General features: G+C 34.3%; 3 protein-coding genes and 1 pseudogene across 9 annotated transcripts; 2 read left to right on the forward strand and 2 right to left on the reverse strand.

Annotated features, from left to right (window-relative positions):
* Positions 1-44,225: 44,225 nt before the first annotated feature.
* Smg6 (Smg6 nonsense mediated mRNA decay factor) lies at positions 44,226-70,848 on the reverse strand. 4 transcript variants are annotated; one of them, XM_090105700.1, is made up of 25 exons: positions 70,659-70,848; positions 69,504-70,561; positions 69,296-69,417; positions 68,857-69,005; positions 68,442-68,711; positions 68,041-68,167; positions 67,661-67,950; positions 67,295-67,432; positions 66,810-66,919; positions 66,177-66,360; positions 65,150-65,639; positions 64,944-65,054; positions 64,400-64,582; positions 63,935-63,996; positions 63,081-63,232; positions 58,475-58,632; positions 57,865-57,938; positions 57,685-57,782; positions 53,917-54,079; positions 53,194-53,311; positions 52,777-52,950; positions 50,680-50,830; positions 48,435-48,689; positions 47,013-47,176; positions 44,226-45,360 (listed from the first exon to the last, which is right to left on the reverse strand). In XM_090105700.1, the coding sequence occupies exons 1-25, from the start codon at positions 70,661-70,663 to the stop codon at positions 45,313-45,315; spliced, it is 4,854 nt and encodes a 1,617-aa protein (XP_089961826.1). In that variant the 5' UTR covers positions 70,664-70,848; the 3' UTR covers positions 44,226-45,312. The 4 variants fall into 4 exon arrangements, with proteins under 4 accessions (XP_089961826.1, XP_089961824.1, XP_089961828.1 ...); XM_090105698.1 differs by having other exon boundaries at positions 47,013-47,179; XM_090105702.1 differs by having other exon boundaries at positions 47,013-47,179; positions 69,504-70,472; positions 70,652-70,848.
* Positions 70,849-71,273: 425 nt separating this feature from the next.
* Positions 71,274-73,161, forward strand: LOC149905903 (TAR DNA-binding protein 43 pseudogene; annotated as a pseudogene).
* A 6,237-nt stretch (positions 73,162-79,398) lies between these two features.
* LOC149905904 (periodic tryptophan protein 2 homolog) lies at positions 79,399-86,865 on the forward strand. 3 transcript variants are annotated; one of them, XM_090105810.1, is made up of 7 exons: positions 79,399-79,479; positions 80,259-80,491; positions 81,634-81,857; positions 81,943-82,132; positions 83,827-84,028; positions 85,390-85,587; positions 86,675-86,865. In XM_090105810.1, exons 2-7 carry the CDS (start codon positions 80,274-80,276, stop codon positions 86,846-86,848), a joined length of 1,206 nt encoding a protein of 401 aa, XP_089961936.1. In that variant the 5' UTR covers positions 79,399-79,479; positions 80,259-80,273; the 3' UTR covers positions 86,849-86,865. The 3 variants fall into 3 exon arrangements, with proteins under 3 accessions (XP_089961936.1, XP_089961935.1, XP_089961937.1); XM_090105809.1 differs by lacking the exon at positions 79,399-79,479 and adding an exon at positions 80,155-80,171; XM_090105811.1 differs by lacking the exons at positions 79,399-79,479; positions 85,390-85,587 and adding an exon at positions 80,155-80,171.
* A 45-nt stretch (positions 86,866-86,910) lies between these two features.
* ssh (Protein phosphatase Slingshot) lies at positions 86,911-105,047 on the reverse strand. 2 transcript variants are annotated; one of them, XM_090105801.1, is made up of 9 exons: positions 104,656-105,047; positions 102,018-102,253; positions 101,809-101,870; positions 98,591-98,762; positions 98,208-98,371; positions 97,372-97,437; positions 94,529-94,723; positions 89,274-89,543; positions 86,911-89,174 (listed from the first exon to the last, which is right to left on the reverse strand). In XM_090105801.1, the coding sequence occupies exons 2-9, from the start codon at positions 102,090-102,092 to the stop codon at positions 87,107-87,109; spliced, it is 3,072 nt and encodes a 1,023-aa protein (XP_089961927.1). In that variant the 5' UTR covers positions 102,093-102,253; positions 104,656-105,047; the 3' UTR covers positions 86,911-87,106. The 2 variants fall into 2 exon arrangements, with proteins under 2 accessions (XP_089961927.1, XP_089961928.1); XM_090105802.1 differs by lacking the exon at positions 102,018-102,253.
* Between the last annotated feature and the right edge of the window lie 416 nt (positions 105,048-105,463).

The following is a 105,463-nucleotide window of genomic DNA, read 5'->3' on the forward strand; positions in this document are numbered from 1 at the left end:
CAGAGAGGGAGTATGTTATTCCTACGATCGTTATTTTTTATTTAAAGAAAGATGCATGTTGCTAATGCGTTATGAATGAAGGTCAACAACATTCGTTATTTGGTGGCTTTACGTGACATTTAATTATTTTTAGGCACATGCCAAAAGTGAATACTCTTATGCAATACTTAAAATTTTGTATTTAATGTGTGGCTTTATTTTATTGGTGAGCGAATCTTTGATTAATCTGTTTAGAACTTTACAAATCAATGTCATTATTAAAAGACTGTTCTGTGATTAAAAGTCTACTGCTTTGGATCATAATTTAAAAGTAAGTAACCATCCAATTGCCAAGTGCAAAGCATTATTGTTATACAAAATTTGAAGGGATATTTGAAAATTCAAAAGTTTTTAATATGTATTTATAATTGATCATATTTCCACATTACATATTAGTTTCAAAATTCATACATATAGTATAGACGTTTCGCTGCATTTATAGCGAACTTTATGAACTTTACTCAAACAGCTTTAATACATGATCTAAATACTAGCGAGTAGCGACCCATATAAGATATGGAAAATATTTCATTGCAGTTTATAATATTCATACTGTCCGTGCATTCAGAACGGGTGACTCGGACGAATCCTTTCGAACCTTCCGCGAATTTCGAGATTATACATATACCGACTAACCGAAGAAATTCTTGATATCGCGCACGAAACGTGATATGGATTAAAATTTTGTCCTACAAAGTACATCCTTTGACCTTGAACTATCCTTCGTTACGCGAAATAATAGCAGGGCGGAACGAACCTTTGTTAAAATTTAAATCCTTAAATCTTTAATCCAAAAATAAATAATCCAATTACAAATCATTTTTTGTCTTCTTTATACATATTTAATAATCTTAATATATATAAATCTCGTGTCACAATGTTTGTCCTCAATGGACTCCTAAACCACTTAACCGATTATAATAAAATTCGCACACCATGTGCACAGTGCAGTTCGATCCAACTTGAGAGATAGGATAGTTTAAACATGTAGGTACCACGGGTGAAGCCGGGGCGGACCGCTAGTTATTATGTAAAAAAGAAATATTATCTAAATGATAGATTCATTCGTAAGAATGATAATCTTTTTATCATTTTTGACGGTTAAATTCTGAAATTATTTTAATCTTTATTCATTTCATTTTATATCATTTTAATAGACAATTCCTTTTTATACGAAACACGAAGAAAAAGGCCTCTTGCTTTAATTACGTGCTCATAACGGGTTCTTATATTTCCGGGCATAAGTTGCTTAATTTATTCGCAAAATTTGAAACTTCACATAGTTAATGTAGTGGTGTCGAAGAGATAGAACGCGATTAACTGTTATTTTGGATTCTCTTTATTTTTCCCCTCGCCTCGCCATGAATAACTTTAATTCAACCAATTTTAATTAAATGATATACATAGTTAGATCTATTATTTCTTTGCGCGAATACCTGCCCCGATTTTTTAATATTGAAAATAAAACTAGCTACTTACCAGTTATTATAGAAAAATATTTTTTCTACAAACTAGAATGTGATCGCATTTCCACACAAAGTCATTCACATGTAAAGCTTTTTAAATCAAGACTATAACTGATAATATAAAACAAGTACAAAAATATATCTTCAACATTTACAACGTCGTATAAAGTACATATTCAAAACTGTTTGGGTAAACAATACGTATTGTTTATTGATACAGGTACATATATAAGTGATAAATTGTCTTTATCGCGACTAATAATACACATAATATAAAACACCTGATACAATTTTTGGTACTTATTACTCGATACTTAGTAGGACAGGACATTTCAGATTTCTTTCATTGTTTGTTGAGCCTCCTTAATAAAAATATAGTACATACAATTTATAACGGCCTTTACTCTATTTATGTATTACTGATTTATATTACTACGACCGGTTAGTTGAATAGAAGTATTAGCACGTAATAAGTTAAGTACAAACCCATAAAAAAACAATTTATTTAAAAAAGCAATTTCATACCTAACCAAATGACAGTTTCAAAGATTTATACGCGCCGGTCGCGGTGCCACAAGAAATGCAAGTGCATTGCCATGACGTTATATGTGACACGTTACAAGTTTACTAAAGTGTTTTCAAATATAAGTATTAAATATAGTTGATTTTTAGATGGCTTTGAAATATTTTTATTTTATTTGCTATAGAATGTAAAATGAGAAAAGATTGTAAAGATTTTCTTAATGCAGGGTTAATCGAAACGTGACTAAAATCATGACCTGAATCATTTTGTATATTTGCTTGCTCCGAGTTCACTCGGGTTGACCCGGGATAAAAAATAGCCTATATAACTGCTGAAGTATTCTTGTAGTGAAATAATTTTCACGAATGGATTCGTCCTTCCGAAGATTCTTTCGATATTTTCTTCAAATATATATAAAGTTTGAAACGTTACTTATTTCCATTAAAGTATACATCATGTAATGAATAAAATTAATATTTATTGATAAGATTTTTATTTAGTAGCCATACCTTTAATATAATCGTAAATTAAGCTTTCTATTGAGTGTTTTTGATAGTGAAAGATTTTTTCAAATCGGTTGAGTATTGAGTTAAATTGTAAAAAAATATAAAAAAACTAGCTTTCCGCCCGCGGCTTCGCCCGCGTTCTCAACGAAAATCCCGCATAGTTCCCGTTCCCGTGGGATTTCCGGGATAAAACCTATGCTATGTGTTTATCCAAGTTACCCTCTATATGTGTGCTAAATTTCATGCAAATACATCCAAGGAATAAAAAGTTTCATACAAACTTCTATCCCCTATTTTACCCCTTTAGGGGATGAATTTTCTAAAATCCTTTCTTAGGGGACGCCTACGTTATGACATCTACCTGCATGCTATAGATATCTCGTCTATAAACTAATAGTTTAGACAAACTCCAGTAACTTTTTCTTCCAATTTATTTCACGGTGTAATGTTGAAATTTTGCAGCACCTACCTAAAAACATTGCGGGCCGTGGGGTGATGCGGGAAATTTCATTTTGATAGGCCAGGCACGAGAGTACAAAAAGTAGGTATGTGAAATGCGGGGAAGTCAATTTTTTGGCTATAATTTAGATATAATATGGTGCGTGACTATCACTACAAAAAAATATTAAGACCAGTAAACTGTTTTTGTTGTTAGAACCGTGTAAGGATAGCGGTCGAGCGGGGGGAGGCACGGCGCCAGCGACCATTCTCGTTTGCACGATGGCTATCAGAAACGCAATCCTCTATTCCTCGCAGTGCTAATCAATGAATAATTACTCTGTTTAAGGGGCACCTCTATAAATAGCCGGGCTGGAGCGCTGACCTGAAGCGACGAGTTAGTCCGGCCGACAGCGCCGGACAGCCAGAGCTGCCAGATCAAAAAACCTATTCAGCGCTAACGGCAGCGATAACTACGCTAGATTCGATTCCATAATAATTTATGGCACAATATGCAATGTAATGTTACAATTCAAAACACTTGAAACCGATGTAGCGAGAAAATCTAAAGGGTCGAAGGGATCTGAAAGTAAGATTGAAAACGTATCATAATCCGTATGAAAATCCAAATACCGAAGATGATAATCGAGCACGAATCATGGGTAAAATAAATGGACTCTAGTGCTAAAAGCGCTGAAATGGCGGCACTAGTTATCCAGCTGCCTCACCCCGAAGCTCCCCCGCTCCGCTCCGAACTCCCACAGCCGCCCGATACACGACACGCCTCCATCCATGTATCCTGTCCTTTTTAATATTACGTAAATGAATTTCACAAAAATATCATGCATAATCTAATAATTCATTCATCAATGACTATATAATAATTCAATCATAGAAAAACTGAAAACATACGCAGCATACTTCAGTAGTAATGCTCTGTTCTCATCGCATTTACGTTTATTAGAATTATTTTTCGAAGATGAATTTATTAAATTGGTAGTGGTGTTCAATTAAATATATAAGTTCAGGAAAAGGGCATTGTAGAAATGCGCGAAGATATTTTGTGCAGAATTTTGCAAATAACGGTAATTCTAAACGAAGCTATCGAACCAAGTGCATATGGTCACGTTGAGGTTATCAGTTATCGAGCCGACATTAGCCACTTACTATGCGACATACATGTACCTACTATTTTTTTTCATTTGACAAAATCGTGATCCTGATCTTGATCGTGCGCTAAGTAAATGAAACTCTTAGGTGAATGCAAATTCAAACTAGGCAATCTCTGACTCACTTGTCAGTATAAACATGTAGATAACGTTGACTCTAACTGTACCTTTATTGTGACGCTTTATAATTATAGTCTACTTTTAAAACAGTGGCGAGATCGTTTTATTTCTCAAAGTTTTAAGACTGCTGGTAGTAGAACATAACTCGAGTCAATTAAGATCAGTTTGCTTTTCCCATCGAATTACGACGAACGGCATTGACATAGACACTAGTTAGTAAGTAAGCTGCCACAAGGTCCATTGTGGCGCGACCAGCGACCGGTGACCGATCGGCGGCGTGGAACAAATGCGGAGACGACGCCAATTTGCCACTCAACATGACAGACGTTCGCCACTTATTTGTATAACGTTAACGTGCTCCACTAAACAAGATATTTTTTCGCCGCATTCAATTTTAGACATTACGTGGAATACATATTTACAGGTCCTCAATCTACCCAATAGCATCGGAATAATTCTATCTAGACAAAACGTAATTAAGGGCGCCACAACGGCCTTGAGTTCGAGCAATATAAAAAGAACCTGTAGACTGTAGTAGAAAAAAGATGAAGACGATAGTGCGGCGATTAAACTTGTTGTAACGAATTACGGCATTGCAAGGACGAGGTAAAGTTGAATATTGCATCAGAGCGGTTGCGAATATAGCCAGGCAACGCTCGCGAGGAATGTTAGTGCGCAGTTGTAAGCTGCGCAGGCACAGACTGGCGCTCACCCCGCACCCGTGACTCACCAATCGGACATCTCACCTCATGCGATTGGGAAAATACGTGTCTAATAATCATTTTCATCGGGCCTCAAAAAACCACTGGTCATTCATTAATGACGTTATTGAATTATTGAAAGTACAGCTACCTTACTACTTTTGCGTTTGAGTCGCAAAAGCTTTTCCACTTGCTTTCCTTATTATTGGATATTTAATTAAGTGGAAAAGGACATTTTTAACAAATAAATCTATCCCAAGCAATCTATGCAAATCTATCCATCTATGTAATCTTGTGTCATCGGTAGGTATGATTATTAAGGATAATGGAGATATTACGATGATTAAAAGGAATTTACCAACGCATTAGGGAAATAATTTATTTTTTTTTACTAGGAAATAAACGCCACCGCGTGCGTAACATCATAAGAATAACATAAATTATATCAGTGTTATGTGTTGATTAAGTTAAGACTCCTTGAATTCTAAGCTTAAAAGTTATCGAAGTCGATATAATTAATTATAACTAAATATCCTTAAAGATGTTTATACACATACTTTACAAGATTTTATATCTATAAATTATATCTTACAAAATCTCTTTGTTTACCATACCATGACCATGTTATAAGTTCGCAAATATTTCAGACACGGTCGCATTAATCTTGGGATTTTACGAGGCTCAGGCCTCAGGTAAGCCACGCTAAATTGATTGCTATTGATTAGATTAGGTAGGAGGGTAAATAGATAGAATACAAAGGAAAATAACTGGAACTAAAGTTGCATGTTTGTTGAATTTCTCTGTCGACCTTTTGCTTAGCTGCGCGTCTGCTATCGTTTTCTGCATACTTTTTCTGATCATGACTGTTCCCGCATCAAATAAGTATATCGTTCCAAAACAAATATGTATCTAAATAGTTCTAAATAGTTCAGAGAATGATTTACAGCGCAAATATTTACCAATATATTAACAAGTTCTTACCCACTAACAACAATTTTTCTAAACAAATGTGGCAATGTAATTTTTTGTACAGTTTACTTTTTCCTGTCGTTGAAATCTGAAATTTTTTATTGTACATATATGATTTTTTAAATTCATAAGTTACCTTACCAATAAAGATCCCAGTGGATGTAACTATGTACATTAACTATGGTAACATTCAATGAGAATGTTTTTTTTTGTTGTTACTTTTTTATGTATCTTATAAAATTAAACAAACTGGTTATAAATTACAGCAAGTGATACTGGTTCTACTTTGGCACTTTGGTATCTTCTGTGAAAGACGCTCTCCCGTTCAACGTATCATCCCTGATGCAGTGACTCTATTTGTTTCGATGCATTGCCGATTGATTGATCAATCCACCCTAATTTTAGGGTACACAGAAACGTTGACATAAAGTTTGTTCTGTATTCTGAGAACTGAGACTTAACATTGACTTTCTTATGACTATTGTATATTGCTATTATTATTTTTATATTTGATGATATTATTTCCATAGCTTCCTAATCTATATAGATGTTTCTGAGTTTGATTGAAGCAAGATTATTAGAAAATTAGGTAATTTTAGAAGCATCCCAAATATTATTGATTGCCCGGCGCAGCAGATGGCCGGCTTGGACCCCAGACCGCCGTCTGCGACCCTCCCGCGCTGCACCGCCTCACTTCACCCCCGATTGAGATTTATCCTCCCAAAACGTCCCCTGTACTGAACTGGATTATGCGATTTATATTAAGTTTCCGCAATTTCCATTTAGAGGGAATAAACAGTGGTAGGCCGGTGAACATTTGCGCGACAGATTAAGCAGTTCCTTTGTAAATATTTTCGAAGGGCACGTCAGCGAATCACAAGTCATTAATAATGACAAAGACTGATATTAACGACTAATACGAAGCGACAAATCGCCATCTGTTGCTACACTTTTAATGTTTAATATATAATCAACATTATTACCTACTTATTGTTCGATTACTTTAATTATTAATAAGCTTTTCAGTCATCTTTTACATGATCCAAATATGATTTGACTTCCGTAGATACTCGCAAAAACAAAGCGTTGAAAAATGTAATATGTATGTATGAATTATATGTATTTATATATTACATAATTATATCGTATGTAATATGTAGGTATGTTTAATGCCAAAATGTCGCTAATTCTGGGATGAGCGTAATTACTTATTTATGTAGGTAAACACTTATTCCATTGACTGATATTTACTAAATAAGCTTATACAATAAGTAAATAAGTATTACAAGCCCAGTTCCTTGCGACTGAGCAAAAACCGTATAAATATATTTCTTCGAGACTATAAAAAGATCCACTGTATAATAACTCGCTTACATTATTATGCTATTTTTGTCGTAAGATCAGGTTAGTAGATACATTTATAGATTACAAATTAAAAACAATAATTAATAACTCTCTTTGAATAATTCAGGCGAAACACTAATAAATAAAAAAGAGAAGAGGATAACGAGCATAACAGTTCGAAAATCACGTAAGTAAAAAAAAACGAGACACCTCATATCAAAGCGTGCAGCGTAGACTTACTTCTTTCAAATAAAACCTATGGAAATACCTTATATTGAGAATTTTCAAAGGCTCGAAAAAAGGAACAATCTGTTATTTTACGTAATCTGTGTCTAGACAGAAGCTGCCAATCGCTGAAATTTTTCTTATTGAACATTTTATCTGCTTCGAAAAGCAGTGTGGAAATTATCAATAGATAAATATTTTTAACATAAAAAATGAAAAAAAGGTTAAGGCTAGAATTTATTTGTTGTATCATTATATCGTATCTTTAGGCAAAATATTATGTTACCTTATTTTTGTAGATTAGGCAAAATATGTAATCCCTTTCAACGCGAATTTAACGCATGCAACACGGAAACAACAGACAAAACTCTGAATAGGTCATTATGGCTGTGTAAAAAAACATTCATAAAACAAAAAATATACATAAACTAAGTATATAATATTATGCACCAGTAGCGAACAGTAGGTAGGTCATATTATCGCAAATATTACTATTACTATCCAGCCCTAATAATGTTATTAAACGAGAAAGTTTGAATGAATATATGGATCAATAAGTGCATGAATCTATGTTTTTTTACCATTTAAAAAGAGCAGAATGGATCTGAATAAAATTTGGTAGGAACAGAGATAAATATTAGGTATAGGAGTTTTCTGCACTTTAGTACTTACTTTTTTTTTTTCAAATCTTTATTTAATGAGCTTAATCACAAAATGAATATGTCGCTCAGGTACACACATACACATACGCAGGTACACAGGTATATAAATTCAGTAATTTAATAATTATATATCTAGCTACAAATAATTTAATGAGACTGATCCGAGGCGAAACCTATATTATATAGTCTGATAATACGTTTTATTTCTTCCGAATGGGGGTTAGACAAAATAATGTTGATGTCAGCAAACGTTTTCAATATGTCGCTAGTCGCTACGCTACTTCATACCTGGATACGTACGTACACGTATGTGACGCGCCGCGAGATCAAGCCAGTAGTTATGCTACGAGTATATTATAGCGTAGTAAAACTTCAACGTCAAATGGATTTGGAGAGGTTTGGTCAAAAATAATTTAAGTCATAATTTGGCATTTATTATAGTAAAGTTTAAAGTTAAGAATAATTCAATACAATATTATTCACATGAATTTTTCATAAATTATTATAAACACGTTTAGTATTACACCGTTATTCGCAATATGTCTAGATCATTGATGTGTATATATATGTATTTGTATGTGTAATAGATAGGCAAGATAATTTATGTTTTTGACATTGTTTAGATTTTAGGCGATAAAGTTCAAAAACTTAAAGGATGTTATACAAATGTTTTTCTGCCAAATTCGTTGATGAAGGACATTATTTTACGGCGAAACATTTCTTAGAATCAACAAGCATATTATTATATAGCTTAGCTGACAGCGCGGGCGGTAGCGGTTTCAAGTTTCATCTCGTCAAAGGGTTCTTTCAGTTTGTTTCTCATTAATCCTAATTACCGCTAAATATTTTCGTTTCACTAACAGGCGGCTGTCCTTTGATCAAACGTATATTCATTCTAACCTCTAACTTCCGTATTAACTTTTAATTAAACACTTGACCGTAATTTGAAGCTTACTTCATTGAGAAGGTACCTAGCTTTTTCCGCCTATTTTGCCCTCTCTTTCCGTTGTATATATGCTATCTCTCTCGCACACCTCTCCACCAGGTGGCGGGGCGCACGATAATGTGCGGGCGCTGGATGTTTTTTCATTGGCGTCTAGCTTCCGCCGCGAGAAGGTTGTCTACAAGACTACAACCTTGGTGCTATTAAGTATTGCTTAAAGCAAGTGCTAAAAGTGTTAAAAAGTGTATCCCGTCGGATCGGTACAGTGAGTTATTTTTACATCTATTCAAATAATATTTTACTTAAAAATGAGTAAAAATCTTTAAAGTCAACGGTATAATCGTTGGACTTTATTTAAAATGCTGAGGTTTTTAATGAATCCTTCAGCAATAGTTTATTTTTCAATATGCTTAAATACTTAATAGCATGAATAAAGATATTTAAAATTAACGATACAACCGTTACATTTTACTTGAAATAGTAACTTTTCTTTTGAAATATTTCATTATGCAATATGTACTAATTAATATTTGAATTTTTAATACTGTGAGTAAAGCTATTTTAACGGTGTTACCGTTCGGCTTTACTCGAATCGTTAATATTACTTTTGTGATTATTTGATATTACTAGATATATCAAATACCCTCTCTTGTATATAGATATTTTTAATTATTTATGTCATTTTTAATAATGTGTTTTTATTACAAGGTTACAAGTGAATTTTTCTTGGAAAAATTACAATTAATACCTACTTAGTATGGATATGAGCCAACTCAAAGCTTTACAGGCATACAATCCATTGCTACGACTTTATTACATTGTCGTTATCGCTAGGAACGGTTCGGAATTCCTATAATAGTTTATTACTAAAAATTATCGAACGAGATGAGTCAGCTCCAAGAAGTCACGAGTCACGACATGTCAGAACATGTTGTGATATTATTTTATAAATCGTACGGGAGTTACCGCTCAACTGAATAATGATGGATTCGCTCATGTATAGTAGATACGTACCATGAATGTACCACACATTCAAAACTATCCGTAGTCTATACGTGTCCTTTTATGAGTATTATTCTGATCCGTTTTTATGTGAAAATAGACATATTACACACGGCTAATTTGATTGAAAATTACGTTTCCTATGTTTCAAATGATGCAACTTTTTTGTTTAAACGAGTAAGTACCAAAATTTTACAATTAAATTCTTTGGTTTACTGAACTTGTGCTGAAAGGGTTATCGTATAATAATTATCGAGATACCTTAATATAAATTAGATTTAGATACATTTATTTCAAAGGATTTACAATTCACTTCTAACGTTTTAGAATAATATTATAAACTTGTACACCTTGACAAAAAGTAAAAAATTGCGGGTGAGTGGAGAATATTTTGTTCAATTAAATATAACGTCCTACGACGGTATGGTTGCGTTCGTAAGGAATGTTAACGGATATAAAGCAACTAAATGTTACATCGATTGCATGAACAAAAATAAATATGAATCGAAGTTCATTTTAAAATTTAGTGAATTGATTTGAATTATGAATTTATTAAATAGTTAGTTCTTTTTTATATAAACATAATAATTAATTACCATTGTCAAATCAATTCTTATTAATTCATCCTGGACAGTTGTCGCTAACATTGGAAAATAAGTTAAAGGACCTTGTTAATTGCTATATTATTTAAATGATTATTTACTGCTAATTTTATATTAGCACTAAGGTGTATTCTTGCTCGAAGCAGAATACATAAATGTGGCCACTACTCCTCGCAGGGGTTAGCCAGGTCAAATCCACCCTCGCAGGGTGTCTCTTAAGCATTTTTTGGCAGGCCGTACTTATTTCTAGTTACAAACATCCCTCGCGCAGCTGTCGCTCGCAGGGAAATGGTGCAAATATATATCGGCCCTCGCGGGGCTTTTGATTACAACCGTCCTTCACGGAAAAGATGGTGCATTTGCACCATCTTTTATATATATCAGCCCTCGCGGGGCTTTGATTACAACCGTCCCTCACGGAGAAATGGTGCAAATATATATCAGCCCTCGCGGGGCTTTGACTACAACAGTACCTCACGGAGACATGGTGCAAATATATATCAGCCCTCGCGGGGCTTTGATGGCGATTGGTGCAAATATACAAAGGATTGATCATTAAAATGATCATAGATATTTGCTTTCGTCAACGAGGACCCACGAAAGAAGTTTTGGATATGACCGTATCGGATCTTCACTCTTCTAAGGTAGGTAGAAAAAGGTTTTGAAATCTTCTTCACAGTGGGCAGTATAGTAATATGACCTAATAAATACAATAAAGGTTAGAGACGTCAAATAATGGGCGCATGAAATTGATACTTCGTATCCTAAAAGTTTACGCTTCAGGAATCAGGAAACCACCATTGGTTTACCAATTATGGAAATTGGAATTGAACAAATCGTATTTACCAATGTAAAGCCTATTCACAACAAAGGAAGGCGAGTCGGATCAAATATCATCTCGCAGATGATTTGTGGCGGTGGTTTCGAGGATTGTCACCAAGCCTTGTGTCAACGGTATGTTTGGTATCGTCATTCAATGGCACTAGCCGACCAATTTTCATATAAAAACATCGGAAGAGATTTTTTAATCGCAAAGCGATTGAATGTAACAAATGACGATTGATTCAAAATCAAATTTCAAATTTCAAACGATTGATTACGTATATTTGACCTCTCATAGGCCTATTTTAGTTGCCCGGTCTTGTAGGCAATTTATTTGACTCGTTTTTCAACCCATTTGACCTCATTATTGCACCCATGAGATTTTTCTTCAGGGCTCAAACAATAAATCGCTGAGGGATTAGGATAATCGTTTGTTAGACAAGTTTCTTGTCATCCCACCAGGATTATTTTATTGTATAATAAAGTTATATACAACTATTTACGTAAAACGTTTAAGTACTCAACGAATACTGAGAATACTGACTGTTGAGTTACATAGGATAGAGGATAAATAACGGAAAGTCAATCTATCTAAACAAAAGCCTCTTATTATTAGATATTACTTGGAACCCCTACCCTAACGAGAAAGCTCTGCCAAATGACTGTTCATTTCTTTGCTTTGAGGGGGGGGGGGGCAATAAATGAAATGCAGTAGGTACAGACTATACGGCTTTTAAAATATAAGTCTGGTAAGCGAACTAAACTTTGCTAGTTTAGTTCTTGCTATATCGCTGTCCGTGGCTGCCTCGCGTGTTTACGGATGAATAAAGTAATGTCCTGTCTTCGCATCCACAGCTAACTGTCCTATACTGTCATAATCTTAACACAGATTCATTGGACATAGCTCCCCACGAGCTCTGTTCTTCATTTTTGCACTCGCACAACTGTGGACAACACGAGAGCAATGCCTGCATTGGTAGCAGTTACAATCAAGGGCTAGCAAGGTAGGCTAGCCATATTACGGATGTTGGAACAACCGACTATATTTAGGGCAATTTTCTTTGTCCAGTGTAACGTTTAGACTGTCGTAGCATTCCTACGGAACAAAGATGGGATCAGATCTGCATCCTTAATGAAGTTAATCGAAAGGAGATACTTTCAGACGACGATAGTATTCAAAATCCACCATATTCCCGAGCATAATAATGCATAGTTAAGCTTATAATCTCTCTTGCCATTATCCTGCAGCAGAATTCCTTGGCGATAATTTGTTCTCGTAATGCTGGGGCCACACTAACGTCTAACGTCTAATGCCCTTTATCGCGATAATTATTCCGATAATTTTTAAGGCGTTAAGTGAGTGGCTACACTTGAACGGTCAACGTGAATGCCGATTGTTGGCGATAAAAACAGCGTTAATTTTACTAAAATTCTAGCAAGATGGACGTAGTGTGACCGCTTCATTGCGTTAATTCTCGCGATAAAGCTATCGCCTCGCCAAACGGCAATGTTAATGCCGTTGTTAAATAATACTGGCTACACCTAAAGTTAACGTCCATTATCGCGTTAATTAATGGCATTTCCCGTTAGTGTGGCCCCAGCATTAGAACGAGCGAGGTTGTTACGATAATATGAGAAATCCTGTCAGTTAGAGACCTGAACGACGCGATAGAGTACCGCTATTTCAGTAGTAGTAGCACCTAGAAGGGTGAAGGTATTCTGGAAAGCGGAACTGAAGGCCCGGTCAGCAGCACCAGTCACCTAATAGACAGTGTTCAGTGCTGCACCACTATAATCTGCAAAATGACTCTGACGGTATGAAAATGTGGAGTACATTTTCAAAATATCAAATGATATAGTTGGAATAAAAATCCTATTTGCCTCCGTCTACCCAAAAGACGTACGGAGTAGCTAGTAGTAGTTGGTTGAATTATAATAAGTATAGTTAAAATCCTTTATTACTGACTGGATAAATTTGGCTCTTTTCCTATCTGACGTTCGTATAGCTGTTGACTGCCTAGTGTTATGCACAAACACTATTATAAATAAGTCACGTTATGTAGTCCCGAGACTTTCGGTATATAAGTTCTGATGTAAATCATAATTATATCTTAAAACTGAATTGATTAAAAGTAACGTACTTAGCTGTAGTAATTGCAGTTTTGGGACACAGATAAGCTCTTTATCATTTTAGTCTCTTGAGTTCAGTATATTTGTTTCCAGTACAGAGTTTATGACCTATCAGTTTTAAATAAATAATTCATGCATTGTACTGAAAGTACCAGCCATGTTTAGATTATGATTGCGACGTTGGCTCTAAACATTAAAAGATACCGCACGGTTTAGTTGGATGTTAAAAATCTGTATTATAATTTAAACCATTTACCTGTTTTGTTATTTTATTGCCTTATTCAAGGGGTGACCTTTTAAATTTACTTCTGACCCCAAAAGTAAGGACCAAGGTCTCTTCTTGTCCGCTTGTAGCAGGTTGGGTTAAAACTGTGTGAGTTGAGACATTTGGTAATTCTATGTTAAGATGATTCAATGATGCTTCTGCAGAGTTCTAATTGAATAAATAAAGGTTTGAGTTTGAGGTATTTTTGCCTCGTCGGGATCAGCTGTTGCTTCATTTTGTAAGTAAAATCTAAATGCGTAATTGAAAGTCGTTAGGTACTGGCGCTTTCGCAGATTTACGCTAAAGATAGTGAAAATTGTAGTAACTTTAACTTTTCAAGCCCAAAAGGTTAACTAAGGTACGCTTGAACCAATCTCATAAGTTCTAATACTTTTAATCATTATGATTAACTTTTTGGTTCTTATTTGATTAACTTTTCATCTGGGATTGTTAATATATTATATAATATAAAAATTTGTGTGATTTATTAGCTGGTATACTATCTGCACACCTTACTCTTTCAAATAAAGAAATAAGTAATTACTTATGTATTCAAATTCACATTGGCGTCACATTGTACACCAGGTGGGTAACAAACAGGTCTCAATGAAGTAAGCTTCAAATTACGGTCAAGTGTTTAATAGCTGTGTTTTACCTGAAAATAAAACACATATTAAATACTTACCTATATTTGAAGCTTACACTTAACGTCCACCTGTTGTGGATTTCGACTCAATGAAAAAACATCCAGCGCCCGCACATTATCGTGCGCCCCGCCACCTGGTGGAGAGGTGTGCGAGAGAGATAGCATATATACAACGGAAAGAGAGGGCAAAATAGGCGGAAAAAGCTAGGTACCTTCTCAATGAAGTAAGCTTCAAATATAGGTAAGTATTTAATATGTGTTTTATTTTCAGGTAAAACACAGCTATTAAATACACTAAAGCGTATCAACATCGACATTCTGTTTCTTAATTGGCTATTAATATAATTTATTTTACCTTTTGAACCTCATGAAGTAGTCTCGTGAAGTTCCTGATAACCTATTTCGATGTAAATTATTCTAGTGTAAAACGCACTATATGAATTCATATCTATGTATATTGTATAATTTTAAAAGAATTGTTTTTTTTGTATAAGTGAGTTAGATAAGAGAGCACATTATCCAGTTCGAAGTCAACTTAATAATGGGTCGGTAGTAAAATTAAAACTACATAGTGAATAAGTATAACAACGTTTTTTGAACTCCACATACGTTAACATCACATGGCAAGGATTTAAACAGAAACTTCCGCTTTAATGTGCTTTAGTTAATAAGATCTTTCATTTCGGCAAACGTACATTTCATGGAATTAATTTATGACTTACAGAAGAAAGTTCTGCAAACTTAATTAAGCTCATGAACGATGTTGTACCAACTTTGTATTTATATATAGAGGTTAACCTAAAAATTATGCCACGCTCAATATCGGTTTATGTTCGTCCATGTTTAAAAGTTACAGTTAATATTTTATACAACCATTAACAGTTACATGTCAAAGATGAATACAAATTGAAAATGTTAAATTTTGATTGAAATTAAAATATGAATTGCTTATTGTAATAAAGTAACATTTATCAAATCTATGATATCGATTTTGAATATAATTATGTACTTTATGTAATAAAGTTAGGACTAGTAATGATGGGGTAAAAAGTGTCTAGAAAGAAAAAGAAAGAAAAGTAAAAATAGTTTATTCCACCATACAGTAAAAACATTTAAAACTACAAGAAAAATAGACACAATTGCAAGCTTAAAAATAATTAATTCAACGAGAAAAACTAAAAAGAAAAAAGTATAAAAAACGCGTAAATACGCATGCACTGATCTTTACATGAATAATTGTTTTGGCGCCCTCCTAGTGAGAGTGTATAGTAACTAGCCGGTTACTTATCCATTATGAACTCACTTCTTGACCACTCAGACGTAGATAATAATTAAAATAAGGAAATTATCATCTGCTCTTCAATATTTTCATCGTGTTTTTATCTATAACGTCGTCAATTGTTCTTAGACGAGGAAGGAATTGAAAAAATATATTTATAATATCCACGATAAAACTAGAGAAAGAAACAATGTAAAATGTATTTATTTATCAAGGGTGAAAGGTCGTCCATTCAATTTTAATGTAGCAAGAAAATTAGATAGAAAATGAAAAGCAAAGGCCAAATAACGCAACGGCGAAACAGCCGAGATGCAGGTCGTCCGTAATCCGTTCATCATTCAATACACGGAGCAAGTGATTTATCGCTACGAATAGGTCTGCCCATTACCGTGTCACAATCAATAACAGCCGCACCGTTCCTACACTGATGAATTTTACCTATTTCTTCCTTAAAGCCATTAGTGAACACCACGAGTTAGAACACCATTAAAGGATTAGACATGAAAATATTATTCCTCTCAGGTTTAATGCGTTTTCTTGAAATGCAACAAAAGAAAACTATTTAACTTACGTCACATGAATATGAAAATTTATTAGGCTTTAAAAACGTAACATGTTGTCGGAGCAGCGCCTTTCGCTTCGATTATGTCGTGGGAGAGCCATTGCCATTCCAGACTGTCAAACATTTTAACCCGAGTAAGTTGTAGAACATTCAACGTATTTATTAAGAATTAAAATAGATTATATACTTATCGCCTGTCGGGGCAACAGGATTTAAAATAGATTCTTATTCTATTACACTTACTTTGCAAACTTAATTTATAAAAAGACTGGGTTTTCGGATTAAACAATGGTATGGGTAGGTACTTCCCATAAATGTTTATGGCAAAAAATGTAAACAAAATTTCGTTTATTATCGTTAATACTAAAATCAAAATATGTATATAGAAAAATTGTCGTAAACACTTACCATACACATTAAGGAATTAATTATCTCATATTTAATAAATTTTATTCTATTGTGCACAGAATTAAGCGCCAATGGCCAACATATCTATTAACTGTATTTAATTTTGCAGCACTAATATAATAAAGTTTTATACTACCTGTTTTCTTCTTAATGAGAATTCTAAATGGAATACAGATATGCTTTTTATAAAGCTCTCGAGAACACTTTCAAAAACATTAGTCACTAACAAATATTTTTTTATAGTATATATCTGTTTACATAGAATAAATTAACATGATGAGTAGCACTTCAATACCAACGGTATTTGGCAATTATGTTTTTGTATATATTTGTCTAAGATCTCTTATAAAAATAAAAAAATGTATAACTTAAGATTTTTGGTAGATTGAAAAAAATTCTTCAAAATCAAAGTAATGAATGCAAATTATCTACTATTAGTGCCGTTGATGTTGAATCTGTAAAAGCACTTAAATAAATAATTTGTAATAGTAGTTCAAAGTAGCTCCCGTTACTCACTAATGATTAAAAAAAAACTACATTATAAGTACATATGTATTTTGAGTAATATTTGTTAGTATGTTTTTCATTCTATTTTTCTCTAAGGTATTCATGTTGTTCTATTCACAAAAAGTTGGCTGTAGGTACTAGGTACATATGTACCTAGTATGGCTTATAGAAAATGCATTCAACTTTAAAATGTTGACGCACTTAATAAGTAAGAGATCAATAAACGGAGATACAACTCCGTAATATTTTCTTTTATTACGAAAATTTCTAAAAAAATTAATAGCATATCATATCTTACAAATTACAATACATCCCCTGGTGTTCATAAGCAAAACTGAACATTAACCCACAGGCGATCGTAAAGAAAACTTCTACGATATATCCGGATTGAACATCAGTGAAGTTGAGGATTATACTTACGAGAATTCTTTTATTTACCCTTAGCGGCTATTTACTTAGAAGTTCTCAGGAGGCTTGTGGTCGTACGAAATACCAACACATGTACGTGGTAGGCAGGTCAAGTGAACGGACGTCTGTCTCAGCCGCCGGAACGTCTATTTGTCTTAACGCAATACCTGTCAATAGCCGTCTTAAGTTCATTGGCATGCCCACTTTGGCGCATTCATTGCGTACAATTTATGCACTGTGCTTGCACACCACCATTTTGTTCAATACTCACCAAACTGGTATCGAGCTCCGTAACATGATCTTTAGCTTGCCATTAGCTTGTTGACACATTAAATACTCAATCATTGCACCTCATAAGTAAGGTCTCAGCTAAAGTTAAAATTGAACTTGAAATAATTGACCGAAGGAATAGAGACGTTTGTAGAGTCTACTGGTGCTGGTAAAGTATTTACTATGTACTTACTCGAAACCTAAAATTACTATTTTTATTGGCTACCACCCAACAAATAGAAAGTGCTACCAAAGAAAGAATATGTAACATCGAAATAAGTTCAAAGATAATTCAAGCATTGTGAGGGATTGGGGATGTTTCGACTCTTATATTGACAAGCTCGCTCCGGCGAAAATTGAGGCAGCCCTTCACAGGGAAGGTATCACATACTCACAGAAGATCGGCTTGATATAACTTAGCATGCACGACGACGACGCTACGACAGTTACGACAATCCTTTCTTGTGCCTTACCCCTTACCTTACCCCTTAAAAGCGAGCAACGCATTTGCATGCGCTCTCTAACCATCTTATGCGACGGTGATCGGTTACCATCCGGCGAACCATCGTCTGTGATATAGGTACAATAAATATTTTATTCAGTTACTTTTGTGCAATTTAAATGGAAATTGAAGCTCTTTCACTGTTTTATACGGTTTTTAGGTGAAAGATAGATATAATTTCATAAAACACGATGTTTGAAATTAATCAAACTAATTAACCAAGTGAACTGGTTTGCAAGTGTACTCGTACTTGTTACTAATAATACTCCAGTCAGTCAAGACAATCAATTCACAATAATTCCAAAAGTTTTCAACTTCGGTCAAGTGAATGGTACATTGGGACGACAATAAATCTCATTTTGCAACCTTGTCCGCAGTCCGGAACATTGTTAAAATTGCAATTAAATTATTTTTTGCTGTATGGTCGTGAAAAAATTTCCAAAAGTTCTGCAAACTTGGGGAAGTTTTCGATATAATATTTGATATCACGTATTAAATTTGCAACCAATCTCAGTGTACGGAACATCTTTTAATATTTGTTATTAAACTGAATGAGGTTGCAAATTTGTATATGCATCAGAATAGATGTTTTCGAAGTTTGCAACCAAGTTCCAAAACTTTTGTAATTATTCCGAGACCACCTTATTCGAAAAAATGACCACGAATTAAAAATAATTATAAATAAACATGTTCCGGTCAACGAAAAAGGTTGCAAATTTATACAACCGTTCGGTATATATTTCCGATATCTGTGTCAAGTTTGCAGAACTTTTGGAATTTTTTTCACGACAGCAAAAAATAATTTAATTGCAATTTTAACAATGTTCCGTACACTTAGATTGGTTGCAAATTTAATACGTGATATGAAATATTATGTATATCGAAAACTTTCCCAAGTTTGCAGAACTTTTGGAATTTTTTTTCACGACCATACAGCAAAAAAATAATTTAATTGCAATTTTAACAATGTTCCGGATTGCGGACAAGGTTGCAAAATGAGATTTATTGTCGTCCCAATGAACCATTCACTTGACCGAAGTTTGAAAACTTTTGGAATTATGTCGATTCTGACTGATGAATAAGGAGAATTGGAAAACAATTACTTTCGACATTGACCTATAAACAAATGAGTTATATTTTATTTGTTGTACCTTAAGGCTGCAGTCTAGCAAAATTGCGTTTTCAACAAGTTATTTGACAATTTTTTCCCGGCTAATGACATGATAAACTGAATTTTTTTTTCTTGTTTATCAATTAGTGTTATATACGCAATGCGCGTGAATTTTTTCACATTTATAAAATTACTTTACCTTAATCAGGCCTTCAAGATAAGTCTCTTTCCCCCAAAGACATTTCGAGCTAAGTTTGTGCACTCACTACGTTGCAACCGATTACAATTTACACAATCTGATCAGCGCATTATTATCCTTATATAGTCGTTATTAAAAACTGCTGAATACAATTGCCGAAAAACTTATGATTTTCTTAATTAGAACGTTATAAATTCATTAAATTTCCCATTTTTTGCCTTACAAAATCTATTGATAAATACTGCTAAAAGTTATTTTTTCCATTAATTTATTCGAGTTGGTTGCAGACCAATGAGTATTAATCCTTTAAAAAAAATTTTTTTTGAATTTTGATAATTCTTTAAATATTAAAAAAATATTTAAAATAATTAGGAAAAATCCTAGCGAATTTCTTTAGTCGCGCTCCTTGGGCCGGAGCGTTCTGACGTGTGCTCTACGCTCGATTTTCCTTCATACCGAAGTGAAAGTTGCTCTACTCATTAAATTTAATATTTTTGTTAATTGATTATTTTTATCTTAGTTTTGTGCAAATATTCGTATTTTTCAACATTTGATTTCGATATGGAAAATAAACGAAAAAAATACGCGTGTAACTACTAGAAAAAAAATTATCTTCGAACATAAAGTTAATGAAACCAAATAGATTGCAAAGGTGATTGGCAACAATTTCTTTATTTTACGGGGTGTCAGTAAAGGGATGTATATTTCTTTAAAACTAAAGTAAGCTCATAAATTTGCTTATAATATAATTTTTTTGAAGTTCATAAAATGTTTATTTTTCGTTTGAGAAATACGAAATATAATATAAACTTGTATTGAGAACTTGAACTTCCCAAGTTCATCCGGGGAAAATGATTTGTTTACTCCAAAATTGATCCGAGGTGTTTTAATTTTTTCTTCTAGTCATTTTCAACGTAGCGGCATGTTGTTTGATTATTAATTTTGTAACAGGATGTTGGTTTTATATTCTGATCTTACAGACGCGCTGACAAATTTAGTCCGCCATTTCTAGTTTAGTCTACCAACTCTAAGTACCAATATTAAAACGAATGGATTATCATCACATCATCAAAACTCAGATGTAATGGAAGATCACAATAACATAGAAAATTCAGTGGGTGTTGAGAACTAAACAAACAGAAGTAACAGAGACGCGAAGAATAAAAAAAGAGGACGAAAACGATAATTCGTTGATGCTTTCCCTTTTCGACGTATTGTTAGGGTACATCACCAATCTGCAAAAAACAAAACTGATGATTCCCAATTGCTGATTAAAAATAAAAAACAAATAATCGACAACAGTGGTGAAAATTTGCTGATCACAATGAAACATCCTTCAGTGGTAGCAGATTTACTCATTTCAAATGTATCAGTGAACAGCGTAAAGGAGAGGAGGACAGGAAAACATTATGAATGTGGATGGTGGATTGTATTCAGGGTGTAATCGATAAGTATGTGCAGGCGATTATGACGTTATTATTGCCGGTATCAAAAAACTTAAAACTGATATCGAAATTACTTTACCTAATGAGCAAAATGACAATAATAACTTTTTAAAAGTATAACGAGAAATATCTAAAAAATTTACTTTATACACTCCCATATCAAAAAGGGAAAATGGGACTAGTAGAAGTTAAATGTCTAATTCCGGCAAAAGACATGAATGCGGAAGATGCGGTTAAAAAAAATTTAATATTTGAAATACAATGCAAAAAATAACACTTTTGTCATAGTTAAGAATCATGACTATTTTTTCTAAATTCAGGGACAACTAAACGTTGCAGAAGCAGAAGTCTGCTTATTTGCTGTTTGGACTGGAGTGAATAATTCGTTAAAAATAGAATATATAAAAAATTATGTAACGTTTAGGCAAAATAAAATGATGGACCATTATCAAGATTTTACATAAATTGCCTACTGTCAGAATTGATTGATTCGAGACTTCAGCATTCGATGCCCATCAAGGACCCATCCTATATCATTCAAGCGATTAAAAAAAAAGAGATAAATCCAGTGCAACCGATAAAGCATCAGAATGCTAGCAAAAGATTTATTAGGTTTATCAATATAAATCTATACATTACACATAATATAATAAATCTGTAGAAGACGCGAAGACTGACATCCGCGCGGACGGAGTCGCGGGCGGAAGCTAGTCAGAAATAAATATCTTTTGTTTTCATTTAACACAAACATTAAAATTTTTTATTATATACAAAATTTGTTTATCCGTTTTATTAGTTAAGGGGGCGCATAAAGCAAAATAACCAATCTTCTATTAGATGATACGTGTAATATGCAAGACCAAATCTAAAAAATAAAATATATATCAAACTAGATGATATGTTCAACGATTCTGTTTAATCAAAAACATAAAATATTAAAATTTACTCGATAAAAAAAAATCACCAAGTTAGCTCTAATTTTCACACTTTTACGTTTTCTACTTGACATGGTAATACTTATTATGATTTTTTTTTCATAAACAATTATATTAAAACATTTGCAAGATATTTGTCAGAGCATTTTGTGTAATTACTTTTAGTTATGGTTTTATCTGCGATAAACCACTTTTGGCGCTCTTTTTTTCTCGAGATAAACGTTTGATTTTGTCAAGATAAAAGTGGTTTATCGCAGATAAAACCAAAACTAAAAGTAATTACAGAAAATGCTCTGACAAATATCTTGCAAATGTTTTAATATAATTGTTTATGAAAAAAAAATCATAATAAGTATTACCATGTCAAGTAGAAAACGTAAAAGTGTGAAAATTAGAGCTAACTTGGTGATTTTTTTTTATCGAGTAAATTTTAATATTTTATGTTTTTGATTAAACAGAATCGTTGAACATATCATCTAGTTTGATATATATTTTATTTTTTAGATTTGGTCTTGCATATTACACGTATCATCTAATAGAAGATTGGTTATTTTGCTTTATGCGCCCCCTTAAACTGAACAACTTTCACTAAGAAACTTAGGTCGAAAAAAATGGATAGAGTTCTGCATTTTGTATGGAAAGCTTATTTTTTTTTTATATTTCGTCCAAATTTCTTTGTAAAAGTTGATCAGTTATATAAACATGAAGTTGAAGATATCAATAGAAAGTATTCGCAAATTTTGTGTACTAATAAAAAAAAATCACCCGGTGTAATTTTCACGAAAATTGTTTCAAATTGTCATTTTTGGTACTTATTACGAATATTAAATTATGCATACGAATGATTTAATTTTTAAAAATTAAGTGGAGCAACTTTCCCTTAGTACATTTGTATTATTTACATATAGGATGACAGGATGCATTTGTTTGCACTACTAGACCAAGCCCTTAATGCCAGTTCTGATCGCCGTGATGACATCAATACGCAAGTGATATTTTACGAACATGCGGTATAAAAATAAACCTCAACTTAATTGCCAAATGTACAAACGTAAAAGTACTTTTTTAGGTTTATTGATTACAGGATTATTAATGTAGACAACTTGCTGTTATCAAGTTAAAAAAAAAGTCCAAATTAGATTATAGTTAGGTTAAGTATTCTGCTCTACATTTTTCTATACATATTTATACACTTATATTTCATGGATATATTTTGTACTATGAGACATTTCAATTGTAATATTATGATTTATGGTCATAATATGGCGTAAGTATGTTTTTCTCATTTCTTCAATAATTTATTACTAATATTTACGGTATTTCTCATTTTTTTCTTATGCTCAACTACCTGTGCCTGTTACTTAACTTTCACATCTCCTCAATAATATTCAGACACACAGTAAACAGTTTTTCTTTGGAATAAGTTTTATCCCCAAATAAACCACCAAATTATGTTTACAACTCGATGGTTATAAAAAAGTTTAAATAAAATGTTATTTAACGCGCTTAATTGCTTCACTTGGCATTTCTTCCTACTTAAAAGATCCAGTTCGTTCGATATGACGTCAATAGTAAAGGGCATCAGATTATTGCAAGCTAAAGATATTTTAGTACTACAGTAAAAACGATTAAATTTCGGCGTTAAATAGGAATAATAAGCTAACTTGTTGTCGAATTCGAGTAAACAAGTAAAGGTTAAACACAAATTAAAACATGATGAAAATCAAAGTTTACTCTAAAAATAACGAGTAGGCAGTTAACGTTTTGTTGAAAAATAAATTAATATCGCTCTATCATATTATTTTACACAGGTACTCTTACCTTCCTCTATAGTCTATAATGTAATAGCTTCTAAATAAGATTTTCTTTGAGAAGTTGAAAATTTGAATAAGTGTATATTTAAATTTTAATTATAAAATTAGGTATAAGTATTAAATAATGTTAAATAAATATCAATTATCATTGCAATACTAATAATAGATTACTCATTATCAATGTTTTAAATATACTTGACTATGACCTATTCAAAATTGTGTGAAAATTTTTAACGCGTCCTGACTATAAAACCTTGTATAGAAAATACTCTTATTGGGTCTTTCATTTCATACTATTATAAATAATCTCCGTTCAGTACTATGTAGAGCTTTATGATAATTAACATTAGCAGTCTATAGAGCGCAATGAAGGTGTTCCATTTGTGACGTGGTAGCTTTGTCAGATGAAAATTATTATAAGATGACTTCATTCCAAAAGAGTACTACAGCGGGCATTTCATACCGCACGTGATGAGCTATAATGTATTCCTCGGTAGCTAGCTCAATGAATCTCAAGAGTTTTTTTTTCAATTGGAAGATTTTGGTTGTGATTTTTACCTTTTTCATCATATGTTTAGAAAAATTATGAGCTGAAAAGGCCAATACTAGTGTCCATTTGAAATCTCTATAAAATCACACACGGCAAAAAATTTAAGAGTAAATTATATTCTGACCATAATTGTACTTTTTATTGCTTGTATAATTGGTTGTTTACCAGTGCAATAAATCTAGATATTATGATCACATTTAATAATTTTTTTTTTAATACAACGTATTTACACGGATTGTGTAGAGTATAATACAATACGATACTGTTTATCGCTATGATAAAGTATTATATTTGACATTGTTCCCTGCTCATGACATGAAAATTGAAAACCAATTGATTTTTTTAAACGAATTTAAAGAAAAATAGATTTAGGTAATATGTGGGTAATATCTTGAAAAAGAAAATTTTAATTTGACATAACTTACAACAACAAAATTTTTATATTTAATAACATTTATAGGTTTAATGCAATTAAAAAAAATCGAAAACTGTGAAATAATAAAGTATAATATGGAATTTATAGCATATTCCTATTTGTTGGAACACGTTAAACAATTCATGAAATGTCCCAGACATTACATTATTTACTTACAGTAAAATTAACTCATGAGAAAACTATCAGACTTAAAATACACATATCGATATATAATAACTGCATTGATCGAAATCAACACCGTGTAGATAAAGATCGATGTAATAGCATCTACAGACGCTCCGATTTGGTTGGTTCCAACCATATTGGAACCGACATGGCAACCATTCCAACATTGCTACAGATTGTCCGACGGTTGGCCTTCCAACTGTCAGTTGACCATAGAGTAATATATCAGTTGACCATAGTACGAAGAGAATGGGCTAAATTCTACTATAGAAATAGATAAAATTACAGTCATATGCGGCTCTTATAACTTATTTTTTAAGGTTTTTAATGTAGCCGCACTGTCAATTTTTTTAATACTTCTAACATAATAAAATACGCTTGATTTCTGGCATCTCTATTTGCGTAATCTTTGTTACTTAAGTCCCACAAACAGGGAAAGTCTTTATATAGTTCCAGTAATTTTATTAATATGTCACGTTCGGTGACCGTAACTCCCTCGGCGTTCATGTTGACGTCCTACACCGGCGGCGTTGCAAATGTGAATGAGCCAATTACCTATATTACTCTATGGAATGAGCCGATTTGGTCGGAACAAAGCTTCCACACGTTCCAATTTGGTTGGATCGGATAGGAAGTTGGTTTGGTCGGTATTGCTGGCGCATCCGACCACGTCAAACCAATATTAATAATAATTATGTCGGACCGACCGCTCTCTACACTTTCCGATTTGGTCGTGGTCGGATGGTTGGCACCAACCAAATCGGAGCGTCTGTAGATGCATTAATAACTATAAAAAATAGTAATATTTTTATGAGTGAAAAAAGTTACTACTACGTCTACTGTCACATCACCAAAAATATATTTACTAGGTTTCAATTGTATATACATATTACGTAAATTAAATGAGTATAACATGTATAACATAAATTCATATTTTTTGAGTAAAAATAAACACTTACTACAAAAAATTACCATCAAATATCCATTTAGCATAAGCATCATAAACGTATCGGTAACGGAGTGCATCTCATTTGCATCGATTTTTTCGTAATACGACACAATTATAACTATCTGCAAGAACTCTCGTTGTCATAACAAGTCAATACACAGGTAATTTGAATGCTAGTGTTAAATGAAACTGTGTTCAATATTTTGTAACAAAACAAGGAATACAAAGGGCATTACACTCTATGTACAAACACAGACTCCAATATACGTCGCCTTGACGACACGTGTCCTCTCGAGATGCCGATCATCAAATTATCACATAAGGCCACACATACGCTCACCTTACTCTCTAAATAGATCTAAACAGGTGAACAAAACTTCTATATTGATGAAAATTCGAACACAATACCGGTTGAAGACGTAAACGAATGTGATGAATCATACGAATATTTAACAATTTGATTCGCTAATTCTTTCACGTAAATTTGATTGCAAAAAGAGTGATTAATGGATGAAGTATAAAAGAAAATGATAATTACGTCAAAACTGGAATCATTATTTATGTACGATTTAACTTTGAAAAACTATATCATTTTTTAACAAATTCCCAATGTCATAAATGGATAATAAAGTATGTTGAACTATTTCATAATTGATTAAATTACGAAAAACTATTGTATTTGTAAGATTTACGGGATAATAAATCAAATTAGTAGAAGTACATATTTTAATTTTAAAAAATCTCATGATTTTTATTTTATCATAATAAGTATTTTAAAATTTAATACTTTTTAATAATGATTTTTTTAATAATAAACTAGTGGTCCGCCCCGGCTTCGTCCGTGGTACATGTTTACGTTTTCTCTACATAAGAACCATCCTCGTACTTCAAGGAATATAATAAAAAAGAATTATCGAAATCGGTTCAGCCGTTCTCGAGTTATGCGCTTACCAACACATTTTGCGATTCATTTTTATATATAAGAAGAAGATGTACCAACTTACTTTTTGCGATTTCATAACATGATCAGGTACCTAAATCAGGTATGATTTCATATTATATTCTGTAAAACTTATATACAAGGTGTCACTATCGGTACACTAAGCGCGAAGGGACTTGTAGTTTTGTACGTAACTCTGAAACGTGAAAAATACTTAAACAACAAAATTACGCCAAAATTTTTTTGTTAAATTATTCCTTAAAATTCATGTTTTCTTCTCTAGCTTCGCCAGCTCTACTGGTATAACGCTTCGCTAATGTGAGCATTTTGTCTATGAAAACGATAGCTCACGTGCGGGTGGCAAAGTTGGGCGGGTTGCTTGATAAGGGTGTACACAAAGAGTTTTAAGAATTCATCTATTTGAAAAAAAAATGCATCTGGAATGTTATAAGTATTTTTTACGTACTCAGCGTATGCAAAACTATAATCTCCATTGAGCTTAGAATACCGACGGTGGGAGACCATGTATATATGTATAAAAATTCAATTATATCATATGTCTGAAAAGACGAATGAAGGTTTTTAAGAAATTATGAAAGATATACGTCAAGAACCTTAAAACCCAAAATAAACATTAACATGCAAATCTCCAAACAATCGAATCTTAATTGATATTTGATGCACGATCTCGTCGTAAGAAAGAATCGGTTACATGGAAAGTAAATCTAAATGTTCAGAAAAGAAATAAGATTACTCAGATAATATCAAAGTTCAAACACCTCGTGAGACAGGAAACGTAATATCCTTCAATAATTTAGGTTTAATGAACAAGTGCGATTAGTGTTTTTGCGTTTTTACTAATAAAACAAACCCGTCCAAATACATATTACTAGTATAGTCACCTCGAAAATATGTCATTTTAATATGTAATAATGATTGCCACCAGTAAATTGGTTTCCGTTGGGGTATGCCTGCTTCATATTCAATATCATCATTAGTCAGAGAGAAGGGAGTCTGGGACACGGGGCTACACAGCTACAGTACTAGTATTTATTGTTTTTATCGATGATATCATTTATAGTTATTTACTTCCAAGAATTTGATTGAAAAATTTCCGACAAAAAGTATACATATGTATATTTTTTAAATTGTTCACTGTGTGATGTAGAGGCTTTTTATTACATTAGGTAATAAAAAGTCTAATATAATGTAACAAATTAACATTACCAATGAGTCATTTCAGGTATAATTATTGCGACGCAATTATCAAATGTATTTATAAAAATAGAAGTTATACAAATAAGTACAAAAAATAATTTAAACCAATTATTTTGAGGAAGGGAAACGCGATAATATGTACCTGTAACCCAATAAAAAAATAATAAATGTCCAAAAGGGATTGCAAGTGCGTGGCAAAACGAGGCGACGCTTCATCAGCGGTCAATGTTCGCCATCAACAATTTGGAAGGTCGTCGCGCGGCCTTCTTTCGCCGGACGGAGAATCAAAATATAATGATTTTGTACCGGACACCCTGCGTTTAGTTGAATACGCCAACAGTTATGCGGGCATTCGTGTTTAGATGTAGGTTATGTTTCTGTGTCGACGTCCATTTTAGTTAAAGCTTAAATTGAACGGATAATTGAATACACTATATTTATCGAGAACGCTTCCAGTTGCATGAATAATTATAGAACGCGAGCTTGACGTAATTACGTCTAATTCATTCTCCCTCCAGTTGAATGATTTAATGTATACTTTTATTGCTTTCTGATCTCACAGAGACATTATCACAATGGTTTAATAAGTCTTTCCTGCGAATACCTTTGTGGGAACGTCAGGGAATGAGTCATGTTGCAAACAAAATACGCGATCCCTTTGTGTTGAATAAATTTAAAAGGACACAGACACCAGCGTTATATTATGTATGTAAAATGACAAAAAAATATCACTCGATTAACTCAATTGATTTTTGGATTCGAATTTGATTATATTCGATATTGGTGAGGTGGATTAAATGTGATAAATTCAGTGATGATAATAATTTTTATTGTTATGTAATTTTTATCAATTATATAAATTAAAATAAAAACCAATGGTTGCTGCACGCTTTCTATGTTCTTAATCAACTTTTTAAAAAATCCGGCAAAAAATTAACGCGTAATTCTTGCTGAACTGGTACTGCTTTAGCAATGTAACATGTTTCAAAGAGATACATGATGACCTCGAAAAGAAAATCATGCAGTACTCCCGACCGTTATAATAACGAGGTCATTTATCAACTTTGTATTTGTTTCTGTTTATGTATGCACATTTAGATAGCGATTAGATTATAGGTACATTCATAAGTCAATACAACGTTAGGGTTCAAAGAACATTCATCAAATCAACACGCATATTTATTTTTAATTACACTTTTGAAAGATCACACAGACCACAGTCCTATAGAGTATAGAGCATAAAGAAAATCTTTTCAAGAACCATATACATAAATATATTATGTAGATACCGTTAGCAAATTTACCGCAAATAAACCGCATAGATATATCAAAATAAAATGTACGTTACAACATAAAACATAAAATATCATATATATTCAAAACATAATCTCGTATGCGCTCAATATTCCAAATATTTTATTAATACAAACCTCTACCTTGACCTGGTCTTTTTTGTGATGTCTACCACCTAATTAAGATGATGATAATGATAAGGTCTATTTTAAATATAATATTTGAGTACGTATTCTAGTTCAGGTCGGAAAATCATCTTAAATAACAAAATATGTTTATGGAAATTTTAAATAGTAAAATATTATATACCTATTATATTATTATTTTAAAGGACCACTTCTTTCCTGATCACAATTGATGAATTTTATATTATTCATTCCCTTTTCCTTTAAAGCTCTGTTATTTTACTATGTCTAACTAGATGATTTGAATAAAAAAGCAATGTTGCAAAAACCCTTTAAAAGAAATGTTGCAAAACGTACCTAGTGTGACATTAAATCGTGACTGGGTCTTTAAACGACCCCATAATCCCTAATGAGGAATCCAGACGCTTTTAAAGTTGTCTTACTGATCTTTTTAGATTGAATAAGCCTACCTAGTACTCACACTACATGATCCCATGAATTTTAAACGCTTTTATAAATAACACGAGCTATTTTAAAAGTTTTATGTTTTAAATGAATATTTATGAAACAAAATTATTATACCACTTATAGATATTATAACGGGTCACGCTTTCAAGTTTTATTTACTCGAAAATTGCTAACGACCTTTTATAGCGGTGTCCTTGTAAAGGCCGATCTATTAGCTATTATTTATAGTAGATATGTGTGATGATCACCGTATAAATTGTAAAGCAGAAAGACGTGACGAGACGAGTTATTACGCAAACTTCTTGCACGATGTATAAGGAAGTAACCTTTAGCTTCTGCCACAGTATGTACAAATATTAGTATAAGATTATTACTTATGCACGATTTATTAAATTAAAGAACTAATTAATTAATAGCATATACATCTAGTCAATCAAATTAATTTATCTCCATTGCGCTACTGCCTATTTTCTTTACTGCTAGGTACCTACGTACTTCAATTTACTGGGGATCAAACAATTCTTTGTTATATAATTCAATTAATTAGCAATCTACTAAAATATATCTACTCTGAAACTTAAAGAAGACTACGAATATAAATAATGTTAACTGTAGATAGTTATATGCTATCACTATATGTAATAAAAAAATCAATAAAGTGCACAATGCTTCGACTTCGAAAAAGCTTTATCAATTACACTATAAATCAATAAGCCATAGATAGTAGACGAGATAGATTTTAATAAAAGGTTATTTAAGTTGAGCTTTAGATAAATGTGAAAGGCTGAACCAAACTGTCGGAGAAACGGAGAGCCCACGAGATGATTGATGTTGGGCAGAGGTGCAGTGAAAGCATTTAACATAAGTACACGCATTATGAAATATAGCGGTATTAAGCTTTGCCACAGAAAACTCATACCGAAAACATGCGTTACAATTTTTCTTCTACATTGCACAATACGAATTTGTTAACGGGAATCTCTCAAATCATCTACATTCGACTTTTTGTTTATACATGGGCGTAAATAAATTGATAATGTTGGTAATTTGGCGCCCAGCGAGTTCCGTTATTTGCTTCGCTAATGAGTTTATAATGGTCTTTATAATTGAGAATGATGATATATTTTCGAAATCAATGTCTATGTCAAATTAGTGCAAAGCAATCCAGTAAGTAGACCACGCGCTTAAATGCGTGTGATATTCTCATCGCCTGCCTGTACAATAATTATAAAAGTTCACTACCATAAGAATTTGGAACATGTTATTTTTTGGGTTACTTCGAGCTTCGGTTTCAACATAAAAAAATATAACTAACTGTAATTACCAAAAATATTTTCATATTTCCAATAACTGAATTCAACAAATTATTCAGTATTTAGTAATTTATTTTAATAATCACAAAGCTTTCACCTATAAACATATATCTTTACTATCTGAAATCATGTTATACAATTAAAATGATCCTAGAGGAAACAAAGCATTTTAAAGTTGAATGACTCTATAATGTTCGTAAATAATTTCAAAATAATTTTTTTGACGCTGTTTACATTAAAATCCGAGCACGAGTGCGCACCGCGAACAAGTGTAAATTATTGAAACCGCAGTAAAGTAGAGTTCATAACGGAAAGGATTGTTGAAACAACGAGCTTACACATCCAACTCATTCTAACAACCGGTCTATCTGTTGCTTGGATTATCACTCGAAAATTCTTTGTGAAGTTGTTAGTGTTTTTTTTTTTTTTGTGTGGTGTCTCTCAATGTTAGCCAGAAGGGCTTCTACATTTTAACGCGGACGCGGGGGTGAACTGAAGGTTCACCCTGGTAGCGACATGCACAAGGGCGTCCCCCCTTGACGGGGACCACGAACCTCGGCTTGAGCTGTCGCTTGAGTGGAGGAGGCCAGAAGGGCCCTAATCGGACGGGAGTTGTTAGTGTGAAATCTACGCTATAATAACAAAATAAAAGAAATGACTAATGCGGTTTCTCGGCCACAAAAATAACCCTGTACAGTGTACATTCTCATAATCATCATCCATAGGTCTACGAATAATGACGTATGCAACAAAAATATTATAATTGTAACTGCTATACTTCCGAGAATTTTCATGGGTTGTTACACCGTTTACAAAATGGTTATAATTAGAGAATTATTGGAATAGTTTGATCTAGTTATCCTTAAAACGTCATGTACCTTTTATAATATGCTTAATTCGTTTGAATAACAATTGGTATAAGTATTTTTATTACATGTTAATCTTATTTTTTTTTCTTTTGAGAATAAAGATAGTCCTTATTCCTTATCCCCATTGTTTATAAAATACTTACTGAACTATGTTTATGTTTCTGTTTGCACAATGATTAGGTAAATTTCGGGAAACTTCATTGTTTATTGCAGGATTCTAACGATTCCGCATCTAATGATTCGTCAAAATTTTTGATGATTCTTTCACAATTGAAAAGTAAAAGTGAAAATACAACTCAATAAGTGAAAGATGTTAAATTGAAAGTGAAAAAGTGGGCAAACAAGCCAAGGTCGTAGAGTTCCTAATTCATTGATAATGAAGTTAATTACCTAATGTTATCTCTTGTACACGAGGCGTATCTTCGTGCGGCCGTCGCTGGTGACGCCATGCTCCTAGATCTTCCTTGTACAGTGACTCATGTTCATCGAGGTCGTGACCTGAAGTGCGGATTTAAACTTCTGGCTGCTGTCCTCGTCTAACCTCTGGGATGACTAACGAATGGGCTTCCTACCTACCAGGTAATGTTTTTAGTTCTTGCTTAAATGGCAGTGAACCCCAATATAGCATGATTTTAAGGTAAGGTAAGGCAAAAACATCATGCATTTAAAGAAAACAGTTAAAACGATTTTAATGAGGCGAGTACAGCCAACTATAAAAACCATTTTTCTTCATATATTTGAGAAACTAAAGATAAACTATCAATACCTTTTATTTTTAAAATTTATCTATCTATATATCGAAACATATACACTATACCTATGTGTCTTAGTTAAATACCACGAGCTAAAAACAGTTAAAGTATTTTAACCGTTTCTAGCTAGTTGGATTTGACTCCGATTCGATAGGGATACCGGATAGGATCCAAATGCAGTAAAATAACAACTTATCATAAGTGAGTTAAAGGGTACTATAGATAAGTCCCTATACCCTTAACTCTATATTTACTTATTATAACGATAATGTTAAACTTAAATAGTAAAGTTACTTCAGCAATAGTCAACAGTGACCTACAGTGACTACTGAGTAATACTCAAATAATGTAACGCAAAATGAACATCCGGCTGAGAACGTCCTGAGATAACATCGACGTTTATAAACACCACATTGCAATTACGAATACGTGGGTCATTAATTCGACTTACCATATCCTAATACCTACATTCATGTAAATACATTTGCGTGTGTAGGTACCCTTCTACCAGAAAACATATTTTTTCAGAATAATAATATTATTAATACCAATTCATATAACGTAGCTTCTCAATAACTAAATAAACTGCAAATGCTAACATATTTTATACAAACAAGAATAGCTTAAGTAATATATTTAAATACGACGCGATCCTCGGTGAAAATTGTCAGTTGTGAATGAAGTTACATGCCGTTTAATAAGTAATGAGGTGGTCACTCGACTCACATACCAATACATAGACGCAATAACCTAATCGTGTGAACGAGGCCTTCGAAGTACGCAGAAATTTAACAACACTGCGATGGAAATTATTTTTCTAGGCAAATATTTATTCATACAGGATCACTGAATTTACATAATCGGTATTTAAAATTTAAAATATACACTCCATTAGTTGAAGTTGTTAGTATTGGGACGATTTAGATTCATATTCAGAAAATCACTTTAGAGGGCCACTATTTCACTTTTCAGACACCTATATATTTTAAATTAATATGTAGATCTAATTCAATTTCCATCTCTAGAACTAAGCGATTTTTGTCTATATTACATGTAAGTTATTTAACGTCGACTATAGCAAAACATATAAAATATTTATTGACATGGTTAGAGAGTTTTCAATAAATATCAAGTAAAACCGTATCTACTTGATTTGACCCATTTGTATAATGTAAATTCAAGTGTATGTGTTGTATTTATGTTCTCCCATGGTAGAGTGCAAGTTCGTGTAAAGAGCAATCTGTGGATGTGGGCCATCAATGGCGATCGATCTTCGATCGCCGGATAAATAACGGCATCTTACTAATTATCTATTAGTGGCAACAATGGTCTCACGTCTTCGCGCCGATGAAACTGGCGATGCGGTCACGTCTTACCAATTCACTCTCCACACTTTATTATTGTCTGATTTTATACATCACTGCAGAACACCTGCAATGTATATTAACAGTGACTATCCGAAAACCACGAGATCCCCGTCGAACCGTTCTAAATTACACATGTCTCGTTTATTTCGCAGACCACGTACCGAGAACGTCATTCGTATTGATCCAGTTACTAGGTATACCCGGCACCAAAAAGAAATATTTCTAGAGTAATTTTATTCGTATCTATGTAAATTTCGGTTCATGCTTAAAATTCAGGGGTTTATTTGTATTTGCAAAGCGTTCGTTAAAACGCTGAGGTTTTACCTAGTTATACTAGAGGTCTATCCGAACAAAGTATTCCCAGGCAACATAAACAAATTCTGATCACAAGCTCCAAGGCGTCGGCGAGAACTGCCTTTCTCACTATCAAGTCCGTAAGACAGAAAAATATCATGCAATGTAGTACCTAATCGCGATACATGATGTTAATAATTTAAAAACGATTAAGTTATAAAAAATGGTCACAATAAGACAAAGTGCTTTTATACTTTATTATAGCACATCTTATAATTTCATAAAAATAAGTCTCAATAGTTTTTACCTTACTTTATTTTACGACACTACAATTCACACAATCATGTTATGTTTATAAACGATAAACGCATTGTAATGAATATGAAAATGTTTAATATCAAAGTTAGATCCATCTCAAAATACTAATATAGCGTCTTAACCGTTATGTCATAAAAATAGTTATTGAACTTCTCTATAAAAGCAATAACTTATAAAGTCGAGTTTAGCTCATTAAACATAATATGACCATGTATTTCTGGAGTAGAAGAGACTGGTACCTAGTAGAGCCTACATGTTTCAACAAATTCACATCCATACTATAATATTATAAATGCGAAAGTAACTGACACACTAAAAAGTGTATACAGACAGACTAAAAAGTCTGTCTGTTACTATCACGCCTAAACTACTGAACCAATTTTCATGAAATTTGGTAAGGAGATATTTTGATACCCGAGAAAGGACATAGGCTACTTTTTATCCCGGGAAAATGATGTAATCCCGGAAATCCCACGGGAACGAGAACTATGCGGGTTTTCCTTTGACTGCGCGGGCGAAGCTGCGGGCGGAAACCTAGTAATACATATATTTCTATTAATTCCATTACGCTCATACTTGTCTATCTATGGTAATTGTCCGTATCAACATATTTAAGCAGCTTAATGATGAAATCACATAGAATGGCTTCTGAGGGACTCGTCAAATGGGCACGAATCACAACATCCCGGCGCTCTCTATAACGGGATCGCGCTGCTCGACTCTGCACACAAATTAATGGTTACCGCTCAAGGCCGCCTACAAGTAATCGATATAGATTCATCAGTTTGTCGACTGTGAGAATATGGCGCCTTCCAAGTTCCAACTCATAACCAAAATTGAGGGCAAGAAAGCGGTCTTCACATAGCACTCAACGTCAAAGCTCTCATCGAAGCTTATCTGTCAAAGCTGCCAAGGAAATTACAAGCAATTATTTGAGTAATTGAATTCGAAATTCAAGTACATATCTACAATAAAACGTATACAAGGTGGAGAAAGGACTTTTTGCGTTTTCGATTTTAACATCTACAACTCTCACCTCCATTGTAACGTAGAGAAATTAAGATACGTTCATATGTTAATGTAATAGAGTGAATGGGTCAATTGATACTCGGTTAATGTAAAGCAAAACATATTTAATTAAGAACCCCGCCAAACTGAAGGAACTGAGATGGTCCAATCTCATATCAGTTGCAATTAATTCGAATTGGTAGAGCACAAAAGTATTGGCGGTTTTGGTGTCGAGCGGTTGCTAGGTTTTTGCTTTGTGGGTGAATTGTTACTGTTAGCCGAGTTTCGTTTGTTCGCCAATGGCTAACCTTGATATATACTTTCAGTTACGGCGTCCATTTCGCACTTCTCTCGTTATTGCCGTCGTCTTATTGTAATCGAGTTACCTAGTCACAAAAAATATCAATCAAAATTCTAGCACAAACGCCCGAAGCGTTCTTACTTAGAATGTACATAGTTTCAAGCGTATTCTATTTTTTAAACAAATTTGTTATGGTATTAGTATTTATTAGTATCACTTCCAAACACATTTCAGAATTTAATACAATGCTAGGATGCAGACGAATTCTTATAGAAGCAGACAAAGATGAGATACGTTACTGCCATATTAGGAAGTATAACAAACAGTAATATATTTTCTTTCAAATTATTTTTATAAGTTTTATCATAAAACATCATTATTTTCAACATGGCTGTGTTCTTTCTTACATTTTCTCATACTGATTAGAGCTTGATGCTTCATGCGTGGTAAAAATATTAAGTCATATAATGTTGTAAGTTTCAGGATCGATGTATAACATATGAATACAATAAAAAAATATAGCCTGACATTTTTTGTTTAAGATGACATTTAATAAAATTGCCTTTCCTTTTGCTAAAGACTAGTTAGAAAAAGCCTTATACAAATTATGAGCCGTGCTTTAAACCATTTTATAAACTTTTTAATATTTACTTAATATATAATAACAGGTACAATAGGTTATAATATAGTGTATGGTATTAATACAAGAACGCAATTGAAGTGACATAATGAAATGCCAATAGTAATTCTACAAACTTCGTGTAGAATACGTTTTATAGGTACATAAAGACATATTGTTTTACAATCATAAGACTACGAAGAACCTCCCGACGTGCAAGTTCAGTGACTCTGCCTTCCTCCCTGACTCGGCAGGAAGCTGTATTCGCGTTTACAGAACCTGTTTGCGTTACCTAACATTATCTGTATTTTGTTAAATTTTGGTCACAACAACCACTGATATACCGTACTCTACTTATACTGTTATCCCGAGAGTTTAATGACATCAGGAAACCATTTACCAGCTTTAATTATTTTCTTAAAAGCCTTTTCTTGTGAAGTTACAATGTAAACAATAGAAAATTGTTAATTATGCATTTAAATGAATCAAATAAGAAAACTTTTGCAAGAGTAACATGTCCTGAGTTTAGAGGATAGTTGTAATTTATCAGACTATTATTGTCGCAATTTTATAGTAAAATAGGAAAATGTAGATGTTGCAGATTTGATCTCAGTTACATAACAATTAGCGAAGGGGCTAGCCGACGGCGCGGCGGGCGCCGCACGCGGGGTCAATGGCAAGCCGAGCGCAAGCTGCCACTTAGGTTCAAGGGTATCTTGGCCAGGCCTACATGCTATCGACATACCGTCAGAATACTCATAGTTGCTAAACTCTTTTTTAAAGCAGGTGGGTTTACCAAATACACAAATCGCAATAAAGTCCATCGTAAATTAAGCTTACGTGTAATAAATAGCTCCAAATATTACGAGCAACCTATATCAAATTTATTTATAACTTCGGTCATAAATAAATCCAAGTTAGCAAATAACCAATTATAATAAATATTGTCAAACTAAAAGTATAAGTATAACTAAGAGGCTAAAGGCACCCCCTCGTGAATTAAATAATAATAAATGGCTTTTTACAAAAATATACGCCCGGGTATATCACAAAGTACCAAATTCTACGTACCAACGGCAACGTTTATACGTAGTTTGCTGTTATTATAATAATTAATATGTATTATGATCACGAAATTGGGAAAAAAATAACATTAGACAAGACTATTCAAGACATCTCAAGGGTACGGCTCGAATAGGTATACCTAATAGTAATTTATCCATTGTGTCAACATATAGCAGTTATTTAACTACTGAAAAATATAAAGTCATTTAATTTTTATCATGGTCAGCATTTTAGTCAAAAAGGTAAGGTCTGTAATCGTGTAATAACTAATAGTAATTGTTGTTTTTGAGCAAAAATAAGATAGTGTAATAAATATCTACGATATTCTTTTTTTGTTGTTGTGATGTTTTTAGATATACTGATTTATTATAAAATGATTTCTTATATTTTATATGTTTTTTAAATTCTTAATATACCACTAAGACTGTAATCCTATGATTATATCATTCCACGTTCCACAATTTAAAAATTGGCTCCAAAATTAAAATAAAGGAAGTAAGTAAGCCCGCTGTTAAGAAAGAATTGTTGGTTTTAAAAGTTTTACCTATAAATAAATATTAATAGACACCGACCACGAAAACCAATCTCGGAGGGTGGCAGTTAAGTGCCCTCAGCTTATTTTATAACGAAGTTCATTAATGAGTTGCAACGAGGAACTCGCAAGAATGTATCCAGCCCCTTCGCCCTAGAGTCACTAATCTGTTAGCCACGCCTTAAATGTGCCACAACATTGTAGACGTATTACTTAATTGTATACAAAACATGTAAAAATATACGAGCCTCGATTGTCTTTCATTTGTCTTCTTTGTAATTCTTTTAAATATTAAAGGAAACATAATTACTGGAGTGATATGGTAATAGTATGGAAAGTAATTCGTTGTAAGTAGTTAATGAAAATTCGCGACGCGATGTCTGCTCTTCCTGCTAATTATTAATTAGCAAACGTGCAGAAGCGTTGATGTCTAATATAAAGCATGTAATGCGCATGCGCGTGACCGTCGTTCACTCTTATGAATGAATAGTGTGACGAAAACATTGTGAATGGAGGTCGTACGGCTGACATTTGAGTACTAGCATAAAGGTTCGATGGCCATTTTACTATCAATCGTTAATTAATCGTATTTACGTGAAATTGTACAGCTATATTTTATATTATTCAACGTTTTCATAAATTTCACAAGAGATATTTAAATGTCAATTCTTTAAATGGCTTTATATCCAAGAACCTTGGTGCTAATCAACATAATCCTATCGAGCCGTATTGTCCACTCCTTTATAATACTTCTGTAAAGAGCTCAATGCTCATCATTGGGGATTATCTCATCGTTCGTTAAAAATCGTGTTCACGAAGGCCTTCTTGACGCAGCATCTATCACAAAAACCACCAAAATGCCTGCCGGATGAGCTAAGCCGCCCCGATCTGGCGCACGATTCATTGATTATACGTGTAAAAAATTTAATCATCGACTAAAATTAATAATTCTATCGAAATCATAAAATTTTTAACGAAATAAGATACACGGTAGGTATACCGAAAAATGACTGGTCGAATAATAATGGAGTACTTTGTGGTTGTACAATGGTTATAAGTTATGACCAAGTAAAAAAATATATATTTACCAACGTCATAAAACTTGCGAATTAATATATTTGATAATAATATATCACTCATTAAAATAGATTCTGAGAGCAAGAAAAAATGTTTATGGATCTGACAAAACTACACAAGTACACAACTCTATAAAAGACTCCATATTTAAAAGAATTTACAACCCTTTTTTGGATACTGTACCTATTTAGAAACGTAAGAAGGTATAGAACCATTGTTAATTGTTTAATATTGTTTATAACAAATAAGAACAAAATATTATTGCGTTTAATGATGTGCATACATTGTACCTACATATCGTAAAAATTTTTGCAATTCTTATAATTACTTAAGAATTCCCAAGGGTGAATAAGTAATTTACATTACTCATATTGTTATTCAAATATTTGATTTTTGTAAGTTGTAGCCGGATATCAAGTAAATAAATAGTTGATGATGACTTCAACACCATGACGTCGACGGACGTCTTAAATCTTGATACAATAAGTAGGTACATTGCGCGAATGCTATTAGTTATTACTCATTTACAATCTAATCTAATCCATAATAAAGGGAAACAAAGATGGAAATAATTTAATTATATGGCTATTTCGTCAGCAATAAATGCAGTGAAATAAATGATGTAGCTAGTTTTTAACTTCCCTACTTCATTTAAATTTAATTAGAACGACGCATAAAACCACTTAGATTAATTAATTATAAAGGATACCTAGCGAATCATAGCAAACTCTATATGAAAATAAAATATGTTAGAAACATTTAAAAACGTGAACAAAGAATAACATTCGTTTTAATAATAAAACAGCTACAATTATAATTAGAAAAACAAACCTCACGATTTTAATTTACCTCCTAGTAATTTTTGTATAAAATTTGTAATGATATATGTATATTGAAGTACCTACATCTTTGTAAAAACATTTAACCTTTTGATTAAAACATGAACTTATTTTATAAGTAACATCGCAGAAGTGTATAAAGTAATACGGATAGATTCATCTCACTAATTTTACATAAAAGCATTTATAAAATTCGCACCATATGCTGTACGCATCATGTTTAAGCAATTAACACCTACCTATATCACAACAACGCCTTTAAAAAGTAATTACGAAAAACGACGGTTTAAATACTTAAAATTGGTTTTGGCCGGCTGCCACGCGTCATGCAAATTTGTTTTTATTGTACACATATTATTTAAGCTTAAAATTATCGTAACCCTTTGGAAGAGGTTAATTATTTTAATGGGAACACCAATTTTACCACTAGTTTTTCCACAAACTCGAATGAATCATTTAGGAGCAATTAGCTCGTCATCGAGAACTATAAGCCTCGAACCGGAACTTTGAATTTAAAATAGGTATATAAAGCGATCGTTGGCATAATATCTTAAATTTGCTTCGCATTGCTATAAAATTGTAACATTAATTATTGTAATATTATTTTAAGCATGTTATACGGTACATATTTTAATCATAATTGAGTTAAGGATCTATTTTTATAATTAAGTCTCAAATGCAGGAGGCATTTTGAACTTAATTCTGACCGCGTTAAATCGGGTAAAGAATGTGTAATGCAGAAGTGTAAATTTCGAACATTTTTCAAAACCAGTAGCTCCTATTTATAAAGGATTGAAATAATTAAACATCGATTACCTACTAAGAATACTGTGAATGTAGAGATCTTCAAATAATCCCAAATTTGTTTGTCATCATTTCAAATTCGTATTATTAGTTTGTATTTCGTATTTTTGAAATCCTACAACTTACAAGTAGCAACATTTTGAGATGTTGATCTCAAATATAGTTCTTATAGTTTTCACACGAATCAATGCAGTCAGATTAACATTTCAAAGTTTCCGTTAAGCTATTAAGACAAATATGTTAATAGACAACACTTAAAGTCTTACTATGCACATTTAATCAACAGTTACAAGAACTATAATAGCTATGTTTATACATTGAATTGTTGATACTTTCCCTGTAAGTTCATCACATACATATTACAGAGAAAGTATGCTACATTAAGCTACAAATTAAATGCTCTATAAGTATTCAAAATTTGCATATTTAATCTCACCGATTTTTTTAAACACTAGCTGACACGGTGACCTTCGTATCATCCGGTGTTTTTATATGAATAATTTCATGAATTTTGCCGATGTTTCAATAGTAATTTGTACTTACTATGCTGGAGATCATCGAATCGACGGTTTACCTACACAGTAACATATAGTCACTAGTGACTATAAAAATAATCGTTATTCTAGCTCCTGTCCCATTAGCGTTAAAGATATCACTATGATTTAAAAAATACCTATAAACATACATTTTTCGCTTTCCACACAGATCAATAAGAGATGAAGAACTAACTTGTTATCAACCGACTTCAAATAAGGGTGTAAGAGGTTAGAGAATTATTTAAGAACTGATCCTAAGTTAATATAGCTTTTATAATTAGATATATTTATGGCGATGATACAGCTATCAGCCAGAGTCACGAATGCAAAAAATTTCGCCATGTTTTATTTTTATACTAATACAGCATCTTAATAAACATGCCACATTCCTTTTTTAACACGCTTTTATTTCAAGCAACTTAATGTAATTTTATGCAAACTGAAACATAAATGATTTGATACGAGGAGCCAAAGTCAGTAATGTATTCTAACGTGATAATTACTTAGAAATACTTGGTTCGTGCTTAGGTTGAGTAGCCTGTGTTTATGTGGCGTTTTGCGATGCCCAAGCGCATGTAAGTGGCTATAGCCAGCACGATTCATCAGAAACTTCATTATTTAACTTGTTAGTTTGCGGAAATGTGAATAGTATTTAATAACTTAGGCATGAATATTGAATTTATATTTTATTAATTACTATCTATATTTCCTGCAACATGAAGAATGTTCTAAGGTAGCTATCGAATTATTTTTCTTCTTAAATTTGAAATTTAAACAATAATACTAAAAAACATAATGAATTATATATTTTTCATTCTGGTTTCGAATCTTAACTTCAGGAAGGTATGGGTACTTATTGTTTACCTATTTCATGTGCTGACACTGTTCATAAGTTCTCTTAAACAATGACAGGACTAGATTGGTTACCTATCACATAAATCATTTATTATAGCTTGAACAAAATACCCTAACCAGTATATTAGATACTAAATTTCATTATTCAGTAACATTATATTCACATAGCGAATCCCGTTAGCATTGTAATAGGTAACGCGTTTATTATCTAATATCTGCGTAATTAGTAATTTGTCTCAGTGATTTACGTCGTCTAGTTACTAAAATTAAGTGATAGCAACCCTTAACACGGAAATAGAACGCTCACTATAAGCGCCAAATGCCTCGTCAAGGCTGAAGCCGTTATTTTGTCATTATTCCTGATGCATCACCTCAAGCTATCGGATCTGAATTTTCAATAAGTGAAGTATTCTGTGAGAAACGGATTTTTTTTTGTATTTCTTGAAAAATAGTAATATTATGTTATTTAAATTTCTTACTTTTACAAATGCTTACTGATGAAATTTCAGAAAATTAAAGCGATGATCTTGATATGGTTGATATGATAATTATATAATATGTAATAATGATATAGACAAAGTCCTGTCACACAATAAAGACCACACTATTTTTTTCAAAAGCTCGTTTTATTGAGGCCGTTAACTCGGGCTTTTATATAAACAACTATAGGTAGGTAAACATAAATCATAGTATGGAAAAATTAATATCAATTAAAATAAATTCAATAAGGTTCTTACCAAATCATAAAATATTTTATGTCAAGTAAATCGAAAGTAACTGTATAATAAATAAAATCAATAAATAACAATATAAGCATTGTGTCGTCTCTTTCGTGCATCCATCCTGTGTATATTGTAAATAATCTAACGCAGCGCCCAAAGCGAGATGCGCACGGTAAATAAGAATAACGGGGCTTTTACAACCTCGGCACCGGTGCGCGATGCGCGCTTGTCTCGCCTCGCCTTGGAACATTGCCAATTCTCAATACTCGATCTTAAACATTGGAATTTTACACGTCTATGATCGTAAATACGGACCTCCATTCCTTGACATGAACAAATAAATCGTCCTAACAGTGATATAATTGTGGATCAAGTAGGCCATATATTACTGATAATTTATATGGAACGCATACGCAATAAATTTATTCTGAATCGATGTCGAACTTTATCAAGCGAGCAACATTTACGAAAATTAAAGCTAAAAATTGACGGTATAATATTGTCTGTTATCTATGGTCTCTATGGAGTACGAGTTGTGGGTAGAAATGGGCATCACCGCGAATGCGAGACAACGTGCCTGCATTACCTTAGATAGATCGTGAATTCCACCCAATCGAAGGCAAAAAAACCTTATTTGTCCTGTTCGATCCTATTATGGTACGGCTGGGTGATTATTCGCATGCAGAAAGACCTTTAAACGGAAGAATGACCCCTCATTTTGCCACGAATTCAGAAACCATTGGAAAGGAAAAGAGAACAAAAATAAATTGGGTCACTTTAAATAAAATACCTTTCTGATGTGATCATTGTTTATTAAAACATGATTAAGACAAAGAAAATAGCTTCAAAGTTTTCTAAAAGAAAAAGAATGTGTATATTAAACTCTATAGTTACAAATCATCATTTTTATTATAATCTTTTTTTATTACAATATAATACTTTTTTCTAACTATAAAGTAAAAATATATGAATAACTTGTTTAAGTGTACAATTAAAATTACTTCAATGTCTAGCAAAAATAATAGAAGAATATAGACTTTTATGGAATAAAAATGGAAAATAATGAACGTTTCCTTAGAATCATTGACAGTGAGATTTTAAACACTTAACAAAAGTATATAAAGATTATAGAATTCATCATATAGCTCATGATTTAATATATATTTACTTATACAACTCTTCTACTTTGCAGTCAGTTTGAACATTTATAGATTAAAAAACTCATTGTACCTACTCCAATTAGTTATCGGTAGTTTTATAAAACGTTTAAAGCCACAATAAAAATGAGACAAATCACGCCCTAAATTATTGTTAAAATTAGAAGCAACAATAAAATTCATAGGTACCTATCGTTACTATTACTTACTACGAAACAAGGCAATTATCCTTTTTGTCAAAAATACACTACGAATTATGTACTTCACGGTAATAATAAAACTATCTAATCAATAATCACTGTAACACGTCTACTTTATAACAAGACGCAAAAACGCCAAAATATTTATTGAAAATGATAACGTGGAAACACTCAATTTCATTTCATCATAATAAAAAAATAAAAATTATATCTAACAATGAAAACTCAAGCCTAGGAATACCAAAGTGAAGTCCTAAAGCGGTTAACAAAATTTCATTATTATTAATTAATAAGTATGTATATAATATGTATCTATTAGTGTATTTATTTTGCTTATACTATTCAATTCCTATAAAACTAAAGTGAAACACATTCAGGGCGTCGCATAAGCTCTGGCGACTAAAATTTATCATTATAATATTTCATTTATGTTCTAAAAACTACAATGTCATACAACATTCGTGTCGCATTACGATTTCATATCAACAATTTTTTAACTAGAACTAAAAAGAACGTTTTACGCGCACATTACTTCGCGTCGCCGGCAGTGTTCGCAACGGACGAAGATTCCGCTTTCTGAAACAAATAAATACTATGAATAACCTATGCTATAATGGACAAAGGTAATTTTTCTATAAACGTGTATTTTTTTATAGTAGATTATACTATTTCTATATTCAATAAATATGCTAAAACGGCAAATTACACGCTTTATTAATTACATACAAGAATGATACATGGCATAATCATTCAAAATCAATGTTCTTGGTGGTATTATAGCAGACATTTTTTAACTAAGACTCGACTGTATCTTTCCCGGTTAATGATATGCACAAATGATCTTAACAGTAAAAACTAAAAATATAACACTGAATGGATGTTAAAATATATCTTCCCGCATTCATACTTTTTGGTAAGAAAATATACAAAACTGAAGGTTGGAAAATATGTATATGAATACAGTGTAAAGAAAACGGAATTATCTGATTAGGATGGAAGGATAATTATTAGATAGATAGTGGTCAAGCGCCTGCCTATCTATAATAATATTATAAAGCTGAAAAGTTTCTTTGTTTGTTTGAATACGCTAATCTCGGGAACTACTGGTTCGATTTTTTTGGTGTTAGATAGCCCAATTATCGAGGCCATATATCATCACACTAAGACCAACAGGATCGGAGCACTGCGGATAAAACCGTGGAGCACAGCTAGTTAGGTATAAAAAAAACGGGTTGCACTCCGGGAGTGCCGGCAGAAGTGAAAACTTGATTATTAACGTTCAGCATGTTTGATATTTTGGAATGGTATCCGTCTTACGCATGGAATATAAGGGCTAAAAAAAATCCGTCTTACGCTGTTTCGATCAGGCCACGTGTCCTGACGCGAGTTTAAGATTTTATACCCAACGCCGCTAAAGAAGCTTTCACTTCAAAAAAAAATTAGTTGTTTGTAAATTAGGTTTACGATCGAGATGTTTACGTGATAACGTCTTATTGGTGGCAGCGCTCGAGATGAGACGGGAGATCGGTCCGTCTCTCTCTCGTTATACCTGCGATCGCGCTCGTGAGGTTTTGGTGTGACACAAGTTTCTGAACATGTCACCCGACTAAAACGATTTTAAAAACGTTATCACGTTAAAAAATTGTTTTGTGTAGAAGATTTTTAATGTGATAGTTTATTTTCTTAGCATAAGGAATATATTGTACTACTGGAAGATACTTGTTCCCACGACACAGGGAATCCTAGTGTGGGAGCAAGGGTTTTCAATTTCTATGCATCTTATATTTTGGAAATAAAGTTTATTGTTTATTGTATTATTGTTTATTGTTTTTCTCATTTCCATAATACTCGGGTACCACCAGAAGGACAGTACCCGGATCTTTGGAAGGCTTACGTGGGGACACGGATCCAACACGCAGAGGCCCTTTCGAGAATTTTAATGTGTTGTGGGACACCAGCCGCAGCCTGCCCATGATTGCACTATAGAGATACAGCCCTAGGCAGTCCGCGGCCGATGTAGGACTATTGCAGGGTATGGAAATTTAATAATTGGGCTATGGATTGGGATGCTAAATGGACTGGTATTGGGGACTATGGGAAACTATGGCACCTGCCTTTCTACTAAAATAAAGTAAAAATATGTTGGCAGGTGGTGACTCGCGGGTTGACTGATTGCACGGGTGAAATATCTATTGTCACGTAAACTTATTGTTTATTGTTATTATTACCGTGTGGTTTTCAGTTGTGAGGCCGGCCCACAGCGCGAAGGAGGGCAGGTCGCGCGCGGGCAGGTCGGCGGCGAGCGCCTTCACGCGCAGGTTGCGGTCGTCCGTCAGCAGCACCACCGAGCACACGCGCCGCGCACCCGCCGTGTCCTTCTCTTCTTTTGTATCTGCTGGATTACACAATTCATTTGAAATCATTGAGGTATTATTACTAGAGAGGGCACCACGAACAAAATCTGTGCGACAAGCGCGGCGGCGCGGGGCGGCTAGTGAGTCATACACTTTATAGATATTCTGCCTCTTATTACTTATAAATTAAAACCAATCAATGTAACAAATAAATATTGTTTATCTTATTAAAAAAATATGAATAAACTTATCGATTAAAACCAATCAATGTAACAAATAAAAATTGAGTTTGAGACGATTGACTCTAACTCGTGTTAAAAAAAAGTGTAGTAGCGATGTCCTCTCTAGTACGTAGTACATGTAACTCAATGTTTGAAATGCTTGCTGCTTGCTTCCTAAATCCCCGACGAGTACAATATAGGGGTCTTCAAGCGTAGAGTGCACAGGCACCTTCTAGGGAAGCGCGTACCATCTTAGACTATATCTCAACTTAACATCAGCCGAGATTGTGGTCAAGCGCTTCCCTATTCGCAATTAAAAAAAAATTGATGAAGTTATTAGGATAATATGTAATATGCATATCGTTCTAAATGCGAAAGTGTATTTATTTTTCTTACACATCGCAATGGAGCAATTTTAGGGATATGATTTGTGTCTGGAGATAGTTGCAGTAGCAGCTAGAGTGATATAGTACTATAAATGGGAAAATGCTTTGATCACGCGGGTGAAGTGAATAACAGGTAGTTATTTTTTAAAATAAAAAATAATAAATATGTTTCTGATTGAAATATAAGACACAAATATGTCGTATAGTATACACCAGAGCTTAAGCGATGCCATAAATGACACTTTAATTTTATACACGATTGATATGTAATAAAATAGTCGCTAATTCAATTAGCAACTATTTTACAAGCAAAAAACACACTCGGTGAGATTTAACACCTGATAAAAAATCGATTCACTTCATCTAGTTTTACTTATTACTAATACTGGTTAGATTTACATATATTAAGATGCATTAAATGTAATGGAAATTTATCTATCCCCGCCTTAACAACAGAACACTCACAATTACGTACAGACTTTTACACACATACAATTCACGTTAAATACCTCATAACAGAATTAATTTAATGTACTTAATAAAAAGTTTTCGCAATTATCAATGCTTGGCCAAAATTTAACACTTACCAAGATAAAACTAGACGGTTGATAAATATTTTCTATAAAGAGCAACAAATCACTAAGTACGCTTTATCTTTCAAATTTCATAAAATAGGTATAATCACAAACCTTGTTCGCTCGAAACATTGGCCTGTAGATTGATAGCGGTATCGAGCACGCGGTCGTCGTTCGAGTGTCCGGGGCGGTGGTCCTCCGCGGTGAAGGTGCGCGAGGGCAGCACGGAGCCGCGCGCGGTCACGAGCCGCACGGGGCGGGCCCGCTCCGTGCTCGCCCCGCTAGCAGTGCCGCTCACCCACGCGAGCGCGGCGCGCGCCGCCGAGCCCAGCCGCGCACACTTGCAGAGACCCTCCAGTTCCGTCATCACTACACAAACATATCCCTTTTATTAAGCTACTAGCTTCCGCCCACGACTTTGTACATGCATCCCATGTTTTTCCCCGTTCCCGCAAGAATTTCGGGAAATCCTTTCTTAGCGGATGCCTACGTCCTAACATCTACCTGCATGCCAAATTTCAACCCGATACGTCCAGTGGTTTGGGCTGTGCGTTGATAAATCACTATATCAGTCACCTTTGAGTTTTATAATATAGATTGCATAGTTTCTATCGCTGGCCTTGAGCGCGGGGACCAAATCCAGAAATTTAGTAACGAAAAACGATAACATAAACATTACATAAACGATAGCATGCAATAGCTTTACCGCGGCAGTCCCCGAGTGCCACACGTCTTTTTTACACGCTTTATATTAGCTTCACCTGTATGTTTGTAACCGACTACTTTGGGCGCGATTTTGACCCACTTTAAACGGCCAGATTTCGTTCAAACTTTGTAGATTTATTGAGGACCGATGACAATACACTAATTTGATAAAAATTTTCTATTTTTTAGTTCGGTTTTCTATAAAAAGCATGTTTTTTAGTTTTTTTAAACTATTATTTATATAGGTACTCTCGCTTACACAATCCAATACTTTCTCAGTTCAAGAAAATTGCCTATCGTCGAATCGAATTTGAATAGGACCACATGTGAGGACCCATTTAAATTAGTTTTTCAAATTAAAATACAACTATCAAAATCTATTCAGCCAGTTGGGACGAAAAGTTCAGAAGTAGTAAACCCAAAAATAAAAATACAGTCCAATTTTCCTTCTTACTTCTCTTTTCTCAAGCCGGTTGAAAACGGATGCTGCGATTTAAAAATTATAAAAGTCTAGCTTTTCTGAAAATTATAAAGTCTTATGTAATGAAAAAAAGATCACCTTAATGATATTATTATGGTTACTTACTCACCAGGAAGTTCGAGCTACGTGGTTTGAGGTAATAAAGATTTATCGTGTTGTGAACAGTTTTTTTACTTAATGCAATTTGATTAATTGCTCACGCGTGTAAACATAATTATATATGTGCAATATTGTAGGAGTTGTAAATAAACTTAAGCGTAAATAATAGCTGATGTTCACTGGCTTCTTCAACATTCTAGAAGGAATTGTTTTGATAGAGCTTGTCGAGTATCATTCAAAATAGATTCGCTCACTGGTTAGGATTTATAGTATTTATAAGTTGAAATAATATTGTTTTAAACTTAAAATTCGTGGCTTGTGGTATAAATTATTCCATTCGTTACTTCTTATTTATCAAGCACGCACTGAGAGGACTAATGGCGGAAACGAGACATTTCGATAGCAAAATACAAAGTATTTCACTGCGTTGGAGATGAAAAAGCGATATGACATGACTTTCACATCAGGCTACGTTTAGAAAACACGTATGACTTAATCTTATCATCCTTGTTTTAACTTGTTGGGCCTTCTTATATGACCGAGGGCTAAATATTATTTTTGTCACAGTTTGAGTTCAGTAAGCAGTTATCAACTTTTTATGTTGTACGAGTGTTTCTATCAATTAAACACGCTTATTTGTAACTGCCTGGCATTATTCCAATATTATTGTAACTTTCAAACCAAACGGAATAATTTTTTAACATTCATGAATTGCATTAAACAACAAGCCGCAATTATTATGCATAATTTATAATTTTGAAATAAAGTGACTTTATTAATTTCATAGTAATTCATTCAATACTACAAGAATTACAGCGACAAAAGTAGTGATAAGAGCAAAAAAAAATTGGTTGTCTGTATAGTCGGTTTACTGACGATAGTTGAACGTGACAACGTCCGATTGTGCTTCTTTGTCGCTCGTTCCGCGCTCTCGCTTGCACTTCAAGCCTTACATGGAACGCCTCAGAGCGAGGTAACGCCGCATGAGTCATGTTTTTCGTGCGTGCAGCCGGCTCTATCGAATTATAAGACGTTGTCACGTCAAAAGAAACAATAAAGTTATAAGCCACGTACCGACTAACGGCACGGCAATCTGGTACGTCTGTGCGGGGGCCACCAGCGCGCGCAGCAGCGGCAGGTGGTCGATGAAGCAGTTGGTGTCGGGCACCAGCCAGCGGGGCCGCACCTCCAGCTCCACGCACACCGACCCGCTGCCCAGCATCTCCTGGGTGGGGGAAACAGAGTATGACAAAATGTTGACGTTTTATTAATCACTAGATCTCCGCCCGCGGCTTCGCCCGCGTTTTCAGAGAAAAACCCGTTCCCGTAGGATTTCCGGGATAAAACCTATCCTATGTCCTTTCTCGGGTATCAAAATATATCTATACCAAATTTCATGCAAATTGGTTCAGTTGTTCAGGCGTGATTGAGTAACAGACAGACAGACAGAGTTACTTTCGCATTTATAATATTACTAGCTTTCCGCCTGCGGCTTCGCCCGCGTTTTAAAAAAAAAACCCGCATAGTTCCCGTTCCCGTGGGATTTCCGGGATAAAACCTAGCCTATGTCACTCAGAAATGATGTAGCTTTCCAACAGTGAAAGAATTTTTCAAATCTGCCAAGTAGTTTCGGAGCCTATTCAATTCATACAAACAAACAAACAAACAAAAAATCAAACCTTTCCTCTTTATAATATTTGTATAGACTAGCTTTCCACCCGCAGCTTCGCCCGCGCAGTCAAAAAAACCCGCATAGTTCCCGTTCCCGTGGGATTTCCGGGATAAAACCTATCCTATTTCCCAGGGTAAAAAGTAGCCTATGTCCTTTCTCGGGTATCAAAATATCTCTATACCAAATTTCATGCAAATTGGTTCAGTAGTTAAGGCGTGATTGAGTAATAGACAGACAGACAGAGTTACTTTCGCATTTATAATATTAGTATGGATGGCTAAGACGTAAGTTTTATGAGCTTCGATGAGGATAAAGGGGCCTTAGACAAAGTAACAATTACAAAACGATAACGAAGTTAGAAATCGCAAAAATGTATGGGATTGACATTAGATAGACCACGTGATCTAACGCGGCTTATGTCAATCCCATACATTTTTGCGATTTCTAACTTCGTTATCGTTTTGTAATTGTTACTTTGTCTACTGGGCAATGCCTGGTTAAGTTAAGCTTAATAGCCATCAACTCGCGTAGTTGCCCCTCCATCTCCACACTCACGGAACCGCTGCCCATCTCCTGGGTATTTGTATCAGAGTCAAATACGAAAAAATAGAATGGTTGAATAGCTTTATGGAATTAAATGAGGATAAAATGCCTGTGCTTTATGGATATTCAAGCGAAATGCTAGCGTAGCTGCATCTCCAGGTACACACATCTAGCTAGAAGCATTAGGAAATAGGCAAAAATGGAATATATTAAACAGCTTCATTTTCTTATTACTGATTCCTCGCAGATATTTTAATGAACTTTATAAAAAACAAACACGACAAACTATAGAAATACCGATAACAAAATTTTAATAATTGTGACAAAAAGCTTCACATAATATGTCTTTTTACAATTATTATTTTATATGGAAATTGGTGCTAACAGAAAAAATATGTTATTAAACAGAATTGTATCGAAGTTCAAGAGAATAAACGCAGAATGACCTTTGTCACAATTAAGCCCAAATTTTCCTGTAAGAATTGATTTCTAAGTATTGTTGCCGATCCCTTTAAGTGCTGAGTAATAAAAGCTATTTTTTAACCAGAGCAATTTTATACTTCAATGAATCAGAAAAAACGTTATCACGAGCGAAGCACAGACACATTTTATGACACATCATTATTATATCCAGAAATATATTTTTCGTGATCAGTTAAAAAAAGTGGAAAAAAAACCTCCGTTGGGGAAAACCAAGAAGGTGAGAGTGACGCACCCAATTACCTATAACTGTGCCTATATGCATAATTTAATAAAAATTCTAATTCAGCTTTTACCACTATTATAACTACGATACATTTCATAAGAATGCAGAAAAGATACTGATCATATTAGACAGATACTGTACTTTACTGTAAATCTGAGACCTGAATCGTGTGTAAAAGGATATACTCCTTTTTCCTTATCCTTTTAAACTATAGTTTATTACCATACATTATACAGGTCAAACAATTTACCTGCATCCTCTGTCGTCGTTTCTCCAGAGTCGCCTTCCGAGATTCCAACTGTTCTTTCCTTCGCAACAATCGCCTTGTAACTTCGTCCGTTCCCTCAACGTCGACGCCTTCGCTATGGCTGGTGGGGCCGCTTGTTGCACCGCTTGTGCTGTCTTCGTCTTCTGAGTCTTCCGTCTAAATTTTATCAAAAAGCAATTTAAGGAAAGTCTGGTGAATGTTATTTTGTGAGTGTAATGTTAAATTGTGTCTGAGTGAGTGATATGCAAGTTGGATTTCATTTCAGTTAATTTATCTGTAATATGAGTCTAACTGACTAAGAAAGCTTATGCTTTTTACTCTTCAATATTATTAGAATTTAGAAAGTAGAAATTAAGAAAATGTCGTTTTCATTGAAAGTTTCAAAATTTATTATCTTACCAAATGTTGTAGTTGTGTATAGTTGGGCTGTATTTGTTGAACCGCGCTAACATAGCGGGGCTGTGCGTCTGTTGGGTATTCTAACTTCAAGACCGGCGGCTCTACACCTACTAGATATCTGTAAACAATTAAATTATGAAAGAATGTCATTACTATTCATTAATAATTGTTTGTGTTTGTTTAAATGCATAAAATCTATTTATTTTTCTACGTTATCTATTTTTCCTTTTATAAGTAATACATATTCTATCTGTATAGATCATATATTTATGTAAAGACTACTTTCTTTAGTACAAATTTTTAACTATATTTCGTTATAGTCCTCAGAATGTATGCAGAGGTTTAATACCTCTCCAACCTTTTATAGGGAGCCGGAACAGGGAGCAGTAATTATTATTTTTTTTTTTTATAAAATGGGTAACATTTTAAGGTACAAAGAACAGCAGCTTTCTCGTCCTTGACTCTCGCCTTGAATACTTTTTGCCTGCCTTTTACCTACATTCCTCTCAAAAATTGGTTGTCTGTAAAGTCGGTTTACTGACGATATTTGAACGTGACAACGTCCGATTGTGCTTCTTTGTCGCTCGTTCCGCGCTCTCGCTTGCACTTCAAGCCACACATGGAACGCCTCAGAGCGAGGTAACGCCGCATGAGTCATGTTCTTTCGTGCATGCAGCCGGCTCTATCGAATTATAAGACGTTGTCACGTCAATAAGCACTTACTCGGTGCCAAAGAACAGCAGTTTCCTGGTCCTTAGCGCGTGCTCAGCGGCGTGGTGCGGCAGCGGCGGCTGGGCGCGAACCCACGCGACCCCCGGCTCCATGTACATGAGCGGCGTGAACCCGGCCAGCGACGCGTCCTCCGCGAGACGCACGCATATGTAACCTAGTAGACGAGTTATGGTTTTAATATCTTAAAGGATTTCAATTTCTTTAACGAGTATGTTGAAATGCTAAAAAAATGTTGTGTGGTTTTATGAAACCACGGTAAAAGTGAAACTGTTCGAACGGTTCCGAACACTGCTTTGTGTAGCGCATGTCGCGTGACGCGATACACGCGACATGCGCTACACAGACCAAAAAGCTTGAGACGATGTAATAAAAGTTTCACTTTAAAAGGGGAAGAGACGTAAACATGAGTGGGGTAAAGCCCGCCAGCGACGCGTCCTCCGCGAGACGCATGCATATGTAACCTAGTAGACGAGTTATGGTTTATTTTAAAAGATTGCAATTTCTTTAACGAGTATGTTGAAATGCTAAAAAAGGGGAAAAGACATAAACATGAGTGGGATAAAGCCCACCAGCGACGCGTCCTCCGCGAGACGCACGCATATGTAACCTAGTAGAGGGGTTATGGTTTTAATATCGATAATAGGATTTTAATTCTTTTACTATAATGTTGTATAAGGCATAGTTTTCTTGTGTGTACTGTTTTAAGCTATCGGTTTAACGACAGTGGTTTTCATAGTGTTTTGTTATTTAGATTTCTATGGTTGTTATAATCTCCGATGCTTCATATGACATGACGACGCGAGGGTATCAATAAATAAATTGCAAAGCTTGGGTGTTTTCCTTTTTTTCCTCTACGACGTTAATCTCATGGTTAAGACAAATACAAAGTCACCTGTCATGCTAAAATTAATCTCAAGTCATTTTCGCTAGTGCACCAAAAAAATTACATATATGCACACGTACACTCGAAAAACATTACTTAAACAAACACTACATTTATTATTGTCATATGCAGCATCATAATTTATCAGAATGAACATTAAAACTTATAATTACAAACTTAAACATTCCCACAAAATGCAATCGCACAAACACGATCAATGCGAGCACTTTAGGCTACGCGCAGACATACAGCGTTCTGCGTTCCGCGTTCTGCGTTCTGCGTTCGTCAGTTCTGCGTTCTGCGTTCTAGCGCACACAGGAGCCGTTCAAGACATTTGCGTTCTATTTCGTGACTCTCCGCACGAGAAACATGTCTCTCGAAAGTTCATCTTCCGAAGATGAAGCCTTGCTTTTGTGGAGTCTAGAGGAGTCAAAAAAAAGTAGAAAATGTTGGGTACACCCTATCAACACGAAACGAGATGATATGGGAGGATTTAGTATTCTTATCCCTGAGCTGCTTCAAGATGAAGAGAGATTTTATATTTATTTTCGAATGTCAATAAATAGCTTCAATGAGTTACATGACTATGTAAAATCTGAAATAGAAAAACAAGATACCAATTGGAGAAGACGGACCAGCCATAGCGAGAACGCGAGTTCTTTGTAATTCTGTACAGAGAACGCGAGAACGCAAGCGTTCCGAATGACCGCCGCGGTCTAATTGCGTTCTGTGTGCGCGCTATAGATCCTTCACATTACAAAGAACGCGGAACGCAGAACGCAGAACGCGGAACGCAGAACGCTCTCTGTCTGCGCGTACCCTTATATGCCGTCGCTCGTCACGGAAAGGACGGACGCAATTACATAACAACATTATAAAATGATAAATATTTTTTTATTGTATGGAAAAATAATATTCCTTTAAAACGCTTGTTATTCGGCGTGACTCATAAATTTATCATATAACACACGATTTCCATTAAAAATGTGATTGTATGATTAACCCAGATAAGCCTACTGTCCTATATTTAGGACAGTTGAAATAAAAAAAAATATCAGAATACCCTCTTTATCTAAGATTATTTAGTCTTATGATTTGCACTAAGAAACGTGTCAGCTTTATTAGAAAAAATAAAAAGACAGTTATTTTAACAGTTTTTACCTTATATTTTACCGTATAAGTGTGTAATAAAAGTGCGTTGCAGACATGGCAAATGACAGGTATGTATAAAAAGTTATATTTTACTCGTGAGTTGTTTTTTTCTGTGTTAATATCTAGTTGATAACCTTAACTTTTGTACTAAATAAGTATTCTAGCAAAATAATATAAATAAATTACGTATAACTTGTTACAAATACTAGCGTACTATATATAGGACAGTAGGATAATATACATGATTTTAGTACAATAATACAACTTTTTCTTTACAGACCGTTAGCTGCGCATGATATTTTAGATGCTTTAGAAAATGTTTCTGATAATGAAGAAGATTATAGAGAACGACTGATATGCATTCTACCTCCTCCTGTTGATCCTGACTGTCTCACTGACGAAGATTCGGGTGAAGAAGATAATGTAACTTTGAATAATTTGCCACGAAACATTCTGCTTCAACCGGCTGAAGTAATGATATGGTGAGTGATACAGAAGAAGAACCTTCTGATTCTACAGGTCGAACTAAACGTAGGCGTACCTACGCATGGAGAAAACGGGACTTGGCAAAAAATCCCGTGAATTGGCCAGATGTTCAAGGCGCTTGCCAAGATAAGCGCCCAATTGAGTGGTTTGAAAACTTCTTAGATGAAGATGTTATTTCGTTGTTGGTGTCAGAGAGCAATAAATATGCTGTCAAAAAGAATTTGCCTGGAGACATAACCACTGAAGATATGAAATGTTTCATCGGCATATTGTTGGTTAGTGGTTATTCATGGCTCCCCCGTAGAAGAATGTATTGGGAAAACTCCCCTGATACAAAGAATGAATTGATCAGCTCGGCTATGACTAGGGATAGATTTGACTTTATTTTTCGCCACCTTCATGTCAATGATAATCTGGATTTGCAAGACAAATACACAAAAGTACGCCCCCTAGTTAAACTTCTAAATAAAAAGTTCTTAGAGTTTTCTCCTCTTGAAGAGCAGACCAGTAACAGTACCAGTAACAGTACCAGTGTAGATGAGGCCATGATCCCCTACTATGGTAGACATGGCTGCAAACAGCACATAAAAGGTAAACCTATTAGGTACGGGTTCAAAGCTTGGGTTGGTGCTACACGGTTAGGGTATGTTTTATGGATGTTGGAGTGTGTGTCAAGTGTTTTGAAACATATCATTCATAAATAGTGTTAATCTAGTAAATTACATATAACAATGGGTAATATAATCAATAGTTATCTAATAAACTACACTTTTTGATTACATTCTGTTTTGTCATAAATGGTCTTTTATTTCCTCTTATTATCCTACTGTCCTACATATAGGACGGCTGTTTCCCTGAAAGCCTTACACTTAATTTTTTTTCATAATTTTTTTTATGTTGCATAAGATCTAATAAACTAAATAATGTAACTTTTTTCAAAATTTTCAGAAAATTTTAGTTTCAGGCTTATCTGGGTTAAGACAAACAACAAGTTTTTTCCGTGTCATATTATGTCCTTCCCGGGAGTGACATTTTCCCCGACGAAATGTATTGCGTATAGTTACGACAGTCGACAGTAAGATAATATGTTTACGTTGAATTAATGTATCATGGTCAATGATTTTCTAGTTGCACTGCGTATTTTAATAATTCCAAGTTAAAACATTTCTTTCACTCATAATTCAAAACAGTGTTGAATAAATTCATGTACTTAAACATTGAAAAAAATACACGCTCACCATCTTTAGCTTCACTTTCCAGTTCTATAGATTTGTCGTCCATCGATTCGAGTATATTCATTAACTTCGCTAGCCATGACCATGGATCGTTCTCGTTTCTGTATGAAAATATAAAATTATTAAGTATAAAGCTTATTTAAAGTATTTTAATTATATAGGAAACCTTTATAACATACTCACTCTGTTCCAAAATTGTCTAAGGACGGTGGTGGATTCCATACGCTACTATGACATAACATCCAGTCGGACCACACCTGGAATACAAACAATTTAAGATTCTCAGAGGGCTTATGGTCGAATAAATTGCATCTCGAATGCAAAGCCGAACCGAATTTAAAACACCAATGTTGACCTTGTCGAAGTAATCACGACCTGACTTGATAAGTAACATAATGGTCGGGAAGCTTGCAATTTAATACATTTAAATCACACATTTTAAAGGTTCTTTGACCTTGCATACAATTATCTAATAAAATTATATGAACAATAAAGCAACACCACTTTACGAATAAATTCCTTGTAAATGATTTGAGTGTTATGTAAAAAAATTCCCATCGTTTCCTTATTCAAAATTTAGATGAGAGCTAAACAAATGATAATGTAAATAGCAGTTCGTAATATCTCTAATTTAAAAGTAAATGCACCATTTACACTATGTAATGTGCATTATATACAATTACATAATTTATTGAATTTTCTAGTATCCTATTCTGTAAAACCTTGTTATCTTCCTGCCCCATACATTTTTCCGTCGACAACGAACCAATATATTATTACTATAACAAGTGACCTTAATAGCGGGCAGCAGGGACAGCGCGTCGGTGTGGTGTTGCGAGTGCGGCGGCTCGGGCAGCAGCGCGCAGCACCGCTCGAGCAGCGCGCCGAACATCAGCAGCGACACGGCCAGCGCGCACTCCAGCCACGCTGTGCGCTCGCCGGTCTCACTACCTGATAGCATTATTTATTATACATATATACATACATACTATATATAGCCTTAAATTGGATATTGATAAAACCAATTATTCGGAAGGATCATAATCTTGATCGATTTATTAAAAATTACGCTTCAAAATAAGTTATATCTCTTTGGATGTGTGTATTTTTCAAAGCTCATATTTCATTAAGGAGTGCAGTGCATTTAATAGATCGATTTTCTAAACAAATAGATGAACTCCTCGTTTTATATTCAATCGAACCCAGAAATATTCGTATAAGCGCTTTATGTTTAAAGATACTGCATTATAAAGTTGATTGTAATATTTTAAGAGACTAATGTAATGTAATACTTTAAAAGACTAATGTATTACTAGCTTTATAATACAGTGAGGTAAAAACATTTTATTTTATAAAATATTGTATTTTTTAATACCAAGTGCATTACAATCCCAATATTCCCATACGTAATCACTTAGTAACAATGTTCTCATAATATGTAACAGGGCAACCGTAACGATCTAAAAATAACTACGACGAAGAAAGAAAGATTCGAAGACGCCGTTTGTTGATCTTTCGAATCCAGAACACGTTCTGCATAGAAATGTATTACCCTTATTAAATCTCCGTGGCATTTTGAATTGGTCTGAATGATAATGGATGTCCGCTTACGAAGTATTATGGTAATACCTATAAAGTACATAATAAGTCAATAATATAAAGAGCCGAAGGGTTATAACCCTTCGGCTCTTTATGCATTCATAGACTAAGATTTATTACAGCTTACGAAGTATTAAAAAATGATAACTCTATCTTAATTTATATTCGTTCCTGCATAAATATTCGCTATAAACACCTGCATTAAGTTATGAAAAGTGTAATATCTGAAATAGATACAGTAGATTATAGTTTACATACACAACCAATAATTTTCTTAAGAAAACGTGTTCACTTCATGAGATAAGAATAGATATATGATAGACGATGACCGACTATTAGTCGAAGGTTTCTCAGGACCGGTAAGTTAAAAATAGATAACTAAAAATACACTGCACGGATTGCACCTGCGAACGGAACGTTACCTATATAATAAAGTTAATGTTATCGTAAATAAACTATATGTGCTGTTTTTAAACCTACACTAAAGATTTGTTTTCCATATAAATTTTCAATAAGAGCGACAGAGTTGCAAGTCATCTACAATAAAGTTATCGTATAGCCAATGTATATTTAAATTTTCAATTATAAAATAGGAGATATTACGTCATTTTAAACTTGATGCGAAATAATAAAAAACGGTTAATTAGTTGAAGAATGTTAATTCCGATAGTCAAACAATCTAAGACAAATTGTGAAACATATAAAAATGTTAAAATGTGATTCCACATAATAGAGTTAGCGTCATGGCGGGTTTCTCAGTTAGTTTGTTGAACCTGAACCATCAAAAGCATGCATAACGCAGCTTGCGAACACTCGGGGCGCCATTCGTACAGTGCATCAACCTTCAATAACATATAATTAGAAAACGTTATAACCATCGAACAGCCACGGGAACGCCGCTTATAATAATTATTATTTTAAAGCCTTTTTACAGTAGTCTCCTACATAGTGCTAATTACTTGCATCAAAGTTTTAATGCACAGCAACTTATTTTTAAACTTATTACCATCTGTATTATGACCTACATATTACATTTATGGTTTTTAATGTAAATAAAATTGAATCGTATCAAGAAGGTAATTGCAAGTATTTGCACAGTAATCTCACCTTTTAAGAGGCTTGAATTAGATAATATTGAACACGATATTATTAGTCTGGTATCATCAAATTAGCATGCAACACGCAACATGATAAAGTAGAGAGCAATTTAGCTGGGATAAAAAACATTTAATTTTATCGTATTTTATCATCCAAATAACTTGATATTAAAACAACTTAATCGCGTCAATTTTGCCAACCTGTGCCGTTTTGAATTTTTTGTGTATTTTTAAATTTGAAATGTTTTGAATTATAAAAATCCTAGTGATTTTTTAATTCTCCGTTTATACTACATATTACAATCCATGGTGCAATCAAAGAATATAATTATAATGTGCGCGCTTCCGTGACCTTTTCTTTACGAGTTTTATAAGAATGTTCTAAGAAATTTCTTGCTAGGATTGTTTTGTTGCGGTTCGCTTGGTAGGAAAGTGGAAAAAAGCGTTTTACCACGCACCGTACAAAAATGATAGGACCATTGTTTACTCGTATATGATACACATTGTAAATAAAAATGTACATACATTGTTAAATGCCATATTCCTTGAATAAATTGGCTAATGACTTTTAAGAAGTAACGTAATACACTTGGGTTGCTATTGTAAGTTAAAAGTTAAGAGCTACATACAACTCGATTCAGAGTCTGAATATTCAAAGGGATCCAAAAAATATACCGATAATATACGAAGTCAGATGTATTAAAACAAATTTACCAGCATAACTAGCTGAGAATTGAGATGGCATAACTTGATAGTAGAAAAAAAGGATATAGTTATATGCATAGTTGCAATTACTTGTTTGACTAGTGATTTCGTTGGATTATTGCATATTTATCTAAGGACAATAAAAATTATCGTTATTCAAATGATAATCTATATGAATAATGAAACAGATGTTTTTGATTGCCGCAGGGTAGAAGCCAAAAGTCTTCTGAGCGGCGCGGGCGTATCGTGATCAATTACGACAATTGGTCGTCTATTAAAATGATCATAATTGTATAATCATATTTCAATAAGTGTAAAGTTTACCTACAGTAATACAACAATTATAATTCCTTTCATATCACTCACAACTCGCAATGATAAAATATATTATTTCATATTATGTACATATCTGAGTATTAAAGAGCGGTTCCAGAAAAAACAAAAACAAAGTACCTATACTATGAATTCATCCATGGATTCCACTATACAATTTCTTCATTTAAAAATCCAAGGTTTTATTTTATTTTTTTTTATTTAAGTTAATAATTAACTTGTATTACAAAAGTGGTGTAATTATTACACCACTTTTGTATCGCAAATGATAGGACTATTAAATTATCATTCTTTGAATTCTATCAACAATTAATATCGAAGTCTTATAAAGCGTCAGGATTTTAGTAATAAGGCAATAGGTAACTTTCCATAGGCTCTAATAACCCTCAAGAATTTTTAGCCCGCATTTTAATGATTCATCCATAATGTAGACGGCCGGCCGGCGTGATGCTCCACGGGTATTTCCAAAACACAAATTATAAGGATATCAGCGACGTACGGTCAAAATATTTATATCTAAATTATTTTATTGTTTTTTAGGGAATTCGATTTTTAGTGGAAGATTTCGATGACAGTAGCTTTGAATTAATTAAAAGCTACGATTGTATTATGCGTAACTCGGCTAAAAATTAAAGGACAGGTATAACCTACGAACATTTTTTTTTATAAAATTTTAATTAATTAATTTTGAATTTAAAAGTTAGTATATAATAGACAGTGAAAGGTTTTAAGTAAATATACATTAATACACAATAACATTGTGGATAAACTTCCATTAAATTTGAAAACGATTTCAGGCAGTGTCTTTATTACAGCGCTTATGACGCTGGAATTGTAACAAGTTATTATGAAAACAATTTTTTATGTATAATAGAGGTCCCGGGTTCAAATCATTGCAGATTGAAACTGTTTGATCCAATATCTTTATATATTTTGCTGTAAGTTAGTAAATCTGTTAGACTGCAAACTTTCGAAAACTTTTGATTCGTAATTGTTGCATGCAATTTAGCGCATTATATTTCGGTAGACCTATTAAGGTGTTAACAATTTTTATAATAAATGTTTTTTTTTTTGTTTAATAAAACAATAAGGTAATTTTCAAACAAAAGCTCAGCTGTGTTTAGTTTTATTTTTTAAAAATTTTAGTTTCAGCATTAAAGCTAGACAGATACAAAATGCTTTAGTTGGGTGCTGTGGTTGATCTGCTTTATGTCGTACATTGTTAAAGGAACTATACATAAATCGGATAAATCAATGCGTTGCCACACTCCTCGTGAGATTTACCTATAATCCATACTAGCTTACCACCCGCGGCTTCGCCCGCTTTGTAAACCTTCCTCTTGAATCACTTTATCTATTAAAAAAAGACGGGTTGCACTCCGGGAGTGCCGGCAGAAGTGAAAACTTGATTATTAACGTTGAGCATGTTTGATATCCATCCGTCTTACGCTTTTTCGATCAGGTCACGTGTCCTGACGCGAGTTTAAGATTTTATACCCATTACAGAAAAAGTGCTCAACGCCGCTAAAGAAGTTTTCACTCCAAAAATACCGCATCAAAATCCGTAGCGTAGTTTTAAAGATTTAAGCATACAAAGGGACATAGGGACAGAGAAAGCGACTTTGTTTTATACTATGTAGTGGTAGTAATAGTGAATTAAGGTACCTTTAAGATAGGCGGCGTTAGTCTCCACAGCGAACATGTTGAGCGCCGTGAGCTGCAGCAGGCGCGCGGCCGGCGTGGGCAGCGGCTGGCGGTGCAGCAGCGCGCGGAACTGGCCCAGCATCTGCGTCGCGCTTTCTTCGAACGTCTCCATGCTGTATGTACCCACACACGTACGATGGGATCAGTACAAGTATACAGGGTGTCCCACTATAATTGGTATACTAAGCGCGAAGGAACTTGTAGTTTTGCATACACTGATCACGTAAAAAATACTTAAAACAACAAAATTACGTCAAAAATTTTTTGCTAAATTTTTCCTGAAAATCCATGTTTTCTTTTCTAGCTTCGCGCAGCCGGCATATACCGCTTCTCTAATGTGAGTAGTTTGTCTATGAAAATAGATAGCTCACGTGCTGGTGGCAAAGTTGGGCGGCTCGCTTGTTATGGGTGTTCATATAGAGTTTTAAGCATTCATCTATTTCAAAAAAAATGCGTCTGGAATTTTATAAGTATTTTTTACGTACTCAGCGTATGCAAAACTATTATAGCCTCCTTTGAGCTTAGTATACCAACAGTGGGACACCCTGTATAGGCAGACACTAGATAAGTGCCCGTACACGCACGCAATGGGATTCGTGTACGTTCACACGCACGCAATTTAATATTAGTAGATTATATCAATGTATTAAGATAAAAATTAATCAAATGGCGAAAGAATCTTACCAATTTAGCAATAAAAATGTAATTAAAATTATAGTTTTACATCATTGGAACTAACAGACCCATTGGAAACCAAAACACTTATAATAAAGGTATCATATTATATGAAAATCAGTAAAAAACGAAATACTTACCCAATTTTTGTTATTAACTTTCCGTGAACATGCAAATACGCAGTTATAAAGGTTTTATTCAACTGAAACAAACAATATTTTTAAACAATGTGTTAACTGTTAATAATATCCCCCTCATAATATACCCCAAATATATGCCTGCTGCTATATATTTATTTTAAAATGAATTTAAAATCTTTGATAAATATATTCAATTTTCTATAACGATAACAATAATCGTCAAAGCATTTCTTGTGTATTTCTTTGTGTAAGTAACCGAATTTCAACCAGTAGTAATTTACTTTCATAATCATCTTCCACTTTTTTTTTATTGAGAATAGGTTAAAAATAAAACATTTTTAATAGTATATAGTTTTTTTTATTTTATTGTGTGATAGGAAAGCGCTTGACCACTATCTCGCCTGATGGAAAGCTGAGATGTGGCCTAAGATGGAGCGTGCTCGAAGTTAAGTTAAGCTATGTTACCTCGACGGGCGTCATAGCATCGAAGTCGTGCTGGTCCATGCGGTGCGTGTGCGGTCGCACGGCGCCGGGCCGCACCCACAGCTCGCGCCGCGCCGCGCCGCCCTCCCCCGCGCACTCCGCCCCCGCGCTCTCCGCCCCCTTGCTCTCGGCCACCGCGCGCCGCTTGCGCTCCGCCGCCTCGTACTGCGTGACCATTTTAGTCATTTATTCTCTAGCTTTCGTCCGCGACTCCGTCCGCGCGGAAAAATTAAGATTTATTTTTTTCTAGGTATTTTTCCGAGATAAAAAGTATCCTATTTTATGCCCAGGATAAATCTTATATATAAAAATGAATCGCAAAATGTGTTGGTAAGCGCATAACTCGAGAACGGCTGAACCGATTTCGATAATTCTTTTTTTATTATATCCCTTGAAGTACGAGGATGGTTTTTATGTAGAGAAAACGTAAATATGTACCACGGGCGAAGCCGGGGCGGACCGCTAGTAAGGTATAATTATACAAAGTTTAAAAATAACTGTAAAATGAATTCCACAAAACACATACCTTTTTCCTATTTTCTTCAAAAAGTGATAGTAAACTTTCTCTTGCAGATTGAAATGGATTCGATGACATTAAACTTCTCATATAATAATAAACTGCATCCAGTTTTCGCCTCTGGAAATATAAAAGTTAAGATTTAAAACTTGTGTGTAAATACTATAATAATTTTCGTAACATGAATATTATACTTTATGGTAAAATGTACTTACAGCATAAATAGCTAAAATGGCCAGCTGATTATATGGTCGACCATTTTTAGGATTAACTTGCTGCGCCTTTGTGTACCAGAATTTACTTTTAGCATAATTATTTGTTTCATTCACTTGTTCCTTATATCTAGCTAAGTCCCCGAGGAATACATACAGTTTTTGTACTGAAACCATAGCTAGGCCAACATAGCCCAGCCCTTTCGGTGGTAATGCGTGATTTTCATTTAAATAATCTTCAGTGTTGAATTTATATGTTTTCTCTAACATTTGTATGAGATTCTCGAAAAAGATAACACCCTCATCTATAATTGTGTTTATTAACTTCACTATTTCCACTTTTTGTTCTGGTGTCACTTGTGTTATGCTTTTCCTTAGCGTTTCAATGAAATGGTAATAAAGAATTTTCCAAAATTGTTGTTCTATGTTATCAGCTTGGCAAAATTTGAGATCAGACATGAGCAGTCTTTGTAGAGCACTTTGTAAAAACTTCCTGCAAAAATAAATACACACAAATGAAAAATAATGCTAAAATATAATTATTTTATATCGTAACATGGCAAAGCTAATAAAACCTAAACCATATTTAGGGCCGATTTTTCAATGCTTGGATAAAACTTATCCGTCCAATAAAGTATTACACGATAATATTAAAATGTCACGTAAACTGTCAAATACGGGCAATTAGAATACGTTTTTAAAATGGTAGTTTTATGCATTATTCGACGAATAAGTTTTATCCTAGCATTGAAAAATCGGCCCTAAAAGCTATACTGGCAATGCATTATTAAAAACAAGAGAGATCGAAATAAAAAAAAAAAATTGGTTGTCTGTAAAGTCGGTTTACTGACGATAGTTGAACGTGACAACGTCCGATTGTGCTCCTTTGTCGCTTGCACTTCAAACCTTACACGCCTCAGAGCGAGGTAACGCCGCATGAGTCATGTTTTTTCGTGCGTGCAGCTGGCTCTATCGAATAAGACGTTGTCACGTCAAAAGCAATCATTACATCGCTGGCCGGCTACACTACCTAGTCTCCGCCACGTCCTGCCAGTTGGCCGCGAGCGCGAGCGGGCCGCGCACGGTGTGCGTCTTCAGTATCGCGTCGGCGCGCTCCACCTGCTGCAGCAGCGCCACGTGCCGCGCCGCGCGCGCCGCCTCGCCCGCCGAGCACACCTCGTACCCGAGCCCGTTGCGGGACGTCTCTTTCACACCTGCATCGTTCCCATACAATAAAGTTATCACGAGTCACCATTTTATTATCTATCCAACTTCTTACTCAATATATTGCAAGAATTTAATTTATTTCATTGAATGTGTGTGTGTAAAAACTAATGAATTGTTATTGATGTAACTTTTTCACGCGAAAATTACGGAGTGCATGCCGTGATGTTGTTTATGTTTAATAAAACACATAAGCTTTAGAAATACATGATTTTGTCCTCAAGTTCGCCCCAGTCACTGTACACCAGTTAGTGTACGTTACGTACGTTAATAAGTAGCCTAGGCCCTTAAAAAAACGAGGCCATTTTATTAAATTAACTTATACAAAATATGTATGTTATTAAATTAATAACTTGTACAATATGCTGTTCCATCAAGAGCTTAGGCTATTAATGAAACATTACAGATATTTACAATAAATTTAAATAATTAAGATTACCTCTATCCATCCTCATGTCTGGTTTTGTGGAATTAGTTTGCACAATGATAGGTTTAGATGGGTTGTGATGGTCATATAGTGTTTTTTGATGTCCATTAATACCACCACGCCTGGAAAAATTAGTTGTCTTTATACAAACAGATCATTTTTAATGACACAATAATAATATTAGCAAATAAAAAATTATAGCAACACAAGTCAATAACTGCGTTAAAAACAACCGACTTGAAACTTGCACTTGCAACATTTACAAATACAGACAAAAATGCTCATAAAATAAAAACTACTGGGCCTATCCGAATAAAATTTTTATGGGACCAATTCGACACCATCCCGCATCGAACAAAAAAAGAATCACGTAAATCGGTTCAGAAACCACGGAGTAATCGGTGTACATACATAAAAAAAAATAAAAAAAAAAACATACCGGCCGAATTGATAACCTCCTCCTTTTTTTTGAAGTCGGTTAAAAAATAAGAACTTACACTTGATCTTTATGAGAGCTTGTGGAAGAGCCATGCGGCAACACCAATAGTCCTGGTTGTGATGAGGAAACATCACTGACTGATTTGTCTGATAGAACACTATTTAGTCTATTACGTTGATGAGAATTCTCTTGTGCCCTACAAAGAAATAATTTAAAAAAAATATAATATACAAGTAAGAAATACAAAATACAAATGTAACTTGAAACAAAAACAAATCCTTTATATTCCACTACATATATTTTTGTAATTAAACATTGAAAGAGCAACCACTTTTAGAGCAACAACATTAATTACTCATAGTGCAACATAAACTACATTTTCGTAAGTTAAATAACACACAAGCCAAAAAAGGAAATAACTAACCTATCGTGAGGTTGGTGTTTTTTCGCTTCAAGTATTTCTTCGCGCCAGTTGATATTGGTCGGAGCGGGTGTAGAGCCTGGTGGATGCGGTGACGGCTGTACGTTCTCGGCGTTCCTCCCGCGCCTGCGGCCGGCGCGCTTGCGAGACCTGCGCCCGCTGCCCGTGGCTGTTGAGCCCGCGTCTACACTCTCGCTGGCCGGGTCTATACTTGCTACGCTCGGGGCGGGCGAGTGACGCCTCCTCTCCGCACTCGATTGACGACCGCTCGCCCAAGAACTCTCGTTCCTCTTCTGGAGCACAAAAATTGCATTATTGTGGTAAATTATACAGTACTTTTTATATTATAGGAAAAAAGAAATGTGAAGAAAAATAGGTCATACCTGATTTGTTGCAGACCAATTCCCACTCTTAGGTGCCATTGATGGAACTCTAAATCCTTCGCTGTCCCGAGGACTTAAAGCTCTGTTAACTGATGTATCTCTGCTGTTACATTGTGAGACTATTCTCCTAAAATATGTAATAAGATTATTTGATACCTATTGATGCTCACACTAGTTAATTTTAGGTACTTAATAAGAAGTAGAGAACACATAAAACATATACAACAAATCTAATATAATATCTCATAAAATTCCATTTCAATAATTAAATAATGTACTCATATCCAATCTGATAAAAACTATTTGCTAACACTTATGTATGAATAAATATGTTGTGTGTTAATAATATCTTTGGGAGTTTATCCTTTGAATAAATTTTTTTCGTAAATTGTAATATATACCGTTCAGTGCTTTGTTCTCGACTGTATGAACGTAAAGACCTCCATCTGTCTAAGTCATCCCTGCTATTCCCAATTGTTGATGAGCGATTACTCCGATGGCTGTCTCTTCTCTCTCTTTCCCGCTGTTTTAGTCCAGAAAGATTCATATCATACTGAATACTAGCATTACTGTCTTTGCGGTTTCGTTCTGGTTCATTTTGGATGCTTACATTACTGTCCTTTCTATTAAGATCCTTCTTTTCTGAATTCTTTTGTCCCCGACTGCTGCTTCTAAACATACAAATAAAAAAACACTTTAATGTCATTGACATAATAACGCAAATAGTAATGTTATAATTTAATTCTTGTTTTGTAAATAAAAAAACATTTAAATCAAAATAAAATTTATAAATTGAAAATATTAAAAAAATTACACCTTCTATCTCGTCTGCGAGATCGCCTTTTAGGGTCTTTAGATTCCGTTTTTTTAACTTCCTGTAAAGGCTTCACACTTTGAGAAAAACTTGTTGATGTTTCTGAGATTTCATCTAATTTAATATTCTTTTCAACTTCTTCAGTCCAATCCTATAAATATAATCAATGTGTATTACAAAACATAAATAATTGCCTTCAAAACAGTTTTTTCTCATTTAATAAATTGTACTAAGCACAAAGACAATGCAAAGTTCTCACACTTTTTTAACCTTCATTACATTTCTATCATTTGCCACACCTAGATGGTAAAATAGTAAAGGTATTTATATTATACATTAATTAAATTAATAAATGATGACTTCCGAAAAGGAGTTATTAAAATAAAAATTGTTCAAAATCAAGAAAAAATGATATTTTGATAGCAAACAACCAACTCCTACCAAGTTTGTCATATCAGAAAGACTGGTCGGAAATGTTTCAGTGTCCTTTGAATTTTCACTTTCATTTATGCTCACATCTTTGTCCGTATCATTCACATAGTTATTCATCCCATTTTTGGACACTGAAAGATAAATATTTCCATTAAATTACTATTTCATAAGAAGTGGGCAAATCATAGGAGTCACCTATAAATATTATAAAACATACCATTTTCATAAACCTCATTATTTGATTGGTGATTTTCATTTTGCTTGTGTATATTTCTATTTTCCATTTCATGTGGTTCATACAAGTTTGTATAAGAACTGCTTGGTGTTGATCGATGTGAATTATGAACATCATAGTTCTTTAAATAAGAGTTGATAAACTTCTCTCTGTCAAAGTGCTCATGCTCCCTTAACCGACCCCTGCCTCGAGATGGTAAAGTTTGAGACCAACAAGAACTTTGTGTCTGACCAGAACCATATGAAGATTGAGATAGATCATTATGCGGACCTCTATTGAATTGATCTATGCTTTCAATGCTGTGATGACCAGATTGTTCTAAATATTTTTTCCTAAATCTTGGAGGTATATTATCCAAGTTTACTACATGTTTATGACGTGGCTCACCAGAAAACCCTGCAGAATTTCTCCGACCCGAAGGAGGTTTTCCACCAGAATTAGATTTATATCTCCCTGCCCATGTTTCCATACTTCTACTATCTCTGTTGCGTTCCAGAGAATTCATACCATGGACACTCTTCGCAGGCGATGATGATCTTGATATTGATTCCTGGTTAAATTGTCTATTAAAGTTTATATCATTTGACATGCCACCTTTAATTTGTGGGTCCTTTCTGGAATTTGTATGATATGACCCTGCATTACCACCGTGATTATCCTGCTTACCCGACATTGGTCTTTTGTAATGACTAGAATGATCACTGCGTGTTTGTGTCTTAGGTGGTCTATCGTTTTCATAATATGAATCTCCTGACCTGGCTTGGTAGAGTTGTTGTTCTGGTTTACGATATCGATTGCTAACCATTTGCTCTTTATATACTTCAGTATCACCATTCACTGAATTCACAGAGCCATAATGACTCCTATTTCTGCCCTTGAGGCCTTCATCTATATCATAAGACTCCATCCTAGCATCCGAACCATATTTCGATCTTCTTAAAGGTCCACTACCTGGTTTATAAAGTTTTTGTTGTGGTTTATTCTTTTTATAATCTTTATAGTCATCGTCCATAGCAATGTCACATATGAAAATAGTAACTCTAAAATTATAATGTTATGAAAATTTTTAATAACGAAAACTTAAAATATAACGATGTAAAATTGTAAGTGCGCTACAAATTTTAACTTACTACTGACATCATAAAGGTTATGTTGTAATGATTTTATTAACATAAACAGTTATTACTTTTATTTTTAACAATTTCTCTAACATATAGAAAAAAATATTTTTGATTAAACGTGTATGCTTTATTCAAAAATTAATTAAATTGAAAACAATGTATCAAATAATAAACGTTTGTTTTGTGTTCACAGATTATTACAACAAAAAAAGATCAATTTTTTTACTAAATATAGATTTTATAGAATTGTTACCTGAGATTGTTACTATGTCAGTCACAGATTATGCAGCGAATAAAAAATGAAATAAATTATAACCATATTATTAAATAAAATTATAAAATTTTTGTGTACATACTGTTTTTCATAATAAAATTTTAAATTATTAAAATTATAAAATTTATTATTTCTAATTAAAATTATCATCATGTCACCATCGATTCAGTTTATTTTGGTTATGTAATTCCTACCATTGTAAGGGCAACTTTATTTGTCGACGTCAAATTTAGAAAGTTGTCTATTAACGTACTGCAACTAACATGATTTAGTACTTTAAAACAATAGGGATTTAAAATTCAACCTATAAAATTTGATCAAGACGGGTTCGTCTTGCTATGTTTTCAACTAGCAAATTGCAATGGGTTTCTAACCCGTAGCTGACGTATTTTATATTTGTATGGATTAGAAATTGTACAGATTTTTTAGTGATAAGTGTACCATCCGTGTTTATTTTTATCTTATATTATTTATTTCTGTTCATGATTAAGAAATAATGTCCTTCGAGTACTTGCCTGTAGCTGAAGACGAAAATGAAGAACCCATAGAACTTCCAGTTGAAGAAGATGGGACTTTGATGTTAACAACTGTGTCTGCGCAATTTCCCGGTTGCTGTGGTTTGAAATATCGACATCCTGATACGAAAACATTCAGGGGTATTAGATTAAGAGACGGAAGGCTTTATCCACCTCCGGAAGGATGGGGTAACCACTTATACATCTGCAGTTTTCCTAAGGAGAATAAGAGAAAATCAGGGGAAACCTCTGAGAATTCTTTAATAAAAAATAAGCGAAATGACAATTTATGCTCCGACTTAATTGTCTTAGGATTACCATGGAAGGCCACGGAGCAAACTGTGCGAGAGTATTTTGAGAAATTCGGAGAAGTGTTAATGGCACAATTAAAGCGAGATCCAAAAACTGGCATGTCGAAGGGATTCGCGTTTATTCGGTTTTCCTCATATACATCACAAATGAGAGTGTTGGCACAGAGACACATGATTGATGGTCGTTGGTGTGATGTGCGGATACCTAACTCTAAAGAAGGTTCAGTGACATCAATGCCTTGTAAGGTATTTGTAGGCAGGTGCACAGAAGATTTATCAGCAAATGACCTAAGAGATTACTTTACACAATTTGGGGAAGTAACAGATGTTTTTATCCCAAAACCGTTTAGAGCATTCAGTTTTATAACATTTTTGGATCCGGAAGTTGCACAAAGTTTATGTGGTCAAGATCATATTATAAAAGGTGTGTCTGTGAATGTTTCTAATGCGTCACCTAAACAAAATAAGAGTAGTTCAAATCAACGAAACTTACCAAGTAGAAACTATGAAGAAACCCATCCACACAATGCTTCAAACAATAATTCTTGGAGTAGTCGTAACATGGATATGGTGAATATGCAGGCATTAGGTATATCAGGTCAGCATGGACAAACTGCAGTGGCTGGAGGCGGAGGACAAGGACAAGGTGGAAGCATGCCTCTGGGTATGGGGGGATTGCCAGTTAATCAGGCATTGGTGGCAGCAGCATTGAATCAAGCAGCAGGTTGGGGTCTCATTAATAATATCCCCTCAGGGGGTTCTGACCAAGGTGCCTTTGCAGGACCAGCATCGTCTGCCCCTCCAGCTCCGCCCAACTTTCTGTCGTGGATGCAGCAAGGTAATTCTGCACAGGGACCTTCTAGTCAGTGGGGACAAAGGCACCAATCCCAAGGCCACTCTGTTTGATCCAGTGATTTAATAAGCTCACAATAATCTCTGTGATTGTAGCAAAAATTTAGATAATATAATTTGAAATTATCTATGACACATATGGGTTGTTTTTGGTGTAGAGTGGTTTGCTACTGGTGTTATATATTTTAATTTATTATGAATTGCTTGTTTTGTTGTTTTTCTTGAATCATTTTTAGAATAATAGTTTTTGATCACATTTAAATAGTAATTTATATATAACACATCCTTCAAATATTATTGGTGTGCTAACTTATAGCAACATTACACTTTTTATGTCACTATCTTATGCAATTTCAGATTCAATATTAAAAATGATTCAATGTGTCTTTACCATATTAAACAAAAATGCACAAGCTTGTAAAGTTTATCAACTAGATAAATTTAATGGAAACAGTATGTGCTGAAAGAATTTCTTCAAAATATATCTTCAAGAAAGGTATTATATCAAGAGACATTATTTGATTGTTGCTGTTATCAATTTTTATCAATTATTATTAATTTATTACTCTTATAATGCTCTTATACTCAATTTATCAAGAAACTAAATACATTTTAATTTCTCTAACATTGTACTACTATAATTTTAAGACAAGTCCTTCAATGTTTGCTTCATCTTTTTGTTTAAGAATATAATATATTTTAATGTTTTGATTTATTTACAAGATGTGTATGAGGATTGAAGCTTGTTTTGTTTTGTGTTGTCATATTTATTAACGATGAGATAAATGAACATCATAGAAAAATGTAACTGTACCTATGATAGATTAAGAGTACTATGCTTTTGTACATTACTAGGTATATGTTTTCCAACAGAATGTTGAACGTTCATACTTGTGTATAGTAAAAGATAGAGAATCTATTGATTGTTATCATTGTTTAACAAAATAAATAATGTTGATTATTATATATTTATTCTATGTTTCCTCAGGACATGTGGCTTAAATTTGAGGATAAGTATATATTTTTTGGACGAAATAAATGGCTAGAATATTTTTGTGACTATGCTATATTATGGAATTGTTTATTGAATGGGTACCTAGCTGTAGTTGTAAGAAATCTGGCATAAGTGAGACAGTGAATTCTAGTGTGTCTAAGAGACGAAAGCTGTTTGTACAAAATTCAAGACTGTAAATAAAATAAAGGTCAGATACAATGTATAGATATGATTAAAATAAATAATTATAATAGAACATTTATAATGGCAATAGATATTTAGTGGCATAGGAGGTTTAGCAGAAAGAGATACAAATGTCTTGGAAATATGTTTGAAATATTTTATATAAATAAGCAGTATGGATGACATTTACAAGTTATGAACACCATGAGTGGAAAAAGTTTGTTTACAACAAAAATTAGTCTAGAATTTTCCATCTATGGAAATTAATTCTTAAAAAGTTATAATAGTTCTTGTATTACCCTGATAAAAATGCTAGATTTTATTTGAGCAATTTTATAATTTACTTTTAATGTATAATGGATATACATGGCTAGTGCAGGAATTATAAATCTTTAAAAAAAATTAAAATATAAATAAGAATTGCTGAGACTATAATAGTACAGTTTTAGAACAATAACTTGTATTTTGTGCATTGTAGTTTAAATAAATCTGATGAACTTGATACAACTAATGTACAACTACCTACATATTAAAATTTAGCAGCTCAATAGCGTAATATTACCTACTTGCAAGACAATCAATAACTGCTTTTATGTCTCATATATAAAGAAATGATGAACATGATAAACATATTCATCAATAATTATGTACAATAAGAAGATAATTAGTGTCATCAGTACCGTTCATTTATACCTAAACAATAAACATATTATTGTCGTTTTAAGCTTATGAATGCAGTGTTTTCGTCATGGGGTTAATTATTGTTAATTATTATTACCACTTCCAATAATGTAAAGGTATAGGGGTACCTGTTCATTACATAAAAAAAGAATTATGTGCTATATAATATTATATTTTGTTACTATAATAATTAATAAAGAATGATTTGAATAATTGTTTTCATTGTATAGTTTTCGCTTGGTTTTGTTTGTTTTATTAACTTATATAATAAGATGGGCCATCATTTGGTAAATGTTAAATATTATGCATGTCAATAAAATTGTTATTTTGTGCGTGTCTGTTAAATATTACACACCATTGTATACTTTTAATTTTGTAATATTCACTGAGTCAATTCACTTGAAAGTAGAATAATTGTTGGTACAAGAAGTGGTAAAGTGGAATAATGTACAAAATTGCAATATTTTCAGTATGTAATTTTGGATCCTCATGTGCAATATGCAAATAATTTCTTCAAAGGTTTAGGTTAAGGTTATACCTTATTACCATGCAATGGATGAAAGATTTTGCAAATTTTAAAACAATAATACATTAGTATGTAAAAATACCCATGTTCATGTGTGCGCTTAGTCATTACATATTTACTTGTATAACTATTTCTCACATACTCTTCAATAGGATCAAAGAAACAAGGTGCTAATTCAGATGATTAAGTAGCTGATCGTGATTGTTTAAATGTTTCTACATAATGGATCATATATATGAATGAAAACATTTGTGTAATAGAGTTTGTTCAGGGTTGATCCACATTTGAAGGTACATATATATTATGACAAATACTGCGTGATAGAAAAAAAGTAAAAGTGATGGTATTAAACTATTAACCATCTAGAATAGAAGGTGTTTTATGAGATATGAGCACGCGATTTGTAAGATTCCACAATGTGAACCACTACCAACTGAGTATCAACCCTAAAAGATCAGTTGACAGTTTGATATTTATCCGAAATATTACATAATCTAACGTAACTATATTTAAAAGAAATGTTATTTTTATTAGGTGAAATGTGAATTGTAAATCTATTTATATCCTATATATTTATATTTGGTCCATGATTTAAGAATGACTATTTTCGCCTCCTAGGGGAATTCTACTATTATAGAAATACAAAATTTATTAAATAGCGGGTATTTACGCCCGACGCGACGGTCGTAGTAGGTCTTGGTTCAAGTTTTTCATAGAAAAATAGTTAAAAACTATACACAATGACTATTGTAAGATCTCTACAGAAGATCATTATCCTCGGTGAGGTATTATCAAAAACTTTAATAATTGTGGTACATAATATAAGTAAATCAGAGCAAGACAATTACCACGGAAAACTGTACAAGTAATTAAAGAACATTAAAATTCAACCAACTATAGTAGATACATTCGGATTCATCCCAGGTATAGGTCAATTATTTCAAACGTTATCCAACTAACTTGGTTACAAAGTTTGGGAATCCCCATGATAGGTAGTCGAAATGTAATAGAGTTTCAATACATTGTACATTATTTTAGTACCTAGGTAATCTATTATTTTATTTGTCAATGTTCTGTGTAACGTTCGCCATTTCCACGGGATTCCCACCAAACCCAATCACCGTAATGCACTTTTCTAATTCATTATCCGCTTGTGACAAATAAACCTACAATTTGGTTTATACATATATATAAAACTAGCTGCTCCGCGCGGTTTCACCCCCGTAGCTCCACTCCTGTTGGCCGTAGCGTGATGTTATATAGCCTATAACCTTCCTCGATAAATGGGCTATCTAACACCGAAAGAATTTTTCAAATCGGACCAGTAGTTGCCGAGATTAGCGCGTTCAAACAATCAAACTCTTCAGCTTTATAATATTAGTATAGATAAACATACCCATGGGATCCCGATATTTACTTTTTTTTTTTCATTTTTTCCATTCTTTTGTTTTTTGACGACTAGTTAATACTGTTTATAAGCCTGTTTTATTGATTCTATTGAATTTTATTTTTGTGTCTGCATTGATTGAATAAAGTACTTAAAAATAATAAATTGCCATGCCTTTAATTTTCCTAAATTCAAAAGCCCACAAGGCTTTTGAATGTACCAATGTTCCTTTTTTATATGAAGGGAAATTTTATATCTAAGTATACCTAAGTACCATTTGTTCAGTACGAGGTAATTTTTGGAAAGGCTGAACAGATCTAAAGACTAATTAATGGAAAATGAAGAGTTTAAGAAACATAGGTACCGATACAATATAATATTTGATAAGCAGCTATGCTGTGAAACGATGTGACCGTTTCTAATGATTCTAAGCTATGTACATAGAGGATTATTGTATAGCTGAGAGCTATGTAGCGGTAGAAAATGTGCTATGAAGATGCGCCGCTGCAAAGTAGCTGTCCAAAGATAAGCAGCTCGAATTAGATATTCGCTGCACTGCACATAGCTATGTGCAGCTTCTCCACTCGTGGTAGCATGCATCAAGAGCACACATCATTCCATGTAAAAAACTGTAATATGTATCTTAGTTGAATGCATCAATATGATTGCTTGATAAAGCATCCACCGCAACTAAGCATACTGCATAGCATATCTCTGGTGGATAAACACCCTAAGATCCATTGACCATAACGTGAATGAAGTTGTGTTATTACATTATTGATTATATTATTATTATAAGTTCCATATAAGTTCATTTTAAATTAAAAAAAAATGTATGCGCGTACTAGAGTAACGTAACGGCACCAGTCTTGTACAGATTAAGGAAAAAATTGAAGTTTTTTGCAAATTTCTCGTAGGTTTTTTAACTTTATTGGATATTGTTTAGTTATACCTTTAGTTCAATGTTAGTTTAACGTAACCAATGTTAGAAAAAAGATTACAATGCATAAATAATGAAGTTATTTATAAATTAAAAAACCACTTTTTTGCACCAGTGTTGGACAGTGAAAAATCTAATGATGGACACCCAGTTTTGGACAACATCCAGTTATGAACACCCATTTATGGACTGTACCTAATGTTGTTTCTCCAGTTATTTACACTTGGAGAAGACTTATAGTTAGCAATAGAATCTTGAAAATGATGATTGGAATACAATAAATCGGGGATGCATTTATGAAAAATAGTACTTAATAATTATTTTGCATACTTATAATATTTAAAACAGTCTTCATTTCCATTTTCTAGGCAAAAATTGGACAAATGCATCGTTAAATACGAGTTATGTCCGTTAAGAAACACCAATATTGTTTTTTTTTTTCTCATTATGTCAGGGATGAAAAATATAACTAAAAAAGTACTGCCATTCCATCCATTTTGGGACTTCTTTTTCTTCGTTATATCACTCTAGTCAGAGCAAACGTGGTCGACATGAGGTTTGGGGGGGTAGATGTTACCCGCTTCACGATGTTCCACCATATCTCTCTGTTTCCTGGCATTCCGCTACACTCGTGAAGTGAATCGCCAATCTGAATCCGCCAGCAGCCTTAATCTGATCGGTCCATCGATATGGATTCCAAATTGTAGCACCCTCGTGCTAGGTACAATGGATTCCAAATTGTAGCACGAAGCAAAATGCTTTTTTTAAACTGTTGTCAAGATGGTGTGGATGAAATTTAAGCGTGTATGCTATATGGTGGTGGAATTTAGCAGCAGACAGCGATCCAAACAGTTCATCAGAGAACTCTCTATGATAGATGCGTTACAATACGCATAAGTATGCGACTTCTCTACGCAATGATAGAGAATGAAGCCGAGAACGAGTCGCACAGCACATAATGACCCACTGTTCTAAAATATATTCTTCATGTTTAGATAGATATTATGTTGTTGGACCCATTAGTGTAATTTTAACAAAAAATATCAGTGTCCATTATAGGAACCAAAGCAAATCCAGTCATGGACAATTGTTGTACAATATTGGAACCCTTTGTTTGAAATGGTCGTGATAGGTATATTATTAATCAGAGAGAAAAGACAATACAGAGAAGCGCATGTAAATAATAACTTTAAAAAAAGTTTATTTTCGACATATGTCCATAAATGGATATATCCATAGAATTAAATCCAGTTATGGACACTGAAGAATTTTATTTAAACAACATAACCTATCATGATACTAAATCGTGTAATATTTCGTACACTTAACTACTATAAATAAAAGTAATATCAAATTTTGCTGACATTTATACAAAAATTCTTATAACCAAAATTGTGTCCTCACTTCCTTAAGGATTTCCTTAGTAAAAACGGATTTCTTCGAAACGAGTCGCAGCAACTAAACATAACATTCTGCCATCTTCAAACATTTTGGCCGAATAAGATGAAGTGTCGTATTCTGATAGCTTATGAACCAAACTTTTATTTTAAGTATTGCCAAATTATATAACGTTAATTTTGGTCTTAATATTTAAATTTAATATTTATTTTGTCCATTACTGGATGCTTGTCCACGACTGGTGCCGTTACCTTACACACGTAAGAAGTGAAACTTCTTTATGACCTTAAAAATGTCACGAGTATGGCGTTACGCAAAAATGTCACGCGTACGGCGTAACTCAAAAATGTCACGCGTACGGCGTAACGCAAAAATGTCACGCGTACGGCGTAACGCAAAAATGTCACGCGTACGGCGTAACGCAAAAATGTTACACTCAATTTTTGTCCAACCCCGATAAAGAAGTTTCACTTCAATAACTTTCTTCGGAAATAAATATTTTCAAAATAAATTAGCCACATTTACTTTAACATATTAACTGACTCTGAAGTCTGAAGCTCCCCCATTTTGTCAGGATTAAAATCATTGAGATAAACATATGGAGACGACACCGCCTACATCACTTATGTTCCCAGTTCCGCTCAACATACGCCATATGGCGTAACTGCACGCTCATTTTTTATTTGTTTTAAAGTGAAACGCATCAAATATGCCTTCGTGTGTGTTACGATATTGCACAAATAATACGGAAAAGTGCAAAGGAATAACTTTCATCGGTAAGTACCTAACTAGATAATATTTTTTAAAACTTAGTTAGAGCAAAAAAATGGCGCACAGATTTTGTTCGTGGTGTTTCCTCCATACCTAGTAATATTATCTCAATGATTAAAATAAATCATTTGACTTTTAATAAATTTTATTCATTTAACATAGGTAACTGTTCTGTGGTAGGTTGGTGGTAGGTAAGTATTTTGACCTTATTTCTATAACAACAATATTATGATTAATTAAAATTAGTGAATATCAATACTGTGGCAATAGTTACTTACATAAATATAATTCGCAATTAGTATCGAATTACGAAATGAATGTAATACCTACTATGGGCAATGCATACTAACATAACTCCCTAAAAACAAATTTTAAAATACTACATAATAATTATTAGAATCCATTACTTATCTTTTTTAATAAAAATTTTCTATATGATGCAAATATAGAAAATAAATAGTTAGTTACGATGTTATTAATTTAATAATTAACAGTGGAATTACCTAGATCTTCCTAGATAGATACTACTTACGTGGAATCATTTCTTTCATATACTATGATATACCTACCACCAGCCTACCTCATATACCTACCTACCACCTACCACAGAGCAAATATCTACGTGACGTGGAAGAACAATTATTATGAACGCAGTGTGAACGCAGATAGCCGATTATGATATTAAGAAAACGACAGTGTCAGATAAATTTTCTAGCATTTTGGTATTTTATTTTAATCCTGAATAACATGAGAATAAATCGTTTTCATTGAAATTTTCTTATAGAATGGAATTGAAAATATGGACCCTCAGCGCAAACAGGAAGCAGGACCAATAGCACCCAGTAGTGTTAAGGCAGCGAGAAAAAGTTTTGCTGTTACTAATACTTACGTGAAAAATGTTAGTCCCCAAAAGGAAATCGTTACTGTGCATACTAGCTCGCCCAATATTGAACATCGTTCATTCCACACTGAACAAAATCAAATATATCAAGGAGAAGTGAACGTGCTTTCTATCATGTAAGTAGTTACTAAGTGTAAGTACCTACTTAAAGGTTTTTTTTTAGTTAAAATTCTATAAACTGTTAGACAAGTGTTTATTGTGGTAGGTACTTGCTTTCGTTACTTCCTGACTACTCCGGGCATGATGAGGCCGTGAAGCGTTCAAAGGGGGAGGGGGTCGAGTGGCAAGAAGTATGTGATGTATCTTATTTTTTTAAGAATTTTTTAATTTTTAATACTTTTTCAAATTTATTTTCGATTGTGAGGAGCGAGGCCTGCGAGGCTGCGGCCGTCACGTCGGTGGTGGTGGCTTATCACACCACCTAATCTTTTCACCGCCTCTGCTCGTGAATTAGTCTTATCTTAGCTTGTCGTTAATAAAATTAATAAGTACGTTATTTCTTTTTAAAATAATTCTAATACATACACTTAACAACTATACTGTATACCTAAACTAACATTAAAAAAATTCGATTGTAAGTTAAGAGGCCCAATATCAATTCTCACCAAGGGGGTCGATAAATTTCAAAAAAACTCCTCACGTGATCACGTAATGAATGGGGTGTCCATTCCTAAAGGGAATCGATGACATTGTGAGTAAATATCTAGGCACCTATATTCTGCAGAGTACTATATTATACTTATAACTAGCTAACCTGGTAAATGTTCTGCCACTCTATCATATATTTGACCGATTCGCAGGATAACCAAATTTCATAATATCAAATTTCATATAGTACATACTATGTTTTATAGGCCCCAACACAATGGTTAGTAATTTTTATCTGTTTGTAGGTATGTGCGTATCCCAATTATAATCTCGAAATTTAAACTACTGAGCATAATTATTAAACAAGCAAGTACAAAGTTCTGTATCTAGTCTACGCGAGTATAGCCACAGGGTGAAAGCTAGTAAATTATAAAAATTTAAAAGTACAATACCAGAAATGCTTCCTTTTTTGATTCGTTTTGATAAAATTTGTAACAGTTGCAGTGAACGATTTATTCATAAAAAAAGGGCTACCATTTATTATTGTTTGCCGATTGTTTACATATTTTTTAAATATTTATTTTCCGAGCTTTAATAAAATTTTATCACGTACTTAGGTACTGTTTAACAGTGATTAAGGAGACCCATCTCATTTTATTTGTTTTTGTAGCGATACAAATAAGGATATCATGTGCTGCAAATATACCGAAGACACAAAAGATATCGCGACAGGTTTTATAGATGGAATTATCAGGTTGTTTGACTGCAATACTGGAAATTGCACGCACACACTAGTAGATGACGAATGTCGTTCGTATCCTGGCCCCGTCACAGCAATCAAACATAGACCCGTTAGCAAGGCGCATCCCATCACGAACATGCTATTGTCATCTTGTTAGTATTTTGCTACATTCGTTTAACTTAACTAGCTACTGAATGACATAATATTATTGCAATTTAAAAAATCATGTATTTTCAGATGTAAATGGATGCATAAAATGTTGGAAATATAAATATGATCAATGTATTTATACCATACGAGAAAAACGTCAAACTTTGGGTATTTGCTATCATCCGCGGTTTACTAAGTTCGTCACATACGGTGATGATGCTAAATTAAACATGTATGACGAAGAGGCTCAAACGCAAGAACGAACTTTTTACTCCAGGCAATTCAATACATTTTATTTTATTTTTTAACACTAAGTAGGTTTAATATATTCTTAATCTGGATTCATAACGACCAAATTCTAGTTAAATTTAGATTTCTCCATGAGGTAAGTAGTTCTCTATTCCACTGTATTTGTTTTGGGTTTGTTACCTCAGAATTTTTCATTTGAAAGCTGGTGCCTGACATGTGGATGTGGTCCCATTACGAAGTATCAAGTATACACATATATATATATATATATATATATATATACAGGGTGTCCCACTATTGGTATACTAAGCGCGAGGCGACTTGTAGTTTTGCATACACTAATCACGTAAAAAATACTTAAAAAAAATTTCAACAACAAAATTACGCCAAAAATTTTTTGCTCAATTTTTCCTGTAAATCCATGTTTTCTTCTCTAGTTTCGCGCAGCCCGCATATACCGCTTCTCTAATATGAGCATTTTGTCTATGAAAATATAATCTTAAACAATAGCTCACGTGCTGGTGTCAAAGTTGGGCGGGTTTCTTGTTATGGGTGTACACAAAGAGTTTTAAGAATTCATCTATTTGAAAAAAAAATGCATCTAGAATTTTATAAGTATTTTTTACGTACTCAGCGTATGCAAAACTATAACCTCCTTTGAGCTTAGTATACCAACAGTGGGACACCCTGTATATTTTCATGGGTCCCATTTAAATTTAGTTTATTTCGGACAATTTGAAGCCGTTTTTATTTTATTAGAAAAGAAAAGAATTATTCTGTACATAATCCAAGGTGTACTTGTCTCACTAGATGGCACTGTTTGTGTACTAATTTTTGTCGTAATCTATTCTACTGTGTAACGTGTAATAACTTATTTACCAGATTAACACATACCTAGCTAGATATAGTGTAACATATTTACTACTAGATTTTCGCCCGCGGCTTCGCCCGCGCAGTCAAAGAAAAACCCGCATAGTTCCCGTTCCCGTGGGATTCCGGGAAAATTTTCCCGGGATAAAAAGTAGCCTATGTCCTTTCTCGGGTATCAAAATATCTCCATACCAAATTTCATGAAAATTGGTTCAGTGGTTTAGGCGTGATTGAGTAACAGACAGACAGAGTTACTTTCGCATTTATAATATTAGTATGGATTTAGGAATTACATAATACAAGTAAAAGCTCAATTTCCAAAATCCATGTTTCGTAACGTTCCAGCGAATGCTCAAGAACCGCGCGCTCAATCGTTCATAGCGAAGTGTGCCTTTTAACCTTTAACATTTCGTGGTAACTACCTAGTTTGCGTTAAATTTTGGTTAAAAATTGAAATGTTTTACAAACGGGCTGTGTGTGTTACAATTAAATAGAAATAGTTATAAGATGGAGATAAACAGACATTGTGAATAGAAAACAAAGATCGTATTCCCGACGTTCGTGATTTAGGTAACTCGCTACTATGCTGGGTGTTGGGCATTGGGTTTATAATCAATTTGTAATCAAACCCAGGCCCCCTAGTCAAGTGGCTTTCTGTTAGGCTGTAGATAAACGTATCTACAGGTTACGTCAATCTCATACATTCGTAGTCTATTCTATTGAACGCTACGCTAACAGAAAGCCACTTGACTAGGGGGGCTGTAAACTCAACGTCGTCGTCGAAGAATACTTACGCATAAAATATCGTTATTTGAAAAGCAGTAAAAACTTAAAAAGACGTTATTTTCACAGCGGGAGAAAAAATATAATCGACGGACATGCATCGAGAATATTTGCATGCGTTTTTAATCCAAAATCTCACCATGAACTTATATCTGGCGGATGGGACGATACCGTGATGTGCTGGGATGATAGACAACCTTACGCAACAAAACATTTTATGGGCATACACATGTGTGGCGAAGGATTGGACTTCGATAAACCAGGGAAGCAAGTACGTAGTAATTACAAAGTTCATTGCAATTGATAGGTACGTATATTTTGTACGTCGATGAAAAGATCTGTCTAAAAAATTAAAATACCTTGCTTATTGCATTGAGTGTGTATCGTTTTCACATAAAGTATCAAGGTCGCTAAATATAAAAAACCCAATCAGCTTTGTGGTAATTGGTTTGTCGCTGGTATTATTGCGAGTATTAATTTTTATTCCCAATTTCCTAAAACATTTTTTAAATATTTACGTTATATTTATACTAGCAATGCCCTGCGGTTTCACCCGCATAGATAGCGATATCGTTACAGTGAAAAGTCTACTATAGGTCGGACTATAGGTTTAATTTTTAATCACATGAAAATCACCTTTACCCCGTCCCGCACTACGGCCTTTTTTTTTTTGTTTTAGTGGGGAAATCTTTCATAGATACCCACGGCCTCCAGGGGAGGGGCCGTGGGTTATCTCGGATTCCTACCGACCAAAACCCCACTGTGTTCCGTCAAGACGCATATTGGTAGAATTCCTCCGTGACCCCCGCACTACGGCCTACTCGAACAGTATACCTACTATTTTCTGTAGATTGACACTTTCAAATTCGTTATATCTTTTGAATGGAATATCCAATTCTTTTCATTTAAAAAGTATTTTGCTGGTATTGAAACAGTCTATAATAAAACATCATTTAATGGGATAAGGATTTATATAATATGTGTATGGATAACATGGTTCGATTACTGTCCGCACTTCTATTTACTTTGAAAACGTAAAAAAGTTGTTGTAGTAACATAACTACAGAAGATGGACATATGGTATCGCGGACTTTCTTGTAGATATTGATCCATTCTATAATACTGTAGAACATTTTTTTGTTCTATCTTCAATAGATTCCGCAGCGCACGCGATGACAGAAGTTTTATTGAGGATTTTTTTACACCTTGGGTTACATTATTGCATTTTTGATAAGGATCTCTAATTTTTTTGAAAATGCAATATAGCCTATGTTGCTCAGTAAAGATGCAGCTTTCTAATGGTGAAAGAATTTTTGAAATCGGTCCAGTAGTTTTTGCGTGAAAACCATACATACATACATACTTACATACATACTTACAAACTTTTCCTCTTTATAATATTAGTATAGATTGGATAATGTAGTGCTGCGTGTGCGGGAGGGATGTGTGGTCAGCTTCCATCGCCTAGATTCTAGAAAATTCTATCTCAAACGGCTAATGCTCTTAAAATGTCATTAAACATACATTTTATCATTTTTTATATGCACGTTACTACTGAATTATCCACTGTTACTGAAAAACCCTGTATTATGTATATATTAGGTAATTAATTACTTAATTAATAAATTTAAGATACTTACGTGCTCGTGGCAAGATAAAGATACTATTCAAATTTGGGACTACGGCTCGTGTAAGCTTATAGAAACAATAGTGCCAGATAACCATCAGTGCAAACTGTACTGTGGGAAGTTAGTTCCGCAAACTAATTTAGCTGTATGTGGTGGTTCTGATTCCAATGTGCTGCGTGTCGTTGATGTAAACATGAAAATGGTAAGGATATAAATTAAGTATGCCTATTTAGGTTTTAGGTATTTAAAGTATATATAATTATGATTCAAGAATATAGACGACTAGCGATCCGCCCCGGCTTTGCCCGTGGTACCTACATGTTTAAGTTTTTTGAAATGTAAACTTCTTTAGCGGCGTTGAGCACTTTTTTTGTAATGGGTATAAAATCTAAAACTCGCGTCAGGACACGTGACCTGATCGAAAAAGCGTAAGACGGATACCATTCCAAAATATCAAACATGCTCAACGTTAATAATCATGTTTTCACTTCTGCCGGCACTCCCGGAGTGCAACCCGTTTTTTTTTTTTCATAAGAACCATCCTCGTACTTCAAGGAATAGATTCCGCAGCGCACGCGTTGACAGAATTTTTATTAAGGAATTTTTTACACCTTGGGTTACATTATTGCATTTTTGGTAAGGATCTCTAATTTTTTTGAAAATGCAATATAGCCTATGTTGCTCAGTGAAGATGCAGCTTTCTAATGGTGAAAGAATTTTTAAAATCGGTCCAGTAGTTTATGCGTGAAAACCATACATAATTACAAACCTTTCCTCTTTATAATATTAGTATAATTATGTGAACTGCTACGCGATTCACCTAAGAATAGGATCGATTTTGTGCCATTTTGTGATGTTATTTTAATTGAAATTGATTATAATGTATGCAGTCTATACTCTATAGGTACTATTAATATTATAAAGCTGAAGAGTTTGTTTGTTTGTTTGTTTGAACGCCCTAATCTCAGGAACTACTGGTCCGATTTGAAAAATTATTTCGATGTTAGATAGTCCATCATCACGCTAAGACCAACACAAGCGGAGCCACGCGGGTGAAACGCCGGGCGCAGCTAGTATCTTATCAAATTAATCTAAGTATGACATTTCTATAGTATACAAATGGTGTAATAGTTAGCCAAAAAAATGGTTATTGAAATGCAAAAAGAATTTCCAATTAAATCGAAGTTTCAAAAGACATGTGACACGAAATTGGCATTATTGTCTTAGTTGAATTGTGATATCGGATTTTTAAGGTTTACTAATAAAAAATATTTTTTTCATTACTTCAGACGGAATGCATGATACGAAACAATCCAGGAGCTATATATGGCTTTGACTTCGGAACTGTAAGACGAAAAATGAGTAAAATCCCAGACACATATAAAAAAATCAGTGAAATTCAAAACATTCCAAGAGTTGCATTTGTTACTGAGAAGCGATTGCAAATAGTAGACTTTGGATAAATCCAACTGCTGAAACCACATGCAGCGTTGTTTACAGAAGGAAGTATATAAAAAAAAAGATGTTATAAAAGTTGCACATCAGTTATATCAATTTTATTCTTTTTTTACATTTTCTCTACGCACAAACAGCTGTTTAATACAATTTTATGTGATAGACACAATACACTGTGATTTCATTTTGTAAATAGTATATAAAACTCTAGAAAGATAAAATATCGAGTTTGGCAAGAATTCATAATAAATAAAACAATAATATTTCTACATAGTATTATACACAGGATTCGAACACCTATTATTTGACCGATTCAAGTTGAGCCTCGTCAACGGATGAGTTTTCCCGTGTTGCAATTGTTTTTTAGTTTGAGCTTTCGACATCACAGTTGAAACTACTAGATCGGTATAGTCCAATGGCGCGAGAGAAACCACCGTGGGCGCCACCGGAGGCCGCTCGGCCGCGCCCCCCGCCCCTGCCGCCCCCCCCGCGCCCCCGCAGTACGAGTTGCGCAGCGGCGTCCGCGAGCGCGCCTCGCCCTCCGACGTCAGTTTGCACTTCTTGGACACGGACTCGGGCGGCGCCTTGGGCCGCGCCGGCTCGCTGCTCGACTCGGAGCGCGCCCGCCCCGGCTGGTCGTAGCGGCCCACCAGCACGCGCACGGACACGTCCTCGCTCGGCGCGCTGGGCGGCGACGCGGGCGGCCGGCTGCGCGAGACCGACCTTCTCGGCTGCTCGCTTTCGGAGCGCGCTTCGAACTCCTTCTTCAGATTGCTGACCAGGCCGGCGGCGGAGGGCGGCGGCGCGGGCGCGGCGCGCGGCAGGTCGCCGTGCGAGGACGCGGCCAGGCGGCGGCGGCGCGGGCCGGCGCGCAGCCACGTGTCGGCCGGCGCGGACGCGGACAGGCGCCCGCCCCACGTGGACGCGCCGCGGTCCCGCGCCCGCTCCATGCGCGCCGCGGCGCTCGCGAGCTCCTTCAGTATGGCACACGTTTCATTAAATTTGCGTTCGTTATCGGAAATGTCGACGGGCGGGCGGGAAGGCGCGCGTCCGCGCGGCTCCGACTGCTCGCTTATGATGCCGAGATCGGAGGGCGGCTTCTGCGGGGCGGGCGACTCGGGGCCGCGGTCCTCGGCGCGCTCCTTGGGTCGCTTGCTTTCCTCGCGGGAAGTGAGCTGCGGCCGGGCGGTTCTCGTATCGTACGACCCCCACGACGAATGACGCGACAGGTCGGGCACTACGGCGCTATCGAACGAGCTCCAAGAACTTTGCCTACTCGATGGCGGAGCATCATCGTCCACTCTCCTTTCGTCACAGTCTAACGTGCGTTCTACGGAACCGTAAATAACGTCACTCGGTTTCAGTTTCACATCTATTATACCACTATCACTCTTCACTATATTGTCACTATCACTAGTATTCCTGAGTTCCTCACTAGCCCACGGTACTTCCCCCGGATCCCAAGTATGTATTTTGTCAACTTCATTATCAGATTGGGTACATTTGTGACCTATATTTCGTAATGGCGAGGGTTGCGGTTTATTTGTAATTTCTCCTGGGTTACTTATAGATAAATTATCTACAAGATTATTAAAATTTAAACGCTGATGTCGCCTTGGAATATCTTTTTTATCGCCTGACGCGGCATTTTCAATTTCATTTACAATATGCTTTACTGAAGGTGCTCCTTCTTCCTTCAATCTCATGATCTGGTTAGGAGATACACTATAACTGCCACTAGCGCACGGCATAAGCATATGGCGCGTCTCTGAAGCTAAGTTCTCCAGTGATACAGAGGTAGGTGGAAGCAATTCAGAGGCCAGCTTCGTGTCGGGAGACCAAGACCTCGGCCGACCCGAATAAGAACCCGTCAGCGCCAACGCTAAAGGTGTAGGATCTATTATTTTATTTTCTATTTTAGACGTATTTTTAGGAGACTTAAGATTAGTTTCTGACTTAGACCTTTGCAACTTTTCTTTATTTTTCATTGCATCGAGTATACCCTGGTATGTCTCGAGTTGATTTAAAAAATTTGTGTTCGGTTTGATACAGCTTCTTTTCGCCTTTACATGCTTAAGAGCTTTGTCAAAATTCCAATTAAAAGCTTTCATTGCATATGCAATGACCACAGACGCGGATCGACTGATCCCCATTTTACAATGTACAAGTACTTTTGAGCCTTCATTCCTGGCTTTATTAATATATTTATATGTGTTATCCCAGTGTTTTAAAAGGTCAGTCTTTTCGTCATCATATACTCTTATATTCAGGTAATCAAACATACCAGGAAAAAAATTATCTATTTCTCTTGTAACATTTAATATGTGTCGAACCCTGAAATGAAACCATACAAAAAATGAATAAATATTTACTTACATATTATGAAGTTTAATTTTGAACCAACACAAAAAAATGCACAAACTTAAATCTTACCCATTTCTTTGTAATTCTTCTAGATTGCTCGCATTCCATTCGGAACCCAAATAAACGTGATCAAATATTTCAGTAGGAGCATCCATTTGGCCTAGTATTGTGAGCATTTCTTGGTCAATGAACGACTTGTACTCAGCTAGGTCCATATCGAGCTCGTCTTCGAGACGGCCCCGGATCGCTTTACTGGTGACTTCGTCGAGATCCACGCTCATCATTATTTCCTTTAACGTACATCTAATTACACGCTCCGTTTCGTCTCTTTCACGCGGTCTGCAAAAGAAAAATTTTTTTAAATAAGTATTAGATCAAGAGCCCACGACGGCCAGACATTCCCTAAGTATATCTTTTACGGGGACTTATGTTGATGTAATTTCACGTATCTCGATGACACAATAAAAAATTCATCGGGATACGTGAAATTCCATCATCATAAGTCCTCGTAAAAGATAAGTAATAACTTTATTACTTATATATTATACTTTTATTTTTTCAATAATTATAGTTAACTAATGTTTTTAGTGGGTTATTTCATATTTGTTACGCTTTTAGGTAGTTATGTGAATTTGATGATATGTTAGTTATTTTTTAAATGTGTCTGGCTAGAAATAAGAACCATGAAAACTGTCTGGCTCTTAAGGTAACATCTTTTTATAGGTCCCCAAGTAACATACATAAAATTTAGCTTTTAAACTATAATGAAAGTCAGGTACAATTTGATACACCCTTACTACCTGTTTCCTGCCAAAGTAACCACAACCCAGATTTGATAATCGCTAGTCGTTTTTATCTGTATCGGAGACATATACAGAGAAACTTTCAACTTTATTAAAGAAAGGAATGTCTGGCCGTCGCGTCGTGGGCTCTTGATCTATATGTCAAATTATTTTTATTTCAAATTTCAATATTAAAATCAGACACGCCAATGTTAATAGGTATTGGTTTAGAAAAAATTAACATAAATATAATCTAAATCTATCTATTTCAAAATGAATTGATTAACCCTTTTGTAGTTATTAGTTAACTCAATGTGTGTTGAGTATGGAATTTGTTTAATTATTATCAAATAATAACTTCCTAACAAGTAACAACTCATAAACTGAGAATATTGTGACAGTATTTATCGAAATATGGTGTGTAGGTATGTATTCATTACTAATTAAATCAAAAAATTACGCACAGTAGTATTTCAGATCACAAAATTGTTCCACTCAACGTTTGCACGCAACAAATGTGTTTAATTAGCGTATTTACCAACGTCCGATCCTTTCCGAGGTCGAGAAATGAGGTCTAGGTACCGTAACCGTTTTATATCGTAACGAGATTTATAACCAAACAAAATTGCAGATTTTACATAATTGAATCACTAAAAAACTACTATTTTTACTTACTTCCTATGTACTATTACACAAAACTAAGTACTAAATTCCAAGTCAAAATAGGCGACCAATATTTGAGCCACTCATTCAGAACAATAAGATGAATAGTATAGTAGGCACCTAATAACAAGCGCGGATCCAGGGGGGGGGGGTCACGGGGTCATGACCCCCCCCTGGGCTAGGTCCACGACCTAAGTGGACCACTAATTTAATATTAACTTTTTTAAATTAACAAATTAATACTGTTCAACATGATGTTTTTATTGAATTTTGAGACATAAAAGTAATATAGAACAATGAAATCAATTACAAACGGTAACGGAAGAGAATATATAACAAAAATTATAGAAAAAGTTTATTAGGGTCGACCTGTGGTCGTAATTTAAGGACAAAAAACAGGTTTTTCGATTTTTGAAAAAATCTATAACTGCGGAATAAAGTGTAATGGTAAAGTTGTATGTAATTAATTTTTAATTTTTTTTCTACAACTTTTGCTGTTACACTTTTCACACAAAACCTCAAATATCGAAATATCCCAGTTCGTGGATAAGACATAAAATAGCAAAATTTTTTTTAAATGAACAATAGAAAATACAGTCAAATTACAAAAAAAAATCGGCCAAATGCGCGTCGGACTCGCGCACCGAGGACTCCGAGCAAACATATTTTTTCATTATGTTGTATCTTACAATTTTGTTTAAAGGATTTTTTTCTTTATCTGTGCTTGTAAGTGCTTAGGTCGTTGCTTTTAACCAAATTTCAAGACTGTGTTCACGGGAAGTACCTTGTAGGTTTTGATTGATGATTCCCTTGCAAGTATAGTTGCGAATTACAGAATATGCGGTTCTAATTGCTTTTTCTTCAGATTGCGTTGACATAGAATTTGAATTAAATAACAGATTTAAGTTATTATAGACCTGAGTTCTGATGTGAATATCAATTAAATACATGTAGACGTTCATGAGTAAAGGGATTGTTAATTTAAAATGATTTAAAAAATATGTTTTTATTTAATTTAATTAAATAATTAGGGTTTTCGCAGTTATTACTACATCTGTGCTATATATAACACGATACTTTTTACTCAATTTCAAGACTGTGTTTACGGGACAGGGTGCTCCCTGCAGGTATTGATTCCCTTGCTAATGTCGAAATCCTACGGTCTACGGTCCCTTGATGCTGTGAAAAATTCAAACGTTTTAGCCAACGCAATCAAAAGATGCAGCTGTAAATGCTGAAATTTTTCGCAAAATTCGACACTCTCTAAGAAATCAAAACCTACAGGGTAGTTCCCGAGTACACAGAGTCATGAAATTTAGTACAATCAAACGTATAATAACGCAGACTAGCTTACCACCCGCGGCTTCGCCCGCTTTCTCTATAACCTTATAAATTATATGCTATTCCCAATGAATCACTCTATCTTTAAAAAAAAACTGCATCGAAATTCGTTGCGTAGTTTTAAAGATTTAATCATACATAGGGACATAGGCACAGAGACAAGGACTTTGTTTACTAATTGCGAAAAGCATGAATTTTTCCTTAGATTATAATATAAAAAAATATTTTTAAAAAATTTTAACTTAGGTACAACCCTGTTACTCATGAACGCTGTATTAACTGACATGTATTAACTTGATATTCATACCAAAAACTCAAGTCTATAATACCTTTACTATAAAATTAAACTTCTATGTCAACGAATCAAAAGATACAGCCGTAAATGCCGAAAATTTTCGCAAATTTCGACATTCGCAAGGGAATCAAAACTCAAAACCTACAGGGTACTTTCCGTAAACTCAGAATCTTGAAATTCGGTACAAAGCAACATCTTATAGTACAGATACAGGAATAATCGCAAAAATATATATTTTTCAAGTTTTTCTGCCTGTCAAGACCCTTTTTCTCAGGAACGCGTGGAGGTATCAAATATCAATTTGAAATTCATACCGAATACTCAAATCTACGGTTCCTTAAAGCTGTGAAAAAATCAAACTTATAAGCCAACGCAATCAAAAGATACAGCCGTTTATGCTGTAAATTATCGCAAATTTCGACATTATCGCAAGGGAATCAAAATCTATAGGTATTGTGCTACTTATCAGATGGAGGAAAAATTGCAAAAAGCATAAATTTAATATTAAAACATATAAAAATGTTTGTACGGAACTCTTGGTTCGCGAATCCGACTCGCACTTGACCAATTTTTTTTAAATCTACGTATCAATTAAATTACCAAAATATAGCTTTTGAAAATTATTGCCTACGTCTATGTGGCGTCTTTCCAAACTATACAAGGCCAGTACGCAACGGTGTGAAACTAATCACGTATAGTTTGGAAATAACTTTTTTACGAAGTTCTTCCAATCTATACAACAGCAGTACGCAAATACTTGCAAATACTCGCGTATACTTTGTAGTGAAGTAAGTAAGAATAGCGCTCCAAAACATACAGCGCCAGTACGCATGCAGACTAATCGTGTATGTTTCGGAGTAAGCGCGGCGTCTTTCCATTGCTCGCGTTTATATTATTGTATTGCTATTTTGAAATCTATTATTAAAATGGATGTGTATTGTGTATATAATGTTGCGTACTGATCGTATATTTTTTGTATCGAGGATGCTTGTGTCTTCGTTCCCAACTATACTGCACGACTTACAACTGACAATAGTGCTAAAATGTAAGAATCTAATAAGTCCAGAAGAAGACGGTTGCGAGGCGACGGAGCCCCGCTTCGCGGGGCTCCTATTTTTGTGTAGTTAAAAAAAAAACACGAACCTAACCTAACCCATAGGTATCAGAACCTATCCCTACCCTTATCAGAACCTATTTATTTTTCTAAGCTTACCTAATAATATTTTTATTCCATATTTTACTGAATCAATCAAGAAGAATAAAAGTAGATAAGTAGATATAGCTGTACAAGTCTTTGATTGCCTTTATATTTATTATTTCGCTCAAGCGTAAGTGGTGTTAGCTATATTTAGTTATACATATTTTGCGTACTGATCGTGTATAGTTTGGAACGAAGGAGCAAGCATCCGCGTTACAAAGTATACACGATCAGTACGCAAAATTCGTGTATATATTGTAATAACAAACTTACAAACAGCATTACAAAGTATACACGAGCAGTTTCCTATGGTTGCGTTCTGGCTATGTATAGTTTGGAAATACGCGTCTATGTGACCCCCCCCTGGCACTAAGGCTGGATCCGCCCTTGCCTAATAATGCAGCCTGCCGAAAGCTGACGAATAAACAGACTACTAATTTCGGAGCCGAAGTCTCGTTGCTATAGTTACGCAGGAATTGACACCTTTATAAATTGAAAGAGCTTTGCCTTGGCATCCTCTAGAACTTGTTCTAGAAGTTACTGATCAAAGATCAAGATTAAAATATATTCATGTAGTTGTCATAAAACCTGCGCATTTTCAGGAAGTTACAGCAACCGTCGCTTTAGGCCTAACAATATGAAAAAAAATTGCTTTTCCATTAAGTATACTTACCATGAATGAAATACCTATAATTTCGCTCTAATGTTATCATTTCTTGAACATTAGTATGCTACCTAGTTTTTTAGTTTCTTTTCCCCCCTATAGGTACTAATTTGGAAAATATTAATTATTAATTATTTGTTTGATCGAACTTCATAAAGAAGCACACTTCGAATTGAGAAATTTTTAAGTGTTGGTCGTTGGATAGTACATATTTTATCTAGCCAATCATCGCATTAATCCGGTAACGCGCCAGCTCGTTTGCCCGCTAATACATAGAAAAAAAATACGAAGGCTACAAAGAATAAGAGCAATAAATTAAAGAAGTTGTAAAAAGGGGGGAAAATGCTCCATGTGAGCAAGCGCAGCATCCGTGATACTCACTTAAGTCGTAACGAGTCCGGCGACGGCGGTCTCCGGGACTCGATGCAGTCCATCGCATGCCACTCGTTGAGGCAGGAGCGGTCCGAGTCGATGTGCCGCTCGTAGTACGCGCACCACGCGTGCGACGTGCCGCCGGCGAAGTGGTTCAGCTCGCGCGCCCTGCCGCTCGCCCGGTGCAGGGTTTGCAGCGCCGACCTTACGACCAACGCAACTTCCCATGAGAACCACGTGCTTACAATATTTTAAACCCAATGTTCTCCACTCTTATTGCCCGGGCTGAAGCAGTGTACGATTCGAACGTAAATAAGAACTACCATCATGAGCAAGATAAAAGTAAGGCCAACTTCAGCCCGGCCGATAAGTTTGAGGATTACTGTGTACTGATTACTATGGGACTCGGAATTCCACCAGTATGTTTTACGTTATGTTAGAGAGCGGAAAATTTTCAGATGTAGGGCTCCTAATAATGCTTTTATAGTTAAGTTAGTTAAGGGATATGTAAGGATTGATGACATTAATAAAGGACGAAATAACCCAAAAGGAATTGGAATTCAAAGCGCAAAGGTCTTGCCTCCTAGAATGTATTAACCTTTGGTATATGAAAAGTAGCTTAAACATTTCAGTTCAACGATTACACATACCTGGTGCATTCAATAAGTACCTAGCCTCATCGCCAGAGGGCGCTATTGTTTCAAAATAGGTTTACCACAGTGTAGCTCATTCTTTTTTAATTCTTTTTTTTAATTTTCATTCCAATCCCTTCATTTGTTTTAATTTGACAACCTATGGAAGCGAACGTGTCGATCGGTTTTACAAAAATGGAAAAAGAGCAATATCGTTCGGTGATTCGATTCCTATTTTTGGATGGGAAAGAGCGCATCGAAATCAAAGACCGCTTGGATGCTGTGTACGGTGACTCTTCTCCATCGATAGCCATCGTCAAGAATTGGTTCAACGAGTTTGCACGTGGCCATACGTTGGTTTTTGATGAACCACGTCCAGGTGCACCAAAAACAGCTGCTACGGAGGAAATCATTAAAAAAAATCCATGATCTCGTATTGACAGATCGCCGATTGAAGGTTCGGGAGCTAGCTGAGACTGTAGGCATTTCAGAAGGAACAGTGCATCATATTCTTCACGAGGAACTCGGCATGAGAAAGCTGTCGGCGCGATGGGTGCCGCATTTACTCACACCGGAAAACAAGCGCAACCGTGAGTCCACATCGGAGACGTGTTTGGCGCTGTTTAAGCGGAATCCAGGGGAGTTTTTAGTCGTTTTGTGACGGTCAATGAAACCTGGATTCACTGGTACACACCAGAGACCAAGGAGCAATCAAAACAATGGATCCAGACTGGGGAACGTGCTCCAAAGAAGGCGAAAACTGTAAAATCGGCCGGAAAAGTTATGGCCACCGTTTTCTGGGATTCACAAGGAATTGTCTACATCGATTACCTCGAGAAGGGTAAACCAATTACAGGGCTTTACTATGCCGATTTATTGGGCCGTTTCGACGCCGAATTAAAGAAAAAACGACCCCATCTGGCTAAGAAAAAGGTGCTGTTTCACCACGACAACGCACCGGTCCACACGTCTGCCGTTGCCATGGCCAAATTGGTCGAATTACGCTACGAATTGCTGCCTCATCCACCGTATTCTCCAGATTTGGCCCCTGGTGACTTCTTTCTGTTTCCTAATCTGAAAAAATCCCTCGCCGGGAATAGATATGGATCAAATGAGGAGGTTATCGTTGCCACGGAGGCCTATTTAGTAGAGTTTGAGAAAACCTATTTTTCGGACGGGTTAAAAAGATGGAGCATCGCTGGGCTAAGTGTATCGAACTAAAAGGAGACTATGTTGAAAAATAAATTGCCACTTTTCCAAAATTTTCGTGTACTTTTTGTAGGCTAAGTATTTATTGAATCGCCCTCGTATGTATTATGATTTTGCATGTTGTGTAATTGATATTAAATAGTTACTTTGACCGCAAAACCATACATCAATGTTAACATTAACATGAACAAACTACTTCTGCAATTTAAGGTTTTGCCGGGTAACTTTTTCGCAACAAATATGTGAATTAAAATTGGACTTTTCTATTCTCATATTCACGTACTATAAATAACTAGACTCACAATCGCCTATGTAACTCGACTCGAATGGATCGTTAAATAATTTCCGAGCGGCGTTGTATAAAACACTCAGTGAAATTAACACCTTTTTAGTGGCAGTAATGATCAAAGTATATCGTATTGTTCATTAGAAAAAGTCTGCCTAACTAACACGCGTAGGCAGTGTTTTGATTCGGGCAAATTTTTGAGTGTGATCGTGTGTCTAGTTGTTTATTGTACGTCAGTGAATACTGAATTGAATTCTAATGATAGATCTCCTCTAGAAATCAGGAAATTAAAATAGTGAGCAAAGTGCAAACACAAGTACAAAGACTGAAAATCTGAAAAAACGAATTTTTATTTTCAATCCTGAGACAAAAAAAGTATCTTTAAACGTATTGTAGATAATATTAAATGACCAGAAAAACATAATTTACTACATATTGCATTTTAAACTGTGTTGAACTAACTTGACATAGTTCTCAGTCCAAATTTCTACCAATTCTGTTGTCATTTTAAATTAGCTACAATTTTCCATGTACATTTAACATTAACTGTGAAAATAAGGACGCATAATTCTAAAATTATATTAATAATTCACAATACCAAAAAGCGTTTAATTTTAAGGAAAACAAAACAAAGTTCGCATAAAACACAATAATTGTTTTCAATGTCAATTGCAATACAACAACACGCTATGACAAAAAATCATACATAATGAGTAGGTACATACCACATGGCTTGAACAGACACCGGTTTGAATATGTGTTGTCGATTGCACACACATACGCTAAACCCTCTGTGGACAATGAATCCTCAATTAGTTATTGTTCCTTGCACACACGTGCATTCGCTCGGGACGATAGCTTCTTGTAATTATGCGTTATGTGCGATTGTATCGATATCGAACATGATCGCATGTTCAAATACTTTGAGCAAATAATACATTTCGTAATGCAGAACGAGCCTCGCAAATTGCTTCTGCTAAAATATAACACTTTACCTAGGTCATCTTATCTGGAACAAATTACATCGAATTTGCTTTACCTATTGACTTACATGGACAATGGACATAGTCATAACTATAAGCGCTAAATAATAATTAAAGCGCTATGTTTGTATAAATTATTATTAATGCAACGCCTCATTAATTACAGTTAATAATAGTTCAAATCTTGAAAGTTGTATCATTCCTTAAAGCAGGTGTATCCAATCGGTAAGGCTCAGGCGATTCACGGTATAATGGATATTGTTAAAGGTCAAACTAAGTTAATGTCTCAACCAAGGGCGTTCCTATCACTTACGAACGCTGCCACAACACATCACTGGAGTTAGTACTTGCAATATTTAACAACAGATTTAGTTCTGCCATGCCTCACAATTATCACAGTCAGTTTGTTACTTAATTGTGCCAATGGCTTAAAAAATGTATTAAGCATCTTACAGCGAAATTACAAATGTTAAAACTAAATACACAAGAATGGGAATACCCTCTTTTCTATATATGTTTATCAATAAGGTCAATAAGGATTTTAATCAAACCCGGTGAAGCGTTAAAATTATACTTGCCCGTCTCCATCTAATTTAATAGACGTGTCAGCCAGCACTCGCAGCACGAGGCCTACGGTGGTGCGCTCATTGCAGTCGATGCCCAGCAGGGCGGCCTCGTCGTACCGGCAGACCACTACCAGGTACCGCGTGCGACCGGCATGAGCGCTCTCCAGTTTCACCGCCTAACATCATAAGTACTAATACAATAGTTCTTAATGAATACAAAAACGTCACAAAACTTATTTTACAAACAATTTTAAAACAATGTCGCTTCGAAAGTTAAAATTTTGCACGGTGTTATACTTGGCCCCAATGACAAATCAATTGATCGTTTAAAAAAGCGATTCGATTAATAATGAGTAACATTGCGACGAGATAAAAGCCCACATACAAAAATTTACCATTTTGAGCGTCTCCTCCGGGCGCACCAAGTAAAACATGGACTGTAAGTGATGGTGAATGTCTGGCTGGGGATGCACGCGTGCTGGAGATCGCCGCCGTTCAGCACACCCGTGCTCCGTACTGCCCAGCACCAACGCCGCGCCCTTGTTCGCGAAGTAGCACTCATTGAGGCTAAAACAATATACACCTTAAGCCTCATAAAACACGTCAAAACATTGTAGTTTTCTGCGTGCGGTTAAATAATGTTAAGGCCTTTAAATGAAAGATTCGGTTGCAACGTTTAGAAGTACATATTTTTTTTATTCGATCGCAAAATATATGAATGACGCCATTTTTAGTAGTTGCGGCAATCGCTAAAGCCGTGGCGTTTACCTTCCTTTCACCGGAGCTCAACACGAGATAGCACGGTCGACTCAACCTAACTCCGATCGCGGAGACGTCAGACGACGCGCTGGCTGGCCCTTGAGCCGTGGGTTTGCCGCAATACGTATTTAGTCATGATTACTCACACAGTTCACTCGCTTTATATTTTTTGTTACATAAAATAATAATAATTAAACCAAGATATTGAAGATTTCACAACTTGCTATGTTCCTATAATTAATTGTAATGCATATCTATACTAATATTATAAAGAGGAAAGGTATGTATGTATGTATGTATGTATGTATGTATGGTTTTCACGCATAAACTACTGGACCGATTTTGATGAAATTTGGCACAGATAATCTTTAGACCCTGAGAAAGAACATAGGCTAACTTTTATTGCGAAATATGTACCACGGGCGAAGACGTGGCGGACAGCTAGTAATATTATAAATTCAAAAGTTTGTGAGTAGGTACGGATTAATGTGTGTTACTCTTTCACGAAGAAACTACTGGAAATATTTGGATGAAACTTTACAGTAACATAGGTGTGCATCAGAATAAGACATAAGATGTGGAAGTACTTGTACTTAATTTTGCCCGCTGTTCGTCCGCGGGTGAAACTGCATGGCACAGCTAGTTGAGAATTTTTTCTTCTTATTGGAGAAGTAGTTTAAAGTTATTACTCAGTACGATTAAATTACTAACGCAGATTATAGAAAATTTGAATTCCTAATTTGGTACACATATTTTTATTAAAAATATACAGACATGTTGGGAGAGTTAAAATGTGTAGAATATGAAACACAGCAGGCGAATGGGTAGAATGGTTGAATAATAACCTCCTATTTTTAGTATAGGTACCTGTACCGTACGTAACCTAAATTTAATCTTAACCTCATATAGGTAGTGATGTTTTGATATCTTCAAATTTTCGAATATTTTAGGTGTCATTTCCATTATAGTAGCAAGGGCGGGTGCTCTCAAGGTTTGATAAAAATAGAGTAGCGGCTCGTTGCCAAAGTAGCGTTGCGCGACCATACATGCGCGTATGTTGTATCGCAGCATGTGTGTCGATTCTACGTGTTGCTTTGCCTGATATGGCGTACGACGCTACCACTCTATAAGCACACATTATCAGTCATATTTAAAAACAATGCATTACCTTCACTCATTTTCAAATCTACTATTAAGGGTTGGAATTGTATATTTATAGGTACCTACTTATGACATTTATCTAACCGGTTAACGGTTTTAGATAATAGTATATTTGGTCATTAAGTGGTCATTAGAGATAGGTTGATAAATTGGAAAAATATGTAAACAATTTGCTGTAAGTGGCCCCCTAAGTACATCTATTTTCAAAAAATGATAATGGCGTAAAAATATTTGTTATCAGTGTTGTTAAAGTTAAAATTTAACAAGAATGACTAAAAATACCTTTTTAAGATTGTAATGCGATAAAAATATTTTATATTTATGAGAAGAGGAACGAATTATTCCTCGAGCTGGTTTAAATAGGTTCTATTACAATTAAATAATTATGGTACGTAATGAACTTTTTGCTAAAGGTCTGCCACACTTTTGTCTTTTTCTGTGTTTTTTGTATTCCTTATTCTTTTCATTACTTATATCTGTTGTTGGCTTTTGGCGAAATAAATTATTCTTATTCTTATTCTTATTCTTAACTTTCGATAATTCAATGATTGTTAAATAGCATATCTAAGAAACAGACATTCCCTTCCGTTTAGGTCCTGAATACCTGCTCAATATATTGAAATCGTAAATAACACGAACAAAGTTAAATAAATAATTTACCGGGATCAGGGATTATTATTTATTTAAATTGTATAAATTTTTGTGAATATGGAAGTACATATAGAAGTATGGAAGCAGGACTGGGACCAGCAAAAGTAAATAAAGGGGCGTTATTCGAATTAAAAGAGCTTATTACAGAATTATTATAGAATTTTGTATGAATATTTCACTGTGCTCTATATCTTAGTATTGTGATAGTATCTAACGTTATTATTTTGATTGACCAGGTTAAAAATGAAAAACAAAACCATGATATTTAAAAAAAAGTATATGTATATGAAAGAAAAGGAAAATACAAAATGCAACAATTATGTAAGTATATGATGTTATTGATCTAAATTTCGACAATAAGAGTGATTTAAAGTTTCAAACACAACATTTATAAATACATTATGTAAACAAACACGAATACGATTATCAAAAACAAAACAACACTTTACCTAAATGCAACCATATTGTAGACAAAGACATGAATGGCGCACAATTCAAAATCACAGTATAATATATCACAAAATATAATAAAAACACAATTGTACGTTCGCGAATTTCTCAACGGATGTGGTTAGTGTTACGGCGCATGGGCCGGCCGCGGCGGTCGCAGCGCACTGCACCATGCGGCGCTCTTCGAACTAGAATACAGCGCTGACAATCGACATTACAGTTTACACCGGTCGCGGCGCACGTCCGTCGGCCGCGGCGGCTTCCCTCTGAACCGAGCGCGTACTGCAGCGTAAATATAGAAACCCGACGAAGTACAGGAACATTATGAGCACGGGAAGCGTAACACGCTTCGCTCAATGCAAATCTGAATGCTTTTTTAACATGATGAACTGCGCATCTCTCAGCAATGAATAAAAACATAATTTTTCATAGCCAAAATCATCAAATAATAAAAAAGAAACCATCATCTTAACAAAATTTACAAATTAATAAGGTAGCCTAAAGAAATCGATTTTAAACCTTTTGTTGCCATAATTCCTTACCCCAAAATAATGTCAATTAAATATTAAAATGTTAATAATAAATATCTCACCTCTTACTGGCACGACTTCCAACATCGTCTTCAACAATATCACTAGATTTTTCTTCTTCATCCTATGAACAAGTATAATCGAATATTAAAAAAGTTACAGCATAATTTTGTAAAAAATATATCAAAAAATGAGGGAAAATTAGGTTTTTTTTTTTACTTTAAATGGAAAACTCATTATTTGATCATATTATTAATGATAATAATAGTACCTTTATAAATATTGTTGGATATGTTGTAGTTGTTGTGGTTGAAGAATTATTTTGGTCCTGCTTTATCTCAACCATTCTTATGCTTGTGCTTGCAAAAACATATTCCAAGCATTGCCCTATTATTTACATATTTTTCAATTATATTTTCAAATTCATCACATTTTCAAAAATGCTAAATTAATTGTACGATAATACTTTTTTATTTTAATAAAATAAAGTGCAAGTGGCACTGTTAGCTAAAACAAATAAATCAAATGTTAAAGTCTATATTATACATTAGCAAAACAACAATTATTTTATACAATATGGATTAAATAAGGTATTTAAAAAATTGACTTTGTGAAGTACTGTTATAATTTCATTCATAAATTGTAGTTGTTACTTCGGCTACATCATGATACAAAAAAATGTTGTGTGGTTTCATGAAACCACGGTAACAGTGAAACTGTTCGAACGGTTCCGAACACTGCTTTGTGTAGCGCATCGACGATCGGCTGCCGAGTAGGTATACCTACTCGGCAGCCGCGATACACGCGACATGCGCTACACAGACCAAAAAGTTTGAGACGATGTAATAAAAGTTTCACTTTAAAATTATAAGACACTGCTTACCAAAAAAGGCAACACTGAGAAAATTACAGTTGTGTACCATATGATTATAGAAACCTTTATTCAAAAAGTGTTAATTTATCTTAGTACATCATACATGTAGGAAATATATTATACTAATAATATAATACTGAAGAGTTTGCTTGTGGGAACCCAGTCCAATCCAGAACTGTCAGTAACAACAGGATCAATTCAATTTATATATACCTATGTATATTCGATACACATCAAGTTGGATTTGACAATATAAAAAAAATAGATTGTTTTTCAACACAGAAATGGAATAAAAATTTTTAAAGTGAAACTTTTATTACATCGTCTCAAACTTTTTGGTCTGTGTAGCGCATGTCGCGTGAATCGCGGCTGCCGAGTAAGGTATACCTACTCGGCAGCCGACCGTCACGCGACATGCGCTACACAAAGCAGTGTTCGGAACCGTTCGAACAGTTTCACTTTTACCGTGGTTTCATAAAACCACACAACATTTTTTTATTATACATATATTGTAATTTTTCTAAAATCTTAATCTTAAGTAAGTACCTACGATAGTAAGTTGTTGATATTAATTTGTAGTTAGTTACATGTTACATGTTTATGTAAAACATATGCAAATTGTTATTTTTTATTCATAATACAATAAAATAATAATATGGCAATCATACGTATGTGATATATTTTGTAAAACTTGATACATATATGTATTGGATAAATATATTGTCATAAATATTGCATATTGTCAAACCAATAGTTTCAAGTTTTGTCATTTATATAAATAAACATACCTACCCTTAAGTTTCAACATTTGAGTATACCTGTCCAGACACATTATGTAATGGTAATTCAAATACAGTAGAATCCTTTTATTATGACTCCGGTTATATTGACTAACCGCTTATTATGACGTATTACATAGCAAAGTTTGGTCTTCATATAAAATCTTCTTATATATAAAAACTAGCAGTCTGCCCCGGCTTCGCCCGTGGTACATATGAAAAATAGATGTTGGCCGATTCTCAGACTTACCCGATATGCACAGAAAATTTCATGAGAATCGGTCCACCCATTTCGGAGGAGTATGCAGACTAACATTGTGACACGAGAATTTTATATATAAGATGAATCGCAAAATGTGTTGGTAAGCGCATAACTCGAGAATGGCTGAACCAATTTCGATAATTCTTTTTTTATTATATTCCTTGAAGTACGAGGATGGTTTTTATGCAGAGAAAACGTAAATATGTACCACGGGCGAAGCCGGGGCGGACCGCTAGTTCTTAATAAAAGTTGGATAAAATGACTTTGTTTATAGTGACATATCGTTTATTGTGACCAATTTTTAATGAATTGTCCGGTTATACTGACCGAAAGAATTCTAAAACTTTCAACACTAATTTTGATTGGAAAATTGTGATATCCGACAACACTCTTTTTTTTTTGTTTGTTTTGAGTCTCAATGTGTAAAATATAAATTACATTAATAGTTAATTAAAAACAACACATATTAAACAATTTTTGTATAATATTATGCTTTTCATTATATTTTCAGTATTATAATACCTAGTTACCAATTAATGGTCATGTAACTGGACATAGAGATTGTTACTACATAGATTAATTATAAGTTTGATAGCTTTCAATATAAATATTCTAGGTTATAAAGATAAGTACTAAAACAAATAATAAAATTGAAAATGAAAGAAACATAAGTTTCAAATTATTTATCTAGTTAATTTCCTATCTATTGATAAACCAATAATGTTAACAATTTATGTTTTAACATATTTTCATGTTTGGATATAATGATTATTTAATTTTATTGGGTTTTTAATAGTCACCATTGTTGGCTATCAAAAATAGTTTTACTGATCTTGAAAGCAGCTGCAGCTCTCTTTTGTGCATAGAGGAATATGTCATAGCACTAAATTCAATCAAAATAAATTTAAATATATTTTTATCGTATGCAATGTTATATTATTTTATTCCTGTGTCTTTTATTGACCAAATTATAACATCCGTTTTTATTACTCACCGTTTTCCTAGGCGTTTGGACACTCGGAGTACGACGAATTGTTACAAGTGCCATACCACATTAATCCTAACCAATCCTCATTAAAGTAATACACAATCACAAACATAAAGCAGATTAATATTAACTTAACATTTTATTAATCTTTACATGAATCACTGCGTACAGGATAACAAGAAAACTATAACCGTAATTTAAAGATTTTTATAAATACACCCATATCACCAAAATAACAACAATAGCACCGATAACTTATTTAAATTCTTGCTTTTAAACTGGATTCACAATAATCCATCGCGAAATAAAATCTAGTGCACTTGTAATGCAATGTATATATTGTACCAAAGCAACTACCAACCAAGCAAAAAGCAAGGGCCAAGGATGAAGGAACAGTCAAGTCACAAATAATTTAAGTTTTACAACCACAGATGATAACTCGAAGTTTAAACCAGTGACAACAGATAAAAAAGTCGATTTACCATCTTTATGTGATACTAGCGGTCCGCCCCGGCTTCGCCCGTGGTACATATTTACGTTTTCTCTACGTAAAAACCATCCTCGTACTTCAAGGAATATAATAAAAAAAGAATTATCGAAATCGGTTCAGCCGTTCTCGAGTTATGCGCTTACCAACACATTTTGCGATTCATTTTTATATATAAGATATAATCTAAAAATGAAACTCTAGATATGCGCAAAAATCGAGAACAGCTGAACCGATTTCGTTAATTCTTTTTTTATATTTCTTGAAACACGAGGATGGAACATATGGCAAAAAAAAGTAAACATGTACTACGGGCAAAGCCGTGGC

Source organism: Colias eurytheme, chromosome 9, assembly GCF_061535395.1.
Source record: "Colias eurytheme isolate Ceu_HAF_F1 chromosome 9, ilColEury1 Martin Lab GWU primary, whole genome shotgun sequence".
Taxonomy (NCBI): domain Eukaryota; kingdom Metazoa; phylum Arthropoda; class Insecta; order Lepidoptera; family Pieridae; genus Colias; species Colias eurytheme.

Coding starts and splice junctions, on each gene's coding strand:
- Smg6 (XM_090105698.1), bottom strand. Junction 65,640..66,176: donor CAGGACGTGGCGGAGACTAG/GTAGTGTAGCCG, acceptor TTATTTTTGCAG/GAAGTTTTTACAAAGTGCTC. Junction 47,180..48,434: donor CAATGTTTCGAGCGAACAAG/GTTTGTGATTAT, acceptor TGTGTAATCCAG/CAGATACAAAAGAAGAGAAG.
- LOC149905904 (XM_090105810.1), top strand. CDS start 80,274: ATGGACCCTCAGCGCAAACAGGAAGCAGGACCAATAGCACCCAGTAGT. Junction 81,858..81,942: donor GAACATGCTATTGTCATCTT/GTTAGTATTTTG, acceptor ATGTATTTTCAG/ATGTAAATGGATGCATAAAA. Junction 85,588..86,674: donor TTGATGTAAACATGAAAATG/GTAAGGATATAA, acceptor TCATTACTTCAG/ACGGAATGCATGATACGAAA.
- ssh (XM_090105801.1), bottom strand. CDS start 102,092: ATGGTTGAGATAAAGCAGGACCAAAATAATTCTTCAACCACAACAACT. Junction 98,763..101,808: donor GGAAGTCGTGCCAGTAAGAG/GTGAGATATTTA, acceptor ATATTGTTTTAG/CCTCAATGAGTGCTACTTCG. Junction 98,372..98,590: donor CGGAGGAGACGCTCAAAATG/GTAAATTTTTGT, acceptor TTATGATGTTAG/GCGGTGAAACTGGAGAGCGC.